Source organism: Rhinopithecus roxellana, chromosome 20, assembly GCF_007565055.1.
Source record: "Rhinopithecus roxellana isolate Shanxi Qingling chromosome 20, ASM756505v1, whole genome shotgun sequence".
Taxonomy (NCBI): domain Eukaryota; kingdom Metazoa; phylum Chordata; class Mammalia; order Primates; family Cercopithecidae; genus Rhinopithecus; species Rhinopithecus roxellana.
The window spans coordinates 52,962,887-53,093,335 of NC_044568.1; the positions used below are offsets into that span (position 1 = coordinate 52,962,887).

Below are 130,449 nucleotides of genomic sequence, written 5' to 3' on the forward strand. Positions count from 1 at the left end.
TGCAGTGAGCCGAGATCGCGCCACTGCACTCCAGCCTGGGTGACACAGCGAGACTCCGTCTCAAAAAAAAAAAAAAAAAAAAAGAGAGAGGGGGCTGGGTGCGGTGGCTCACGCCTATAATCCCAGCACGTTGGGAGGCCGAGGCGGGCGGATCAAGAGGTCAAGATGATCGAGACTATTCTGGCCAACATGGTGAAACCTGGTCTCTACTAAAAATACAAAAATTAGCTGGGCGTGGTGGCGTGCGCCTATAGTCCCAGCTGCTCGGGAGCTGAGGCAGGAGAATCGCTTGAACCTGGGAGGCAGAGGTTGCAGTGAGCCAAGATCTCGCCTGATGACAGAATGAGACTCAGTCTCCGCCCCCCAACCCGAAAAAAGAGGGAATATGTTGGCGGACATAACTAAAAGGCTCTGGAGTTAACTCAGCACGATCCAGGGGCACAAGTAATGTCATCAGAACTTGGTCTCTCCCGCTCTTCACTGCTCCTTTGAGTTGGCTTCAGTCTCAGATTAAGCTTTTTTTTTTTCTTTTAATAGTCTCACTCTGTCACCCAGGCTGGAGTGCAGTGACACAATCTCATCTCACTGCAACCTCCGCCTTCCAGATTCAAGCGATTCTCATGCCTTAGCCCCCCAAGTAGCTGGGAATGCAGGTGCGCACCACCACGCTTGTCTAATTTTTGTATTTTTAGTGGAGATGGGGTTTCACCATGTTGGCCAGGCTGGTCTTGAACTGCTGGCCTCAAGTGATCCACCTACCTCGGCCTCCCAAAGTGCTGGGATTACAGGTGTGAGCCACCGTGCCTGGCCTCAGACTAGGTTCTTTTTACAGAGTGTCCTCCAAGAGCTCTAGACTTATATTGTCTCAGCTTAGCAGCCTCCATGGAAAAAAGGATCTTCTCTTTCAATACTTTCAGCAAAAGCCCCAGGATTTCTTCAGAATGGACTGATGGACCTGTGTGTTCACGCCCTGGAACCAATCTCTGAGGTCAGGTTGTTGGAATAACTGGATTGATCAGATCTGCACAGGAGTAGGGGTCAGCCCCACTCACACTACTTGAGTGGAGAGCAAGGGTTAGGGGAGGCTCTTCCCAGGAAACTGAGGTGGTCTGGCCAGAACAAGGAGGGTCGATTCTGGACAGGCAGGGAAAACCTACAGATATCCAGGATGGAGCCTCTGCTAACATATCTCATGACATTGTATAAAGGACATGGGAAGGTGGTAGGAGAAGCTGTAAAGTTATTGGATGGCTAAATCAATATTCAGAAATACTCTGACTGGGCACAGTCGCTCACGCCTTTAATCCCAGCACTTTGGGAGGCCAAGGTGGGCGGATCACAAGGTCAGGAGTTCAAGACCAGCCTGGCCAACATGGTGAAACCCCATCTCTACTAAAGATACAAAAAATTAGCCGGGCATGGTGGTGCATGCCTATAATCCCAGCTACTCGGGAGGCTGAGGCAGGAGAATCGCTTGAACCTGGGAGGCAGAGGTTGCAGTGAGCCGAGATCGCACCATTACACTCCAGCCTAGGCAGCAGAGCAAGACTCTGACTCAAAAAACAAACAAACAAACAAAAACCTCTGAGACCAGTTGCGGGGCCTCATGCCTATAATCTCAGCACTTTGGGAAGCCAAGCGGGTGGATCACCTGAGGTCAGGAGTTTGAGACCAGCCTGGCCATCATGGCGAAACCCCATCTCTACTAAAAATACAAAAATTAGCCAAGTGTGGTGGCACATGCCTATAATCTCAGCTACTTGGGAATCTGAGGTAGGAGAATCGCTTGAACCCGGGAGGCGGAGGTTGCAGTGAGCTGAGATCCTGCCATTGCACTCCAGCCTGGGCGACAGAGCAAGACTCTGTCTCAAAAAAAATACTTAGAATAGATTGGGCGTGATGGCTCATGCCTATAATCCCAGCATTTTGGGAGGCCGAGGCAGATCACCTGAGCTTAGGAGTTTGAGACCAGCATGGGCAACATGGTAAAACCCTGTCTCTACCAAAAATACAAAAAATTAGCTGGGTGTGGTGACACATGCCTGTAGTCCCGGCTACTTGGAAGCCTGAGGTAAGAGGATTGCTTGAGCCGGGGAGGTAAAGGCTGCAGTGAGCCAAGATTGTGCCACTGCACTCCAGCCTGGGTGACAGAGGGAGACCCCGTCTCAAAAAACAAACAAAGAAATACTTTGAATAGAGGATGAGTCCAAAAAACAACTATACAAAATAGGTGATATGAATGAGCACCAGTTCTGCGTGTGTTTGACTACCATGCCTATTTTTCCTTTGTTTGTAACAAATCACCACAAACTTACTGGCTTAAAAACAACACAATTGGCCGGGTGTGTTGGCTCATGCCTGTAATCCCAGCACTTTGGGAGGCCAAGGCGGGTGGATCACCTGAGGTCAGGAGTTCAAGACCAGTCTGGCCAACATGGTAAAACCCTGTCTCTACTAAAAATATGCAAATTAGCCAGGCATGGTGGTGCACCTGTAATTCCAGCTACTCGGGAGTTGGAGGCAGGAGAATTGCTTGAACCTGGAAGGCAGAGGTTGCAGTAAGCTGAAATCGTGCCACTGCACTCCAGCCTGGGCGAAAGAGGCAACACTCCATCTCAAAAAAAAAAAAGAAAATAAAACCATAATTTATTATCTTACAGTTCTGGAGGTCAAGGCCTAAAATTGAGGTGTCAGCAGGGCTGTGTTCCTTTCAGAGGCTCTAGGAGAGAATTGTTTGTCTTCTCTGGCTTCTAGAGGCCACCTGCATTGCTTGGCTTGTGGCCCCTTCCTCTGTCTGCCTAGTCAATCTCCTTTACTCTGGAACAGATCCTCAGCTTTTCTTTGTCCTTTAAGACGCTGATATTTATTAAGAGTACAGGCCAGTTGTTCCATAGGATGTTCCTCAATTCAGATTTTCCTGATTGTTCCCTTATTATTAGAGTCAGGTAACACATTTTAGCAATAGTGATGCATAATTAAGTTGTGATCTCAGTGCTTCATATCAGGAGGCACATATTATCTGTCTCATTATTGGTGATACTATGCTTGACCAATGGTGATATATTTCTCCACTGTAAAGGTACCTTTTTTTCCTTTGTAAGTAATCAGAAATTTGTGGGGAAGATACTTTGAGGCTATTTAGATACGCTGTCTTTCAACAAACTCAATGAACTTTCAACTAGTGGTTTAGCATCCATTAATGATAAGGCTATAGTGGTCCCCAAATGTTGAGTTTTCTTCTTCTTCTCATTATTACTAAGACAGAGTCTTGCTCTTTTGCCCAGGCGAGAGTCCAGTGGCACAATCTCAGCTCACTGCAACCTCCGCCTCCCGGGTTCAAGTGATTCTCCTGCCTCAGTCTGCCAAGTAGCTGGGATTACAGGGATGTACCATCACGCCTGGTCAATTTTTTTTTGTATTTTTAATAGAACCGGAGTTTCACCATGTTGGCCAGGCTAGTCTCGAACTCCTGACCTCAAGTGATCCAACCACCTTGGCCTCCCAACGTGCTGGGATTACAGGCATGAGCCACCATGCCTGGCCGAGTTTTCGGATTCTGTTGCTCCACCTACATTTGTTAGTTGACATTTCCCTATATCTGTCTTTGCCCTTTTCTCATCTGTTCTCCACAAAGCAGCTGGAGGGCTCTCTTCTCTCCTCCCCCCTCCCCACTCCTCTCTCTTCTCTTCTCATCTCCTCCTCTTTCTCTCTTTCTCTTTTTCTTTCTTTCTTTCACAGAGTCTTGCTCTGTTGCCCAGGCTAGAGTGCAGTGGCACAATCTCTGCTCACTGCAACCTCCATCTCTTGGGTTCAAGTGATTCTCATGCCTCAGTCTTCGGAGTAGCTGGGATTATAGGTGCGCGCCACCATGCCCAGCTAGTTTTTTGTATTTCTTTCTCTTTAGTAGAGACAAGGTTTGACTATGTTGCTCAGGCTGGTCTCAAACTTCTGGGCTCAGGTAATCCTCCCCGCTCAGCCTTCCGAAATGCTGGGATTACAGGTGTGAGCTTCTGTGCTTGGCCTGGAGTGACCTTTAGAAACCACAAATGTGCTCTAGTCCTTCAGTGGCTTCCCTCTGCCCCTCACACATGCCAGCGTCCTTCTCTGTTGCTAGGGCCCAGCATGACTTGGCCCCTTCCAAGCTGTCTGTGTGGTCTTGAGCTGCTTCCCCTTGCCCTCCACACATTGATCCTCGCAGGGCCTCAAAGATTCCATGCTCCTTTCTACCATAGGACCTTGCTGCATGTCCCTTTGCCCGGAACTCACTTCCTTTCACTTCAAGCTCCTTTGCTCAACAAATATCCACGTCTTTCATGTGTCACATCCTAAAGGAATCCCTGCATGTGACCTCCAGACCAGGTCAGAGTCCTGGGTGTATCATCTCAGCAAATAAATAATATCATCATCCTCCACAGAAACACGTTTGCGATTACACATTTGTGAAAATGGACCTAAGCTCCATAACAGGCAGCAGCTTTGCCTAGTTTTGCTCACTCACGTGTCTGCAGCACTTAGCATGGTGCCAGGCACACTTTTTGAATGAATAAATATGAGTTTAAAACAAGGATCGCAGGGAGAAGGTAGACAAGACGACTGGGTTATTGTAGCCTGAGGACAAATGGGCAGGGGCTTGCTTCTAAAGGACTCGGTGGATGTGGTCATGGCACCCACTTTAGGAGAACCGTGCCTAAGGCAAGCCCTTCAGGAGGCTGGCTTGGCACAGAGCTAGGATTGTGGGCTCTTTCCAGAGGGGTGTGGCGCAGCCAAAAGGGCAGAGCTTTCATAGCCCAGTGTTGCTCATCTGCCAGCTCGCTCTGCTTCTGTACTTCATTTGGTCAGTGGCTTACATCTGACTCTCAGTTTCTGCAGCTGTACAAAGAGATTTCACAGGGTGGTGAGGATGAAGCGAGTCTATGGGCAGTATAACAGCAGCTAACAAGTTCAAGACACATTTGGGGTGGCATCCTGACTCTCCACCTCTTCACTGTGTGACTGGGAGCACACTGCTCAACCTCTCTGGTCCTGTTTGTCTAGAAAAGGGACCAATCATAGTTCACTCATTCATTCAGCGCATATCTATTGAATGTCTACTTTTTCAAATGTTTTTAGTATTTATTTATTGGAGACAGAGTCTTGCTCTGTCACCCAGGCTGGAGTACAGAGGTGCGATCTTGGCTCACTGCAACCTCTGCCACCTGGGCACAGAGCCATTCTTCTGCCTCAGCCTCCTGGATAGCTGGGATTACAGGTGCCCGCCAACACGCCTGACTAATTTTTGTATTTTTTGTAGAGACGGGGTTTTCACCATGTTGGACAGGCTGGTCTTGAACTCGTGACCTCAGGTGATCTGCCCGCCTCAGCCTCCTAAAAGTGCTGGGATTACAGACGTGAGCCACCGCACCTGGCTGAATGACTACTTCTTTTTAGAGGCAGGGTCTCACTATGTTGCCCGGGCTGGCATGCAGCGGCTATTCACATGAGTGCCTGCTTTTGGACAGGCAGTGGGGACACAGTGAACAAGACCAACAAAACTCCCTGCCTTTTGTGAGGCTTGTGTTCTGATGAGGAATAGTCAATGGGATAAGTGAAGGATACAGGTGAGACATGAGATGTGGCAAGGAGTAAATCAGGGAAGGGAAGTGAAATATGTTGCAGGAATGCACAGGGGCTCAGGGAGAAAAACACTTTCTGAGTCAAGTCCTAACGGCCACGAGAGAATGAGCATGGACTATCTTGGGCATGCTTGGCACTCAATGAGTGGCCCCACACAAGGCTTTGCCAAGCACCCTCCCTCCAATTCCAGACCTGCTTCACCCACAGCGGAGGTGAGGTGGCCTGCAGAAAAGGAATTCAGGGACACATCACCCCCTTTGGGTTTAAACATCTAACACCAGCGGTTGTGGAATTTCCGTCTTCCGGCTTTCCTAGCATGGCTGTTGAACTCAACATCACAAACTCAGTGGGAAAAATAAGAAGCAACCCAAACACCCGTCCGGGAGAAGCCTCTGATTCTCCACCGCATAACCTTTGTAAGCTTTTCTCTCTCCCCACCAGCATCTACTTGAAATAGAGAATACACCGGCCAGGCACGGTGGCTCACGCTTGTGATCCCAGCACTTTGGGAGGCCGAGGCAAGCGGATCACCTGAGGTCGGGAGATCGAGACCAGCCTGACCAACATGGAGAAACCCCGTCTCTACTAAAAATACAAAATTAGCCGGGCATGGTGGCGCATGCCTGTAATCCCGGCTACTAGGGATACTGAAGCAGAATAATCACTGGAACCTGGGAGGCGGAAGTTGCGGTGAGCCAAGATCGCGCCATTGCATTCCAGCCTGGGCAACAAGAATGAAACTCCAACTCAAAAAAAAAAAAAAAAAGAGAGAGAATACAAATAAATGTACATAACTGAATGATTTTTACCAAATGAACATCCATATAACCAGCACCCAGACCAAGAGATAGAATATCACTAGCACCCTGCCCCCCATGCTCCCTTCCCTTCAATGGGAATCACTGCCCTGCCCTGTCTTCCTATACCGAAGATCAGTTTTGCCTCTTTTTATTATATTGTATGTACTCTTTCGTGTCTTGCTGCTTTTACTCAACATTGTGAGACAGAAATAATACAGGGTGGCCACAGGAGAATTAAATTCCAGTCAGTAGTTTCACATAACTAGAGGCTATGGACTTATAAGACCCTGAAAACCAGGATGTGGGTCAAGCTGGCTAAGATCAACTGGACCCAACATGGCACTGGATGTGACCAGGTTTCTCCTAGGACCTCAATATACACTCATTAACATCCTAAACACACACCCACTAGTGTCTCGAAGGTTCCAAGGACACCCAGATTTGGTGTAAAAATGGGTGGCACCACAGTTCCAAGAAATCTCCACCTTTTCCCAGGAATTTTCATGAATATTCCACCCCTTGGTTAAAGAAACCCATAGAGGTAACAACCTCAAACCCCTTTACACGTGACTTTTGAGTGCGCCCACATTCCCTTGAGTGTGTACTTTTCCCTTCGCAGTAACTCACTGTGCTGTCACTCTTTTCTGACTTATCCTTGAATTCCTTATCACAACAGTTTCAAGACCCTGGACACCAGCTGGGGTTGAGGTCCCATTGGTTTTTGGGGATCTCTCCCAGCCCACTGGTATCAATTATATTTGTGAGGTTGATTCATGTGGAGTGTTGCATGTCTGTTTATTGTTGTTGTGGCACAGTATTTCATTGCACGAATATGCCACAATTTATTCATTCTGTTCATGGACATTTAGGTTGTTTCAAGTTTGGGGCCATTATGGATGGTACTGCATGAATGAACATTCTAGTACAAGTCTCTTGGTGAGCATAGGCTGTGCATGTTCAGTTTGAGCAGCTCCTCCTATGAGTTGTCCGGGGCAGTTTAACAATTACTCTTGGCTGGGCATGGTGGCTCATGCCTGTAATCCCAGCACTTTGGGAGGCTGAGGCAGGTGGATCATGAGGTCAGGAGTTCAAAAACATCCTGGCCAACATGGTGAAACCCCATCTCTACTAAAAAAAATACAAAACTAGCTGGGCGTGGTGGTGGGCACCTGTAATCCCAGCCACTCAGGAGGCTGAGGCAGGAGAATGGTTTGAACCCGGGAGTCGGAGGTTGCAGTGAGCCAAGATTGTGCCACTGTACTCCTGCCTGGCAACAGAGCGAGATTCCACCTCAATAAAACAAACAAAAACCAAGTATACTCTCACCAGCAGTGTGTGGAAGTTTGGTTGTTCCGTGTTTGGCCAACTCTTGGTGGTGTTTCATTCTAACCATTCTAGTGGGTGTCTGGATACTGTTTCATTGTGGTTTAAGTTTTCAGTTCCCTGATGACTAATGAGAAGATGAGAATGAGCACTTTCTTTTTTCTTTTTCTCTTTTTTTTTTTTTTTTGAGATGGAGTCTTGCACTGTCGCTGAGGCTGGAGTCCAGTGGTGCAATCTCGGCTCACTGCAACCTCCGCCTCCCGGGTTCACGCCATTCTCCTGCCTCAGCCTCCCAAGTAGCTGGGACTACATGTGCCCACCACCATGCCTGGCTCATTTTGTGTATTTTTAGTAAAGATGGGGTTTCACCATGTTAGCCAGGATGGTCTCAATCTCCTGACCTCATGATCTGCCCGCCTCGGCCTCCCAAAGTGTTGGGATTACAGGTGTGAGCCACTGTGCCCGGCCTCACTTTTGTATCTTTCAGATACTCTCTTTCATAAAGTATGTTCAGTGTTTTGCCAGTTATTCTATTGCGTTGTCTTATTTCTTTGTAATTACATTTTTACATAAATTTTTTAATGTATGTAAAAATGAATACATGCTCATGATTAAAAAATTGAACAAGTTGGCCAGGTGTGGTGGCTCACGCCTGTAATCCCAGCACTTTGGGAGGCTGAGTCTGGTGGATCACCTGAGGTCAGGAGTTTGAGACCAGCCTGGCCAACATGGTAAAACTCTGTCTCTACTAAAAATACAAAAAATTAGCTGGGCATGGTGGCAGGCACCTGTAATCTAGCCTGGGCAATGAGAGTGAAACTCTGTCTAAAAAAAAAGAAGAAAAAAAGTGAATGAGTTATAGAACTATTTTTTGTATTTTTTTTTCCAGGGAGATTCTGTGCACAAAGAAACATATATAAAATGTATATAATCCACAACTATTCTTTTTTACACAAATACAGTTTTACACAATACACTTGACAAACCTTGAAGACTGTTCATATCGATTCATAAAAATCTGTTTCAGTTTCTTTTTACAATTGCACAGCACGGTATTCCATTCATGAGTCCAACATATAAGACTTTAATATACTGATGGGTACAGAGGGTGATGACAGTTGTTTGCTTCTACAAGCATGCCACAGGGATTCATCCTACACATAGACTCACCCATCTGCACAAAGATGTTTGCATCTGGGATTTCCAAAGAGAGGAAGTCCTGGGTCAAGGGGTATATGAACTTACATGTTTGTGACTCGTGTTGCCAACTTACTCTGCAAACAGTACAACAAATGTGAAATTGTACCAATTTGGTTTGCCCTGCAAACACAGGGTACTTGTATTACCAAATCTTTACCCATCTGCTAGGTGAAGAATGGTATTTAGGCTGGATGCAGTGGCTCACACCTGTAATCCCAGCACTTTGGGAGGCCAAGGTAGGCGGATCACCTGAGGTCAGGAATTCGAGACCAGCCTGGCCAACATGGTGAAACCCCATCTCTATTAAAAATACAAAACTTAGCCAGGCGTGGTGGTTGGTGCCTGTAATCCCAGCTACTCGGGAGGCTAAGGTACGAGAATCACTTGAAGCCGGGAGGTGGAGGTTGCAGTGAGCCAAGATTGCACCAGCCTGGGCGACAGAGCGAGACTCCTGTCTCAAAAAAAAAAAAAAAAAAAAAAAGTATTTCCTTGTATGTTAAATTTGTATTCACTCCTTTCTGAATGTGGCTAAGCATCTTTTCACATATTCGAATAAAGCCTCTACTTTAATTTGTTGTTGTTGAGATAGGTTCTCTGTTGCCCAGGCTGGAGTGCAGTGGCATGATCTTGGCTCACTACAACCTCCACCTCCCAGGTTCAAGCGACTCTTCTGCCTCAGCCTCCCAAATAGCTGGGACTACAGGTGCCCGCCACCACACCCAGCTAATTTTTGTATTTTTAGTAGAGACTTGCCCGTGCCAGGGCTGAGCCTCCACTTTAAATGGGCTATATTTCCTGTGATGAGGGCTTAGCTGGAAACAGCTCCTGAAGATTTGGTTTTTGCCTGAGGGAGACACAAAATAGACCCTGTACATGGGACGTTCTGCATCGCTACACAACTTGTAGAGGAGATTTTCTGTTCCTAGGCCTTCAGTGAAATCAGAGAGAGGCAAAAACAGAAAACAAACACAAATTCTGTTGAACCAGTTGAACAGGAAGAAACCTTCGAACTCTAGTCTAGGGGCCAGGCACAGTGGCTCACACCTATAATCCCAGCACTTTAGGAGGCTGAGGCGGGTGGATCATCTGAGGTCACGAGTTCGAGACCAGTCTGGCTAACATGGTGAAACCCCATTTCTACTAAAAATACAAAAAAAAAATTAGCTGGGTGTGGTGGCGCATGCTTGTAATCCCAGCTACTTGGGAGGCTGGGGCAGAGGAATCACTTGAAAATGGGAGGCAGAGGTTGCAGTGAGCTGAGATCAAGCCATTGTACTCCAGCTTGGGCAACAAAAGCGAAACTCCGTCTCAAAAAAAAAAAAAGAAGAAGAAGAAAAAAGAAATCAAGTCTAGGCTGGGTGTGGTGGCTCATGCCTGTAATCCTAGCACTTTGGGAGGCCGTGACGGGTGGATCACCTGAGGTTGGGAGTTTGAGACTAGCCTGGTCAACATGATGAAACCCCATCTCTACTAAAAAAATACAAAAAGTTAGCTGGACGTGGTGGCACATGCCTGTAATCGCAGCTGCTTGGGAGGCTGAAGCAGGGGAGTTGCTTGAACCTAGGAGGCAGAGGTTGCAGTGAGCCAAGATCATGCTGTTGCACTCCAGCCTGGGCAATAAGAGCAAAACTCCATCTCAAAAAAAAAAAAGAAATCAAGTCTAATCTCATATTTTAGAGATTATTTTTGTATAAAGCTGAGGCATACAGAGGGGAAATGACTTACAGAAGACCACATATCGCTTCCGTTGAGAAATAGATGAAGATCCTTGATAAGAATGGAATTATTTTTGTCAACTGCTAGCATCTCTGTTAAGTATTTTAATGAACCAGGTGCGGTAGCTCATGCCTGTAATCCCAGAACTTTGAGGGGCCAAGGTGAGAGGATCACTTGAGTTCAAGACTAGCCTGAGCAATATAGTGAGACCACTGCGATCACCCCCAAATCTTTAAAAAATAATAATAATAATAATTAACCAGGTGTGGTGGCCGGCGGCTGTAATCTCAGCTACTTGGGAGGCTGAGGCATAAGGATCACTTGAGAAGTTCGAGGCTGCAGTGAGTTATAACAGGGCTACTGCACTCCAGCCTGGACAACAGAGTAAGACCTTGTCTCTCTCTAAACAAAAATTGTAATATATGATTTAATTGTTCTGTTTCTTTTAGCAAGGGTATAGTTTTACACAAGCTATACCAGTAACTAAAAGCACAGGCAATGCAAACAAGTATAAAAGAACATTTCAGGACTGTAAGCCAAAAATAAAATTTTAGGCCAGGTGTCCTGGCGCATGCCTGTAATCCTAACAGTTTGGGAGGCTGAGGTGGGAGGATCACATGAGCTCAGGAGTTCGAGACCAGCCTGGGCAATATAGACCTCATCTGTATAAATTTAAATAATAATAATAATAATTTAAAAAGTTAAAAAAATAAAATTCTAAGCCCCCCAACCAACTGAATGGACCCTCCCTCTTGGCCAAGGGCATTACAAAGTTAACCTGAAAAACTAGTTCAGGCCATGACAGTGGGGATTGGAAATGCCTCACTATATATAATCCCTTCTCCTGTTGGAATTTAGGCACAGCTGATCAGAACTAACACTGAAACAGAGATCTTAAGACTGACGAAGAAACAGACTTTTTGTCGTAAGACACCAAATTCCAGCCTGACTCTAGTCTAGCATCACATGACAGATAGCAGGCCCTGAGAGAAATCAGAGTATATTTCTTTTTTTTTTGAGACAAGATCTTGCTCTGTCTCCCTGGCTGGAGTGCAGTGATGGGATGATCAGCCTCAACCTCGCGGGCTCGAGCAGTCCTCCCGCTTCAACCCCCTCGAGGAGCTGAGAGTACAGGGATGAGCCACCATGCCCAGCCAATTTTAATTTTAATTTTTTTTTTTTTTTTTTTTGAGAGTCTCGCTCTGTCCTCCAGGCTGGAGTGCAGTGGCCGGATCTCAGCTCACTGCAAGCTCCGCCTCCCGGATTTACGCCATTCTCCTGCCTCAGCCTCCCGAGTAGCTGGGACTATAGGCGCCCGCCACCTTGCCCGGCTAGTTTTTTTGTATTTTTTTGTAGAGACGGGGTTTCACCGTGTTAGCCAGGATGGTTTCGATCTCCTGACCTCGTGATCCGCCCGTCTCAGCCTCCCAAAGTGCTGGGATTACAGGCTTGAGCCACTGCGCCTGGCCTAAAATTTTTGTAGACAGGGTCTCATTGTGTCTCCCAGGCTGGTCTCAAACTGGCCTCAAGCTATCCTCCTGCCGTGGCCCCCCCAATGTGCTGGGATTGCGTGAGCAATCGTACCTGGCCCAAAGTGTATTTATTTGCCATATTTTGAAATGGCCCTGCAAAGCTGTCCCCTGTGAGGAAAGTCTACATTCTGTGGAGAATCCCCTTTTCTATTCAGGTGTTTTTCTTGATCCAAGAGATAATTTACTAAGAATCTGGCCCCATTTTTTAGCTCTGTTAGGAGCTCTGAGGCTGTGCGTGGTGGCTCAAACCTGTAATCCCAGCACTTTGGGAAGCCGAGGTGTGTGGATCACCTGAGGTCAGGAGCTGGAGACCAGCCTGGCCAACATGATGAAACCCTGTCTCTACTAAAAATACAAAAAATTAGCTGGGTGTGGTGGTGGGCGCCTGTAATCCCAGCTATTCAGGAAGCTGAGGCAGGAGAATCGCTCGAACCTGGGAGGCGGAGGTTGCAATGAGCTGAGATTGCGCCATTGCACCCCAGCCTGGGTGACAAGCATGAAACTCCATCTCAAAAAGAAAAAACTCCTAAGCCTGCTACCTGGAGGCTTCACGTGCATGATGAAACCAAGGTCTGCACAACCCCTTAACTGACACATTCCTTTCTATTGGCTCCAGGTCTTTAGACAATAATTCTGCCAACTAATTGCCAGAGAAAAATTTTGAATCCGCCTATGACCTGGAAGCACCCCTCCCCCAACCTCACGACCTTATTTCAGTTGTCCCACCTTTCCAGACTGAACCAATGTACATCTTATATGTATTCATCGATGTTTTGTCTCCCTAAAATGTAAAAAACAAACTGTAACCCAACCACCTTGGGACATGTTCTCAGAATCCCCTGGGGCTCTGTCCTGGGCCATTGGTTACTCATATTTGGATCAGAATAAATCTCTTCAAATATTTCACAGAGTTTGACTATTTGACTCTTTTTTGTCAACAGGACCCTCTAAATTTGTCAAGGGGTAAGTTAAGCCCTGGAGACTGGATCATGTAGCATGTTTGCAACTTCTGCTTCGTAGACTGTAGATTAACCCCCTTCCTCACTGTTTTTGTTCTGTAGACGACTAGGAAAGACCTCCTCCCCTTCCAATCACTAACATCTTTGTTATAGATTAACTGCCTTCTTTATTGTCCTGTACCTAAGTCACACCAGATGCCACAAAGACTCTGGCTGTCACACCTTCACTGTGGAATGTTAAATAAACCTTTTCTAAAAAAAAAAAAAAAAGCACATTGACAAATCAGATTATTGTAACTGTGCATTAAGCCTGCTACAGAAAGATGTTGAGAATCTGTTAAGCTTTCCTAAACTATTTCTCTATAAACGATCCCCAAACTTCTACACTCCATACAGTGACTTCCATTCTTTGGGATCTGTGCTTCTCAGGTGGCCATCCTCAAACTTTGAGCTTGAATAAACTCTCTTTAGATTCCAATCCTTTGATTATTTTGCACTGACAAAAGCGTGGGGACTGAGCATTATGCGGTGAGGAGCCCTCCCCTCTTCATTTTTTGAGAAAGACTTTAAAATGAGTGCAAAGATTATTGGGTGTGTAAGGGAGGAAAAAAAAAAAAAACTCCTTATCTCTCTACCCTTTTAAACTCTTGGCTGGAGTCCCTGTAACAAAGACAAACTAGGCCAGGCACAGTGGCTCACGCCTGGAATCCCAGCACTTTGGGAGGCTGAGGTGGGTGGATCACCTGAGGTCAGGAGTTCCAGACCAGCCTGGCCAACACGGTTAAACCCCGTCTCTATTAAAAATACAAAAATTAGCCAGGTGTGATGGTAGGCACCTGTAATCCCAGCTACTCGGGAGGCTGAGGCACGAGAATTGCTTGAACCCGGGAGGTGAGGTTGTAGTGAGCTGAGATCGCCCCACTGCACTCCAGCCTGGGTGACAGAGGGAGAGTCCATCTCAAAAACAAAACAAAAAAACACAAATTAATAAGAGAAAAACAAATAGAAGTTTATTAACATGTACATCTCATATATACATAAGAGAAACTTGGGAAAGAGTAACTCGAAGAGGTAGCTTAGAATGTGGTTTCACATAGTACCTTCGACAAAGAATAATACCTTTGGCCGGGCGTGGTGGTTCATGCTTACAATCCCAGCACTTTGAGAGGCCAAGGTGGGTGGATCACTTGCCGTCAGGAGTTCAAGACCAGCCTGGCCAACATGGCAAAACCCTGTCTTTACTAAAAATACAAAAATTAGTCGGGCAAGGTGGTGGGCCCCTGTAATTCCAGCTACTCAGGAGACTAAGGCAGAATTGCTTAAACCAAGTGGAGGTTGCAGTGAGCTGAGACTACACCACTGCACTCTAGTCTGGGGAGACAGAGCGAGACTCCATCTAAAAAAAAAAAAAGAACAATACTTTTGTAGAGAAATGACAGGACAAAGGAAAGCAGTTTGCAGCTTCCAAGGGTGGCAAACCGTGGGAAGGTTTACACATGGGAAGAAACTTTAAATAGAGTAAGGTTTGTTTACAGATTCCTTTGGTGCCCTCTCTGGGCTAAGAAAAGTCTAGAGTGTCCAGTAAAACTGAATTTACACCTGCCCTTTAGGCAGAAAAGGGGGAGGATAAAAAGAACTTTTCCTGCATTTGTTGCTTCTTAATTGCCTTCAGCTGAAAATAATTTTTATGTCGAAGAGGCATATTTTGCGGTGATATATTCTGGTTTTCTTTTTTTTTTTGAGATGGAGTCCCGCTCTGTCACCCAGGTCGGAGTGCAATGGCGTGATCTCGGCTCACTGCAACCTCTGCCTCCCAGGTTCAAGCGATTCTCCTGCCTCAGCCTCCTGAGTAACTGGGATTACAGGCGCCGAAAACTGTGTCTGGCCAATTTTTGTATTTTTAGTAGAGATGGGGTTTCGCCATGTTGACCAGGATGGATGGCTTCAAACTCCTGACCTCAGGTGATCCGCCCGCCTGGGCCTCCCACAAGTGCTGGGATTAAAGATGTGAACGACCACACCCGGGCCTAAAGAAAACCAGAATAGTTTTCTTTCTTTTTTTTTTTGAGACGGCGTCTGGCTCTGTCACCCAGGCTGGAGTGCAGTGGCCGGATCTCCGCTCACTGCAAGCTCCGCCTCCCGGGTTTACACCATTCTCCTGCCTCAGCCTCCCAAGTAGCTGGGACTACAGGCGCCCACCACCTCGCCCGGCTAGTTTTTTGTATTTTTTTTTTTTTTTTTGAGACGGAGTCTCGCTCTGTCGCCCAGGCTGGAGTGCAGTGGCCGGATCTCAGCTCACTGCAAGCTCCGCCTCCCGGGTTTACGCCATTCTCCTGCCTCAGCCTCCCGAGTAGCTGGGACTACAGGCGCCCGCCACCTCGCCCGGCTAGTTTTTTGTATTTTTTAGTAGAGACGGGGTTTCACCGTGTTAGCCAGGATGGTCTCGATCTCCTGACCTCGTGATCCGCCCGTCTCGGCCTCCCAAAGTGCTGGGATTACAGGCTTGAGCCACCACGCCCGGCCAGTTTTTTGTATTTTTTTTTAGTAGAGACGGGGTTTCACCGTGTTAGCCAGGATGGTTTCGATCTCCTGACCTCGTGATCCGCCCGTCTCGGCCTCCCAAAGTGCTGGGATTACAGGCGTGAGCCACCGCGCCCGGCCCAGAATAGTTTTCTTTAGGTGTCTTCATTGAACAAGTAGGTATCTTCTGGCATACCCTTCTGGGTTATCTTGTCTTATGGGGTCTTGTTTTTATCATTAAGCTATCTAGAGTTCTAGTGGAGCATTGTATATATACCATCATTAATGAGTTAAACGAAACTTTTGACCTACGTTCATTTTATATTTGTGTGAGAGTCATAATTTTACTTTTTTTTTTGTAAAGGATAGGCTTCTTTTTTTTTTTTTTTTTTTTTTTTTGGAGACTGCTCATTCTGTCGCCCAGGCTGGAGTGCAGTGGCATGATCTCAGCTCCCTGCAACCTTCGCCTCCAGGGTTCATGATTCTCCTGCCTCAGCCTCTCGAGTAGCTGCTGGGATTACAGGCGTGCACCACCACATCCGGCTAATTTATGTGTTTTTAATAGAGACGGGGTTGCACCATTGTTGGCCAAGCTGGTCTCGAACTCCTGACCTCAAGTGATCAGCCCGCCTTGGCTTCCCAAAGTGCTGGGATTACAGGCGTGAGCCACCGCGCCTGGCCTTAAAAAACATTTTCCTACTTTCAAACACCTTAGGGCTTACTATATGGAAGGGACCGTCGATGCTCTAGTGTCCTTCGAGGAGGAGGCCGGGGGCTCCGCGGACCTCAGGAGTCAGGCCTCCAATCCCCAGTTCAGGGCGCTTCCCTCTTTTCCCCAGTGCTTTCCGGCTCAGCAATTTCCACTCCCGCTCCCGTACTTTCCCATTTCCTTAGGTCACATCCCCGCACCTAGTACAGGCCACACCTGGAGCTGCCCCTGAGACACTGCCGCGGGTTCCGCAGCCTAACAGCGTGGCTTGGACCCTGCGGCAGCCCGTAGCCACTATCCTTTCTTCTTCCGGACTTCAGTTTGGCTGCATCTCTGTCTTAGCGAGAAGGGCTGTGCCTAAAAGCTGCCTTTTCTCAACGAACGGTCAGTTTGCAAGAGCCTCAGGGTCCCCTCAAACCGCCTTGAGCGCCCCTCTCCGCGGGAGCGGCGCGGCCGGAACTGCGCAGGTGCGGCGTCATTGACCTCGCCGGGTTCACTTCCGGGGCTCGCGCGGCCCCGCTATTCAGCCAAGGCTCCGGGCTCCGGCATCTGCTCGGCGGCAACCTCCTTCAGACCTGCCTGGCGGGACCCAGGGGACCGAGCCGAGCCGCAGGGCCCGCTCCGGCCCGGTCATGAGCGCGGCCGCATGATGCGTCCCTGCCTCGGCCGCTGCAGTCGCCGCCGCCGCCGCCGCAGGCCGGGAGGAGCCGCAGCACCGGGCGACCCCGCCCGGGCCTCGGGTGAGTGCGGCGGGCTGGGCCCCGCGGGCTGCTCACTCCCGGGTCTCCCGGCCACTCCCGACACTCGGCCTGCTCTATCCTTCCGTCGGTCCCGCCGCGCTCTCTCCTCCACCCCGCCGCGCACCTGCGACCTTCTGGAGTTCCTAGGGGCACCTCGGTTCCCGCACCTGACTTCCCTTCCAGGTGCCCCTCTTGTCATTCCTTGGTTACTCTCTCGGGATAGGGCCCAGATTGCAGCCCCAGCTTTTTGCCTGACCTTGGGCGTGACACTCAGCTCTCCGAGCGCTGGTTTTCTGTGTGGCTAATGACGGGGTGGTGGCAACAGAGCAGCCATAAACCCTGTGTAAGCTGTAAAGAGTTTTTTTATAGGCATGTATTACAGTGAACAGTCTCGCACCTCGCGTTGTGGCTTCTCTTCCTCTTAAGTTGTAAACTTTTTTATTCTCTGCCCATCTTCCTAGTTATCTTCCCTCCTGCTCCACGTCAGTCACCTTTGGGTGTTAGTTGCCTGAAAGGGCATCTGGGACAGTTAGGTCAGCTTTGAGGGCAGTAAGGCTCACCTCTCCTGGTGTGGTTCCTTCTGCAACTGAGTCACACTTGGTTAGATAGACACACTCTTTATTAGCTTATGAATAACCAGTTTATTGTGGCAGTTAAATTGGAGTGTAAGAAGCAGTGTTGATGCGGCTCCTTGCCAAGCTTGTAGCTTCTTTTACTGTCTGGGCTGTATACAATGCTGGTCAAATCGCTGCTGCAATGTTGCATTTGCAATCTGCTTAGTGTATGCACTTAAGCGCACGTATTTATCTGTGTTACTGTTACTGTCCCAAGCGGTTTAGAGATTTAGGTCAATGTGTATTAATATTTCTTTCTGAACTCTTCACCTCACAGATGAAGAATCTCTTTTTTGTTATGTTTTACAGTGTTGACATACCTGAAATCATCTTTTAGTCACTTTGTGGCCTGGCAGGCACGCACGCGGTGGCTCATGCCTGTAATCCCAGCGCTTTGGGAGGCTGAGGCAGGAGGATCGCTTGAGCCCAGGAATTGGAGAGCAGCCTGGGCAACATAGTGAGACTCCTGTCTCTACCAAAAAAATTTAAAAATTAGCCGGGTATGGTGGTGCACGCCTGAGGTCTCAGCTGCTTGGGAGGCTGAGGTGGGAGGATCACTTGAGATTGAGATCATGGCACAGCACTGCAGCCTGGGCAACAGAATGAGATCCCCCTCTCAAAAAAAAAAAAAAAAAAAATCACTTTGTTAAATTTGCTTGTTAAAAGTCAGAACTTGGTTAAAGTGAAAGGCTGTTGGGATATCTGAAATATGGAATGGAACAGAAGTATTAACTAAATTGCAGTTCTTGAACATTCTGGAAAATAGAAGGTTAGGGGCCCACACTGACTTCTGATTTGAGAGTTGAAGGAGAAGAAGACTATTTGAAAAGGTGATTCCTAAAGGATTCACTAAATAACAATGGGAACTCTTCTGCTACCATTGGCTCAGAGCCTGCCTCAGTTGACAAATTAATGAATTGAAACTTTACAGCCCTGCTAACCAATGAACTGTAAAAAGCAAATCCTCTTCAAGAACAGAAAAGTATTAGCATGAATAGAATGGCCCTTTCAGTGAGAAAGAAAGCACTGAAATGAACTTTATATAAGAACAATCTTGATGTCTAAAGTATGAACGTACTTTTACATTCTTACTGAAACTTACCTGCTGGCTTGGATGCTTTGTTGATATAAACAATACAATCTTTGTTAAATTAACAAAGGAAATGCGTCTAGAAATAAGTTCACATAGAAAGTTAATGTTTGAGATGAACATTGAGTAGTTTGCCTGATTGGACAACTATGCAAGATAATTTCACTAAAGCTGCTTTTTGGGGTATGTTTCTTTAAAATAATATTTTAACTTAAGAAGTACTTTTTTTTTTTGAAACGGAGTTTCGCTCTTGTTGCCCAGGCTGGAGTGCAATGGCTCCATCTTGGTTCACTGCAACCTCCACCTCGTGAGTTCAAGCGAATCCCCTGCCTTAGCCTCCTGAGTAGCTGGGATTACAGGCATGCGCCACCATGCCTGGCTAATTTTGTGTTTTTAGTAGAGATGCGATTTCTCCATGTTGGGTCAGGCCGGTCTCCAACTCCTGACCTCTGGTGATCCGCCTGCCTCAGCCTCCCAAAATGGTGGGATTACAGGCGTGAGCCATTGTGTCTGACCCGTTTTTTTTTCAAACCCTAGAGCAGAACGTAAAGTCAAAACTGTCATTTTCACTGGAAGTTCTTTTTCCCAAAGTTAGTCTCCAGGGTCAGTGTTAACAACTTGCTGTGTGACCTTTCGGTTGTAACATCTGAGAAGAGTTTAGTTGGACTGTGCCAGTTAGCTAGCTATAAAGTTGAGAGGGAGTAGTGCCAGTCCACACAGGACTGCCCTCACTTGTGATACCAACTGCAAGTTGTCTCTTTTTTTGGTAGGGGGTGTAGGTGGTGGTTCCCAAAACTACCCTTGGGTGGAGTCCAGGGAAGTACCAGATGGGGAAGTACCAAAGGCATGATTGTCCTCTCCTATGGAGTCAGAACACGTTACTTTTTTGGCATTGATGTGTGACAGTATGCATGGAGTATTGCCAGCCTGGGGAGCTCACCTGAGCCTTAGTGGTCAGTTGTTATTGAGGCTCCATTATGCAGTCATGATTGATTGACTGATTGATTGCCCACATGGTTGATCTTAGTTCCCAGATAGACTGATATCCTGTGACAAACAGCTCCCACCTCACCCTACATGGTATTATTAGCTGAGGACAAAGTTCAGACCTCTTTTTGGGTAAGATTAAATAAGGTTAAATTGTTTTTTGTTTGTTTGCTTTGAGACAGGGTCTTGCTGTTTTGCCCAGGCTGGAGTGCAGTGGCACAATCATGGCTCACTACAGCCTTGGTCTCCTGGGCTCAAGTGGTTCTTTGTGCCCCAGCCTCCCAGTTAACAGGGACCACAGGTGTACGCCACCATGCCTGGCCTATTGTTTGTAGAGATAGGGTCTCACTGTGTTGCCCAGGCTGGTCTGAAACCTCTGGGCCCAAGCAACCGCCTGCCTCGGCCTGGGATTCCAGGCATGTTCCACTGTGCCTGGCCTGGTGAAATCATTGACTACATATCCTACTTCTTTCCTGGTCCCTTCCTACTTGAAAATACTCTATACTACTGTGCTTTGCCATTGACAAATGACTGTCCCTTCTAGAACATGGAGGAGACACAGGCCACAGGGAGAGCTCTCAACCTTAGTTTCCTTCTAACTAAAATGTCTTTGAGTATCTATCCATCAGTCATTTTCTTCTGCTTTGCCTCTGAGGAAGAGACAGTCCCTCCTTCCTGATGTTAAATCTTGTGTCTGCTTTGGTCTGCTTGTTATGGGTCTGTGAATTATCGTTTACTATCTCTTGCCTTTTTGATTGTTTTTTCCATTTGCTGGTTTCTTCGCTTCTATTTACAAACATATCCTTGTCTTGGTAATCTTAGTCCTGTTTGCTACTGAGTTCCATTCCATTCCATTCCATTCCTTTCTTTTTCTTTTTTTTTTTTTTTGAGATGGAGTATTGCTCTGTTGCCCAGGCTGGAGTGTGATGGCATGGTCTTGGCTTACTGCAAGCTCTACCTCCCAGGTTCAAGCGATTCTCCTGCCTCAGCCTCCCGAGTAGCTGGGATTACAGGCATCTGCCATCATGCCCAGCTAATTTTTGTATTTTTGTAGAGACGAGTTTTTACCGTGTTGGCCAGGCTGGTCTTGAACTCCGGACCTCAGGTGATCCGCTTGCCTTGGCCTCCCAAAGTTCTGGGACTACAGGCATGAGCCACCGCGCCCAGCCTCCATTCCATGCTTGAAAACCATTTCAGGAGAATCCTATTAATCCTCTAATCAAACCCAGACTCTGCATGGGGCCCCAACAGTGCCTGATTTTGGTTCAGCATCTTATGGTTTTGAAAATGCTGTGTTTCTTCTACAGTGTATTATAGGTAGTGGGTGCTTGAAAACTGTTTGGTGAATGAATAATTTGGCAAAGCAGAGAAAAAGAGAATTCTAATTGGAGGAAACAGGAGCAGAACCACAGAGGTATGAAAGGCGAGGTAAGGGGAATCCAAAGGAGCACCATATGGAAGAGAGTGGGGGAATGTTGAGCCTGGAAAGGTTGGGAGAGCCAGAAGGTTTCACAACAGGTTGATTTTGTGACCTGTGCTGTGGTTTTGTTTTATTTTATTTATTATTATTGCTATTTTTGAGACAAGGTCTTACTCTATCACCTAGGCTGGAGTGCAGTGGCATGATCTCAACTTACTGCAGCCTCAACCTCCTGGGCCGAAGCGATTCTCCCACCTTAGCCTCCTGAGTAGCTGGGGCTACAGGTGCATGCCACTGCACCTGGCTCCTTTTTTAAAAAAAAATTATAGAAATGGGATCCCGCCTTGCTGCTCAGGCCAGTCTTGAACTCCTGAGATCAAATGATCTGCCCACCTCAGCCTCCTAAAGTGCCGAGATTACAGGTAGGTGCCACCGCACCTAGCCCTATATATTATTTTTAAATTATTTAATTTTACTTTTCAAGGAATTTTTATTTAGGTTTTTGATTTTTTTGAGACAGGGTCTCACTCTGTTACTCAGGCTGGAGTACAGTGATGCAGTCATAGCTCACTGCAGCCTTGAGCGCCTGGGCTCAAGTAATCCTCCTGCCTCAGCCTCTCGAGTAGCTGGGTCTACAACTGTGTACCACTGCGCCCAGCTAATTAAAAATTTTTTTTTGTAGAGACAGGGTCTTGCTGTGTTGCCCAGGCTGGTCTTTTAACTTGAGTGTTCCTCCCGCCTTAGCCTCTCAAAGCACTGGGATTACAAGTGTGAGCCGCCACCCCTGGCCTGTGCTGTGATTTTGAACGGTGACTCCTGCAGCCATGTGGAGAGTCACTGGAATATAGCGTTCTGCAGAGGTACAGGCTAGAGATGAGGGCTGCCTAAACTTGGGTTGTGGGAAAGGTGAGAAGAGAAGGATCAGAGCTGTAAGTGGGAAGTGTCGTCATACATGCAGGAATGGAGGAGGAAGAGGAGGAATTTTGTGTCCAGAGGCTAAAAGGAGATGAATCAATCCTAGTTGCACGAGGAATGTCACTGATTTGGAAAAAGACACTAACTCTGTTAAGCTGGTGCTTTGGTTCACCGGGAAACCCTGCAGTTCATTTGCAGCGCCGTGCGAGGAGGGGCAGTCAGCTAGAGAAGGCTTCCAGTCTCATTGGAGACCAGCTTTTATAGTTCACTGAAATGTTTTGAATTCTTAGATTCCATATTTCCCACATTCAATTTATTCATTACAGAATGCACTTTCTAAATCTGAGTGCTGTGGAAGCCAGTGTATTTTAATGGAAGAACATGAGCTTTGGAGTCAAAACAGTTCTGACTCCACCCTAACTGGCTGTGGATCTGAGCAAGGCACTTAGCCTGTAAGACTCAATTTTGTCATCCTGAAAATGAGCTCACCATACGCCTGGCTTTTAGGGCGGCGGTCAGGTGCGTAAATCTCCTGACACGCAGTAGATGCTCAGTAAATAGCCTTTCGTCTCACCCTCATATTTTATGTTGTCATTAACTTGTAATTGAGAGCTAAGTGTATTATTAGCATGTCATATTTTCTTAGTATTTTGAACTCTGGTTAATCTGGCATTATAAAAGCTCATTCTGTATTAAACAGGGAAACTCTAGGAAGATAGGGAAGGAGGTTGGGAATACCAGCCTGATTCAGGCTCTGCTATTCCCTGGGATGGACACTTAATGAGGTTTGGAACTCTAGAGTTCTTTTTATTTCTGGATTTGGATTTCTTAAGGGTTTAGTTACCATGCTGGGATTTTTAAAAATAGCTGCTCCATTTGACTGTCAAAGTTAGGTTGTGGCTCTCGTACAGGGATGAAAGGGGAACCTTTGGGGTACGAGTAAGCTTTCCTTGGAGACCGCCTCATCTGGCCTGCATGCTCTGGTGAGGTCCGGTGCGCATGTTCTCTGGACCTGAGGTTGTGACTTCACCCGCTTCTCCCTCTTTCTCTGTAACCCTTGTGCATTTCTCTTCTATTCCTTCCCTCCCAGGCTGCTTCGGGCCTCTGGCCCACTCCCCTGGCATATCTGATCACATGCCCCTATCATTTGCCTGTGGGCTTCCTTTCTACTTTTTCTTGTCTCCCTCAAGCACCCTCCTTCCCTTACTTCTTCGCTCAACAAATGTTTGTGGAGTGCGTGGTGAGCTCGGGAGTGCTGGGGATACTACAAGGAACATTCCATTGAGGTGATGACAGAAAAAGCAGCCAGGGAGAGGCTGCTAGGAAGGTAGGCCAGCAGGCTCCAGATGGAGTGAGGCTTTCTAGGCCACGGTGGTGGGGTGGAGTGGTGGTGGTGGGGATTTTATTCTCACTGAAAAGGCAATGATTGCACGAGCTTAGGCAGGGGAGTGACATGATCTGATTTATATCTGTAGAAGACCAGGCTGGGTGCCACATGGGGGACTGGACTGTTGGGTGAGCAGAGGCGTGAGAGTAGAGAGAGGACTGGTTAGCAGGTGATCTGAGCGCTCCGTAGTTAAGAGCTCATGAGACCTTGGTCTGGGCGGGTGGGGAGGTGAGAGAAGTGGTCGGATTTGGGGTAGGTTTAGAGGTGCACCCTATAGGACTTGCTGATCAGCTAGATGTGGAGAGGTGGGGAATGAGATACATGAAGGGCGGGTCCTTGTTTTTTGACCTCAGTGTGCCGTTTATTGAGATGGGAAAGTGTGGCGTCGTGACTGACTGGGGAAGGTTCTGCTTTGACCCTCCTCCCCTGGAGTTGTTGAGTGGCCAGTTGGATAGACATACTTGGTGATGCGTTGTCAGCCTGAGAGTTTTCCAGATTTTTTTTTTTTTAAACTTCATGAAACTGAGGTCCCCATGAACTCCTTTGTGGAGAGGATGTAGATGAAGGGAAGACCGAGGACTAAGCCTGGGTGCTCCCGGCATTTACATGGGTGGAGGAGAAGTATCCAGTCAGAGACAGGGTGCAGCTAGGGGGAAGGAGAGTCAGGGTTGTCTCCCAGGCCCCTCACTCCTGAGACTGGCGTTCCCTCTCCCACGTTCATGGTCCATCGTGTGCTGTGTGTGTTCCCCCAGGTTGCCATGTTTTTGATCTGCAGTGTTTGCGTCCTACTATAGAGTGATTAAGTATTTTAACATGAAATGCCCTTCTAGAAAGGTCAGGCAAGGTCACTATTCGCCGTATGGCTTATGTGCCAGCCTATCATTGAGATTTGGCTTTAGTTGGGTTAATATTCTGGTGTGGATTTTTTTTCCTTAAAAGTTAATATTCTGATCTTTGGACTCAGTAATTTGAGTAGAAAATCGTGGTTTCGTAGAGCATGATTTCTTATGGTAGGATTTGAAAGGACAAACTGAATATTTCATGATTACCAGCTGATGGCGAGAGCACTTAGGAGCACGATCGCTGTTGGCTCACTGCAGCGGGTCAGCTGAGTGCTGCGCTCCTTTTGCGAGTTGAGTGAGGACGTGAACTCCCTCTGTAGCCTTCCCCACCTTGGCTCAGGTTCCCTGACTCATCCGGGCTGGTGACATACCTGCAGTGTGGGCACCTTCACCCCTGCTTCTGTGTGGCCCCGTTTGCCCGGCCCATAGGAACCACTGCCTCTGGATCTTACAGCTCCCCGCTGGACCCAGCCTCAGTCCTGCCCCTCACTTCCTCTGAGTCTGTTTCTCAGGCTCCTCGGGCCCTCAGTGCCCTGAGTTTCGGTCACTTGGCTTACCAGGCCTCTCCTCCTGCCCCTTGGACTCTGAGTTTGGCCTCTCCATCTTGCATCTTTGTCTTGCCTTCGTTACTCTGCTTTTCTAGCCCATCATCCTGGCTAATCTCCAGTCCTGGGTAAGTTTACGGTGCCGGACTGGGCTTTTGGATAAAAGGACCAGCCATTCCCATCCTCTATGAGACACTTAAGGTGTCAGCGTTGTCTGGGCCCCACAGGGTGACAGTTCAGGCCCCTCGTGGCTGCCACCTCTCCACCCCATTTCCATTTTGCAGTCTCCATAGGCCCTCCCAGCGCCGCAGCCCCGCTCCTCCTCTCTGCTGAGACACTCAGGTCTTCCTGAGTGTGAACTGCTTTCACTTCTCTTAATCCCGGGGTTCTCCTTTCTTCCTCCAGGGAGGAATGATCCTTCTGCTTTATCGACCATCCCCCCACTCCACCCACGCTTTTTCTCATGTCAATAAAATTCACACTTGATTCCGATTTCCTCCGCTTTTCCTTAATATCCTTTCTCTGTCCCAAGCTCCCACCCGGGATCACACAGGACATGAGTGGGCACATCTCTTTCGGCCCCTCTTGGCTGTGGTGCTTTCTCAGGCCTTCCTTCTTCGGGTGATTGGCAGTTGTGAGCAGTGCTGCGGGTCAGGGATTTTGTGTAGGATGCCCCTCTCTTGGGACTTGTTTGATATTTTCCTCGTGACTAGACTTGGGTGATACAGTTAGAGGGCCTGTCTCGCCACAACCTGTCGAGGCTGCATTCTGTCCACACGACTCATTGCTATGGATATGGCCTTGAACACCTGGCTGACTGAGGTGGTGTTTGCCAAGTTTCTCCTCGGTAAAGTTATTTTCTTCCTTTCTGCACTCCACTTGTTAGAAACCGCCCCTGCGAATGGCCATACTTGAGGGGTGGGGAGCGGCGTCTTCCGTCCTGGAGGAGGAGGAGCCACGGGCGTTCCTTGGACTCGCAGCGCTAGATGTTTGTCTATTTTCTGCTTATTCAACCATTGCTTTATATCCGTCTGGACTCGTGCATGTTTACTTGATGCTTCGGGTTATAAAGCAATACTATTTTATTTTCCTGGAAAAAGCTTTGGCCATTGGGAGCTCTTTGACTTGGTTCCTATATCCCTTTCATGGTCCACCTGTCCCCATGATTGTGTGTGTGTGTATTGTGAACACTTCATCACTGTCTGGCAATACAAGATGCTCCAAGCTCATCTTGTATATATATTTTTGCCTCAGTCCTGGTTCCTTTTATTTATTAGAGAATGGTATTAAAAACCAAGATCGTGGTGGCTTACACCTATAATCCCAGCACTTTGGCTGACATGGGAAGATCTCTTGAGCCCAGGAGTTCAAGACCAGCCTGGGCAACATAGCAAGATCCCATCTTGAATGTTAAACAACAACAAACCAAGATCTGAGAATTAGGTGTGCTGGTGGCTGTTGGTGTGTTGCTTCTAGGCCGTCTCAGCTGACAGAGCAAGTATAAATATATGTGTGGATGCTAACTCGTGTGTATACGTATCTATAGATATTTCCATATGTAACTGCTTGTATGTTTCTTAAACCAAAAGTGTAGGTCATTCTAGCTTCCTCCTCTTGCTTACCTGGAACCTTCCACCCCAACAGTGAGAAGCCTGGCTCTTGCCATCCATTTACTTAATTTTTTTTTTTTTTTTTGAGACAGGGTCTTGCTCTGTTGCCCAGGCTGGAGTGCAGTAGTGTGATCATGGCTCACTGCAACCTTAACTGCCTGAGTCCAAGCGATTCCCTCCCCTAAGTCTCCCAAGTAGCTGAGACCCCAGATGTATGCCACCATGTCTGGCTCATTTTTGCTTTAAATTTATTTATACACACACACACACACACACACACACACACACACACACACACACACACACATAATGTTTAATTTTACACAGAGACACCCAGGCTGGAGTGCAGTGGCAAGATCTCGGCTCACCGCAACCTCCGCCTCCCAGGTCCAAGTGATTCTCCTTCCTCAGCCTCCAGAGTAGCTGGGATTACAGGCGTGTGCCGCCACACCCAGCTACTTTTTGTATTTTTAGTAGAGATGGGATTTCACCATGTTGGCCAGGCTGGTCTCGAACTACTGACCTCTGGTGATCCACCCACCTCGGCCTCCCAAAGTGCTGGGATTACAGGCGTGAGTCGCTGTGCCTGGCCTATGTTGTTTATTTGTAGGTACGAGATCTCACCGTGTTGCCCAGGCTGGTCTCGAACTCCTGGGATCAGGCAGTCCTCCTGCCTCGGCCTCCCAAAGTGCCAGAATTACAGGCATGAGCCACGGCATACTTCATTGTTAAATTGCAGAATGTAAGTATTAATATAATAATTTCAGGATTGTTCATCATACCTCATGGGAATCGGTGAGGTATGGCTTTATCCATACTAGAATACGGTGCATATGGCTCCTGCATATGGTGTAAGACCTTAGTCTCACAGATTCCACTCACTACCCAAGTTTCTTAGGTCAGCACCTTCCCTGTGCCCTCTGCAGTAAGGTTTTTTCGTACATTCGTACATTCGGAATATAGTTAGGTTCTTCTGTCACAGCCTGCATTCCATCCTGAGATCTCGACCTCCTAGAATATTTCCTTTAAATTTGCATGCATTGAGGTTCACTATGTCATAAAGTTCTGTGAGTTATTGCAAGTTCATTGTGTTATGGATCCACCATCACAGGGTCATAGAGTTACACTGCCCTAAAGCAAACCCCTGAGCTTTACCCACTCTCCAGCCTGTGCCAACCACAGATCCATTTACTGTCATCTCTAGCTCTGCCTTCTTCAAAATGTCATATAATTGGAGTCATCAATGTGCAACCTTTTCACGGGCTTCTTTTACTTAACAATATGCTTTATTTAATTATTTATTTTTGAGGAAGAGTTTCACTCTTGTTGCCCAGGCTGGAGTGCAGTGGTGCCATCTTGGCTCACTACAACCTCCACTTCCTGTGTTCAAGTGATTCTCCTGCCTCAGCCTCCCGAGTAGGTGGGATTACAGGCATGCACCACCGCGCCTGGCTAATTTTTTGTATTTTTAGTAGAGACGAGTTTTCACCATGTTGGCCAGGCTGGTCTTGAACTCCTGACCTCTAGTTAACAATATGCTTTTAAGATTTATCCATGCCACTGTGTGTTAATAGTTAATTTCTTTTTATTGCTGAATTGTATGGATGTACCACAGGTATCCATTCACCTACCGAAAGACATCTTGGTTGCTTTCACTTTTTAGTGAATATGAAGAAAGCTGCTATGAATATCCTGTGCAGGGTTTTGTGTGGATGTTAAATTTTCAAATCAGTTGGGAAAATGCCTAAGAGCGTGATTGCTGGATCTTATGGTAAGAGTATATTTAACTTTGTAAGAGACTGCTAAACTGTCTTCCAAAGTGGCTGTACCATTTTGTGTTCACATGAAAATAAAGGAGAATTCCTGTTGTTCAGCATCCTTGCCAGCAGTTGACCTGGTCAGTTGTTCTGATTGTAGCCATCCTCATACGCAGGTAGTGGCGCCTCATTGTCTTCATTAGCAATTCCTTAATGACATATGATGGTGGGCATCTTCATGTGCTGATTTTCCACTTGTATAACCTTGTTAGTAAGGTGTCTGTTCAGATCTTTTTGCTTATTTAAAAAATTGTGTTTGTTACTGTTGAGTTTTAAAAGTCCTTTCTGTATCCTTGGTATGAGTTCTTTATCAGATAAATGATTTACAAATATTTTCTTCTAGTTTGTGGCTTATCTTTTCATTCTCTGAACAGTTTTGTCTTTCACCTTTTGTCTTTCCTTCTGTAGATCTTCATTCCCTGTGTCTGCAAACTTGGAATCTCTGTTTTTTTGTTTTGTTTTGTTTTTTGTTTTTTGAGACAGAGTCTCACTCCTTTGCCCAGGTTGGAGTGCAGTGGTGCGATCTTGGCTCCCTGGAACCTCTGCCTCCAAGGTTGAAGCGATTCTCCTGCCTCAGCCTCCCGAGTAGCTGGGATTACAGGCATGCGCCACCATGCCCAGCTAGTTTTTGTACTTTTAGTAAAGACAGAGTTTCACCAGGTTGGCCAGGCTGGTCTTGAACTTCTGACCTCAGGTGATCCGCCTGCCTCGGTCTCCCAAAGTGCTGGGATTACAGGCACAAGCCACTGCACCTGGCCAGAATCTCATTCTTTAAAAACAGAAAACTGTAGTGAGCCTATATTGCTTTTGCAGTTGTAAGAAAAGGTAAAAAAAAAAAAAAAAAAAAAAAGTACAAAATTAGAAAAAGAAAATGGGACTAGTGTGGCAGGGCCTCTTAGCTTATGTACTCTTAGTCTGGTAACTTAATTGGCTTAACTAGGCATAAATTCTTAATTGTTTCCATTAAATCTAGTTTTGGGGCTATCGCAGGCTTTTTAAGAGTGTGGCATGTTCGTACTAAAATGCCTCATGGTGGGACTTGCGTGGAGTTACAGGGACCCGGGGTTGAGACTCTGAGAACTCATTGACTAATTGTCACTGTGGGTGACACTTCAGTCCCGTAGGTCCAGGGAGCGCCTCTGTCAAATGGGGAAACCAAGAACTTCCTGAGGATTGTCCTAAGCATTAAATCAGATAATATATGAGGGGAAGTTTAAAAAAAAGATTTTCCTCCACTTTTCCCTCTAGCTACAGATGTTTGTCACTTAATAACAGTTTATAAAATTGACTTTTCTTTAATTTTCTCACTACCCAGTCTCCCAGTCTTGTAACACTTAACTGAAACTGTCAGCAAAAGGTACCCGCTAATCCCATTGGCTTCTCCCCTGGCTTATTTGGCGTTGTTTACTCCTCCAGCCTTCCTCATTTCCCTTCCCTCCTGCTTCCCTCAACTCCCTTCCCTGCCTTTCCTAGCTTCCTTCCCTTAATGTCTCTACTCCCCAGGGTCCCAGCCTGGGGAGCTCATCCAGTCCCACTTTGGTCCATTTTACCTGTCACCTCTGTGCTGGGGCCTCTCGTTCTGGGTCAGAGCATTCGTTGTCTGCTTGCTGGTCAGCTTTGTGAGCTTGGCCCATGGACACCTCAAATTCAGTGTGCCCCAGTCTCGGCACTCTCCCTGAGTCTGCAGCGCCCAGGTCCCAAAAGAGTGTCCCTCCAGAGCAGAAATGCTCCACGTCCCTCTTTGCTGTAGTCACTGTGCTCCCCTCTGTTCTGTCCCATTGGTCTCTGTATTGCTTTTCTCTCTGTGACTATCTCTCAGATGGTCCCCAGCCTCGGAAGAGGCCCTGCTGCTTAGGGCAGTGGGCTCCTGGTTGCCAGTCTTCCTTCTGCCAACCTAGTCTCACTTTGTTGCCAGTTATCTTTTATTTTTTATTTTTATTTATTTATTTTTTGTGAGATGGGGGCTTGCTTTGTCGCCCAGGCTGGAGTGCAGTGGTGTGATCTTGGCTCACTGCAACCTCTGCCTCCTGGGTTCAAGTGATTCTCCTGACTCAGCCTCCCAAGTAACTAGGATTACAGGCACGGGCCACCACGCCTGGCTAATTTTTGTATTTTTAGTAGAGATGGCATTTCTCCGTGTTGGCCAGGCTGGTCTTGAACTCCTGACCTCAAGTGATCCACCCACCTCCCGAAGTGCTGGGATTACAGGCGTGAGCCACTGCGCCCGGCCCCAGTTATCTTTTAAACCATCTGATTGACCTAAGGTCTGGTGCCTCCCTTTCCAGCAGAGTGAAGTCCAGAGTTCCAGGTTCCTTAGCATGGCATTCAGGCTGTGGTTCCAGTGGGCCTCAGGTTTGTCCTTCTGGTCACATTCCCCTCCGGAATGCAGAATTCCCTTCTGCCTCTGCACTGTCTCACATGATTGTCCTCTCTTGTCCATATCTTGCTGGTCTGTTGGGGCCCACCCATGCTGTCGTCTTTATTGACACTTTCTCTGGTTCCTCCAGAAGTAGCTGTTTTCATCTCTCTCCCCGATCACACTTTGCTCCTGACTTGGGGAAAGCACTTTGCACATTGGATTCCCACCCCGCTACTGTGTGCGCTCTGCTCCTGTGGCTGAAGCTGTCTTTGGCTGCCTGTCCTTGGGGCCTTGCACAGATAGGTGCTTGGATGCCCACCCCTCAGCTCCCCAGCCTGGTGTTTGAATTGAGTGGACTGTTCGTGGCAGGGGTTGAGTTCGTTTTGTATGCTTCTATTCTAAGACAGGTTTCCTTAATTCCATTTTTTGTGGGGCCGAAGTGGGTGTATGAATAGTGAAGCAATGAGAAGTTTAAATAGTGGTTTAATATAAACATGAATACCAGACTGTAGGGTGGACATACTTAGCAGTGCAGTGGTAAAAATAATTATGTCTTGGTTCTTTTCTGTAGTCACTGATCACCAGAGAAGACTGGTGTCTTTTGTTTACTTGTTTTCAGTGTGTTCCTGAGAAATACATTTTCTGTTTATAGCCAAGGAAAAAAGTAAGGGCAAAGAGCTTAAGAAACTTGCTTGAAGTTACAGATACAAATAAATCCAAGACAGGGTCTTGACTCAGGAATACAGGTTATCCAGGAAGAAAAGTGTCTCCACCACTTGCTGGGACTTGCCTTGTGCTACACCGTTGCACTTTCACACCTGCCATGCATGCCTGTGCTGGGTATTTTTTCTCCTACTCATGGTTTTGAGGCATGATTAATGTACGGTGAAATGCACAGTTTTATTTTATTTTATTTTATTTTATTTTATTTTATTTTATTTTAGAGACAGGGTCTTGCTCTGTTGCCCAGGCTGGAGTGCAGTGGCACAAACACGTCTCAGTGCAGCCTCGCCTCCAAAACTCAAGTGGTCCTCCTGCCTCAGTCTCCTGAGAAGCTGGGAGTACAGACCCTGCTCAGCCAATTTTTTAAAAATTTTTTTGTAGAGACAGGGTCTTGCCATGTTGCCCAGGCTAGTCTTGAACTCTTGGGCTCAAGCGATCCTGCCTTGGACTCCCAAGGCACTGGGATTATAGGTATGAGCCACTGTACCCGGCCCCACAATTTAAAGTATATGGTCAATTGGGTTTTTTAAAACAGTGGATTGTATTTTGTTTTGACAAACGCATATGCCTGTGTCACCCACTTCTCTCTCAAGATACAGGCATGCCTCTCAACTTACAATGTTACCTTGGCCCTCTCCACAGTCACTTCTACTTGTGCTCAAATCCTTATTCTGATTTCTTTCTAAATAAACGAGTTTGCCTTATTTAGAATATCATACACATGGAATCACACCGTATATATTCTTCCGTGTCTGGCTTCTTTCACTTAGCATAATATTTTTGAGATGTAGCCATGTTGCTTGTTTCAGTCATATTTTCCTGCTTTTTTGCTCAGAAGTCTGCCATTATGTGAACATGCCAAAGTTTGTTATCTACTTCCTGTTGATAGGTTTGGGGTTGCTTCCAGTTTGTGGGTATTATGAACAAAGCTGCTGTGAACAATATCGGACAAGTTTTTGTGTTCATATTCGTATTTATTTTTCTTGGGTAAATAACTGGAAGTTCTATCTCTGAGTCACAGGGTAGGTATTTGTTTAACTTTGAGAAAGTGCCAGACTGCTTTCCAAAGTGGTGGTTGTGTTGGTTACTGTTTTAAATTTATAAAATTAATTGGAGATTTGATCTCATTGTAGAAAATCTTGTGTAGACCTGATGCTTGTGATTCACAGTCCTGAATGTCAAACCAGTTTTTTATTTTAAGGCATTGCTAAGATAAGCTCATTGGAAAACAGTTCAAAATATTACTGAGCATTTCAAGTTTCTGGCTGGTGCATAGATATTTGAATAAAGTTACTATATATAAATACTGCATTTAGGCTGGGTGCGGTGGCTCACGCCTCTAATCCCAGCACTTTGGGAGGCTGAGGGGGGTGGATCACCTGAGGTCAGGAGTTCGAGACCAGCCTGGCCAACATGGTGAAACCCCATCTCTACTAAAAATACAAAAAATTAGCCGGGAGTGGTGATATGTGCCTGTAATCCCAGCTGTTCGGGAGGCTGAGGCAGGGGAATTGCTTGAACCCGGGAGGTGGAGGTTGCAGTGAGCCAAGATCACGCCACTGCACTCCGGTCTGTGCAAAGACGTGAGACTCCGTCTCAAAAAAAAAAAAAAGGTTCAGAAGAGACTGAGAGCTGGAGCTCTGTTGGGGAACCAGTGCTGTGTCAGTGTTTGTCTAGGGCCTGAGCAGCAGATTGAGGGAGAAGTGACCCTTGAGGGATCTTGTAGTGGGTGCGATGGGCACAGGGACCTCCACAGAGCCGGCCCAGGTGGAGGTGTGGCACACTGGGGCAGGAGACAGCGAGCCAAATCGGGTTATTGGGAGGCACCCCAGAATGTGTTTTCAGAAACTAGTCAGGGCTCTTGGTTTCAGACAACAGACAGCAGCTGAGGGTTGACTTAGGCAGAAAAAGCACTGTCGTGGAAGCATCTCAGCTACAGATGGAGCGGAGGAGCCAGGCAGCCAGCGCTGAAGCCAGAGTGAAACCTACCACAAGGAGATCTGCTTCACCCTTTTCTCCCGGGGACCCCTTTGCTCAACCTCTGTTGTTTGGAAGGTGGACCTCCTGACCCGATCCTGTAATTTTATGTTACATTCTCTCCTCAGGGTTTTCTCTCTGTCCTCTAGCTCTCCTCTCTGGGACATTTCTACTCTTTTGTCCAATTCTGTTTAAGAAAATATAGAATCTATAGACTGTTGTATTTTCATTGTTGAATAACCAGGAAGTTCTTAAACCGTTCCTCTTTTTGTTTCAGAGAACCAATCTCTTCTCTTATTTTGAAGAATATGAATTACACTTCTGCCTTGTGGACATTTTCTTCTCTGTGCATCGTGTGTGTTCTGGATTCTTAACCCTCATTTCTGTTTTGTGCTGTTTCATGAACCATGTTTCGAGTTACTTTTTTTTTTTTTTTTTTTTGAGGCAGAATCTCGCTCTGTCGCCCAGGCTGGAGTGCAGTGGCGCAATCTCAGCTCACTGCAACCTCCGCCTCACAGGTTCAAGCAAATCTCTGCCACAGCCTCCCGAGTAACTGGAATTACAAATGCCTACCACCACGCCCAGCTAATTTTTGTATTTTTAGTAGAGACGAGGTTTCACCATCTTGGCCAGGCTGGTCTTGAACTTCTGACCTCGTAATCCACCCGCCTCAGCCTCCCAAAGTGCTGGGATTACAGGCATGAGCCACTGCACCCGGCCTGGACTTTCTTTTTTTTTTTAATGGAGCTATGACAAGCATTTGGAACCTTTCTGTCCATGGTGGGGGGTTCCCTGTGGCCCTCGACTTTGGGAGGTCTGACAGTGAATCTGACCTGTTTCTTGGGTTTTCCCTACATCGCAGAGTCTTGAGACCTTTTTCTTGGGTCCTGTCCGTGCTAGAGAGGATTCCTCGACCCTCCCACCTGTCAGGGTTCAGGGAACCACGTGGGAGATATGCTCCGGGAGTCTTTGCTCTCATTGTATGGCCCTCACTGGGTTCCAGTGTCTTCCTTCATCTCCTCGCCCCTCCCACAGCAGGGCCTGCTGTTCTAGTCCACCCCTCCTGCCTCCTGGGCTCTGTCTCTCTGTTCTGTGATTCCTTTAATGTGGCTGGGAAATCAGCTTATCTACAGTAGAGGTGCAGGCCAGCCGGATTTGGGCTGCCCTAGGGGATTTTTCTGGAGGGATTTTAGCTTATAGATCTGTATTTAACGCTGGGGCTAAAAGAGTGGGAGGGTAAATGGAAATATTTAAAATACGTTACTTGATTTCCAGGATTTTGAATTTACCTAGTAATCAAAACTTAGAAGAGACATGATTTCATACTTAAGGATAGTTCTGAGTGACAGAACTTGATGTGTCAAATGTTACGTTGCTTATATACACTCCGAAAATCATACCCTAAGAAATATGATACAACGTTTGTCAGAAATAACTTTTTCTAATCAGATTTTACTATCTTTCAGATCCGATCACATAGGACAGTATGCACCTTAAGATCCTGAAGAAAAGGCACAAAATGTTCAAGTGATGTTTAGAAATAATTTGTGAGGTAAGAGTATGATTATTTAGGGTCTAATCACTTTCCTTTCTCACAGCTGACACTTGTGTATTACTAAAAAGGTAACCTGTGCATGTGGCAAAGCAGAGGCGTGGTGCAAAGGCCGACAGGCCCGCTTTCCTTTTCAGCCGCTGCCTTCCTGTCCTAAAAGGAGGGTGTGTCTGAGGAGGGGACTCCATGAATTGAATTGATGAGTTCTTGGCCAGTATTACAAGATGAGGGGAATACCCTGCTTTACACCTGAAATGGAAAGGGTTTTTTTTTTCTTTTGTTTTGTTTTTTTTTTTTGAGACGGAGTCTCGCTCTGTCACCCAGGCTGGAGTGCAGTGGCGTGATCTTGGCTCACTGCGACCTCTGCCTCCCGGGTTCAAGCGATTCTCCTGCCTCAGCTTCCCTAGTAGCTGGGATTACAGGCACCCACCGTCATGCCCGGCTAATTTTTGTATTTTTGGTAGAGATGGGGTTTCACTGTGTTGGCCAGGCTGGTCTTGAACTCCTGATCTCCAGTGATCCAACTGCCTCGACCTCCCAAAGTGCTGGGATTACAGGCATGAGCCACTGCCCCCGGCCTGAAATGGAAAGTTTTTGCATGTGTGGTTGTCCCTTTAAATATGGAGATTTGTAGTGTTGCTTTTGGTGTTCTGGGAAACAGGGCTTTATTTAATGTGCTGATAAAGAGCTTAGGTTCAGGAGTGTTGAGAAAATCCCATTAAATCGGCCCTTGGAGTAGAAAAGTGATGCTGGGACATCTGTGTGACAGTGCCCAGTGTTTTCAGGGTTCCCTCAGAAACTGTCTTGAGTATGAAGTCAACAGTGGTTTTGGAATTCAGTGCAGAATAAGGCTGTGCCCTTACTCCTAAGGAATGTGTGCATTTTAATACCACATCTCAAATGGCCGTGCTGTTTGCTTTTAGATTAGGGTTCATATAAAGGAATGGTTTCTTCATTTCTTCCCCTCCCTTCCTGTTGCATTACTCAAGTGTAAATACAGTGACTCAGAGATGCGAGTGCAGTTTGTTACTGAGAGCTGTATTTGTCCAGCCTAACCTTGCGATATTTGTTTGTTGCTTTCTTGAAAATAAAGGGATTTTTGGATCTCATGTTATTTTCCTGTTGACTTCTAATGGATCCTCTACATAGGGCACTAAAGCCCTCAAGTGTTATACGTCACCCTAATACGTGCTTATAGGAACGTCCTGCCATGGCCAGTGTTTGGTGTCTGTGGGCGCTCTCCTTACACAGCGGTGCCTGCCCATCCGCACCCCCAGGTCAGACATGGAGCCACAGCAGCATCCTGCACTCCATGGAGGTCTCACCAGGACCTGAACTGGGAAGGCAGAGCTGAGCTGGCTCAGGTGTCACATGTCTGCCTTTAGAAGACTTTCAAGGGGCCCTGCTTTCTGGAGAGAGCTCAGACTGCCCAAACATTGCACTCTTACAAAAGTATAGCTTGTTTTACCGCCTGGCAAGCACCCTTCCTTTTCTGATGGAACGTGTCCTATTAGAGAAGTCAACATAAAGCAAAATGGTTCTGGTCAGAGGAAGTTTTCAGCTTACGGCCTTGATGTACCCAGGCCCACAGATATGATTCACCAAGAAACTTAGATGGAAATCAGCAGGAGGTGATTGGAATCTGAGAGAAGGACTGCTTGCTTTTTATTGCGTCTGCCTTTTAGCAAACATGCCCTTGCTGTGCGCTAGACAGCATGCAAGGCACAAGGGGAACAGAGCGGGAGGAGACCCAGACCCCCCTGGAGGGGCTGACATCAGGCAGGAAGGTGGAACCTGCAAGAGCTCTCAGGTAGCAAGTGGTAAGTACCTGGGAAGGAGAGCTGGTGAGCGTGTCCAGGGCTTCAGCAGAGGCAGAGAAACTTCCAGGTACTTTCTCAGCCCCCTGTCAGTCAGGCTTTACTAGTGTGCAGGCAGAAGCAGTTTCAGCCTTCATGTCCAGATGGTCACACCTGATGTCTAGAGACCCCTTCACAAAGTGCTCCTCGGAAGAAGGAGAACTCCCTTTTCAGAGTGGCTTGCCTAGAAGAGAGAAAAGTTAGGCTCTGCAGGTGAATAGGGTTTACGTAGAGGAAATGGGCGCTGCAAAGGTGTTTGCAGGGGATGTTGAGCGGACAGATCCGGAAGACGCAGGTTCAGAAACTGCTGAAGGAATGGCTGGCTAAGGGGTCCATCCAAATTCGTTTGATCTCTAGTTTCTTCTATTTCACTTAAATGCTTATTTAAAATTTTTTTTTAATTAAAACAATTTTTTTGACACTGGATCTTACTCTGTTGCCCAGGCTGGAATGCAGTGGTGGGATCGTGGCTCTCTGTAGCCTCAACCTGCCAGGCTCAAGCGATCCTCCCACCTCAGTCTCCCAAACATCTGGGGGTACAAGTGCGTGCCACCACACCTGACTAATAAAAAAAAAAGTTATTTTTATAGAGATTGGGTCTTCACATGTTGCTCAGGCCAGTCTCAAACTCCTGGGCTCAAGAGATCCTCCCACCTTGGCCTCCCAAAGTGCTGAGATTACATGTGTAAGCCACCACACTCAGCCTTAAGCATTTATTTATTTATTTTTATTTTTTGAGACAGGATCTCTCTGTCACCCTGGCTGGAGTACAGTGGCATGATCATGGCTCACTGCAGCCTCAACCTCCCAGGCTCAAGCAGTCTTCCCACCTCAGCCTCCCTAGTAGGTAGGACTACAGCGCAAGCCACCATACCTAGCTAATTTTTGTTTTCTGTAGAGATGAGGTCTTACTCTGGTGCCCAGGCTGATCTCAAACTCCTGGGCTCAAATGATCCTTCTGCCTTAGTCTCCCAAAGTGCTGGGGTTACAGATGTGAGCCACTGCACCCAGCCTTAAACATTTTTAAAGCTGCTTTTATCTGATTGAAAAATAGGGCTATTTTACTGACTTTGGAAAACAATTTCATTTTGCTCTTGTACCAGTCAGCATTTTTGTATCGAGAGGAAATTTTGTGAAGTATTTGGCGAATGAACCTTCACCACATGTTCATTCGGCAAATGTTTTCATAATTGCTGTGTTCCAGTTGCATTTAAGAAAAGAAAAAGTCACACCCAGATTTGAAAAACAGCACCCAGTGCTGTTACTCAGTTTTAGTGGCCTGACCTCTGAGAACATTCTTATTACTCTCCTTTATTCGCATTTCAGAAGCCACGATTTCTGCACTCTGCCTGCTTAAAGCATGAGGAGCGCTCCTGCTCTGAGAAAGTGCCAGGGTCAGTTCGTTAAAATATTTGTCAGTGTTTTCTCCCCATGGGAAAGCTAAGGCGAAATTGACTGTCTCTTCCTTTCCCTGGCTCTTTATCTGTGATATTACAGCTCTCAGAGCAAACACCGATAAGAGAAGGGTGTGCAATCAAAGAAGCAGTCAAAACAGTTACCAGGAAAAGTGCACTTTTTTCTTTTTCTTCCTGGAGAGGGAGTCTTCTTGCTCTGTCACTAGGCTAGAGTGCAGTGGTGCAATCTTAGCTCACTGCAACCTCCACCCGCCTGGGTTCAAGCGATTCTTCTGCCTCAGCCTCCCGAGTAGCTGGGATTACAGGCGCCTGCCACTGTGCCCTACTAATTTTTGTATTTTTAGTAGAGACAGGGTTTCACCATCTTGGCCATGCTGGTCTTGAACTTGTAACCTCGTGATCCACCCGCCTTGGCATCCGAAAGCGCTGGGGTTACAGGTGTGAGCCACTGCACTTGGCCCACTTTTTTATTTCTTTATTTTTATGTATTTATTTTTTTGAGACTGAGTCTCGCTCTTTTGCCCAGGCTGGAGTGCAGTGGCGTGATCTCGGCTCACTGCAGCCTCTGCCTCCCGGGTCCAAGCGATTCTCCTGCCTCAGCCTCCTGAGTAGCTGGGATTACAGGTCCGTGCTACCACACCCAGCTAGTTTTTGTATTTTTAATAGAGACGGGGTTTCATCATGTTGGGCAGGCTGGTCTCAAGCTCCTGACCTGAAGTGATCCACCCGCCTCAGCCTCCCAAAATGCTGGGCTTACAGGCGTGAGCCACCGTGCCTGGTCCCACTTTTCTCTTTAGTTTCTTTAGATCTTGTATGTTCTTAGAAATCAGATGCTATGGTGAATAGGTTAGAAGTGCCAAAAGGATGGCTTGCAAAAGAATGGATTAATAAATGAAGGAAAGGCTGGGCATGTTGGCTCTTATCTGTAATCCCAGGACTCTGGAAGGCTGAGGCAGGAGGATTGAGCCCAGGAGTTCCAGAGCAGCCCAGGCAACATAGTGAGACCTCGTCTGTGAGCTGTGATTGTGCCACTGCACTCCAGCTTGGGCAACAGAGGGAGACTGTGTTCCCAAAAATAACAAAAACAGGAAACTTTTAGAAGATTAAAATAGAGGCTGGGTGCGGTGGCTCACGCCTGTAATCCCAGCAATTTGGGAGGCTGAGGTGGGTGGATCACCTGAGGTCAGGAGTTTGAGACCAGCCTGGCCAATATGGTGAAACTCCATCTCTACTAAAAATACAAAAAAATTAGCCGGGCGTGGTGGCGGGCGCCTGTGATCCCAGCTACTCAGGAGGCTGAGGCAGGAGAATCACTTGAACTCGGGAGATGGAGGTTGCAGTGAGCCAAGATTTGCGCCACTGCACTCCAGCCTGGGCAACAGAATGAGACTCGGTTTCAAAAAAAAAAGATTAAAATAGAGATGAAGGGCATTCTAGAAGCAGGGTAGAGTGTCAAGGAACAGAGATATAAAAATGGGAGCCTGCTCCAAAAACATCACAGAGAAGTGAGGATAAACTGAGAATCAAATTGAGAAGAAACAGGCAAGACCGATGAGGTCAGTGTGTATGAGGCGGTGTAAAGATGAATAGAGAACCAATGACTTACTCGTCGTTCTTTCATCGTGCTGTTGGCTAAAGTCTGTGCTGAGCACCTGCTTGGGAGCACGGAGGCCAGCGGCTGAGCAGAGGAGGGACAGGTGGGGCTGGGGAGCGAGTGCAGCAGTGATACAGCAGAGCTCCTCTCCACCCTGCCGGGGAACCTGTGCTGCGACTTCGCGTCCAGCTTGTGCTTTCCATCATCTTTGTTTGTGGCCACGACTGGCATAGGTTTTGTTGTATGTAGGCATAACCCGTACTGTGGGACTCACTGTTGTAGTAAAGCAATCAATAAAGTCAGAGATTTAAAAATTTAGATCTTCCTATGTTCTTATTTTCTTTCCCACTCTGTGTATTTAGACTATATGCAATGGCCAAGGACCAACCATAACACATCATATTTAAGGTACAGCTTGTGCTTTTTGAGCCTCACCAGCTCTGTGTCGTCGCCTCCCCAGGGTGCGTCAGGGAAATCATGCAGCCATCAGGACACAGGCTCCGGGACGTCGAGCACCATCCTCTCCTGGCTGAAAATGACAACTATGACTCTTCATCGTCCTCCTCCTCCGAGGCTGACGTGGCTGACCGGGTCTGGTTCATCCGTGATGGCTGTGGCATGATCTGTGCTGTCATGACGTGGCTTCTGGTCGCCTATGCAGACTTCGTGGTGACTTTCGTCATGCTGCTGCCTTCCAAAGACTTCTGGTACTCTGTGGTCAACGGGGTCATCTTTAACTGCTTGGCCGTGCTTGCCCTGTCGTCCCACCTGAGAACCATGCTCACCGACCCTGTGAGTACCGGCTGCCTCGCTGGGTGGCTCTCTTGTGTCTGGTCTAGTGTTGCACGCAGACCATGTGGTGAATGACCTCAGGTTTTTATTAATTCCTGGACACAAGCTTCTAGCCTTTTCCATGTCATAACTGGAGAAGAAACATTGCTTAAATAGTAGTGATATCATGGTATACTGATGGAATGTATTAGCCCATTGGGCTGTTTATTCAAATGAAGAGATTGTGCTAATTTTTTTCTTTTCTTTTCTTTTTTTTTCTTCTTCTTTGAGATGGAGTCTCGCTCTATTGCCCAGGCTGGAGTGCAGTGGTGTGATTGTGGCTCACTGCAACCTCTGCCTCCCAGGTTCAGCTGATTCTTGTGCCTCAGCCTCCCGAGTAGCTGGGATTACAGACATGCACAACCACACCCAGCGCTAAATTTATTTATTTATTTATTTTGGAGATGGCATTTCACTCTGTCTCCCAGCCTGGAGTACAGTGATGCAATCTCGGCTCACTACAACCTCTGCCTCCTGGTTTCAAGCGATTCTGCTACCTCAGCTTTCTCAGTAGCTGAGATCACAGGTGCGCACCACCATGCCCGGCTAATTTTTTGTATTTTTAGTAGAGATAGGGTTTCACCATGTTTGCCAGGCTGGTCTCAAACTCCTGACACCTCAGGTGATCCACCCACCTCGGTCTCCCAGAGTGCTGGGATTACAGGCGTGAGCCAGCACACCCGGCCTGTGTTAGGTAATTTCTAAAATCCCTTCTAGTTTAAATATTTTGTTTTTCCCAAGGACAGACTGAAAGCTGGGAAGCCTGGGTTCTAGATGTCACCACTTTACCAGTCTTTTCGGTTGTCATTTGACTGTAAGCAGCTATGTGAACTTCACTGAGCTGAAAGGTTAGATATTTTTCCTAAGTTCTTTCTAGCTCTGTAGTTCTCTCATTGTCATGTCTCAGCTAAATCCTGAAGCAAACGTTGTGTTCAGCCAGCTGGTAAAAGGTAAAGGCTCAACCTGCCTGAAAAGCAGAGAGGAAGGATTCCATAATTAGCAGTGTGCTCAGGTGTGGCTGACCTGTTGGAGGAAGCAGTGCACGGGGACGGATTGACGTGGGTATGGAACAAGAAAGGTGGACTGAGCTCATTTTGGGAGCAGATTCCCTTTAGGCTGAGAATAAACATAGGCCAGACCTAGCACAGTGAAATACACCCAGTTGCTGATGCCTTGCGGGCCACCACATTCAGCTTCCACCTGGGCTTTGAGGCTGTTCCTGAGTTTTGAGACATCCTTCAATCAGGAAACAGCATTCGGGCCGATCATACAGATCTTTGCAGCTGAGCCATCCGTCACCTCTAGTCAATAAGTTGCAGGCTCCCCGCAGAGCTCGGAGGAGACGCCCAAGCAGCTGCAGGCGTGCGAGGCCAGGTATAATAAGTCAGTAGATTTTCATTTGAAAAAAGTTCTTTCCACTGCTTTAAAACAGTGGTTTTAAACCATGGTATAGGGACTCCCCATTTGTCAATTTAAAATCTAGTGGGCTATCATCTGTTTCTAAGCTTTCTCTAAAGAAGATACCCAGAAGTTAATAAGATTAGGACTTTTTTTTTTTTTTTTTTTTTTGACATGGGGTTTCGCTCTTATTGTCCAGGGTGGAGTGCAATGTGCGATCTTGGCTCACTGCAACCTCTGCCTCCTGGGTTCAAGCTATTCTCCTGCCTCAGCCCCCTGAGTAGCTAGGATTACAGGCATGCACCACCATGCCCGGCTAATTTTGTATATTTAGTAGAGACAGGTTTCACCATGTTGGTCAGGCTGGTCTTGAACTCCTGTATATTTAGTAGAGACAGATTTCACCATGTTGGTCAGGCTGGTCTTGAACTCCTGACCTCAGGTGATCCACCTGCCTTGGCCTCCCAGAGTGCTGAGATTACAGGCGTGAGCCATCGCGCCTGACCAGGACTCTTTTGGGAATAAACTGAAACTGATGAGCTCACAGAATGTGGTCTACATGTGGCTTTATCTGTTTGCTTTATCTGAATTAATTATTCAGGGTTTGGATGTACATTGTTTACTGTCTCCTGTTTTACTAGGAGAGGTAGTGGGCAGCTGTCCTGGGAGTGGAACAGTATTACAGGCCCAAGCCAGTGGGCAGCTGGGGGTGGTACCTTGGGGACAAACTTGGAAGCAAAGTCTGCCAGTGGCTTTGTAGCCTGATCTGACGGTGGAGTCTTTGACCGTTACCGAGTCTCTTCTCTGATGGGTTTGTGCCTTCGGAGAATTAAAGGCTGTGTCGTCATTTCCTTTTATGCAGCAAGTCTCCCTCTAGGAGCCAGACCCCGCTTCTGATCCCCGTGGGTCTCTGCCCTCTCCTTCCTTGGCTGCAGCAGAAACTCCTTGCTTGTTGCCCAAGCAAAGTGCCCAGGCACTTTGACTAAGTAGAGGGCCAGCTACAGGGCCAGGTCCAGCTCAGCGATTTTTACTGGAGTATTGCCTTGTAGGAAAAATCCAGTGACTTCTGACCATCTGCCCACACAGTGAAAACTGGGCTGGACCCAACCCTTGTGGACAGTTGTGGTGAGGGAACCGAGTCTGTGCAAAGCCTCCTGCTTGTGAGTGTGGGGTGGGACACGGGGGAGGGTCAGCCTGGCTGGGACTCCTCAGCAGTTTGCTCCTCTCTGCTGCCAAGTACACTTGCCCCTTCCTCCCCTGTGCTTGGACTCTACAGCTACTCAGCAGTCCAGCTCCTGCTCCTGGGGAAAAGGCCCCAGAAGCCTGGAGAACTGGAGGCAGCCCGGAAGTCGGGGTAGAAGGTGTGTGCAAGGGCATGCTGCCGCCCTGGTGGGCAGATTTCTTTTGGTTGTCGTATTACTGCAGAGAATGGACCATTCTGAGGGAGAAGTTGGAGATCTTGGATGTCAGGGGTGTTTTGATTGAGATTTAATTCATATAGCACTAAATCCATTCTTGTGTGTAGTCGGTGGTGTTTAGTGCATCCACAGAGTGTCCAGGCATCACCTAGTCGGTTTTAGGACATTTTTTTATCACCTCAGAAAGGAACCCCACCCCCCTTAGTCATCACTTCCCAGCCCCCTCCTCCCCAATGCCCTCTGCCCCTGGCAGCCACTCATCTGCTGTCTCTGTGGAATTTGCCTGTTCAGGGACTTTCATAGTCATCTCATCTGTGGCCTTTTGCACCTGGCTTTCACTAGGCATTGTGTTTTCAGGGTCCGTCGTGCTGTGGCATGATCAGTGCTTCGTTTGGTTTAGGGCTGAATAGTATTCCATGCTCTGGCCGGACCCGTCTCGCTTATAGCCATCGTTAGTTGATGGGCATTTGGGTGAGTTCCGCTTTTCGGCTGTTATGAATCATGCTGCTCTGAACAGCCATGTGTAAGTTTTTGTGTGGATGCATGTTTCATTTCTCTTGGGTATATACCTAGGAGTGGAGTCACTGGGACATATGGTGACTCTATGTTTAACTTTTTGTGGAACTGCCAAGTATTCTCTAAAGTGTCTGGGGGAAAAAAAGAAAAAGGGGGAAAAAAAAAACCTTGTGGGGAAGGGAATGAGGAAAAAAAAAAAACCCAAACACCGAAGCGTCCACACCATTTTACATTCCCACCTGCAGTGTGTCCACGTCTTCAACACATTGCCCTTGTTTTGTGACGCTGTATCTGACTTTGCTGTGTATCTCCCTAATGACCAACGATGTTGAGCATCATTTCATGTGCTTGTTGGTCATTTGTGTGTCTTCTTTGGAGGAATGTCTGCTTGAGTCCTTTGTCTATTTGGATGTCACTGTTTAACCCATGTCACATATTAGGACTCTGGTGACAAGTGACAGAAACTGCCAGGAGTCACTGTAAATGAAACTGAGGAAGGGGGAGTATGCAGAGCCCCAGGGCGAGGACGCCTTTGGCTGCTGGCAGGCTGTGGAGTGGAAGGTGGACAGAGGGGAGAGGTTGGCAGCTGCCCTCAGGCTTTGTCTGAGTCCTGCCTTTCCTGCTGCCCAGGGAAGAAGGGCAGTCCCCAGAGCAGGTGGAGTGGCAGTCACTGATGTCTAGCTCTACTGTTCTGAAGGGGAGCGTGGGCATGGCCCAACAGGGTCAGGTGTCACCTCTGTCCTCCCAGTGGGGAGTTGATTTCTTCTGTCCACAGATCGTGTCTTTACCCTACCAGGGTCCAGTCCAGGCTGAACTAGAACCATCACATCACCTCTGAACTGAACAGTTAAGGGGTTGGGGCAGATACCCCAGTGGGACTTCATGTCATTTTTCTAAACCAATAGGACCAGTCCTCGCTGGGATTGGCCTGGGTTGGTGCTTTGAGTGAGGCGTGGAGGGGAAGATGGGGTCGGAGGCCTGCTGGTAGCGCAATGAACCCTGCTGTGGAAGGATGCGACTTGGATCCCAAGCTTCACTTTAGGATCGTGAGAGGGCTGGGAGGGAGGAAGGCCACCCACGGCCCCGGGTCCTGCATCCCTTCACTTGGTGGAGCCTGTTTCTTCAGTGCCAGCCCCGTGGATGCCCGGGAACCTTCTCGGCAGCTGTGCGAGTGCCCTCCAGAGGTACCCTTCATGGGGTCTCGGCTGCCGTCCAGGAGCTCTGCCAAAAGCGTGCTTTCCTCCCACTCTCACAACAGTGCTGGGACGTAGACAGAACATCCGTGTGAGAACATGAGACCTCACTGCCAGTAAGAGGCCAGGCTGGGATTTGAACCCGATTGTCTGTCTCCAGAGCCTCGGCCTTGACAATTCCACTTATGGGAAATCCCAAAAGTGCACGGTAGGAAGAAAAGAGCACTCCGCCTTGAGCTGGTCACCACCTCACAGGGTGGCCTCGCCCATGCTGTTCCCCCCCGAGATAACCCACCTAAATCTCACCCGTTCTTTCATTTCATTTGTAAATGTATCTTTTAAAAGCGCCCTTTGTAAAAATATAACTTCAATACTGGTAGCTCATGTAAAGCAATATTTAATACCATCTATTGTTAGAGTTCAGATTGCCTCGATTGTGTCAATCTTTTTTTTTTTTTTTTTGAGACAGAGTCTCACTCTGTTGCCCAGGCTGGAGTGCAATGGCCCAATCTTAGCTCATTGCAACAGTCACCTCCTGGGTTCAAGCGATTCTGTCACCTCAGCCTCCTGAGTAGCTGGGATTACAGGCATGTGCCACCACGCCCAGTTAATTTTTGTATTTTTAGTAGAGACAGGGTTTCACCATGTTGGCCAGGCTGGTCTTGAACTCCTGACCTCAAGTGATCCGCCTGCCTCGGCCTCCCAGAGTGCTGGGATTATAGGTGTGAGCCACCATGCCTGGCCTGTCTCAATTCTTTTATAATTTTTTTCCCTTGAATCAGGATCCAAATAAGGATCCACACAATGTGATTGGTTTATATATCTATAACATCTCTTTTAATTAATTTGTGTGGTCGCTGCAATCTCTTTTTTTCTCTTGGGGTTTAAGTTGAAGAAACACAGTTCTTTGTTTGCAGTTTACATCCCTGTACTGGGTTTTGACATGTTCCTCCTCCCCAGCATTTTCCATAAATTAGGAGGCAGATCCACAGGCCCGGCCCCATTCTTACCTGCCCCTTAGTTAGGCCCTGGGGATCCAGAATGCATGACAGGGAGCTGGGGTGGAGAGCAGTGGAGAGAGGACAGGAAGCATGCTCTGCAAAGCCTAACTGCCCTGGAAGGGCGAGGTGGCAGAGAGTGCCTTGCCCAGGCCTGACTGGCTGCTTTGTCTCATCAGGGCAGACTGGAAGTGGGATGTGGGCAGGGGCACCAGGAGAGGGAACAGCCAATCAGGGAGCACCTCTGAAGGGAGGCAGCCAGGTGTTTGGGGTGGGAGGAAGGAGCCTGAAGGCATCCTATGGCCTGGAGCCTGTGGTCAGTCCCACAGGAAGATGGGCGGGAAACATTCAACAAGTGTTTTAGAAAAAACCTCCCGAAAGTGGTTAAAATGGGAACTGAGGAATGTGCTCAATTACTTGGAAGGTTTGTTCTGGTGGGAAGAAGAACGCCCCATGGGTGCAGAGGAGACGGTGCTCCAGCCCCTGCGGCTGTCGTCATGGGCACATCCTGGCAAGGCCCTTTGAGATGGTACAGCCATGCACACCCTCTCTGTATATGATCTCTGTTTCTGTCAAACCACACCTCAAAAGGCTCAGGATGAAAATGTAAGTGATAGATTTGGGGCCTCAGGTGGATGGAACCCCTCCATGAAATCCCCAGGAGACCATGCCTGTGAAGAGTTTCATTGTCTGCCAGGGTTCACTGTCTGTCAGGGTTCTGAGCAACAAAAAGGAATCCCTGGACCCAGCAAGTGCCTGAAATCCCAGTCTCAGGTCCCTGAGGATCACCCAATGCGTACTTGGCTACCCCTTCAAAATGCCTTACCTTGGTCATAAGTGACCAAAAACTGGGGTAGCATTGGGGTGGCCGCTTTCCAGAAGTATCGTGCCACATCGTATCATATTTGCTGCTGCGGAAAAGTGCATGCGTGGCTCATAAAATTACGGTGTTTGCATGTTTTAAAATCTGGCCCATTTCCTCTTATTGAGGAGATTTATAACACTCAGCTGTTACCTGAGGCATATATGCAACATTGTGGGATTTTATAAATCAAAGCAGTGTTAAGATCCCTAGATTGCTGGAGGAAAGTTGATTAAAGACTCCAGGCCGGGTGTGGTGGCTCATGCCCGTAATCCTAGCACTTTGAAAGGCTGAGGCGGTTGGATCACCTGAGGTCAGGAGTTCAAGACCAGCCTGGCCAACATGGCGAAACCCTGTCTCAACTAAAAATACAAAAAATTAGCCGGGTGTGGTGGTGGGTGCCTGTAATCCCAGCTACTTGGTAGGCTGAGGCAGGAGAATCGCTTGAACCCTGGAAGCAGAGGTTGCAACGAGTCAAGATCACGCCACTGCACTCCAGCCTGGGCAACAGAGCGAGACTCTGTCTCAAAACAACAACAACAACAAAAGACTCCAAATTGTGGAATGTAATTTTTTTGGGTGGTGGGGGTGGCGGGGGGACAGAGTCTCACTCTGTGGCCCAGGCTGGAGTGCAGTGGCAATCTCAGCTCACTGCAACTTCCACCTCCTGGGTTCTCTGCCTCACCCTCCTGAGTAGCTGGGATATTACAGGTGCCCGCCACCACGCCCAGCTAATTTTTGTATTTTTAGTAGAGACGGGGTTTTGCTGTCTTGGCCAGGCTCATCTTGAACTCCTAACCTCATGATCCACCCACCTCAGCCTCCCAAAGTTCTGGGATTACAGACGTGAGCCACCGTGCCCGGCCAGTAAAATGTTTTACTAATTCTGATTTAAGTTTTCAAAGATGAGTGTAAACCCTTTTCTAACTTCTTTAAGGAGGCAGTGCGTTAGGAAACACTTTGATCTTGACCAAAACAGCTTCCCCATATTAGGGCCATGGGACTGACGGGCCTGGTTTGGAGGAAGTAAACTTTGGGGGAGGTTTGGGCAGTGAGCGCTCACATTTGCCCTGCAGCCCCTCCTGGGGCCCCCTGCCTGTGCTGCCCGAGGCTCCAGCTCTGGCCCATTGTTAGCCCTGAATCCAGAGGGCCGCAGTCTCTGGCTCTGCAGGGCGCTCACCTGCTAAACCTTCTAAAATTTGGATGTCAACCCTCACCCTGCAGAGATTCAGATCTGTGGCTCCCGAGCCCGGCCAGGCACCTGCGTTTTAAGGAGCTCCGGCAGGGCCATGTGCTGTTGGCAGAGCCCTTCGCCACGTCTGCCATCTCCCAGGCTGTTAGCTCCCACCTTCCGTTTGCGCCCCACCTATATCCCCTGTCTGCACAACCACTGCAGCCCCGACTGCTGTTCCCAATGTCTGTGGGTCTCATTCTCCAGACCGTGATTTCTATGTGAAATGCAGACTCTGGGCTAAGAAGCAGACACAAGGCCTTGTTCCTCTTCTTGAGGCATTGGAACCCCCCCAGGCAGGCCTATCTTATTCCTTCCCGCCACAGCTCCCAGAATTGTCTCCCACAAACATGGTTTTGATGACATATCTCCACTGCCCAAAGAACAAAGCCTTTGCTGTTGCAGCCAGCTCCAGCCTCACCTTCCCTACATCGGGTCCTCAGTTGACGTGGTGCTGGTAGGGTGACTCGTGCCTTTCAGCTCTGCCCCTCACCATCAGCTCACGACCTCCCCGACTCCTCCTTCCACTGCCTCGCCATTGCGCATCTTGTCCAGCTCCTCTAGCACTTGGGGCACCGGTGGATGCACGTCCGAGTTTCTGGTGCTGCTCCCGCTGGGCGGCCTCGTTACCAGACCTGAGTCGGGTCAGGTGGTCTGGGCCGCCACCTCCAGGTGTGTGTGTGAATGCCTTTGAGGAGGTTGGCCAAGAGGCAAAAGTATCACATCACTTGAGCAACACGAAGTGAAAGTCCTTTTTGAGATTTTGTTCCTTGTTCCCCGACTGCCCGATAAGAAAACTCTGGGCAGTGCTTGTCAGTTACCTCCCCATCAGTAGGGGCTACAGGGAAGTGCTGTACACAGAGGTTCCTTGCCCCCCTGGGGACAGTCAGTGCCCTTGTCTGGGAACAAGCGTTGCCTGTGAAAATGTAGGTGGTTAAGCCATTTATCAAAGGGATAATAAAGTAGTTTTTATTGTTTGATGATATAGAAAATACAAGATTTTTTTTTTTTTTTTGGGACGGAGTCTCAAACTGTCACCCAGGTTGGAGTGCAGTGGCACGATCTTGGCTCACTTTAACCTCTGCCTCCCGAGTTCAAGCGATTCTCCTGCCTCAGCCTCCTGAGTAGCTAGGATTACAGGCACACCCCACCATTCCCGGCTATTTTTTTGTATCTTTATTAGAGATGGAGTTTCACCATGTTGGCCAGGCTGGGTTGGCCAGGCTGATCTTGAACTCCTGACCTTGTGATCCGCCCACCTCAGCCTCCCAAAGTGCTGGAATTACAGGCGTGAGCCACCGCGCCCAGCCTGATTTTTTTTTTTTTTTTTTTTAACTTTCCTTCTCCCCAACTAAAATACATTCTTCTTATATGGTAGGGGGCAGTACCCAAAGGAAACGCTACAAAAGAATACATGGAGAGCTTGCAGTTGAAGCCCGGGGAAGTGATCTACAAGTGCCCGAAGTGCTGCTGTATTAAACCCGAGCGCGCCCACCACTGCAGGTACGTGTGCGGCTGTATTAAACCCGAGCGCGCCCACCACTGCAGGTACACGGGCCCGGAGAATCTGGGCAGCGCTGCACGGGCCGGTCTGTAGGTATCACGTCCTTTCTGGGGTAGGGAGCTGAGTAAAGGGCCGGTGCCCTAGAGTCTTTTTGGGAACTGGGAAACAGTATGGACTCAGGGATCTCCTCCTTCCCGAGGGACTCGCTGTGGCTCAAAAACCGGAGGAGGTGAAGAGGTTCCTGCCTGTTTTGGCACACATGCTACGGGCCAGCACGTGTGTGCTCACAGCTCCTGGGCACATCCTATGGTGGTGAAGCGTAGAGGCCAGGTTCTTTTGGGCGTGCTTTTTTTTTTTTTTTTTTTTGTATTTATTTGGGTGTGCTCTCAAACACCAAGTTGTATTTTTAAACCCCACAGTCCAGTTATCTGCCTGGCTCAAGCAGCCTTCCTGGCCCTCACGCCTCACTCCTGCTGGTCTTGGTTGCATTTTATCCTTTTCCCCCAGATTTGCCAGCTCCTGACTCCTTTGTCTGCTCCTGGAGGGGCTGGCTATTGATTTCACGTGTTGAAGTGTGGATGTCTGGGTGTATTTCTCCATTCCTTGAAATAGTTGTCACACATCCCTGTACTGTGAAACTGCTGGGGCGTGGCTGCACCTGGACAGTACCCTTCTCCTGGGGGGTTGTGGCCTGCTTGAATAGGCTGGAAGCCATCGATGGCCTCCACCAGGAGGAAGCCCAGATACAGGGTGCCGACTGCTTTATGGCTGGAGTGAAAGCTTTACAAGATTCGTATCCACATGGTTTGGCCAAAAAGTGAAGAAAGATGAAATGGTATTGGAGAGTAGGTGGGTGGTTGTCTTGGGCTGGGGTTGGAAATGGGCAGTGACTGCATATGGGCTGAGGTTTCTTTCTGGGATGGTGGGAATGTTCTAAAATTAGATGGTGATGGTCTCACAACTCTGCAGATAGACTAAAAATCATTGAATTGTACATTGCAAATGGGTGGATTTTTATGGTATGTAAATTATTTTGTGGGTGGGGTGGAGTCTTGCTCGTTTACCCAGGCTGGAGTACAGTGGCACAGTCTCGGCTCACTGCAACCTCTGCCTGTCAGGCTCAAGCGATTCTGGTGCCTCAGCCTCCCTAGTAGCTGGGGTTACAGGCGCCTGCCACCATGCCTGGCAGATTTTTTTATTTTTAGTAGAGACGATGTTTCGCCACATTGGCCAGGCTGGTCTCGAATTCCTGACCTCAGGTGATCCACCTGCCTCGGCCTCTCAAAGTGCTGGTATTACAGGCATGAGCCACCTTGCCCAGCCTATGATGTATAAATTATACTTCAATAAATCTGTTTCTTAAGATAAAATGGGAATGTTTTGGAACAGGTGCTATAGAGGATGGGCAGGGAGCTGAGGTCAATGAATGGAAGGTGATGTTATAGGCGGGGCACAGTGGCTCATGCCTGTAATCCTAGCACTTTGGGAGGCCAAGGCAGGTGGATCACAAGGTCAGAAGATCGAGACCATCCTGGCTAACACGGGTAAACCCCGTCTCTACTAAAAATACAAAAATAAATAAATAAATAAATTAGCTGGGCGTGGTGGCGGGCACCTGTCGTCCAGCTACTAGGGAGGCTGAGGCAGGAGAATGGCGTGAACCCTGGAGGCGGAGCTTGCAGTGAGCCGAGATCGCACCACTGCACTCCAGCCTGGATGACAGAACAAGACTCCGTTTCAAAAACAAAAAACAAAAAACAAAAAAAAAGGTGACGCTATGATAGCAAGTCTTCCTGGAGCGAACTTGCTGCCATCGATGTTGCTTGATGTAATTAAATGGTGCAAGCTTGGACTAAAAAGTGATTGATAATCAAATTAGTTATTTAAAATTGGACATAGAGAGTGTTTTGGGCAAAATTAAAATATAGCCGTAAGCACAAGATGACTTCATGCCTGGGTGTATAGTTGATGATTCAAGATGAATATGCAATCCATATTGCATATTCATCAGTGAATATGGATTGAATGGTAGGAATTATTTGAAGATACGAAGAATGTTTTTTTCTCTGAAGGTAAAAATTCAGTTTTTGTTTTTTATTGAAATAGACTTGTAGGCTTGCAACATTAGGAACATTATTGATAGGTGTACATGATCGAGCTCTACTGGGGGAGAGTCTGAAAACTCGTGGAGTATGGCTCAGTGTGACCTTTCGTTCCAGCCTGTTGGTCCACTGAATATTTTCTTTAGGAAACAGAAGACATTTAATTAAAATGATAAACCTTAAAGGAATATAGTGAGTATGTATATTTTTTTGACATGCTGTATTAGAATATGCATTCTAATTTTCCTCCACCTTTGATTTTATTTGGTTGTGTTACTCTGGTTTCCTCAGAGCATGGAATAATGAAAAATCAAACTCTCCTTTTCAGTATTTGCAAAAGATGTATTCGGAAAATGGATCATCACTGCCCGTGGGTGAACAATTGTGTAGGAGAAAAGAATCAAAGATTTTTTGTGCTCTTCACTGTAAGTAAAAATATTTTTGTAGTGACTTACATTGAATTTGAAATTCTTTAACTGCTTCTTGCCTGGAGCAGGGAAATCTACTAACGTCAGACTAGTTTCTCTCCAACCTTTTCTCCAGGATTCAAATTATAATACTGTGCTATCATTGGCAACAAGTAGTCCCAATAAATAAATAATATGTTGCTTGTATTATTTTAGGTGTTCACTGTAATTCTCTCCCAGATGTCCTCAATCACTATTGTTTATTAATAACAGGAATCTTCCTAAAATATGTTAGAGTTTTTTTTTTTTTTTTGAGACAGAGTGTTACTCTTGTTGCCTAGGCTGGAGTGCAGTGGCGCAATCTTGGGCTCACTGCAACCTTCGCCTCCCAAGTTCAAGTGATTCTCCTGCCTCAGCCTCCCAAGCAGTTGAGATTACAGGCATGAGCCACCCTACCCAGCTAATTTTGTATTTTTAGTAGAGATGGGGTTTCTCCATGTTGATTGGGCTGGTCTTGAACTCCCGACCTCAGGTGATCTGCCTGCCTTGGCCTCCCAAAGTGCTAGGATTACAGTTGTGAGCCACTGTGCGCGGCTATTTATTTTTTTATAGACGGGGTTTTGCCATGTTGCCCAGGCTGGTCTTAAACTCCTGAGCTTAAGTGATCTGCCCGCCTTGACCTCCCAAAGTGCTGGGATTATAGGCGTGAGCCACCATGCCCAGCTGTATTTTTCTGTAAAATTATTCCACTTGGTCTAAAATGTCAACTACTGCAATTTAATCCTTCCCTCATTTTTTTCCCTGACAAATAAGATGGAGGTATAAACATGGTGTGTCATCAGCCTTTGCTCCTAGAAAGATTTAATTGTTTAAATTACTAACTGGCTGGATGGATGACTCAAGGTCAGGAGTTCCAGACCAGCCTGGCCAACATGGTGAAACCCCATCTCTACTAAAAATGCAAAACAGTTAGCTGGGTGTGGTGCCTGTAGTCTCAGCTACTTGAGAGGCTGAGGCAGGAGAATTGTTTGAGCCTGGCAGGCGAAGGCTGCAGTGAGCCGAGAATACCCCACTGCATTCCAGCCTGGGCAAGAGAGGGAGACTGTTTCTAAAAAATATAAAAAATAAAAGTGACTAATCCATCTCCCCCTCATTCTAGATGTACATAGCTCTGTCTTCAGTTCACGCTCTGATCCTTTGTGGATTTCAGTTTATCTCCTGTGTCCGAGGGCAGTGGACTGGTAAGTTCCCTGGCTGTGTGTCATGCCTGGCCGTGCATGCTGTTTTTTGGGTAAAAGGGGAAGGCTTTAAAGGAAGAAACAGGTTTCCAATTTTGAAGGAAATCATTGCAATTATTTTAGGAATTGAATTTTAAAGAATTAAGTTTTAACACCACCATTTTGCTAGTATATTGTTTCCCCGAAAGCTTGTGTCCGTCTCCTGGTCAGCTAGCTCTCCATTGTTCAAACTAGTCTTTGCGTTCCTTACGTGAGTGATCGACCCTAATCAAATGTAGTGAAAACAGGCGCTCATTATCCTACCTTAGATACGCAGTGAGGTCTGGACTGGCTCGTCCCACCCCAGGTGGACATGGGGAATGGACTCCTGTGAGCACTGCTCACTGGAATGGGTGCACACAACTCCTCTGGTCTGGCTTCAGTTGCCATTTAATTCACAAATACAGTGTCAATAGAAACCTCAGAAAATACAGACTCTTTTGAAACCACTGGCCAGGAAGTCATGGTATGAATTTTTGCTTGGAGGGGTGGCCCTCTGTTGCTCCTTGGAGAACAATGAATGTGCCCATTTAGCAAGTGAACAACCTCCCCCTGGAAGCCGGCCAAACACTCTGCCACTTGGGGTATTCAGGACCGGTTATAACCGACTTCCTCTTGTCCGCAGAATGCAGTGATTTTTCACCTCCGATAACTGTAATCCTGTTGATCTTCCTGTGCCTTGAGGGTCTTCTGTTTTTCACTTTCACTGCAGTTATGTTTGGCACCCAAATCCACTCCATATGCAACGACGAGACGGTAAGCTTTGTTCTCGGCTGTGTGGACTTCATATGTGGTCCAAGCTTGAATGGAAAGTCCTAATGTCAACAACAGGTGCCTGTGGACTGACTCGGGAGCGTAATGGGACGGTCTTGATGAGCTTCAACCGGCTCCCTCTGTTTGCTGTTTCTTTCATTTTGTGCGGTGCATATTTCTGGTCTCAGTTTGATTTGCCAATCAGCAGAGCCAGGCAGATTCCCAGCTCCCAGTGCAGTCAGTAAATTTTAGGGAATTGACTGCCTTTAGGGCCTGGCTCTGCAGGCCTGGAGTGGCGCTCAGTAAATGTTTGTACACAGTAACTAACAAGTGAAAAACGTTGGTGCCTGGCTGGGAGGGCCATCGTGGTAGTCGGGGCTGGCCGCATGGCTGCAGCCGGGCTGGGCTCACAGAGGCCATGGGGGTCTGGACTGGGGCAAAGCGGGGAAAGAGAGTTCACTCACCGACCCTCCATCGAGCCCACACTGTGCTTGAACACGGTGTGATTCCAAGGCTTGGTGGGGTCTGCCGAGCTTCCTGGAGCCGCTGCCACTTGCTTTTCTTTCTGCTTCCAGGAGATCGAGCGATTGAAAAGTGAGAAGCCCACATGGGAGCGGAGGCTGCGATGGGAAGGGATGAAGTCCGTCTTTGGGGGCCCCCCCTCACTCTTCTGGATGAATCCCTTTGTCGGCTTCCGATTTAGGCGACTGCCCACGAGACCCAGAAAAGGTGGCCCGGAGTTCTCAGTGTGAGGCCCGGCTCATCAGGCTGGAACTGGCTCACAGACGTCCACTTACTTGTTTGGGGTCTGCAGGGTATCAACAGCTCATCTGTGACCAACAGGGCAACTGGAACCTACACAAACCAATTGCTTGCAGCAAGCAGAGTTTTATATATTTATAGTCACAGATGGCAGAGGAAGAGGCTCTCAGTCTCCACCTGTACAACGACGGAAAGGTGTGTGGCCATGCAAAGAAGCCAACCACCATGGCCTCCTGCAGAGTTGGGACTTCTGTGGAGAAGACTGGGTTATTACATGGGTTATTCAAATCCTGTGTACTGAGCTGCTGTTTCCAATCATGAAAAACAGTCAATCCAGTGAACAGGGATTCTCCGAGCAGTTATTTCAGGGGGCTCCTGCTGACCCCGCCACTCAGCAGTGCACTCCCTGGATCACAGCAGGGCGTTTACATAGAAAGACGTTTTGGTCTCGATTAGCTCCGATGCTTTGCACTGAAGTTGCAAAAGATCTGTGCACTGAACAGTGAAGGTGGCTTCCGGCACACTCCCCGCTGCCCCGGAAGAGACATCCTTTGACTCTCAGCAAGTCTGTGTATGCGTGTGTCTGTGCGTGTGCGCGCGTGTGTGCATGTGTGTCAAAATTGCCAGTGTTGTTTAGGCAGTGTAACATTTACCGGCTGTGTACAGCAAACAAGCTATTTTTTAGAAACCGACGTTTCAGGGAAGAGGGGGAGAACCACGGGGTCCTGCCCGTGGTTACTATGAATGTATTGCTGTTGGAGGACATCTTGATCCAAAGAACAGCCGTTCCTGTGCGGCCCTTCGTTGCCCTCCTGCTTTCATTTTTTAAAGAAATCTTGAGTGCTTGAGGGCCTTGGAACCGATTTTTTTTTTTGTTCCAGCCAAATTAGCAGTGTATAAATGGCACCTAGGTAAGAGCAGAGCCGTGGCTCAGTGACTTGATACTTTGGGCAGCTGGATCCTGTTAGTGGTGTGTGGGGCAGGGGAGGCATCCCAACTGGAGAGGCAGGGCCCAGCTCTTGGGTACCTCTGGGAAGGTGAGGGGACCATGAGGCAGCCAGCCCCTGGCAGGGGCGATTGTGCCACCACACAAGCAGCGCTCCAGCTGGGAATGGTCAGATGGGCGCCCTCGTTGGATTTTTTAGTTAGCGTTTATGTTTTCTTCTCCACCCACGGCACAGGTGATAAAATAGGATCCTTGGTGCGGAGCTTAAAATTACGCCAGAAAGCCAACAGCTCCCCTCCATGGGGACTTGCCTTAAACTTGCCTGGTTTGTACATTTTTTGCCGGATGCATCAAGAAGCAATCTGTGACAAAGTCTGAGGGCCTTCCTTTAAACGTGCCCTCCACGCTAAGAGAAGTTGGCGTCTCCCTCCCGGGAACGGTTTTGCCTTTCTGTTCATCTGTGAACTGTTTTGTTTTTAATTCCTCTGTACCCCATCCGAATCAGGGCTTCTACCACTGCTGATGCAAAACCACAAAGGGACCTACCTGAGCCACCGTCCTAGCCAAGCCAGCAAACCTGCAGGGGTTTGGAAGTGGACTCGGTCACCGCAGAAGTGTGTGCGTCACTGGGGGAAGAACTGCGTCATAGCCACCGGGACAAAGCGTAGATTGTGGGTGATCCTGGCGACACGAGTTTCCAGGATTGTTTTGCATATTCATTTGCACATTGTTGTCGGGGTTGGACATGCGTGTGGGCTTCAGTGTGAGGCTTTTAATATGTATATCCTGTTATATCAATAAAACAATTATCCAAGTGGTTGAATCCTGTGAGACTTGGCAAGTGTGTGCAAATCAAGTATACTTGACTTTTCAACCTCTTCTTTCAATGTAACTTTTATATGAAATAAAGTAATCAATTGACAGTTCTCAAATGGCTTCCAAAGTGCCCGTTCTTCATGGATGGCAGTGTTTTCAGGGGGTACCTTTCTGTGGTTCGTGGATCCAGCCTCAGGCTGTTAAGGTCACTCCCAGTTTCCAGAACCTCTAAATGCTTTCATGCCCATGACGAGTGACCTGGGCGCTCAAGCACGACTCATAAATGTTGCCCAGTGAGTACTGTTGCTTGTTGAATGTTTGACTCCCATCCTTTTACTTAGTCCTTTTTTTAGTGCTCTTTAAAATAAAAAGTGTTTCAAAATCTCTCTCCACAGTCCAGAATCTCAAGTACCTACAATCTGATTTTAATTCATTCAACAAATTTGTCTAATATTTGCACTGTGAGGGAACCAAAATGCCCACTTAACTTCCAGAGGCCAGATGGTCAGTGTGTGCCGCAGCCCTGCCTTGCATGTGCTGTGCCTTGGGGCGCCTGGTGGCATTCCAGACACGCAGAAATGGGAAGGAGACTTGAACACCGAGGCACGCACCTGAGCTGGACCACTGCATGGGCAGCAGCCCTCCAGCTTGTATTTGTGGCTCTGCTGAATGTTGCTGCAATGTCAAAAATATCCCCCAAATAGGAAGGTGGCTAAATCCTATCTTCTATTGTATGTGAACTTGGGTTGGGTATGGAAGCAGGGGAGAAGCTTGAAGGGTAGCCTGGGAGTGACACACAAAAAGCAGGATGCCCATAAAAAAAGCACAAGGGCCCTACAGCATCTCCTGAGGAACCTCTTTTTTTTTTTTTTTTTTTGAGACGGAGTCTCGCTCTGTCGCCCGGGCTGGAGTGCAGTGGCCGGATCTCAGCTCACTGCAAGCTCCGCCTCCCGGGTTTACGCCATTCTCCTGCCTCAGCCTCCCGAGTAGCTGGGACTACAGGTGCCCGCCACCTCGCCCGGCTAGCTTTTTGTATTTTTTAGTAGAGACGGGGTTTCACCGTGTTAGCCAGGATGGTCTCGATCTCCTGACCTCATGATCCGCCCGTCTCGGCCTCCCAAAGTGCTGGGATTACAGGCTTGAGCCACCGCGCCCGGCGGACTCTTCTAATTTTAAGATTGCATGTTGAGCCGCCTAGGCTGATCCTCTAATTTTCTTATTGTACACTCTGTTTTCTGGAAAATCTTTAGCTTTGCTTTTTTTTTTTTTTTTTGAGACAGGGTCTCAGGCTATGGTAGTTTTAATTTCCGGAAGCTTTTTATTTTCCTTTGTGGTTTTGAGGAAACATCATCTCGAGTGTCTTCTGCGGATGCCCTGCCGCTCGCTGTCTAAGGATACTGGGGTTTTGTTTTGCGTTTCCCCTGGCTTCCTGGGTGGTTTTCTCCAGCCTCCCCACTCTGCATTCTCTACTCTGCGTGCTCTCTGGCTTTCCTATTGGAAGCTCTCCTCCATGTTCTGCGTGAGACACCAGCCCACTGCCTGGTAGGGCTGTGTAGGGAGCCAGCTTTTCTGTGAGGAGGTCCCCATCTCCTGACTGGAAGACTGGCTGCTGGCTTTTCTGGGGCTTGGTAGAGAAGGGCCCAGAAGCTTCGCTGGGCAGTAAATAGACCCGCCCCTCTCTCCTTTTCTGCTCCGAGTAGTGCCTGGTGTCCTTGACTCTATGATCTACCAGGAATAGCTGCCTCTCTCCTTTGGGTTCTGGGGGGTGGTACCTAGGAGTCTGACCTCCTCCTACAGAAAATTCTTTCCCCATCCTTCATATCTAGGAACCACTTGTCAAGCTCCAGTGTTCCTTGGTGCTCTCTCCCCATCGCTGGGAGGCAGTGTGGCCAAGGTGGTCATTTCACGGGTGGGGAAATGGAGGCCAAGCAGCTTTCTGACATGCCCAGCTGGGTGAGTAACAGGGCTGACCTCTCACGGTCTATCAGCCCATGCTCAGGAGAAAATTTCCCCAAATACTCACCATAGCCCTTGTTCATGGAAGACCTGCCTGTCCTGTGCTAAGATTTAACACGCACGGTTTCCCTGAACTCTCACAATCACCACCATCTCATGGATGGGGAAACTGAGGTTGAGAGAGGTTGCTTAGAGGCCCATAGGTAGCAAACAAGGATCATATTATGTTTTAACATTATCAATACTAGCTGTTTAATAATGGTGCCGTTACTAATAATGTGAGAAACTGTAACAGGGACTTTCCTGCAACTCACCTGATCATCCAGAAGCACAGAACTCCATGGGAGCCAAGAGCCACCACTTCGTGGATTTTCACACGTCACCGATGGTGGCCACATGGGAGGAGGGTGCCAGGCGAGGGACTTAACCCTGCGGGGAGAGAAGGGATTGGCCCATCAGCGTGCGCTGCATGACGACCACCAGGGGGCGCCATGATACAGTAAATACGCACTACTCAGCCCGCGGGAACAAGTTCACCCACTGCTGGCTCATCTGCTCAGCAGGTTCACAGGTATTTACAGAGCACCTACTGTGTGCCAACAAGGCGCCTGCCCTCAGTAGACACAAATTGGCTGGGTGCGGTGGCTCACATCTGTGCTCCCAGCACTTTGGGAGTCCAAGGCAGGTGAATTACTTGAGGTCAGGAGTTTGAGACCAGCCTGGCCAACATGGCAAAACCCCGTCTCTACTAAAAACACAAAAATTAGTGGGGCATGGTGACTCATGTTTTTAAATCCAGATACTCAGGAGGCTGAGGCAGGGGAATCGCTAGAACCCAGGAGGCGGAGGTTGCAGTGAGACAGTGAGGCACTCCAGCCTGGGTGAACAGAGTAAGACTCTGTCTCAAAAAGAAAAAAAGATACTAATACAATAAATTAAATATGCAATTTGTAGACTGATGTCTGCTATCAGTGCTGAGAACAGGAGATATCCACTATCAGCGTGGATATTGTGAAGGAGGAGTTGTCAGGGAAGGGCCCTGGAGGGAGGTGAGGGGCTGTAACTGGGTTACCTGACTTGCAAAGGCCCTGGGGCAGGGAAGGGCTGGGTTCGTTGCAGTACACTCCTGTGGGAGTTTTAGTCTTTTTTTTTTTTTTTTTCCCCGAGAGAGTCTTGCTCTGTCACTCAGGCTGCAGTGCAGTGGCGAGGTCTCGGCTCACTGCAACCTCTACTGTCCATGTTCAAGCAATTCTCCCACCTCAGCCTCCTGAGTAGCTGGGATTACAGGTGCCCACAACCACGCCTGGCTAATTTTTGTATTTTTAGTAAAGACAGTGTTTCACCATCTTGGCCACTCCTAACCTCAGGTGATCTGCCTGCCTCAGCCTCCCAAAGTGCTGGGATTACAGGCATGAACCACCACATCCAGTTTTAGTCTCTTTAATGTCAATGTGAAGGGGTGGCCTGCCCCTCTACACCTGTGGGCGTTTCTCATCAGGTGGAACGAGAGACTTGAGAAAAGAAAGAGACACAAAGTATAGAGAAAGAAAAAGTGGGCCCAGGGCACCGATCTCAGGATTTATTGATCATTATCTTTACTATCTCAGAAAGGGGGAAGTGGCAGGACAATAGGGTCATAGTAGGGAGAAGGTCAGCAAGCAGATGTATGAATAAAGATCTGTGGCATGAATAAGTTTAAGGAAAAGTGCTGTGCTTTGATGTGCATATACAAACATCTCCATAAACATTTCCAGTGCATAAAGAGCAGCATTACACTAGCACATCCCACCTCCAGCCCCAAGGCAGTTTTCTCCTATCTCAGTAAATAGAACATACAATCCGGTTTTAAACCGAGACATTCCATTGCCCAGGGATGGGCAGGAGACAGATACCTTCCTCTATCTCAACTGCAAAGAGTCCTGCCTTCCTCTTTTACTAATCCTGCTCAGCACAGACCCTTCACGGTTGTCGGGCTGGGGGACGAACAGGTCTTTCCGTTCCCATCCACGAGGCCGTATTTCAGACTATCACATGGGGAGAAACCTTGGACAATACCTAGCTTTCCTAGGCATAGGTCCCTGCAGCTTTCTGCAGTGTTTGTGTCCCTGGGTACTTGAGATTAGAGAGTGGTGATGACTTTTAACAAGCATGCTGCCTTCAGGCACTTGTTTAACAAAGCACATCCTGCACAGCCCTGAATCCATTAAACCTTGAGTAAACCCAGCGTATGTCTCGCAAGGACAGGGTTGGGGGTAGAGTTACAGATTAACAGCATCTCAAGGCAGAAGAACTTTTCTTAGTACAGAACAAAATGGAGTCTCTTATGTCTACTTCTTTCTAAATAGACACAGTAACAGTCTGATCTCTCTTTCTTTTCTCCACATCAATGTGGAGTCAGAACTGGTTAAGACCCCAGAATGCTGGGGCTCTGAGCTGCAAAATTCATCCAGTTTAGTCTGCCAGGCTTAGAGAAGGCGCCGAGGGGTTAACACCACACAAAGGGTCAGCAGGCTTACTATGGGAGAGCCTCCTTGAAGCCAGGTTTCTTAAGAGATGGGCTAGCTGTTCCCCCAAAGCCTAGGAGCAAAGCAAATTTGGCTTCCGAAGAGAAGTGACATCAAAGGCCTTTCCCTCTTGGGTGGGTTGTGAGGGCTCCTCAGGTGGGAACGCTGAGGTCAGCTGGAGCAGGGTGGAGGGGTGGTGTGAGAGGCCAGGAGGGGTCTGTGCATGGCCTTTCTTTGGTCTCTGTTGGGTGAGGCCCAGCCATCTGCAGCACCAGGGAACACTTGCTCCCTGGGTGGCCTGGAAGGCTGACTGTTGCCCAGCTCCATGGAGAGCTTGGGAAGCCCCCACCTGTAGCTGTCAGCACTGGGAAGCTCCCAGCTCTGATCAATCAGAGCGCCTGCTCCAGAGAAGCAGGGAGAAGTGGGACTATGGCTGGGTCCCTCGGGGACAGAGCAGCACCTGCTGAGGCTTTTGCTTTATATAGCCAGGGAGAGCAACCCCAGACACACACGTGTGTGATTCAAGCGGCCCTGCTCCAGCCAGGCCAGAGAGGAGCAGCCAGGACTCATACCCCCTTCCCCTGCACCCCCCCTCCCCTCCTCTGGGCTCTGGGTGTGATGAGTGGGAGCTGGGAGGGTTTCCCTCCCTCAACATGTCCCTTCTGCACAGTGGCTCATGCCTGTAATCCCAGCACTTTGGGAGGCCGAGGCGGACAGATCACCTGAGGTCAGGAGTTCGAGACTAGCCTGACCAACATGGGGAAACCCTGTCTTTACTAAAAATGCAAAAATTAGCCAGGCATGGTAGTGTGCGCCTATAATTCCAGCTACTTGGGAAGCTGAGGCAGGAGAATTGCTTGAACCCAGGAGGCAGAGGTTGCAGTGAGCTATCACACCACTGCACTCCAGCCTGGGCGACAGAATGAGATTCTGTCTTGAAACAAAACCAAACAAAGCATGTCCCTTCCTTTCCCCCCCTCAGCCTGTAACTTCCCCACCGCAGCATCACATCTAACTGGGGGAAGGCTCATACCGAAGCTGTTTTCTGTCCCCCACATCTTCATGTGAATGAACTTGTTTTTTTAGGGGAGTGCTTTTCAAAGCACATTCCCCTCCGTGGACCAGGAGCATCGGCATCACTAGGAACTTGTTAGAAATGGAAATTCTCAGCCCCACCCCAGACCTCTCCAATCAGAAATTCTGATATCCACCCAGTGATCTGTTTTAGCAACACGCTCCAAGTTGAAAATCACAGCTCTGGGACCCAGGATCAGAAAGAGTAGGGGATTCCCTGGGTGGAGGGGAATAGGCTTTTCCAGATCAATGCAGCCAGAAACCACCAAATCCGGTCATCTGCCGGCTATTCAGCATCCCAGCACCAGGCTCACCAGCTGTGAGGCCCAGAGTGGGTCATCTCCTGCCTCTGCATTTCAGTTTCCTTGTCTGTAAAACGACAACAACTTCTGCCTCATGCAGCTGCTGGGAGGATCAGCAATAATGAATCCTGAAGGGCAAGAGGATGCTTGGCACATAGGTGCTCAAGAAATAGTAAGGATGGCTGGGCGTGGTGGCTCACGCCTGTAATCCCAGCACTTTGGGAGGCAGAGGCAGGTGGATCACAAGGTCAAGAGTTCAAGACCAACCTAGCCAATATGGTGAAACCCCATCTCTACTAAAAGTACAAAAAAAAAAAAAAAAAAAATTACCCTGGCGTGGTGGCAGGTGCCTGTAGTCCCAGCTGCTCGGGAGGCTGAGGCAGGAGAATTGCTTGAACACAGGAGATGGAGGTTGCAGGGAACCAAGATGGTACCACTGCACTCCAGCCTGGGCAACAGAGTGAGACTCCATCTCAAAAAAAGAAAAAGAAGAGAAAAGAAATGGTAAGGACTATCATAGGATGGGCTGCAGAGGGCTCTGCAGCCTTCGCCTCACTGGAAGCCAGACCCATGGAGCAGAGAGTGGGAGGCCTGATTCCGTGCCCATCTTGTTTACCCCTTACTTGGTTTTTTGGGATAACATGGTGATCACAGTTAAGATGGTCTAGCGGTTTTCTGTGGGTTTTTTAAAAAAGAAAAAAAGCAAACAAGAACATAACCAACCAAACAAAACCAAGTCCATTTATAACAAAATCCACCAGAGTAAACATTTACAATCTCCCCAGAAAGTGTTTTATCCATGGCAGAGAGGCCTGTGGGATTTTAAAAGGCTGCAGCTCTTGTCTTTTAAAACCACGAACATCTTGGTGTTTGTCTAGAGCTTTTCTCTCTGCCTGGAGGTACTTTTCCATCTGTCGTCCTTTCTCTAAGTAAACCCCAGTGAGATGAGGGGTGGCCTTCTCCCAGGTGCTTGGACTGGACACACAGACACTCCACCCCAGGTCATCTTGGGTTAAGACTGCAAGCTGGTAGCTGAGATCTAGATCTACCTCCAGTGGTGTTGATAAAACACCTTTAGTCAGTTGCTAAGATCTACATATCAGGAGATTTCATCTTGAAATTCAGATTCATTGCTTTCCTGGGCCCCAATTCTTCCTGCCAAACTGGCTGGAGCTGGAGGCTGTGCCTGTGCACACCCACCCAGGACAGCATTTCAGTTTAGAAAAATAATGTATTGAGGTAAAATTCATGTGACGTAAGAGCAACTAATTTAAACCGAATAAAGTCAATAGCGCTTAACATCATATATTTGCAATCTTGCACCAGCTCAATCCTATCTAGTTCTAAAACATTGCATCATTCTCATTAGCAGCCAGTCCCTCCCCCTCCTCCCCGTCTCCTCCTCTTCCTCCCTGCCTCCTCCCCCTCCTCCATGCCTCCTCCCCCGGCCCCTGGCCCCCACTAATCTACTCTGTTTCTATGAATCTGCCTGTTCTGAACATTTCATAGAGATGGAATCTTGCAATATGTGTCCTCCTGTGTCTGGCTTCTTTCACTCAGCATTATGCTTTCAGGTTCCGTCCACGTGGTAGTGCGTGTCCAGACTTCATGCCTTTTTATGGCGGAACATGACAGCATCACGTCTGTACTGCTGGTATCCACCCAGTATCCCGCAGCAAGCTGGAGGCAGGGTGGGCCCTGATCCCAGCTCCTTTTTGCCTGCTCTGGCCTCAACCCCTTCTCTACCAGGCCTCGCTAGCTCACTGCCCCAGGGGCCACTCATATTGGCGGCAAACGTCCTCTAAGGAGCAAGTCTCTGATGGATGCAGGCAGCCCCTGTGCTTACCCTCCTAGCTGTGTGCTGTGTTTTATTAGAAAAAAACATTTTAACTTTTCACTTTGAAATAATTTCAGACTTACAAAAAAGTTGCAAATATAGCAGAGATTTCCTACATACCCTTTACACAGCACTCCCTGCCCCCCGCTTTTTTTTTTTTTTAACAGAATTTCACTCTTGTTGCCCAGGCTGGAGTGCAGTGGTGCGGTCTCAGCTCACTGCAACCTCCACCTTCTGGTTCCAAGCAATTCTCCTGCCTCAGCCTCCCGAGTAGCTGGGATTACAGGTGCCTGCCCACCTTGCCCGGCTAATTTTTGTATTTTTAGTAGAGACGGGGTTTCACCATGTTGGCCAGGTTGGTCTCGAACTCCTGACCTTGTGATCCACCCGCCTCAGCCTCCCAAAGTGCTGGGATTACAGGCATGAGCCACTGTGTCTGGCCCAGCATCCCCTGCCCCCCCTTTTCTTTTTTTTTTTTTTTGAGATGGAGTCTTGCTCAGTCGCCCAGGCTGGAGTATGGTGGCATGATCTCCGCTCACTGCAAGCTCCGCCTCCCAGGTTCACGCCATTCTCCTGCCTCAGCCTCCTGAGTAGCTGGGACTACAGGCGCCCGCCACCTCGCCCGGCTAGGTTTTTTGTATTTTTAGTAGAGATGGGGCTTCACCGTGTTAGCCAGGATGGTCTCGATCTCCTGACCTCGTGATCCGCCCGTCTCAGCCTCCCAAAGTGCTGGGATTACAGGCGTGAGCCACCGCGTCTGGCCCATCCCCCCATTTTTTAATCATCCAGGCCAAAATGTCAAGCATCCCCAAATGCTAATGTCCCGTCTAACCACTGAGCAATTTTTTTTTTTTGAGATGGTGTCTTGCTCTGTTGCCCAGGCTGGAGTGCAGTGGCATGATCTCAGCTCACTGCAACCTCCACCTCCCAGGTTCAAATGATTGTCCTGCCTCAGCCTCCCTAGTAGCTGGGACTATAGGCATCCGCCACCATGCCTGGCTAATTTTTGTTTTTTTTTTTCTTTTGAGATGGAGTCTCACTCTGTTGCCCAGGCTGGAGCACAGTGGCACGACTGCGGCTCACTACAATGTCTGCCTCCTGGGTTCAAGTGATTCTCCTATCTCAGCCTCCTGAGTAGTTGGGATTACAGGCACATGCAACCACACCCAGCTAATTTTTGTATTTTGAGACGGGGTTTCACCATGTTGGCCAGACTGGTCTCGAACTCCTGACCTCAGGTGATCCACCTGCCTTGGCCTTCCAAAGTGCTGGGATTACAGGCATGAGCCACCGTGCCCGGCCTTTTTTTATACATATATATTTTTAAATTAGAGATGGGGTTTCGCCATGTTGGCCAGGCTGGTCTCAAACTCCTGACCTCAGGTGATCCACCCACCTCGGCCTCCCAAAGTGCTGGGATTACCGGCGTGAGCCACCGCACCTGGCCTAACCCCTGGGCACTTATTGACACCAGGAGGCTGGCATGGAGGCACCACTGTTAACTCGTCCACAGCCTTCTCCAGATCTCACAATGTCCTGCGGGGCCCTTCTCCTGGCCCTGGATCCAGTCCGGCTCTCACAGTGGTCACATCTCCTGGGACTCCTCAGTTGGAGACAGTTCCTCAGTCTTTCCTGCCTAGCACTGGCCAGATATTTTGTAGAATGTTCCTCAATTGGGGCTTGTCTGATGCTCCCTTAGGAACACATCCAGGTTCTGCTGTGCCCCATCTAAGGCCTCTGCTCCCTTCCAGAGGAAGCAGCTGCGGAGAGAGGAGTAAACAGGCGGGGAGTGCCAGCCATGGCCACCACTGTCCTGCATCACAAAGATCAGGCTTCCTGCTAAGAACTGGAGCCTCACAGGGGAAGGGGCTGAGTGGACAGGCACCACTTGTAGGATCTGCCTCTGCCCTGAGATGACTCCATCTACCCCAGGAGGGCACCGCAAGGGCCAGCCTCTTCCTGTCTGGGCTCTTCGCAGCCCTCCAGCCCCTCCTTCCCTGGGAGGCTGAGATCACAGCAGGGGCCCCCGTTAAGCTAGGGCTTGTGAGTGGTCGGTGGGCTGGGGCGCTTTAGAGACGAGCTTCCTGCTGGGGCCGGAGGCTCTGAGCCCCACCTTCGGGGTCTGGGGACAACATCGTTGGGGCTGCCCTCCTGGCCCAGCCCTTCCTTGCTGGGGCCTGGGCAGCCAGGACTGGGCTGGGATTGGGGTACACTTGTTCATCCAGAAGGAGCTAAGTACCTCAGCAGCTGGGCTTGCTGAATTGTGCGTCTGTGATTGTGTGTCTGTGTGTGAGATTGTGTGTATGACTGTGTGATTGTATGATTGTGTGATTATGTGTGATTGTGTATGTCATTGTGTGCGTGATTGTGCATGATTGTGCGTGTGAGCGTGAATATGTGATTGTGATTGTGTGCGGCTGCGTGATTCTGTGTGCGACTGTTTGCAATTGTGCTCGTGATTGCGTGTGTGTGATTGTGTGACTGTGTTTGTGATTGTGATTGTGTGATTGTGTGTGACACTTTGTGATTACATAAGTGTAGTTGGCATCCCTGTGTGGTTTTGTATGTGATTTTGAGTGATCGTGAGATGATTGTGTGCACATGTAATTTTGCATGGCTGTGTGTATGCAATTTTGTGAGATTATATGTCTGGTTGTATGCGAGTGTGCTTGGAACGAGACTGAATTCAGGTCTCCGAAGCTCTGTTTCCAAACTGTAGTGGGAGAAATCTTGGAGACACGGGAGGCACCCAGACCCAAGGAAAGTTGGGGCTTCCTCGGCTCTTCCCCATCACTCGAGGGGTTGGGGGGCAGGGAAAGTAGCTGTAACACCAGAAACAGAAACAGCAGCAGCAGCAGCAGCAGCTACCAACAGTCAAACCCTTAGCTCGGCCAGCTCCCAGTCCACCCACCCCTCGTGTGCCAACTCCTCACAAAAGTGCCAGGGAGCGGGAGCTGTGAGGGGAAAACCGAGGTTCAGGGTCAAAACCTGGACACTCTAAAGCCAGGGTCTTTGGGGTTTTTTAACTTCTATTTATTTGAAAACTAGTAAGTTCATGTTTTGAGTGGGTGGTACCTACTCAGGGCCTAGATGGTCTCCGAGCATGTTCAAGTTGACAAGTGCGTGTGCGTGCATACCCACATTTCAAGCTGACAGGTGCATGTGCGTGCACACCCACGTTTCAAGCTGACAGGTGCATGTGCGTGCACACGCACGTTTCGAGCTGACAGGTGCGTGTGCGCGCATACCCACGTTTCGAGCTGACGGGTGTGTGTGCGTGCATACACACATTTGCTCACGGATGGGTTTATGCACAAATGGTAGCAAGCGTTCACTTGGCTATTTTGCATGTCACAACATGTCTTGGAGAGCTGTCCCTATCAACAGTCATAGAGCTCCTTTCCTGTCCCCCACCGCGTGGCCACACCACACCTAATGGATGAGGCTCAGGCCCCCTTGGCTCCATGGCCCACTGGGGTGGGCCAGCCATGCCCACTCCCATACCCACACCCAGCCTGGCCAAGCCCTGGACCTGGTACTGGCCTGAAAGGGAGGTCAGAGATGTCCTCTGTCCTCCCGGCCAACCCTCCCAGGGCAGTACCTATGGGCCCTTGTTTTCCAACTCGATGCGCATTTGTGCTTTACAGACTTGGAACAGATGCTTGTTAACGACATGAATGAAAAAATGAATGGCTACTTCTCAGTCATTGTTCAAGGCCTGGCTCAGACACTACCTCTTCCAGGGAGCCTCCCTGGTCACCCCCGGGCAGGGTTAGTTCCCCTCCTCAGAGTCCCATAGGCCTACGCCCGCATAACAGCACTTGAACCCCAGGTATGTGGTTGACAGTTGCTGTGTCCATCCCAGCCACCAGACTGGTTCCTTGCAGTGTCGCCTCCTAGCACAGCACAGTGAATGAACAGCAAGCAAGTGCTGGCACCGGGTAAGGGAATGACCCATGCCCTCTCGTCAACCCCATATCTGAAGCACACCTAAGGGCTCCAGATCCCACTGTGCCCCGTGAGGAGGGTGGGAGAGGTCACCACACCCATTCGACGGAGGAAGCTGAGGCTCTGAGAGCTTCAGCCTGTCCCGAGGCTGACCCCACCCCTCTGCTCTGCCCCACCTGAATCTTGCTCCCACCATGTCATCAGCAAAGTCACCTCCAGGTGCTAGGGGTGAGGACATGGGTCAGGGCAAGGGTGGGCTATGGGGGTGGGCAACACCCCCCGGCACCCTGGGGCTCTCAGGAACGCCAGTGTGGAGGGTGAGGACTGGTGGGGAGGAAGGAGACCCTCCGGTGGAGCTTGATTGGAACACACGCCCTGAAAGTGCGGAAGCTGGGGACTGACTAAGGTCCTTCAGCAATGTGGTGGGTGGGCTGGGGGAGGGTATTGGAAAAGACTGGAGAAAGCAGCCACTGAAGACAGTCCGCCCACTCCCACCCCTCCCAAAGCTGGGGCCTCTGTCGTGTTCTGGCCACAAAGTTCAGAGTCTCCTTTACCCCCTCTCACCTCTCCTTGGGCAGAGTGGGAGGGAGAAAGAACATGCCTAACCAGGGGAAGGCTCATAAAGGCAAGAAAAGGCTCCAGCAGAAGAGGAGACAATGACGGGGCCGAGGGGGACCAGCTACAGGGCAGACAGTGAGACACAGGATGCATTTGGGGACTGTTCCTTGCCAGTTAAGGAGCACTGTGTCTGACACTCGGCTTTCCTCCTCCTCTGCCCTCCAAGGGGAGCTCTGCCTTTCCCAGGCTGGGTCCCCCTCTAGCAGAGTCAGGGAAGGGGCCGCGGGAGACAGGACCTAGAGAGGAAGGAGGGGACAGGAGGCTGTCCTTTATGGCGGAGAATCCAGATTCTAGAGGAGGCCATGAGGAAACAAGCAGAACTGGAGAGAGGAAACTCCTTTCCCTAATCCAAGCAAAGGCTGAGGGAGGCGAGGGGAGGACAAGAGGCAGAGATGAGGGCTGGATGTCTGGGGAAGTTCTAGGTGACTGAAGGTTCTGGAGCTAGTGCAGGATATAGGAGAAGCAGGGAGGAAGGAAGCAGGATTTCGAGAAACATAATTGTGGGTTAAGAGGTGGATTCCTTTCAATGTTCTAGAGACATGCAAGTCAAAACCCAGATTCCTTTCCAACCATTTTTGGTGACTGGACTGTGCATGTTTGTGACTCTCTCCAGACTGAGCTGTCTTGGGACCCTAGCTCATATGAGGGTTACATCCATAAAGGCTGTCCCTACAAGGAAATTGTCAGGAAATTGTCTCTACAAGGCAGACATGAGCAGGGTGGGAAAGGCCCCCTCCCCTAGGAATATCAGGAGACCCTCAGGTGATGGTCAGGCAGTTGCTAAACTGTCTCTAAAATAACAATTGGCTGCATCCAGGCCAGGGAAAGGCAGGCCCCTGAGAGATAGAAACACCTGGAGGCCGAGCACGGTGACTCACACCTGTAATCCCAGGACTTTGGGAGGCTGAGGAGGGAGGATCCCCTGAGGTCAGGGGTTTGAGACCAGCCTGGCCAACATGGTGAAAATCTCGTCTCTACTAAAAATACAAAAATTATCCAGGCATAGTGGCATACGCCTGTAATTCCAGCTACTCAGGAGGCTGAGGCATGAGAATCTCTTGAACCCAGGAGGCGGAGGTTGCAGTGAGCCGAGATCATGCTATTTCACTCCAGCCTTGGCAACAGGGTGAGACTGTCTCCAAAAAGAAAAAAAAGGAAAGAAAAAAGAAACACCTGGAGCTGGTGATTGGCAGCTTCCTGATAAGATCTCAGGAGTGGGGCTAGTGGGCTCAGGCATGCACACTAAGAAGCAAAATGAGTGAGTTTCACTCACTCGACGACCTTCCTCTAGGAGGAGCACTCTACCGGAAGTCGCCTCAACTGAGCATGCACAAACTTCAGGAAACACAGTGCTGGCAGCCCCTTCTAAGTGCTGACAGGCCACTGCGCATGCAGACAGCCCACCCCAGGGAAAAATCAAGGGAGGAGAGACGTAAACCCCAGAACCACGCCAACATACGAAGCCCCAAAAGGCTGAATAGAGCACCTGCATCTCTCGAAGCCGCCCGCTTGATTAGCCCTCCTTCCAAACCCTCCTCCTTTTACTTCATTTCTGCTCTAAAACTTTTGAATAAACCTTCATTCCTCCTCTAACACTTACCTTGGTCTCTCACTTTATGCCCCTTGGCCAAACTGTTTCTTCCAAGGACAAGAATCAAGTTGCTGCAGACCCGTATGGATTCACTGGTGCTAACAAAATAACTTGGTCCTCACCACAGCTCATAGAGGCCGAGGTTATCACTATCCCACCTCAAAGACGGGGAAACTGAGGCACCAAGAGGCCATGTGAGTTCCCAAGGTCACAGCTAGAAAGGAGCTGAGCCAGGGCAAAACCCAGAGCTTCCTGACTGCCCCCCTGGAAGGATCCTATGACATGGAATGGTCTCTTTTTCAGAGTTTAGTGTTTCAGGCCAAATCAGAGTGAGGTCTGCTCTTTCCTCTGCAAAGTCTGGCCTGACCTTGGGCCACTGCTGACTGGTCACTGGCACAGTCCTCTGTTGGCAGTGATGGGCTCGGGGAGGCTGCTCTGGGCACAACTGAATGGAAACTCAGATAACTCAAAAATTCTTATTTATCTTTGTGGTAAAACTACACAGGACCGTTTAAAGATGTAAACCATGAAAATGCCCTGTGTTGGCACGGACGCGGGGAAATGAACACTGCTAGTCTGTGTTGCTGGAAGTTTAAATCTGTATGACCTCTGGAAGGCGGTTTTTTTTTTTCCTTTTTCTTTTTTTTTTTTTTTTTGAGATGGAGTCTCGCTCTGTCGCCCAGGCTGGAATGCAGTGGCTGGATCTCAGCTCACTGCAAGCTCCGCCTCCCGGGTTCACGCCATTCTCCTGCCTCAGCCTCCCAAGTAGCTGGGACTACAGGCACCCGCCACCTCACCAGGCTAGTTTTTTGTATTTTTTAGTAGAGACGGGGTTTCACCGTGTTAGCCAGGATGGTCTCGATCTCCTGACCTCGTGATCCACCCGTCTCAGCCTCCCAAAGTGCTGGGATTACAGGCTTGAGCCACCGTACCCGGCCTTTTTTTTTCCTTTTTTCCAGGGTCTTGCTCTGTTGCCCAGGCTGGAATGCAGTGGTGCAATCATGGCTTACTGTAGCTTCAACCTCCTGGGCTCTGGAGGGCAAGGGAGCACTCTGAAGAGGTCTTGGAAATGCAAAGCCTTTCGCTCAGGCTTTCACTCCACCTTTAGGAACAGGCTGTAAGGAAAGAATCCTTTAGAAAGTACAACACAATTGTTGGAGTTCACACACTCATCCCCTCCAGCTCAGGCTCCTGTGTGCTCAGTGGCATTCAAGTCTAATTAAGAAGAGTCTGTTCTCCCCAGAACTGCTTTGGCATCCCCCGCAGAACAGGAAAGCTTCTGGACTATTCAAAGAAAAAAAAGCCTCAAATTAAGCAGACAAGTTCCTTTTGCGAGTTGGCTTCCCATTGTTAAAATCACAGAATTTTTTTTTCAGATGGAGTCTCCCTCTGTCGCCAGACTGGAGTGCAGTGGCGAGATCTTGGCTTACTGCAACCTCTGCCTCCTGGGTTCAAATGATTCTCCTGCCTCAGCCTCCTGAGTAGCTGGGATTACAGACACGCACCACCATGCCCAGCTAATTTTTGTATTTTTAGTAGAGACAGGGTTTCACCATGTTGGTCAGGCTGGTTTCAAACTCCTGACCTCGTGATCCACCCGCCTCGGCCTCCGAAAATGCTGGGATTACAGGCGTGAGCCACTGCACCTGGCTAGCCACAGAATTTTCAACATGGAGAAGATGACCTCAGGGATTTTCTAGTCCAACATTTCCCAAAGTATCTCCCATGGGAAGTTCATGGGTGTATGGAAATCAGTGCTTGTATAATTGAATAAGCGTGTGAAAATGGAACATTTTCTTCCCTGCAGGACTTCTCAGAGCCTTTCCTCTATGATGGGCATTACCACACTCCACAAAGCAGACGGAGAATGTGGTATTTTGCACCCACGTTCGGCCACTGTATTCGTTTCCTGTGGCTGCTATAACAAATTACCAAAAACTGTGTGATTTAGACAACAGAACTTTATTCTCCCACATTCTGGAGGCCAGAGGTCTGAAACCAAGGTATCAGCGGGGCTGTGCTCCCGCTGGGGACCCCTCTTGGCCACTCCAGCTTCTGGTGGTGGCCGGCGATCCTTTGCACTCCATGGCTTGTGGCTGCATTGCTCCAAATGCAGCCTCTGGCTTCACCTGCCTCCTGTTTTCTGCGTCTCTCCCCATACTCCTCCTTCCACTTTCTTATAAGGAGGCAGGTGATTGCATTCAGAGCCTACCTGGATAACGCAGAACCCGCTCCTCCTCTCGGGATGTTTCAAGTCATCCTGTCTTTTGCCGTATTGCGTGAATACTCCAAGTTTCTGGGGATTAGAATGTGGACATATTTCGGGGGACCACCACTCAGCCCCCTGTAGCCGTCATCTTTTTTGGGTGCCGCATCTGAAGGGATGGTGCCTTGAGGAACACCTGATGAGAAACAGCTTGAGTCCAGCCTTTTTTTTTGCAGATGGACAAACTGAGGCCTCCAGCAAGGAAGGGACTTTACAAGGTTCCAGAATATGTTTGCATCAGAGCTGGGTTCTACCCCGTGTTAGTTGACCACAAAGCCTCCTTGATAAGGTGTGCGACAGTCCCATGCAGGATCGTGTCAGGGCTGTGCGGCCGTGGTCCCCACCTCCACTGGGCAGCTCCAGGGACAACACCGCAACACTGCCACCACCACAATGCCAGGCTTGGGCATCTCTCCCAGGATGGCCCACAGCCTTCACGCACTGGCCTCACACCCCCTGGCAACCGAGTCAACCCAGCACTCCACTCCAGGGCCCCACACTCCATTCAACCCCCAAACACGCTGCATCCCCGGCAGGACGGGCCTTGTCTCTCTGTCATTGTGGGTGTCAAAGTACCAGGGACTGTCAGCAGGAGGAATTCCTCCTCCCAGGACCTCAGCTTCCTCTTCTGGAATATGGGGTCTGAGGGTGCGAAGGTGGCTTCAGGTCTCATGGGCATGGCCGACTGGTGTCCTCCTGGCACTGGACATCTCTGCAGATGTTGTCCCCACACACATTCCCCCACAGGGCCTTCCTGGCAGCTGGTATGTGCCTGGGTGTTCCAGGGAGGGCCAGGGTGGCCATACCCAGTCTGATCTGACCCCTTCCTGGGAGGGGACACTGAGTGGCAACTGCCAACAGACAACAGTGCAGGAGTGTGGTCTGTGTGGAGCAGAGGAGGTTGCCTGGGTGGGGAGGCCTCTGTGGCTTTCAGTGGCTGCACGTCCCAGGCTGGGCCGAGCCACTGGACTCAGTGAGTCCTGTGGGCACAACCTCAGGCCTGGAGCCTGGTTCTGTTTCAACAGGGCTGAGGCTGAAAAAGAACCATGTTGCCCCGGCTGAAGTTACCCGCCAGCCCGCTGGGCCGCAGCATCCCTTCCCAAGCTGGCCACGCAGCAGGTTACAGAGCCAGAGTGAACCATCCTAATTTGAACTCTAAAATTCCTTGTGGGCCTCTCCCTTTTACCAGGAATTCAAAGGACTCGGTCCAATGTCTGGACAAGAAGGAGGCTGACTTGCTTCCACGGACCTGGTGGAACTGGGCTCCTTCCCTTCCTTGCGGGAGCCTCGGGCAAGTGCTGCTATCAGTACCTCAGTTTCCCCATCTCTACCATGGGACATGATGTCCACAGGTTTCCCAGGGTTGGGATGCCTCCACGCCTCTCAGCCTGGGGAGGGTCACGGATGGGGGTGGGAGGGAGGGGACTCTGAGCCCTCCTCTTCTCCTTTCCATCCCTTCCTGCCTCAACCAGAGCAACTAAGATTGGTCTTCCAAGTAAAGTTCACTTGAAAGTATGCCCAGAGGCTAACAGATGTGTGAGAAACCTATGACCAGCAGTCCGAGATCTCATGGCCCTGACGTCCAGTCCAGGGACCCTTAGGTTGCTGTCAGACGGCAGAGAGAAGGGAGGCCTGGGCCACCCTGCTTCCTTCCCAGTCTTCCAGGAGTTGAGCTTATTCCAGTCAGGTGATGCTGGAAGAGCTGCCAATCACAGGACCCCATCCCTAGATATGCATCTGACCCAGGCCTGGCCAATCACAGCTCCCACCCAGTGGCCACCATGATAGTTCCCAGGGTTAGGCACATGACCACACCCAGCCAATCAGAGTCCTTCCCTGGATGTTTCTATTCTGAAATAGGCGGAGAGAGGCCTTTTCAGAATTTTTTCACCAAGGTAAGCAGACCTAAGCCAGGGCTGCCTGCATCATGTTTCCCACTGCTGGGAGAAAAACCTGCTCACTTGGGGAGAAAATGAGGTTCCGGCAGAGCAGCCAAGACAGAACAGATGGCAAGAATGTGCATTCTCAGCACTGAGGTCCCAGTTCCAGCCTTTGTGGCCCCCAGCATGGCCCTGGACCTGAAGCTTCCTCTGGTTTGAGTTTCTGTCACTGACAACCATGGCGTTCTACCTGACCCAGGACCACCAGGAAAGGTAAAGAACTCTTCAGTAGTCAAGTCCCCAGAGGCAGTTCAAGCTTCTGGAGGGCAGGTGGAAGAACTTCACTTTTGATTTACTTATTTATTCTGCAGTATCAAATGCAGGTTGGGGCACCCCACCCGTGCTGGATAGGCTCAGAGGATAGGGAGAGGGGAGCGGGGAAGAGAGAGGAGGTGGAGTCATTGCATATGGGACCTGGCAACTGGCCAAGAGCGACCCTCACTCCAAACTGCAGGGGGACTGGAAGACCCCGAGGGCATAACCTCTCACCCAGAGTCACACGCAGGACCTTTGAGACAGAACCCGACCCAGAACCCAGTTATCTCGACTCCGAAGCCCATGTCCGCAGGCTTTTGAATTTCATACAAATTCAGAAGCTTTTGAGAATGAAAAAAGATCAGCAGATAAAGATCGCCGTCTGTGTCCATGGTCCCTTCAAAATAGGACAGCTTAGTCCCCAACACTGAAGGAAGGTCACAATCTGAATAACGGCCAGTTCTTGAATTAGGATTTATCAAGGGACACCCGATTTACTTGTTTCCTCAAAGCGTTGACTACTGGGCAATGGGTGGCAGTGGATAGGTGTGTGTGTCTCCTGAGGCTGCTGTAACAAAGTGCTGCTAACTGGGGGCTTAGGACAGCAGAAATGTGTGTTCTCTCCGTTCTGGAGGCAGAAGTCTGAAATCAAGGTGTGGGCAAAGCCATGATCTCTCTGAAAGTTCTAGGGGAGGTCCCTTGCTGCCTCGTCCAGCTCCTGCTCACTGCCAGCAATCCTTGGCGTTCCCCGGCTTGTAGACACGTCACTGCAACCTCTGCCTCCATCCTCACGTGGCCTTCTCCCCATGTTTGTGTCTAAATTTCCTCCCCACCATCCTGTTTTTTTTGAGATGGAGTCGTGCTCTATTGCCCAAGCTGGAGTACAGTGGCACAGACTCGGCTCACTGCAACCTCCGCCTCCTGGGTTTAAGCGATTCTTGCATCTCAGCCTCCTGAGTAACTAGAATTACCGGTGTGCACCACCATTCCTGGCTAATTTTTGTATTTTCAGTAGAGATGAGGTTTCACCATGTTGGCCAGGCTGGTTTTGAACTCCTGGCTTCAAGTGATCTGCCCACCTTGGCCTCCCAAAGTGCTGGGAGTACAGACGTGAGCCACCACACCCAGCCAATTTCCCTCCTCCTGGTGTGCAGTGGCACAATCTCGGCTCACTGCAGCCTCTGCCTCTTGGGTTTAAGCGATTTTCCTGCCTCAGCTGCCCAAGTAGCTAGGAGTACAGGCATGTGCCATCAAGCCTGGCTAAATTTTTGTATTTGTAGTAGAGATGGGGTTTCGTCATGTGGGCAAAGCTAGTCTTGAACTCCTGGCCTCAAGTGATCTGCCCACCTTGGCCTCCCAAAGTGCTGGGATTACAGGTGTGAGCCACCGCGCCCGGCACAGTTTCCCTCTTCTTCTAAGGACACCAGCCATTGGATTCAAGTTCAACCTACTCCAGTGTGACTTCATCTTAACGAATTATATTTGCCAAGACTGGATTTCAAAATAGGGTAACATTCACAGGTTTCGGGAGTTAGGACCTAAACGTATCTTTTTTGGTTTTTTTTGAGACGGAGTCTCGCTCTGTCGCCCAGGCTGGAGTACAGTGGTGCGATCTCGGCTCACTGCAAGCTCCACCTCCCGGGTTCACGCCATTCTCCTGCCTCAGCCTCCCGAGTAGCTGGGACTACAGGCGCCCGCCACCACGCCCGGGCTAATTGTATTTTTAGTAGAGATGGGGTTTCACCGTGTTAGCCAGGATGGTCTCGATCTCCTGACCTCATGATGCACCCGCCTTGGCCTCCCAAAGTGCTGGGATTACAGGCGTGAGCCACTGCGCCTGGCCCTAAATGTATATTTTTAGGGGACACAATTCCACCTGGTAGTGGGGCAGCATTATGCCTACCCCCCAACTTTGCTGCCAGCATGAGAAAGACTGAGTCAAGGAGCCATTCTCTCCAGGCCTGGGGGTACCACTGGGGACCCCTGGGCCAGTCCACTTTCCCTGGCAGCTGTAGGCTCATTTCCCTTCCAAGGAGCGGCTGCCCTGAGGTCAGCCAAGCTGATAGAACACAGAGCTTTTAGGGCCAGGCCCTGACCTGAGCTCCCTGGGGAGGCAGCCCAGAGTCCCAGTCCCAGTCTGGGAAATAGGCCCAGTCAAGAGAGGAATGTGAGCACGAATTCACGGCGGAGAGCAATCTGCACCTTTGCCTTTTGGAAGGTGAGGGCAGGAGGGTTTGGCCTTGACTGGAGGACTCTGGGGCACCTGCCAGGCCGCAGGTGTTGACACGTAGCAGCCGCCAGCCCGACCTGATCCCCAGTGCCCGGTCAGGGACCCAAGCGGCTCCCAGGTAGCTGGTGCTGCAGGGAACTTTGGGAGCTCTGCCAACCCAAACAACGCATTTCCAGAGAGGTGTGCTGGCTAGCCTGAGGTCACACAGCGATCATTCAGGGCCAAGATGGGTGGCCGGGGCCCCAACCACATTCCTGCCAATGAGAGCCTCTTAGCCTTTTACCCACTAAGAGGGTGCAGGGTGTGGGGGGTAGGTAGATTTTTTGCCCATGCGATCCCAGGGCTGATTTTGACACAGAGTCTTGCTCTGTCGTCCAGGCTGGAGTGCAGTGGCACCATCTCAGCTCACTGCAGCCTTGACCTCCCCGGCTACAACGATTCTTCTACCTCAGCCTCCCAAGTATCTGGGACCACAGGTGTGCACCACCCTACCTGGCTCATTTTAAAAAACTGTTTTTGTAGAGATGGGCTCTCGCTATGTTGCCCAGGCTGGTCTTGGACTCCTAGCCTCAAGCAGTCTTCCTGCCCTGGCCTCCCAAAGTGCTGGGATTACAGCACGAGCCCCCGTGCCAGGCCAGGGTTGATTTTATAATAGTTTTATAGTGGCAATCAGGAAGAAACTGTCACCCAATTAGCAGCCAGACTGGAGCTGCCACACCGAATGTTTGGGAAAAGGGGCAAGAGGACTGACGTTGCCTGAATCCCCCGAATGTGCCAGCACTTTCCGCACAGGCTGCCACCAAGTCCCAGCCTCTCCCCTGAGAGGCAGTTAGACGCACACCTCACCTGCAGGCAGCCGGAGGCCCACGCAGCTTGGAGTCAGCCCAGAGTTCCTGTCCCTGCTCAGGTCCCCGAGAGGTGTCAGTTCATCTCACAGAGCCTCGGTTTCCCCATCTGTGAATTGGGGATCACAGGCCCAGTCTCACAGTTGGTCACGAGGATTAGGAATCACATCCCAGGAGCGACCACATAGGCTCAAGAAAGATGACAGGTGAGTTTTCGACGGCTGCTGTAACAAATGTCCACAGACTTAGCAGCTTAAACCACATTTGCCATTTACAGTTCTACAGGTCAGAAACCCAGCCTGCGTCTCACTGGACTTAGGTCATGGTCAACAGGGCCGGTAACTTCTAGGGGTTCTGGGGGAGAATCTGTTTCCCTGCCTTTCCCAGCGTCCAGAGGTCACTGGCATCCCACGGCTCCTGGCCTCTTCGTCCACCTTCAGAGCAGGCAATGTGGCACGTCTGCTGCCGCTTCGGTAATCACGGCTCCCTCTGACTGCAGCTCAGGAAGGTTCTCTGATTCTAAACACTCGTGTGACTTGATTAGGTCTACCTGGATGACCCGGGCTACCCTCCCTTCATCCCACCTGCAAAGTTCCTTTTGCCACATCAGGTAACATGCACAGGTTTGGGGAATTAGGGTGAGCGGACTCGTCGGGCCACAGGTGAGTTGAGTTGAACTCGTCGGGCCACAGGTGAGTTGAGTTGAACTCGTCGGGCCACAGGTGAGTTGAGTTGAACTCGTCGGGCCACAGGTGAGTTGAGTTGAATTTTGTAAAGCAAGGGAGGCCTGGGCTGGCCTCTGGCGGTTCTTTTTGGAAGCAGAGGATTCCACTAAAACCAGCTCATTCTACGACCATTTCCCATCTTTCTGCTGTTTTTGACTCTTTTCAAAGAGGCCCTGTCTAGCCAAGGAGACTGGGTCACGTCTGCCAAACCTTTGCTTCAAAATAAACCCTACTAGGAAATTTCCATGGGACTGGGCCCTTTTCTCCCCCCACGGACCTGCTTGAAGTTCAAAACCTGGCAGGGCTTCTGTACAGAAGGGCACTGGTCGTTACGTGGCCCTGAGAGCAGGTTTTCTTTGTTGTTTGTGTGGTTTTTGTTTGTTTTCCCCTTCTCCATCTCACCACCTGGTGGGGCCGTAGCAAGAAGTCACCTCTGTCACCTCCCCCAAGTCCCTCTCGCAGCTGCCTCCTTGCTGGTGTGCCTTTCTGTCCCCAGGGCTGCATCTTGCATGTGTCCCCTGATTTCCACCGTGGTCAGGTCATGTGTGACTGGGGATTCCAAGAAAGCCTGGCTTTCAAGACCACTGGCTCATCAAAGACTTAAACCTTAAAAACCCTTATTTTGATGCTCAAAGCTGGGTGTGGATTCCTCTGTACCTGTTCTCTTCCCTGAGCAAGAAGCTTCATTTCAGGGCCTGGTTGTGATAGGAGAAGAGGTACTGGCAGCGCTGGGGGCCCCCAAAAGAAACTTCCAGATCTATTTCATAACATCCTTTGCCTCTAGACGTAAAGCCAGCAGCCAGCGAGTGGCAGTCTGTTCATGGACACAGCCCTCTCCAAGAATCACTAGGCTCATATTTGCTGCTCTGTGCAGGGGCTCTCTGGAAGGACAAAAGACAGCAGCAATGTGGAAGGGAAATGGGGCTTTGGGATGGGAGGGGACTCGGTTTCCTGGCCCTTTTGCACCATGACACTGGGCATGCATCTGAGTGTCTTTTACTGAAGGAGAAAAAATTCCTTCTCTTGCCTCTTTCCAGAAAAGGTCAGGTGACTCAATTCATCCTGTCTGAAATGAAGAGGAAAATAGTTGATGGCAGTCTTTTCCTGGCAGGCTGTACTTTGGGAAGTCCCCAGGCCATGACTGATAAGGGCCTGCAGCCTATGATGCAGTCTCAAGCAGAAACAGGCCACAGGCATGTGAGGGAGGCCCTGGCCTTGGGGCCCCCTTTGTCTGGCTGGTGGAGTTTATCTCCCTTCCCGGATAAGGATGCTTTGGAGTCACCTTCACGGCCTCTCTGCCCATTGGCTGGCTGGCTGCCTGAGGCCTGACATTCACCAGAGCACCGCAGGAAGGTTAAGGGGATCAGGATTCCATCCCTTCCCCTTGCTCAACCTCTGAAGTCAGGTCCCAGCCAGGCACCCGTTGGAGAAAACCCAGGCTAGCCAGACCTTCTGCCGTCTGGGTCTGCTCCGTGTAGCACTGGCCTGTCTGGTGTCTCCTGGAGAGCATGACTTGGTGGTGTGCCATCTCAGATGTCTCCTGCCAGCTGGAGACTTGGTTATTGCCTTTTGTGAGCGGTGTCCACCCAGCATTAATGGGATGAGCATTCTCTGAAGGGCTGCAAGGAAGGCTTAGAACCAAGCCCAGGACTGGCCAGGCAGCAGTGTCTGCAGCCTGGAGCGCCCATGTGCGTTAAGCATGCCATTCCCTAAAAGGCCACCAGAGGGTGCTGCTCAGAACCACATCGCGGCTGCCCTGTAAACCCTCTATGGCTCCCCATGGCTCTCAGGATGAGGGCTGGGCGCACAGGCCTGTGTACAAAGCTGTGAATGATCTGGCCGATGACCTCTCCGGCTCCATCTTATTCCCCTCCGTGCTCTGTGTTCCAGCCACGCTGGCTTCCTCACAGTTGCTGGAAAATGATATTTCCTGCAGCCACAGGTCTTTTGCACATGTTCTGCATACTTCTTCTTTTTTTTTGAGACGGAGTTTCATTCTTGTTGCCCAGGCTGGAGTGCAGTGGTACAATCTCAGCTCACTGCAACCTCCACCTCCTGGGTTCAAGCGATCATCCTGCATCAGCCTCCCAGGTAGCTGGGATTACAGGTGCCTGCCATCATGCCCAGCTAATTTTTGTATTTCTAATAGAGATGGGGTTTCACCATGTTGTCCAGGCTGGTCTCGAACTCCTGACCTCAGGTGATCCACCAGCCTCGTCCTCCCAAAGTGTTGGGATTACAGGCGAGAGCTACCGTGCCCAACTAATTTTTATATTTCTAATAGAGATGGGGTTTCACTGTGTTGTCCAGGCTGGTCTTGAACTCCCTGACCTCAGGTGATCCGCCTGCCTCATCCTCCCAGAGTGCTGGGATTACAGGTGTGAGCCACTGTGCCTGGTCCTGCCCACTTCTTAAAAGGCTGTTCCACTCATCTTCACCCAGAGAACTCCTAGTCACCCTTTAGGCCTTACCTGAAACACTGATTCCAAAGTGAGGAGCCTTTCTAAACCCCTCCATGAAGTCACCGGACCCTGCTCAACGTCCTGGAGCCCAGCATTCTCCCTACAGCAGGCACCATCCGTGCAGCGAAGTCATGAGTTCTGTCCCGGCTTATTCACTGTCTGTCTTCACTGCTGGTTCCCCATGCCCAGTGCAGTGCCTGGCACCTAGGAGCTGCTCAGGAAGCCGTATTGCACTGGATGCTGGTGGAAGGCCGCCTGGTATAGATATTAGTGCTGGGCACCAAATATTTCTGGTTGTCTCTCTTCTCTACACCTGGTAGGATTAGGATTAGACTTTCTGCCCCTTTTGAGGGGACGTGGCACTCATTGTCATTCTCCTACATGTAGCCGGGGAAGCATGTGAGCAGAAGAGACATGCGTCCCTGCCCAGGCTGGAGCATTTACTCACCAGCGTAAGCCCCTCTGGCACAGCTGCTGGCAACCATTGAGATGTGGCTACTCCCTGAGCTGGGGCCCCCTAGTGTCCATGATGAGTAGAACTCCCCTGCTGGCCTCTGACAGAGAGTGAGCAAGAAGCAAACACATCCTTACTTTCTTCAGCCACAGGGATTTGGGGTTTGTTTGTCACAGCAGCACAATGTAGCCAGTCCTGACTGATACACCACCTGCCGCCCAAAGGCAGGAAAAGTACAATCACCCTAGGGCCGAGCTGGCCTAGGGGCCCACGATCTAGGAGTGCTTGAAGGTGGTCAGGAAGCAAAGGCTGTGTGGCAGCTGGGGGAAGGCTGGTGTGGCTGCAGCAGCAGGTGCTGGGGGTGGGCCCAGACGGGTCACAGGGTCAGACCCTACTAGGCCCAGTAGATCATAAGGGTGTGTCTCTTTAGGTTCACACCATGCCTGGCCCAGCACCCTCAGTTGGTGGAATTCATTGTTAAATAGCAATTAATATATTGGTAATAGATTTATATCAGTTTTTTAGAGATCGGGTCTGGCTCTGCTGTCCAGGCTGGAGTGCAGTGGAAAAACAATTTACTCCTAAGAAATTAACACAATAGATTTTATTTAATAATTTAATAAATCGATGACTAAAAATTAATCAAATCATAACTTAAGGTCTCAGAGAAGGGTTCTTTTTCCCCTTTCTTCATACACACATATGTATTTTCCTACTTGGCCTGAAATTCCACCATTAGAGTATAATTCCTTTGGCTTGTGAGGAATGGGCCCAGCTGAGGCAGGGGGTGAAGGGTGATGGGCATGGCACCCCAGAGGTTGTGCAGCTCGGTGACCCTGAGGTGACATTTGAACAGAGACCAGGACAATGGGAGAGAAGGAGTCATGTGGGACTCAGGAATAGTGTGCAGGTGGAAGGAACAGCATGTACGAAGGCCTGAGGCAGGACATCCTTCTGTTCAGAGAACAAGGAGCCGATGGCTACCTGAAGGGAGAAGGAGAGGGCCAGGATAGCTGGGAAGATAATGACATGGTTGTGCAGAAAGTTGAAGGAGGTGTTGGTTGGATGTGGGAGTCAAAAGGAGTCCAGGCCACTTTCTCCTTTTATCAAACTGAAGCAATTTGAATGTTTGTGAGATCGGGATGCTCCTCACCTGCAGTGGCAGCTCATATTTGGTGAAATACAGTAATTGCAAAGCCGGTTTAAGCAGCAAAGGTTTCGCCCTTGAGTGGAGCAACTTTTCAAGAGTTGATGCTGTGCTCATACTGTCAGCAGCACCGAGAAAACAGGGACCTCGATCACTCAGAGTTAGGGAGTGATTCAGAGAGTCGGACTCCAAAAGTGAAGAAGTTTAGGACATTCTGTAATCCATCCATTTCACTTGTGCTTCCTTCACGTGTGCCCGGAGGGTTGATAAGAATCTATCTAAGTAAGTCTCCCAGAGCTCTTTCGGCAGGTATCAAATACAAACTAAGGGATATGCAGGCCCCACCCGTGGTGGAGAATTCACGCTTCCTTTCTTGGGGGCACAGGTTGGTGGAGAGCCTTAGGACGTTCTAAGACTAGGGCTTAGACCCCAGTTCTGCGACTTAGCACCCCTGTGACCTGATACCTGCTCCTCCCCTGTAGAAACATCAGAGAGAGGCACACCCCACCACACACACGGAGATACAGAGATGCACCTGGGGCACACATGCACACACAAAACCACACAGATACGCACACACACACACACACAAAACCACAGACACGCACAAACACACACAAAACCACACAGACACGCACACACACACACACAAAACCACACAGACGCACACACACACACAAAACCACACAGACACGCACACACACACACACAAAAACCACACAGACACGCACACACACACACAAAACCACACAGATACGCACACACACACACACAGACAAAACCACACAGACACCCACACACACACACACAGACAAAACCACACAGACACGCACACACACACGCACACAAAACCACACAGACACGCACACACACGCACACAAAACCACACAGACACGCGCACACACATGCACACAAAACCACACAGACACGCGCACACACACACAAAAACCACACAGACGCACACACACACACAAAACCACACAGATACGCACACACACACACAGACAAAACCACACAGACACGCACACACACACACAGACAAAACCACACAGACACGCACACACACAGACAAAACCACACAGACACGCACACACACACACACAGACAAAACCACACAGACACGCACACACACACGCACACAAAACCACACAGACACGCACACACACACGCACACAAAACCACACAGACACGCACACACACACGCACACAAAACCACACAGACACGCACACACACACACAGACAAAACCACACAGACACGCACACACACACACACAGACAAAACCACACAGACACGCACACACACACGCACACAAAACCACACAGACACGCACACACACGCACACAAAACCACACAGACACGCGCACACACACGCACACAAAACCACACAGACACGCACACACACAAAAACCACACAGACACGCACACACACACACAAAACCACACAGACACGCACACACACACACAGACAAAACCACACAGACACGCACACACACACACAGACAAAACCACACAGACACGCACACACACAGACAAAACCACACAGACACGCACACACACACACACAGACAAAACCACACAGACACGCACACACACACGCACACAAAACCACACAGACACACACACGCACACAAAACCACACAGACACGCACCCACACACACAGACAAAACCACACAGACACGCACACACACACGCACACAAAACCACACAGACACGCACACACACACGCACACAAAACCACACAGACACGCACACACACACGCACACAAAACCACACAGACACGCACACACACACGCACACAAAACCACACAGACACGCACACACACACGCACACAAAACCACACAGACACGCACACACACGCACACAAAACCACACAGACACGCACACACACACGCACACAAAACCACACAGACACGCACACACACGCACACAAAACCACACAGACACGCACACACACGCACACAAAACCACACAGCCACATGCACATACACACACATAGACAAAACCACACAGACATGCACACACAGACACAGACAAAACCACAGACACATGCACACGCACACACACACACAGACAAAACCACAGACACATGCACACGCACACACAGACAAAACCACACAGACACACAAACACAGACATAGACAAAACCACACAGACACGCATACACAGACACAGACGAAACCACACAAACACGCACACACAGACAAAACCACACAGACGCACACAGACACATGCACACGCACACACAGACAAAACCACACAGATGCACACAGACACATGCACACGCACACACAGACAAAACCACACAGAGACATGTACACAAACACAGACAAAACCACACAGGAACACACACGCAGCCACAGCACCGCCCGGCACCTGGAGTCCTGGCCGGCACACGGTCAATGCTTAGTCAGTATCCGCTGAGTGACTGAGGAAATCAGTGCTGCCGCTTATGTGCTACAGTGCAAGGCACTGGGGTAGAGTCCCTGCACCTGTCTCAGGTGGGAGGCCCCAGAGGCGCAGCCCCAGGTGAGGACCTGTGTGCAGGCACCGTGGGAGTGCCCCAGCCTGGCGGGCTTTGGGTGCAGAAGCAAGACAGGCTCAGGACCAGAGAAAGCCTGGCCAGGGCCCTGTTTCAGCCCCAGCCCGGCCCCAGCCTGATTTGTGGGCAGGCAAGCGGGAGGTAGGCCTCAGGCGAGGGAGCTGGACCTCTGACTCTGCAGCCTCAGGCCACAGAGTGACCCAGAGGGACTTCGGCCAGGTGTCTGCGGTAGCCTGAAGGCAGCCCCTGGGAGGACTGTTGCAGGTGCTGGCCACGGGAACAATAGAACAGAGAGATCCATGGGGAACTCTGTGGGTCACCAGCGTTATCCACAACACACGCGACGTACATGCTTTGGGAAGGAAAAGCATCTTTTTTTTCTTTTTTTTTTGAGATGGGGTCTTGCTCTGTTGCCCAGGCTGGAGTGCAGTGGCAAGATCGTAGCTCACTGCAGCCTCGACCTCAGCAGCTCAAGTGATCCTCCCTCCTCAGTCCCCCGGGGAGCTGGGACCACAGGCACTGTGCCATGGTGCCCAGCCAGGAAAAGCATCTTAACAACTTTATTCTGAATATGGAAGGAGAGGGAAATATCTGCTACCTCTGTTAGTATTGGGCACGAGAAGAACCCTGGGAGCCTCAGTTTCCCCCTTTGTAAATGTATGCTGATGCTGGGGCCTGGCCTGCTGGGCCTGTGGAGCCTCAAATGACCAGGACTGCATGATTCTGAATCATGCAGCATCATTCTGAATCCTGCCTGGCAGCGAGCCTCTGAGGCGTGCAGCTTCTTCCTGGTTGGTTTTTGGGCCGTCCAGAGTTAAACTGGCCACATTCCCTTCTGACCCGGGTGGGCTGGGGTGGGATGAAAGTGTGACCAAGACAAAGTGCCTCCCACGGTTGGCCGTGCAGCCTGGCCCCCACCTGCTTCTTTTTTTTTTTTTTTTTGAGACAGAGTCTTGCCCTGTCACCCAGGCTGAAGTGCAGTGGCACGATCTTGGCTCACTGCAACCTCCACCTCCCAGATTCAAGTGATTCTTCTGTCTCAGCCTCCTGAGTAGCTGGGATTATAGGCATGTGTCACCACACGCGGCTAATTTTTATATTTTTAGTGGAGATGGGGTTTTGCCATGTTGGTCAGACTGGTCTTGAACTCTGACTTCAAGTGATCCACCTGCTTTGGCCTCTCAAAGTGCTGGGATTACAGGCATGAGCCACCACACCCGAACCCCACCTACTTCTTGCTAATGAGAGGTGAGCGTGTGGGAAAATCACTCACAGATGGCAGGGACCTATGGCGGCTAAAACAGGCCAGAGCAGGGGGCCAGGCTCTCTTTTAAACAGACGAGTCTCAAATGAAAAGCCAGTGTCAGGGCGCAGGTCACAGCTGAGCAGGCAGCAGGCAGGAAGCATGCCCTAGGCCTCTTTGGGCTGGAGGACAGCTTCCTAAGTGAATGGCAGTCGCCCCGAGAAGAAGGCACAGTCCCTGGAGAGAGGCCAAGTTCCTCCTTGGCCAACAGTCTCTTACCTATAAATCCTTCAGTGAGCAATTTCTGAAAACAGGGATGTTCTCTTAACATAACCACATATAATCACCAAACTCAGGAAATCACGTTACCGCAATTGCATTATCTCCATTTTTGTTCTAGTTCATAATCTAGTTTGTGCTCGAAAGTCATCGACTGTCCCAATCATGTCCTTTATAGCTGTACTTTCTTTTCTCTTTTGAACCTAAAATCGAATCCAGGATCCCACACTGGTCTAGTTGTCAAGTCTCTTTAGCCTCCTTTAGTTCTTTGCCCACACCTTCCACCCCACTCCTTTTCTGTCTTCCATCATGCTCACATTTTCATAGCACAGGAACAAGTTATTTTGTAGAATGTCCTTCAGTTTGAGCTTGTCTCTCGCTGAGACTTAGGCTGCACATTTTAGGAACAGCACAGAAATGGGGTTATGTCCTCCTCAGGGTATGGTATCAGGAGGCCCATGATGTGTGTTTGTGCCAATTTTGATCATGTCAGTTTTGATCACTTAAGTGCGTATCCACTGAAAAGTCACTATTTCCCCCTTTGTAAATAATAAATAATCTGTGGGGAAACATTTCGAGACTGTAAATATCCTGTCACTCAAAAAATTGTTGGCCAGGCACGGTGGCTCATGCCTGTAAACCCAGCACTTTGAGAGGCTGAGGCAGGCAGATTGCTTGAGGCCAGGAATTCGAGACCTGGGCACCATGGTGAGATGGCCCCTTTATCAAAAAAAAAAAAAAAAAAAAAATAGGTGGTGTGGTGGTAGTTCCAGTTACTTGGGAGGCTGAGGTTGGGAGACCACTTGAGCCCAGCAAATCAAGGCTGCAGTTAGGTGTGATGGTGCCACCACACTCCAGTCTGGGTGACAGAATGACACCGTTTCAAAAAAAAAAGATCACTAGTTGTTAGCATGCATGGATGGCCTGATCCCATCATCCCTAACTGTATTAGTCTGTTCTCCCACTGCTATAAAGAACTACCTGAGACTGAGTCATTTAAGAAGAAAAGAGGTTTAGTTGACTCACAGTTCTGCAAGCTTAATAGGAAGCATGGCTGGGAGGCCTCAGGAAGCTTACAATCATGGCAAAAGGTAAAGCGGAAGCAGACACCTTCTTTACATGGCAGCAAGAGAGAAAGAGTGAGGGGGGAGTGCCACACACTTTTAAACCATTAGATCTCATGAGAACTCACTATCACGAGAACAGCAAGGGGGAAATCCACCCCCACGATCCAATCACCTCCCAACAGGTGCCTCCCCCAACATTGGGAATTACAATCCAACATGAGATTTGGGTGGGGACACAGAGCCAAACCATATCACTGATGAATTTGTTAGTTGGCAGATATATTAGTTGTTAAAGAGGAGCTTTCTTTATAAGAGAACTTTCCCTTCTTTCTCATTTGTTTATTCTTTCATTTGTTTGTGTCAGCATGGACTCAAGCATATTATTTCATTTAGTGGGTTATAATTCCTTACTACAGTTATTTTGAAGTTCAAATTGTTCCAGATTGGGGCAGGCTGGCTTCTTTTTGAATGTACCATTATTCTTTGGAAACCTTCTTTCTGGGGCAATAAGATGTTCTCAGCTCCTCTTTTTTCCTGCTAGCCCTGGAGTCAGCCTTTTCTTCAAGGCATCCTAGTCCCTTAGAGTGGACAAGCATTGCATTTTATAAACTTGAACCAGCAGATCTTGGCATGGGAAGGGCACTCCATTCCTCCACAGTACCCCCTGGTCCCTGTTCTCCAACCAGCCTGTCCTGTGTGGTTCCTTTCAGGAACCTCTCTAGCCCCTGCAGACATTTGCTGTGCAAACCTTGGCCTGGTCCAGCCCACTCAGAGTCGTGAGAACACAGTGGAGTTTCTCAACAGCAGGTGCTGCCGGCGGTGGGCGTGGCACAGTTCTGTTCGGTATTATTGTGACAACCATCCCCGCCCCCCCCCATTTCCAGCACCCACCCTCACACTGGTCAAGAACCACTGGAGTTGATGTGATGAGTGATCCAAGATGGAATTCTGTGAGGTGCTGTGAAAGTGGGGGGCAGGATCTGAAGTCAGGACTGACTCAGGAAGGACTTCCTGGAGGAGGAGATTTATTCGAAGAATAAATAGGAATTGGTGAAAGATAGAAAGAAGCATTCCAGGCAAGATCGACACATAAAATGTGATTAGGGGAACCTGAAAATTCCTTCCAGGAGCTTAAATTTGGGGTATGTGTGTCTGAAGGAGATAAGAGACAAGCCCAGAGGGATAAGTTGGGGCCATTTGAGTCAGAACAAGAAATCTGGATTTTGTTCCAGAAACCACAAGAGCCGTGAAGGGTTTTTGGTAGAATGGGAGGGATCTCTGAAAGGATGGTTCCAGCTGCTGTGGGAAGAATGGGTGGGGGTGGGGGTATTAGTTATCAATGGCTGTGGCACATATCACCCTAAAACGGAGTCATAAACATTTGCTGTTTGTCATGGTCTCTGTGGACCAGGTATTTGGGAATGGCTCAGTGGGGGCAGTTCTGGCTTGGGTTTCCTGGGGTCAAGATGTTGGCTTGAGGACTTGATCACAACCAGAGGACCCACTTCCAGGGTGGCCACTCCCACAACTGCCGTGTCTGTGTTGGCCTTAGCAGGAGGCCTCAGCTGCCTTCTGCGTGGGCCTCCCCATGGGCTGTCTGAGCATTCTCACGACATGGCTGTGGCTTCCCCAGCGCGAGGGAGCTAAGAGAGGGAGTCAGATACAGGCTGGCCCTTGTAAGGTTAGCCTTAGAGGTGACACGGCCTCCCTCCCACCACGTTCTATTCATTAGAAGCCACCACTGTGTGTGACCTATACTTAAGGGGACAGGAATTAGGCTCCACCTTTTAAAGGGAGGAGGTCAAAAAACGTGAGAACATATTTTAAAACTGCCACAGTGGGCTGAGTGTAGTGACTTACTCCTGTAACCCCAGCACTTTGGGAGGCTGAGGTGGGAGGATGACTTGAGGCCAAGAGTTCAAGATCCACCTGGGCAACATAGCAAGACCCTTATCTCTCCAAAAACAAGAGGTTGAGGCTGCAGTGAGCTATGATCACACCACTGCACTCCAGCCTGGGCAACAGAGCAAGGCCCTGTCTTTAAAAAACAAAACACAAAAAATAAAACTGCTACAGTGCATTCCTCAAAAAGTTAAACACAGTTACCCTATGACCCTACAATGCTGCTCCCAGGTATAGACCCAGAAGAATTGAAAACGGGTATTAAACACATACCTGTTCATAGCAGCACTATCCACAACCGCCAGAAGGTGGACACAACCCAAGTGTCCACCAACAGGTGAATGGATAAACAACTGTGTGATGGAGTATTATTCAGCCATAAAAAGGGATGAAACAGGTGGGCATGGTGGCTCAAGCCTGTAATTTCAGCACTTTGGGAGGCTGAGGTGGGCAGATCACTTGAGGTCAGGAGTCCAAAACCAGCCTGGCCAACATAGCGAAACCCCATCTCTACTAAAAATACAAAAATTAGCCAGGTGTGGTGGTGGGTGCTTGTAATCCCAGCTACTTGGGAGACTGAGGCAGAAGAATTGCTTGAACCTGGGAGGCAGAGGATGCAGTGAGCCGAGATCACACCATTGGACTCCACCCTAGACATCAGAGTGAAACTCCATTTCAAACTAAAAAAAAAAAGAAGAAGGGATGAAACACCGATCCAATCCAATATGAATGAACCCTGATGGCATGGTGCTAAGTGAAAAGAAACCAGACAAAATTCCCACTTACTGTGTGATTCCATTGATATGGAATGTCTAGGACAGGCCAGTCCATAGAGACAGAAAGTTGACTGGAGGCTGCCAGGGCGTGGGGGAGACAGAAATTAGGAGAAACTGCTTGATGGGTTCAGGGCTTCACTGTGGGGTGAGGGAAGTGTTTTGGAGCTAGATAGAGGTGGTGGTTGTACAACATTGTAAATGTACTGAATGCTGCTGGTGGCAGTGGCTCATGTCTGTAATCTTGGTGCTTTGAGAGGCCAAGGAGGGCAGATGTCTTGAACCCAGGAGTTCAAGACCAGCCAGGGACATATGGCAAAAACTTTTCTCAACAAAACATCAGCCAAGTGTAGTGGCATGCGTCTGTAGTCCCAGCTACTTAAGAGGCTGAGGTGGGAGGATCACTTGCGCCTAGGAGGTTGAGGCTGCAGTGAGCAGAGATGGTGCCACTGCACTCCAGCCTGGGTGACAGAAGGAGACTCTGTCTTAAAAAAAAAAAAAAAAGTACTAAATGCCAATTAATTGATCACTTTAAAATGGTTTTTATGTTATATGATTTCACCTAAATTATTTTAAAAATCCTAAAAACAAAACACCACAGTGGACAAGGCAGAACCAGGAGGACCAGTTGGTAAATCAGACAAAAAGGAGGGCAGAGGGGTGGGGCTGGGGAGGAACCTGGGGTGTGCAGAGAGTTAGGGTGACAGGCGCCATCCGAATGGTGGGGTCAGCCGGAGAGGAGAGGATAGGGATGCTCAGTATCTGGAGGAAGGGTGGATGAATCTGAAGCACAATGGGCTCCAGAAGCTTCTGGAAGGAGAGAGGACCTGTTTGTGTGTTGGGTCTGCGGTGCCCGAGGGCCTCCCGGGCGGGGAGCTCATGTGAGTATCTCCCACTGAATGAGTCAGGCGGAGAGTATGTTGGAAAAATACGCTGACATGTCCTGCGGTGTCAAAGCATCTCTGGCCCAGCTGCCATGTCACTCAGCCCAAGGGCAGATGGGGAAATGTGCCTGTTGAGCTACGGGTGGGAGAAGGTCATCCTAGTACATCTGAGTTGTGGGGCGTGTGTGCTCACGTCAAAAGAAAGTCTGGCCCAGGAATCCCAGTTGTCTGGACAGCGATGCGTCTCCCATTTCGCTAGGGGGAGAGCGCAGACCCACAGAGGCCCAGGTCATGGGGAGTGAGGAGTGAGTCGGGTCTGCCTGGCTTCCACACTCATGCCCTTGTCTCTATTTCATGCTTAGCCCCTCACCACATAGGTACCTTTCAGAAGCACAGTCTAGAAAGTCCCCGCCTAAAAATGGACATGGTTTGGGAGCTGAAGGAGGAAACCTCAGCCGTGAGGAACACGCAGGACAGGAAGACGCAAAGGAGCCGCGCTCAGCTCCTGCTGCAGCTCCGGTTTGGAACCAGGACTGTCGCGGAGTTAAGTGTCCCTGGGTTTGGCTCCAGGTGCTCATCAAGGCACAGGCAAAAGCCACTTACTGGAGAAGGGGGGCTGGGAAGAGCAGGCGCCACAGGCACACTCAAGTTGGGATAATTTAGGGAGCGCTCAGTAAAAGGACTGTGCGCACAGGTGCAAGGATGGGTGGGCTCCAGGACACCGCAGGCAGCGCAGGGGCAGCACCAGGGCCGGCAACGGCAGGAGCGGCCAGCGCCAAGGACTGAGGGTGAGGTTGGGGACGCGGGACGCAGCTGGCCCATGCAGCCCTGCAGAGAGAGAATTGGGGGAGTGGATGCGACTCACCTCCTCCAGCCCCCTCCAGCCTTTCGCGGACACCTCCCACCTGCCAGACGCCTCCAGAGGCTGGGCAGCTGGTCCTGCAGGGGCTTTCCCAAGGCCGGCGTCCACGCGTGGGGAAGCATGGACATGCGCCCTAGGCTCTGTGTGTGGACTTCAGGCGACACTGGATGGCATTCCCCAGCCCTGAGCCCCCCTCACGCACATGATCACACACGGGGGTTCCCGGCCACCTCTCAGGAGGGCCCCTCATCCTGCTGTTTGTAAACTTCAGAAAGCCAAACAGTTCCTTGGAGAAGCCCGGCCTGGATTTGCTCCGGACATCTGGAACAAGTTACTGTATTTCCCAATCTCCACCGATGGTTCTCCGCTGTGGGAACGCTGCCTTCGGCCAACAGGGACGAGAACCTGTGGAGAGGGGCAGCCCGCACAGGCTGAGGCTGGCAAGGTGGGCACGGAGGCTGAGGCTCTGGTGGAAATGTCACCTTTGAGGTAGCTCTCACTCAGGCCCCGTCTGATGCAAGGCCAGGCCTAGAGAGCATGGTGGAGACTGTGCATGTGCAGGGTATTCCAGAACATTCCGTTAGGCACGTAGGGCATCGCTGCAGGCCATCTCTCCAGACCTTGGCTCACCCCGCCCTTGTGCTGTTGCCTTTGTCTGGAATTCCACCCCAGCCTTCTTGCCTCAAGAACGCCCTTCCCTGCTTCAGATCTCATGGGCACAGTCCCTGTCTTCCTAAATGGGGTCAGAGCCCCCAGTAATCATGATGAAGACCCTCTCCTTGACCAAGCTTTGGTCAGGATCCTCCGAACCCTCTTCTCCAGGAGGCCTTGGCCTGGGGGCTTCTGCACTGGTCCTGACTTTGTCCAGTTTTAGTGAGAACACAGTCAATTCAGCGAAACTCCCCGACCCCCGAAATGTGATCAATTCCTCACCCAGCACCGGCCCTTGGGGGTGTCTGTCCACCTGGCCTGCCTTCAGCAAGAGTCCTGTTACATCGGTTTAGCCAGAACATCTCCCACACCTAATGTTTCCTCTTAGTCATTTTCTCTTTTTGAGATGGAGTCTCGTGCTATCACCTTAGCTGGAGCACAGTGGTGTGATTTCAGCTCACTGCAACCTCCGCCTCCCAGGTTCAACGATTCTCCTGCCTCAGCCTCCCAAGTAGCTGGGATTACAAGTGTGTTCCACCAAGCCTGCCTAATTTTTGTATTTTTAGTAGAAACAGGGTTTAACCATGTTGGCCAGGCTGGTCTTGAACTCCTGACCTCTAGTGATCCACCTGCCTTGGCCTCCCAAAGTGCTGGCATTACAGGCATGAACCACCATGCCCGACCTCCTCTTAGCCATTTTCCATCCACTGAACCCCTGCTCCAGGCGACATCCCCACTCAACACCGCTGTATTCAGAATGGAGCCCAGGTCTACACCGAGGTCTCTTCCCTTACTTCAACAGTTCCTCAATAAAATCTCCTATTTTCTGGCTCTGGTTTCTTCGATAGTCACATGGTCTGTCTTCCGTGCCATCAGCCCCGGGTGGGCAGGGCTGCGTGTGTTCAGTTCCTGCTTGTCCACACCTTGCATATGGTGGAAGCTCCATAAAGAATTTGTTGAACAGGCCAGGTGTGGTGGCTAACACTTCTAATCCCAGCACTTTGGGAGGCCGAGGAGGGTGAATCACTTGAGGTCAGGAGTTTGAGACCAGTCTGGCCAACGTGGTAAAACCCCATCTCTACTAAAAATACAAAAATTAGCCAGGCGTGGTGGCAGAAGCCTATAATCCCAGCTACTCGGGAGGCTGAGGCAGGAGAATCGCTTGAACCCGGGAAGCGGAGGTTGCAGTGAGCAGAGATTGCGCTACTGCACTCCAGCCTGGGCAACAGAGGAAGAACCTGTATCAAAAAAAAAAAATTTTTTTTGAATAGATGGATGGATAACTGGAAACCCAGATACAGGGTTTTTCTTTACTCAGTTTCTCCTGATGTAAACGGGTTTGGAACATGTGACTGACACAATCCCTACCTCTCCCTCCATGTATTTTTCTTGTTTTGGGTACAGGGAAGTAGAAACAAATAAAAGTCATTTGTTGAAGTTGCAACAACTTTGCAAGCTGCGGTTGACCACTTTTCATAGCTCTTCAGCCACCCTTAAACCTTCAGAGGTTTGTTCTCTGGGCCAGGCATTGCTGCCTGCTGGGCTGGGCTGTGCTGAGCTGGGGTCAGGGGTGGCCAGAGTCCTCCATCATCCCAAGAACCCTTTCCTCTGTGAACTCACTCACGCAGAGGCCTCAGCTCCTACCTGGGCTCAAGGAATTGTGGAACATGATTCTGCCTGCCCAGGTTTTTTGGTTTTTTTCTTTTTTGAGAGAGAGTCTCACTCTTGTCACCCAGGCTGTGGGTGTCTCACTGCAACCTCTGCCTCCCGGGTTTAAGCGATTCTCCTGCCTCAGTCTCCTGAGTAACTGGGATTACAGGATCCCACCACTATGCCTGGCTAATTTTTGCATTTTTAGTACAGATAGGGTTTCACCCAGAGTAGACCAGGCTGGTCTCGAACTCCTGACCTCAGGTGATCCTCCTGCTTCAGCCTCCCAAAGTGTTGGGATTACAGGCGTGAGCCACCGCGCCTGGCCTGCCCAGGTTTTCTTTAAGACAGCAGGGGGTGGGCCAGGCGCAGTGGCTCATGCCTGTAATCCCAGCACTTTGGGAGTCCAGGGCAGATGGATCACAAGGTCAAGAGGTCAAGACCATCCTGGCCAACATGGTGAAACCCCATCTCTACTAAAAATACAAAAATTAGCTGGGCGTGGGAGTGCATGCCTGTAGTCCCAGCTACTCAGGAGGCTGAGGCAGGAGAATCGCTTGAACCCGGGAGGAGGAGGTTGCAGTGAGCCAAGATCACACCACTGCACTCCAACCTGGCGACAGAGGGAGGCTCTGTCTCAAAAAAAAAAAAAAAAAAAAAGAGAGCGAGAGAGCAGGGGGTCTAAAATGGGGTGTGCATCTAAATTCAGACTTCTGAGCCTCCTAGATTCAGGAGGTCAGGGTGTTGGGGATCCTAACAGGGAGGGGTTTTGGGGACCCAAGCTGACAGAATGGCCTGTGGTCTCTCTATGGGAGGGGACCCCCACGTCTGGAATCCTGATGTGGAGAACCCTGATGAACTACAAGACATTTGGACAACACTCACTGGGGCCTTGACGGCTTTGCCTGAATAAAGAGAACCGTGAGCCGGGTGGCCCTTCTGGAAACGAGGGTTAGCAGAATCATTTGGCTCAGCCTCTCAGAAAGCCTGGTCTGGATAATTTGTGCAAGAAAAAATAAAGTGGAAACAAACATGTAAAAAGAGGGGAAAGATGTTTTTCAAAGAGCTGGAATCAATTTTGGGGTTAAACTCAGCTGCCCACACAGATTCATTTCAGCTCTTCAGCATTACTCTATATGACTTATTTCCTGTTACAGCATTGGACAATCGTCGTGTAAACAGTTTTCATTTATTCTGGAAAGACATCGTTTCCTGCTTTGGGGAAGTCTTACCAGGACCCAACTAAATCAAAACAACAACAACTGGTTTTGATTTGGAAAAACAAAACCCACAAGAAGACAGAAGGGTCAAAAAATGCTGATTCCAAAAGGAACCTCAGATATTCCAGAATGAGTCACCCAGGGCACCTCTGGCCCCCTGGAAGGTGTAGGTCTGAGTCTTGCTGTGTGCTCTTGGGCAAGTAACTTAACCTCTCTGAGCCCTGTTTCTTCAATTGTAAAATGGGGACAGTATGCAGCTCCCCTCTGAGGGATGTTATGAGCATTAACTGAAACTGGACATGGCACTCGTAAACACTGAGCAATGGAAGCATCTTCCCACTTTTAAGTGGGAGCTCAGTGGTGAGAACACACGGATGCTATGAGGGAACAGCAGCCACTGGAACAGCAGCCACTGGGACAGCACTTTGGGAGGACGGGGGGAGGAGAGTGGGAGGAGGGAGTGGGGCAGGACAATTCCTATTGGGCATTATGCTTATTGCATTATTGCATTATGCTTATTACCCGGGTGACAAAATTATCTTTTTTTTTTTTTTTTTTTTTTTTTTTTTTTTTTTCTGAGATGGAGTCTCACACTGTTGCCCAGACTGGAGTGTAGTGGCACCATCTTGGCTCCCTACAACCTCTGCCTCCCGGGTTCAAGCAATTCTCCTGCCTCAGCCTCCCAAGTAGCTGAGACCACAGGCACCTGCCACCACGTGGCAAAATTTTGTAAAAGTACAAATTTTTGTACTTTTAGTGGAGATGGGGTTTCACCATGTGGGCCAGGCTGGTCTCGAACTCCTGATCTCAAGTGATCCGCCCGCCTTGGCCTCCCAAAGTGCTGGGATTACAGGCGTGAACCACCGCGCCCAGCCCAGGTGACAAAATTACCTGTACGCCAAACCCCCATGGCACAGTTTGCCTATATAACAAACCAGCACATTTTGCCTATGTAACAAACCAGCACATGTACCCTTGAACCTAAAAGTTAAAGAAAAATGGTAACAATTATTGTTCTTTTTCTTTCTTTCTTTTTCTTTTTTTTTTTTTTTTTTGAGATGGAGTCTCGCTCTTGTTGCCTAGGCAGGAGTGCGGTGACACAATCTCAGCTCACTGCAACCGCCGCCTCCCGGGCTCAAGCGATTCTCGTTCCTCAGTCTCCCAAGTAGCTGGGATTATAGGCACCCGTGACCACGCCCAGATGATTTTTGTATGTTTAGTTGAGACGGGGGTTTCACCATGTTGGTCAGGCTGGTCTTGAACTCCTTACCTCAGGTGATCTGCACACCTTAGCCTCCCAAAGTGCTGGGATTATGGGCGTGAGCCACCGCGCCTGGCCTACTGTTCTTTTTCTTCAATAAATTTTTTAATTTTTAATTTTTGTGGGTACATAGTAGGTATATGTATTTATGGGATCCATGAGATAGTTTGAAACCGGCATACAATGGGTGATAATCACATCAGGGTAAATGGGGTATCCATCCCCTCAAGCATTTATCCTTTCTTGATGTTACAAACAATCCAATTCTACTTTTTTTTTTTTTTTTTTAAGACAGAGTCTTGCTCTGTCACCAGGCTGGAGTGCAGTGGCATGATCTTGGCTCATTGCGACCTCCGCCTCCCGGGTTCAAACCATTCTCCTGCCTCAGCCTCCTGAGTAGCTGGGATAACAGGCGCCCACCACCCCGCCCAGCTAATTTTTATATTTTTAGTAGAGACGGGGTTTCACCACGTTGGCCAGGATGGTCTCGATCTCCTGACCTTGTGATCTGCCCGCCTCGCCCTCCCAAAGTGCTAGGATTACAGGCGTGAGCCACCGCGCCTGGTCAAGAGTTTCCACTTCTTCTATAACGTGAACATGGCCAATAACAAGAGCATTTTCCTTACTGTGCTTCACAAATCCGTTCACACTGCGACGGTTCCAGCAGGAACTGAAAACACCGTGATTTGAATTTTGGACATAAAACGGACTTATTACAGATGAAATAACTGAGATTCAAAAAAGGATGTGGGATTCACTTGTTAAGGGCTCATCCCATCAAAGGCAAAGTTGTCTTTGGTTCTAAAAGAATCTTTTCATCTGAAAGAAAATGGGACTGTCCTTTAGAAAATAGTGGTTTGCAGCCAGGAGTCAAATCACTTTGTGAGGCCAAGGCAGATGGCTGGCTTGAGGCCAGGAGTTCAGGACCAGCCTGAGCAACATGCTGAAACCCCATCTCTACAGAATATATTTTTAAATTTAATTAATTAATTAATTAATTAATTAATTAATGTTTTGATATGGAGTTTCCCTCTTATTGCCCAGGCTGGAATGCAGTGGCACAATCTTGGCTCACTGCAACCTCTGCCTCCCGGGTTCAAGCGATTCTCCTGCCGCAGCCTCCCTAGTAACTGGGACTACAGACATGTTCTACCATGCCCGGCACATTTTGTATTTTTAGTAGAGATGGGGTTTCTCCATTTTGGCCAGGCTGGTCTCAAACTCCTGACCTCAGGTGATCCACCCACCTCGGCCTCCCAAAGTGCTGGGATTACAGGTGTGAGCCACCACACGGCCCAAAATATATATTTTAAAATTAGCCAGATGTGTTGGTGCGTGCCTGTAGTTCCAGCTACCAGGCAGGGTGAGGTGGGAAGATCCCTTGAGCCTAGCAGGTGGAGGTTGCAGTGTGCCGAGATGGAGCCACTGTACTCCAGCCTGGGTGACTGAGCGAGACTATCACAAAAAACAAAAAACAAAAAACAAAACAAAAAGAAAGAAAAGAAAAAGTGGTTTGCAAACCTCCAGTCAAATCATTCTTTTTTTTTTTTTTTTTTTCTGAGATGGAGTCTCACTCTGTCGCCCGGGCTGGAGTGCAGTGGCGCGATCTCGGCTCACTGCAAGCTCCGCCTCCTGGGTTCCCGCCATTCTCCTGCATCAGCCTTCCGAGTAGCTGGGACTACAGGTGCCTGCCACCACGCGTGGCTAAGTTTTTTTGTTTTTTTAGTAGAGACAGCGTTTCAACCATGTTAGCCAGGATGATCTCGATCTCCTGACTGGTGATCCACCCACCTCGGCCTCCCAAAGTGCTGGGATTACAGGTGTGAGCCACCGTGCCTGGCCTCGAGTCATTCTTTCATGGCCATGACCAGAAAAACAAAATTGTTATTTAGCCAATTCAGTGAAGTTAGTCGGAGAACAAAAGAACTTTCGGTGAGCTGATGTTGGTGCAGGATGAAATTCAGGTGATGGGAAAGGGATTCTGGAAAGCTCATTAAAATTAGAACTGAGTGAAGACAGGTTTTCCTGCAGCTCCCAGCAGCGAGTGCCAGGGTCTGGACTGGTTGGAGGAAGGCTTGAGTTTCGCCGTGAATGCGGGAGGTGGCTGCAGGTGTGAGGCATGGCTCTTGGACACCTCTGCTGGGTGTGGGGAGTTGTGCTCCAGTGGCCATCGTTTCTGGGGGATGTGATCACACGGCACCCCCCAGGCTTGGCACAGAACGGCAGGGGCCACCTGGCTGGCTGGGGAAGGCCACACTGGCCCATGTGTGACTGGCTGGACCAAAGCCCCTGCCAGGTCACAGCACGGAAAAGGGCCGCAGGCTGCCCTGCTAAGTTGATCATCTCATCTGGCCTTCCCCTGGCAATGGAGACAGGGAGGCCAGGGGCTGAAGGCCAAGAAAGCAAGTTGAGGTCAACATCGGCAGAGCCAGGGAAAGGAAACAGGGCAAGTGCAGGCCAGGCTGACAGGCCAAGGTCAGCCCCCAGGCTCCAGACCAAGCAGCTCAGCACAGGCCGGAAGCCACGCCAGGCAGGCAGGCCAGAGTCAGCACTGGGATACTGCCTGGGCGTCGGATAGCCTGGCAGTGGGCAGGAGCCACCCCCTAGCCCAGGGGTTCCCAGCAGTGCGCCTGAGGACACAGACGGCTCGCCAGAGCTGTGACCTGGCCATCTCCCACTGAGAACGGGCTGCGGAAGGGGTCAGAGGGTGAGGTGGCCATGGCAGAGCAGTCGGGGTGACCCCAGTGCTTGGGAGGCACCATACTCCTGCTTCTCAGCTGTGATGGGCTCTGACTCAAGGCCAGGACTTTGCACAGGGCTGGAGGGGCCTCATGACAAGGACAGCCCAAAATTCCAAGAATCTTCCTGATAAGACAGGGGCAGCTCAAAGTGGTGACCTAGACCCTCCAAATATTCATGAGCCCTTCTTCCTTGTATTTTAGATGAGGTTCCCCAGAAGCAGAGCCTGAAGCAAGGAATTGAGGACAAATAGTTTAAGGGGAGGGAGGTGCTCCCAGGGAACACAGGTGAGGGAATGGGGAAGTAAGGCAGGGTGGGGAAGGCAATAAAGAGTGGGGTGCCTGCTGGGGACCCTAGGCGCAACTAGAACGTGCCTCAGAGTCATCCATGTATGGGGCAGGGAGCTGGCATTTCTACACCCATTCTTTCTTTCTTTTTTTTTTTTTTGAGATGGGATCTCACTCTGTCACTCAGGTTGGAGTGCAGTGGTGCAATCTCTGCTTCCTGGGCTCAAGCAATTCTTCAGCCTCAGCCTCCCTAGTAGCTGGGACTACAGGTGCGAGCCACCAACACCTAGCTAATTTTTGTATTTTCTGTAGATACAGCATTTCACCATGTTGGTCAGGCTAGTCTTAAACTCCTGAGCTCAAAGTGATTTGCCCCTCTTGGCCTCCTAAAGTGCTGGGATTACCGGCATGAGCCATTGCACCTGGCCATCCACACCTGTTCTTGACCTTCATTGCTGGAGGGCTGCTCTGGGGACATCAGCTCCTTGTAGGGTGACCAGCTGTCCCTGGGTTGCCTGGCACTGAGGGGTTGTCTGGGACGTGGGACTTTCAATGCTGAAACCAGGAATGCCCTGGGCAAGATGGGAGTGAGTTAGGCGCCCTTCTCTCTAGCCCTTTTGGCCAGCCCCTTATGAACTCCAAGTTTGCTCCTGCAGTCAGAGAAAGCCCTCAGGGACTGCAGGAAAGAAGCCGCTGGCGTGAGCCACACTGTGCGTTCAGAGGGGCATGGCTGGGGCCTCCAGCTGCATCCGCTAGGCTGGACCAGCTGCTCCCATGAACCCATGCCTGCCCACTCTCCTGGTGTCCTTCCTGCCGCCTCCCCTTACTCCAGCCAGGATGCTCTGGCCAGCCTCGAGGTTTGGCAAACACCAGGATGCTCTGACCTCAGGGCCCCTGCACTGGCTTTTCCCTCTGCCTGGACATCTCTTCCCTGGACTCATACCTTCACCTCTTTCTCTTCTGCTCAATGTAATTGTACCCGTGGGGCCTTCCACCTTCTTCCTTTTCCAGGAAGCCCCTTCCCCTTTTCCCCCTGGAGCAGATGTGTCCACTGACGCACCATCTGTCTTGTGTGGTTTTTGTCTGTCTCCGGCACTAAGACACAGCCTGCAGGAGGAAGGGTGACTGGTTGTCACCAGTGGGGTAGTCCCAACACAGATCAGTGCCTGGCAAGCAGTAAACATTCAATCACTAAACATATGCATTGAAATCACCTAAAACCAGCACTGTCTAAGCAGAAATCACAGTGTCAAATGCACCTGGAGATGAGACTCCATGGCGTTAGCTTCCTCCAAAGGAAGCTAGGGGATTGTCAGTTGTGGATGTAAGGCAGCGAGCCTGGGTTCCTGCAGCTCCCTGCAGCCACCGCCTCTGCTGCCTCAGGCCCTGCCAGCCTCCATTATTCCCCAAAGTGAACATTAGTTGGGACGAGGACTTGCTGACTTCTCTACTTTAGCAAATTAATCTTATGCAGAACCCTGTCGAATAAAACAAAAAATGTGATACTGCCTTCATTAGAGCAGAGATGGGGAGTCTGGACGTGCCTGCTCCCCACCTCCCTCATGGGGGCCTGAATAGCCCTAGGGATTTGGGGTACAGCTGGAAGTCCAGAAATGGGGGTGAAAGGAATGGGAGGGGATAGGGATGATGCGAAACTCTGCTGAGCCCGGAGCTTCTCCAGCGGCAACGTGCAGGCCCACTGGTTGGGGGCTCACTACAATTTGAAGGTCGATGCACAAGGTTTGAGCTGGAACCAGAGCATCAGCATTTCTAACCAGCTCCCAGGGGTCCCAAAGCTGATGCTGCAGGTCCGTGGCCAGGGCTGTGGGCAAGTCTCCCTCTCTGCCTGAGTCACAAGGAATTTGATCATCTTGCCTGCACTTTCCACAAGCTCAGCAGTGGTGAGGAGCTGCAGAGAAGAGGCAGAGGCCCTGGGAGTTCACCAGAGGCACATCTCAGACACAGAGGCCCAAGGGTCTGAGCTAGTCACCGTGTAAGCTGTGGTGAAAAAGAGGCCCTGTAGCACGCGATCCTAAACAAGATAGACGCTTGCTTCTCTCCGATAGCACAGGGGGAGGTGGCCCGGGGCTGGGAGGTCAGCTCTGCTAGCTTCAACACGTGGGGTTTGCTTTGTTGTTATTTTTAATTTTTAAGAATTTCTCCCATGTCAGAATTTAAGGGCTCATCACATGGTTTTTAACCTCTGGATCCAAAGTGGTTGCTTCAGCTCTTGCCATCATGTCTGCATCCCAGATAGTGGGAAGGAAGGAAAGGCAACTGGACCTCATGCCCATTCTTTTTAAGGGCCTAGTGTCAAGTGGAGCCGACTGCTTGTGCTTGAACTCACCTGGCCAAACCACAGGCACATGGCCATCCCTTGCTGCAAAGGAGGTGGGGAAATGTAGTTTTAGCCAAGTTGTCTTCCACCCAATGGAAGCTGAGCTATTCTATCACCAAAAGGAGAAGAGGGGAATGGATATTGGTGACAACTATGGGAAGAGAAGTTGTTATTATACTAAAACCCTAAAGTTGAAGTCATATGAATAGAATTCCAATGCATTTATTAGATGGAGGCTGCTTGCACCAACTATGCAGGCACAGATGGTGGCGTGTGTGGTCACTGGAATAATGGCCCCAAAGATGTCCATGTTCTAATCCCCAGACCAGTGGATATGTGACCTTACGTGACAAAAGGGACTTGGCCAATATGATGAAGTTGAGGACCTTTGGATGGGGAGGTTTTCCTGAATTAGCTGGGCGAGCCCAATGTCATCACAGGAGCCCTTTCTAAGAGGGAGGTGAGGGGGTCAGAGTCAGAGGGGAGATGGGACCACAGAATTCGATGTTGGAGTGATGAGTGATGCATTTTGAAGACAGAGGAAGGGGACCAGGGGCCAAGGGATGCGGGCGACCTCTAGGAAGATGGAAAAGGCAAGCGAGGGATGAATCTCCCTGACTCAGCACAGCCATGCCCATGCCCACACCATGCCCTTGCCACACCGACTCACCAATGCCCACATCCACACCCATGCCCACACCCACTTATCCACACCCAGGCCCACTCACCCACAACCACTCACCCACACTCACAACCACTCACCCACTCACACCCACACCCACTCAGCCACACCCATACCCACTCACCCCCTCCCACACCCACTCACACCCATTCACCCACACCCATTCACCTACACCCACATCCACACCCACCCACACCCACTCACCCAGACCCATACCCACTCACCCACACCCACTCATCCACACCCATTCACCCACCCACACCCACTCACCCACACCCACACCCATACCCACCCACACCCGCTCACCCACACCCACACCCATTCACGCACACCCACACCCACCCACACCGACTCACCCACATCCACACCCACCCACTCACCCACACCCACACCCACCCACATCCACTCAGCCACACCCACTCACCCACACCCACCCACAACCACTCACCCACACCCATTCACCCACACCCACTTACCCACATCCACACCCACTTACCCACATCCACACCCACCCACACCCACTCACCCAGACCCACACCCACTCACCCACACCCACTCATCCACACCCATTCACCCACCCACACCCACTCACCCACACCCACACCCATACCCACCCACACCCGCTCACCCACACCCACACCCATTCACGCACACCCACACCCACCCACACTGACTCACCCACATCCACACCCACCCACTCACCCACACCCACACCCACCCACATCCACTCAGCCACACCCACTCACCCACACCCACCCACAACCACTCACCCACACCCATTCACCCACACCCACTTACCCACATCCACACCCACCCACACCCACTCACCCAGACCCACACCCACTCACCCACACCCACTCATCCACACCCATTCACCCACCCACACCCACTCACCCACACCCACACCCATACCCACCCACACCCACACCCGCTCACCCACACCCACACCCATTCACGCACACCCACCCACACCGACTCACCCACATCCACACCCACCCACTCACCCACACCCACACCCACTTACCCACATCCACACCCACCCACACCCACTCACCCACACCCACACCCACTCAGGCTGGCACCACGCAGACGTGCTATTTCCCTAACATTCCATCTTTGATGTAGGAGGAAAGCAGAGTGCCCCCAGAAAACCCACGCAGACATGGCAGAGAGTGCAGACGCCACTCACACAGGCGCCCCAGCCGGGAAGCGATGTCCCCCCATTAACGTTGAACTGAAATCACACTGAATGGCGTGCCCCGGGGCCTTCCATGTGCTTAGGCGGGTTTCAGCCCCCGCATTTGCAGCCGTTGGCTGGGGTGGCCTTAGGAATGAACACGCGTGCCGGGGAACACACGCCCCCGCTTAACCCCAAGGCTCCTTCTGGCTTGAGAGCGTGGGGACGGCAGCCTGGGCTCTCCACGGCTCCTCTGAGTCCTGATCTGCGTGTGGGGCTGCTCCCTGACTGAGACCTGGCCCCTGGTGTCTTTACCCGCTTTGGGGGCCTTCCACTGGGCCCTCCTACCATCCGCTGAGGACAGAGACGTGCAACCCAGCGAGCTCCCAGGGTTCAGCACGTTGTAGCCCCCCAAAGAAACGGCCCAGCAGCCAGCAGAAGTTGAAGAGTTTCAATCTCTGCTTTGCAACTGCCAAGGGACTTTGAAAGAACATCCAAGTGAGACCAAACTCCCACCTCGACAACAGCTCTTGAAACAGCCCTTGCACCATTCCTGCCCCTGATGGGATCGTGTCAGAGTCACTCAGGCCCACTGACTGCCCCCAGCCCCCTCAAAATCTCTCACATCGCCCCAAATCACTCAGATTGAAGGCTCACCTGGCCTTTCTCCCCTTCCTCCTCTCCATGTCCCTCCCCGTGCCGGGCACTCTCCCCCACCCTCCGTCCTGCTGGCCGCTGGGGGTCCCACCCTCGCTCATGGCCCCAGCATCTGGCGGCATCGCATCCATCCACTTCTCCTGCTCCTCCCTCACCGAGGGTTCCCCTGTAACCCCCTACTCTGGCAATGTAGTTTTTTCTCACTCTGCCTCTCCCTGGAGGATTTCTGGTGAATGTTACCAATAAGCAAGCTTTTTAAAAATAAGTGACATTCATCGCGGACTACTTATGTGTCTGGCACTGTGCCCAACATTTCCTAGACTGCACAACATCCTTTAAACATACTGATTGCCCTTCCGAACAAGGATAATTATTAGGCAGCCTTTTCTCCATTTTGTAGATAAGGAAACGGGCTGGAGGGGTTCCCAAGGTCTCCCAAGGTCACAGTGCTGGGAGCCAGAGGGGCCGGGTGCAGACCCAGGTCTGGCTTGGCATCGAAGCCCCTGGACGGCTCTATTTTCTGTTTCTGGGCTGTTGCAGGAACTGGCTGCAAAGAACCATCCCTTCTCACTGGCCCGAACAGCTTGTCCACATTTTCCAGGAGAGTGGCCCTCAGGGTCCCTAGGGCCACTTCCCTCTTTTACTGACGAGGAAGATAAACTGAGCCGGTGCTGTGGGTCTGAGGCCGGGCCAGGGAGGCAGAGCGGCTCTGGCTCTGGCCGGATCCCCGGCCCGGGACCAGGACTGAGTCAGCGAAGGCACAGCCCCACCCTTGGGATGGGTCAAGCCAGGCCCAGGGAAATGGGGACTCGCTCCCCCTGGCTGGGCGGGGAGGCTTTGTTTAAAGTGTGTCCTTTGGAAGGACTGTTCCGAGTAACAGGCCATGCAGGGCTGTGGACAGCACCACATTTAACCCCCGGCCAGCGCCCCTCTCCCCGCGTCTTGAAACCCCGTGAAGCTGAAGGGGAGAAGGCTGGCCTGGAGCCCAGGGTTCCGAGTCTCCGTTTCTCACCTGTAAAATGGAGCAACAGCCTGTCTGCCCGCCTCCAGGTGCTGTGAGGACCAAATGAGATAATGGAAGGAAAAGTGCTTTGGAAACTCACTCACTCCATGAAGCGTCTTTGTGAAGAGCTGCGATGGGCCAGGCTAGGGAGGGGGTGTGCACAGCCCTCTGTCGGGAGCGCAGAGTCGTGCCCAGATGAGCCTGGGAGCCCCAGAGTGCCGGGCAGTTCTGGGGCACAGGAGGGAGCTGCAGCTAGAAGGGTGGAGGGCAGTGAGCTGGAGGAGTTGCCGTCCCAGAGGCCAGAGCCAGCAGGAATGCCAGTTCGCCCCGGCCTCGTATTCAGGCCCCGGCATGCTTTAGCTCACAAGCTCTTGCAAACAGGGGGCTGAGGCTCTGGAGAGGGCACTCGTCCAAGGGCACACGGCCGGGGCCTGGTAGAGCTGGGTTTGACGGCCTGAGCGGAGGCCCAGAGGTGCCTGGGAGTGGGAGGCGGGGCAGGGCGTGCAGGTGGCCAGTGGTCAAGGGGAACCCAAAGGCCACCCTCAGAGCCTGAAGGCCAATGGGATGGTGAGGGCACCCTGTGGGAGGGTCTGAGTGAGGGAGGGGACAGAAGACACATCCGTTCTCTCGGTGACTCTGCCAGGGCTGGGCCGGGGACGCTTCCCCCTGATCACTGAAGGGTGACACTTCACTTTTCGGGACCCTGCCTGGGCCTTTGTCTTCTGGACAAACAGTTGGAGTAGGGCGAGAACACATCCTCTTGGAGATAAGGCCGGGGCAGGCTCAAGGCCAGACCTCCCTGGAGCTGGCTTCATGGATGGCTGCGGGCTCCCAGCCTGACTCTCTGGGCCTGGAGACGCTGGGTTTTTTCTGGTGATAAGTTAGCCTCGAACCCCTGAGGAACTCAGGGGGCTTAGCCCACTTCAAGGATTATATGGAGTTTACAGACAAATCTGACGAGAAAGTCTGTGGTCTTTAAACAAATGCAATACTCAGTGCACTGCTTTGCTTTGGTGTGCTATGAAGTCCCGGCCACTTGAAGGAGGGCTCGTGACAGAGCCCCTAACTTGGATGTGGAATTGAGCTCAAGCACCTGTTTTTTTTTTTTTTGTTCTTTTCTTTCTTCTCTCTCTCTTTCTTTGTTTTGAGATGGGGTCTTGCTGTCTTGCTGCACTGCTGTGGTATGGTCCTGGCTCACAGCAGCCTCAAATTCTTGGGCTCAATGCCTCAGCCTCCCGAGTAGCTGTGATTACAGGCTCACACCGCCATGCCCGGCTGATTTTTAAAATATTTTTATAAAGATAAGGGTCTCCCTATGTTGCACAGACTGGTCTCGAACTCCTGGCCTCGAGCAATTTGTCTGTCTCAGCCTCCCTCTCAAAGCACTGAGATTACAGGCGTGAGCCACCGCACGTGACCTCGGGCACCTTTTCTAAACTCTTTTGCTTAGGGATCAGTTAAAAATTAAAATGGTCATGGGGCGCACCTGTTTACTCTCATTAACAATTAAAATAGCTGTAGAGAATCTTATGGGAGAAGCCTGGATTTTTTTTAACACCTTTTTTTGGAGATACAATTCACATAGACACAATTCACCTGTTAAAAGCCCACAGTTCAGTAGTTTCTAGTGTATCCACAGAGGTGTGCAGCCATCACTACAATCCTCTTTAGAATATTTTATTTCACCCCCCAAAAATCCCTGCACTTTAGCCATCATCCCCAATTCCCCAACTTCCTCCAGCCCCTGCTAACCATGAATCCACTTTCAGTCTGTCTGGATTTGCCTGTTCTGGACGTTTCCTATAAATGGCATCATGCAGTCTGTGGTTCTTTGTGTCTGGCTTCTTTCACTCAGCACCACGTCTTCAAAGTCATGAACGTTGTCGCACGTACCTGAACACCATTCCTTTTTCATGGCCGAATAATGTTCCGTTGAGTGAATGGAGCACATTTTGTTTGTCCATCAGCAGCTGATGGACATGTGGGCTGTTTCCACTGTGTTTTGGCTACTGTGAATAGTGCTGCCAAGAGCGCTCTCGCACATGTGTTTGTGTGAACGTGTTTTCATTTCTCTTGGGTGTAAACTCACAAGTGGAATGGCTGGGTCCCATGGAAACGCTATGTTTAACCTTTGGAGGAACAGCCAGATTGAGAACACATAGATTTTTACAACTTACATGACCTGTTTACTAAGAAAATTCGCTGATACTGGTGAATGTTTACTACGGGCCAGGATGTCCCATGAGTGATCTCATTTTGTCCTCACAACAAGCTTATTTGGTCGGTTCTTTTACTGTCCCCAGTGGACAGGGCGGGAAAGCTGGGGATCAGAGAGGTTGTGACACCTGAGTAGATTCAAATCCCAGCTCGTATGAATCAGGGATTCGAATCCAGGCTGTGGGGTCCCCTCCCTTCTGATGCTTCCTGATGAGTGGCCTCTACTTAAGTGCCCAGTCTGCGGAGGACTGGGGCTCCGTTTCAGCCACAGAAGTGCTCATTTTGGAGAACTGGCAACCCTGAGGGTACGTTTAACTCTTCCTTCTGGATCTGATGGGAGCTGGGTCATGGGCGCTGTGTGTCGAGGCCGTCACCATGCTCAGCTCATTCATCCATCAGGACATATGAGCCACCTACTGCCGCCAGCACAGGCCAGGCCAGCAGAGTCCAGTGCCCTCGTTCCAGGTCAGCCTCCTCATAGTGCAGGGCACTGCCACCACACCATGTTGTCCTTCCTGATGGCAACACTGGCTGTGCAAATGAAAGCAGCGTTCCTATTTGGCCGGATTCATTGGTTCTCATGTTTGAGCTGCATCAGAATTTCTTAGAGGGCGTCTTCAAACCCACATTGCAGGCCCACTCCCGGAGAGTCTGCTTCTGTCGGTCTGGTGTGGGGCCCGAGAATCAGCATTTACAGCAAGCTCCCAGGTGAGGCTGCTGCTTCTGGCCCAGGGACCCCGCTTTAAGGCATTAAGAAGTCCCGGGGATGGGGGCTGGGCCCCTGGGATGGGGGTTGGACCCTTTTTCTTGGATAACAGGTCAAGGGCTTCAGTCACTACTTGGGCTAAATGGCCTCTAAGAAATGGGGTTCCTGCTTCCCTGGAGGCCTCTCTAGATCCCTGGAGTGTGCGGAGGGAGCAGATATCGAACTGGAAGGAAGAGAGGCTGCCTAGATGGGCCGGGGTTAGAGGCATCCATTCTCACCCCTCTGGGGAGTGGTAGAAATTGGTCCCTGGTGCTCTGCTGCCCCCTGGTGGTGGGCAATTCTGCACTGCCCCCTTTGAGGGGCGTGAGACCATTGAGTGCTGCCTGAAGCCGGGGCGCCAAGCTGGACCCCACTGCCAGGGTCCTCATACTTGCTCTCTCTTGGGAACTGATCTGCTGTCAGTCACATGCACTTTAGTGAGAATAAGTCCAAGTCCTTGATTCTTGTCTCCTGGGGGCGATTTACACTTAAACCCCATGGCTCGTTGCTAAAGAACAGGAAGGCTCTGCCCGAGAATTGCAGCTTCATGCACCAGGGAAGGAAGGGGAGGGTCCTCCCAAGAGTCTTGCTGAACAGCTGTGTACCCTGACCCCTGAACCTGGGAGGACCTGGCTGTGGGCCTGCTTCCCAAAGTCTCCTCCACCTCGAGGGGAGCGGCCATGCCGTTTGCATGCTGCCTTCGAAGACACCATCCTCAGAACTTCAGCATTTACCACGTGCTGAGTGTCTTTGCTGTAGCCTCCTGCACGTGCACAGTGGCCATCCAAAGTCATCATTATTTTACATGCCAGGCAATGGGAGCCCAGACAGGCTAAGAGGCATCAGTCAGGGCGTGGAGATGGCCATTGGCCAGTGGGCTCTATGGACCTGGGCCTCAGAGAGGCAAGAGCTGAAGATGTGGTGTGGGGATGGGCCGGAGGCACACAGGCAGATGATGTGTAAGGCAAGGGATGGATGGGATGACTGCAGGGGAGAGGGAGCCCGGGGAGAAGGGAAGAGGCCCAGGGTCGGCCAGTTAGCGGGGACCAGGAAGGGAGTGGGGCGGAGAGGCCGGGGAAGGAAGGAGAGAAACCGCAAGGGCGTGAAGCATGCACGGGGCTTACAGGCAGACAATAACGGACGGTTTGTGACCTTCAAGAAAAATCTCACCATTTGATTGGCTGTTCTGCTTGGCTGTAGTGCAAAGCCCGCCCACTTTGAAGAGGGGCCCAGAGACAGCCTGAGGCTCCGTCCTCTGGGGCACTTTAATTCAAATGTCTTTCCTGTGTTTTTTGCTTGAAGTCCAATTTTCAAATTTGTTTTTTCCTCCCTTTTTTTTTTTTTTTTTTGTAGAGATGGGGTCTCCCTATGTTGTCCACGGTGGTCTTGAACTCCTGGGCTCAACTGATCCTTCTGCCTCTGCCTCCCTAAATGCTGGGATTGCAGACATGAGCCAGCATGCCTGGCGAGATCCAATTTCCAAGGAGAATATCTATATTCTTTAGAATAGTTTACATTAAACTAATATAAACTATTAGTTTATATCATACCATGGTAGTAGTTTGAATCTTCAAAAAGATTCATCCACATCCTAACCCCAAAGAATTATGATTGGGACCTCATCTGGGGAAAGGGTCTTTGCAGGTGTGATGAAGTGAAGGATTTTGAGATGGGATCATTCTTGATTAGGGTGGCCCCACATTCTGTGACAGGTGTCCTTATAGGAAACAAGGGGAGAAAGAAAGCCTTGTGAAGGTGAGGTGGAGACTTGGGTGTCCTGGGATATGTCGGTATCTGTCATCCATCATCTGTCTATAGGTAAGTAGTCAGGCTGTAGCTACGGACAACCGTATGTAGATATAAAATATTCTCCATTGCATATAGATCCTATGTCCTATAAAATGAGAGCGTGCCATCTGTGTCAGTGTTTCTCGAAGGATGGCCTGAGGAACTCCTGTGTCACAGTTGCCTGGGGATTTGTAAAACTAAAGACTCCCGGGCCAGCTTTCAGACCTATGGGATTAGACTGTGGGTGGGGCCCAGGAATGGGCACTCTAGACACGTTTTCTGGGTGTTTCTGATGCCCCTCGTGGTTCCCTGATATGGTAAGGATGGCTTAGGAGCAGGTGGGGGGAGTTTGTCAACCAGAAGGGACCAGGAATGTGTCTGAGCAGAAAGGCAGGGACAGGGTGGCCTGTTCTGGCTAAGGGGGAGATTGCTGGCGCACCTCCCTCTGGGGCTGATGGACAGCTGGTGTGTGCTGGGGCCCCAGATATTTGGGGTCATGGGGACCCTGCCCCATCCTTGCCGGCACTGGGGCCCCCACCACCCTCTGGGCCCAGCTGCTGTTGGAGAGGGGCCAGGAGTACACACAGACTGTTGTCAGCCCGTCTCACACTCGGCGTGCCTGGCCTTCCTGACGTTTAGACAGCTGCTTTGTGTCTGGCTGCTCTGGGAATTCCAGGACCCGGGAAGTGGCCGGAGCTGACATCCCAGGAGCAGCTGGTGGAGTGGGCCGTGTGGCCATCTGGAAGTTTCTGGGCCTCAGGGAACACTTATATAACTGGTTTAGAGGGGAGGTTTGGACCATGGATTCGCTGAGGGGCCAAGAACAAACTGAGCCTTTCCCAGGGCGGGCAGGTCCTCTCCCGCCAACAGGAACAGGCATCTTATCTTATCCACTCCCCAACGCCCCTCTCAGCCCCAGAGGATCCCTGCTGTCAAAGCCAGAAGAGCAGGCAATGGGACTGAAGCTCTCCAAGGGCAAGGACTTGTCTGTTTTGCCTTGTCACCCTCTGTGCTTAGCACAGCGCTTGGCCCGTGGTGAGTGCTGAGTGAGGGTTGGATGAACATATGCGCTCATGTGCGTGATGGAGTTTCCTCCAGAGAGGAAGGATTGGCCCAGAGCAGTGGCTCACAAAGCAGGATTCCCGGGCCAGCCCAATCAGCATCCCTTGGGAGCTTGTTAGAATGCAGGTTCTCAGGCCCCGCCCCAGAACTCCTGAGTCAGATGCTCTGGGGCTGGGGCTGGGCCTGGCGATCTGTATCTTGTCGAGCCCGTTAAGGGATTTAGATCCAGGCCGGCGCAGGAGAACCCCTGGTATAGGGCAGCAAGAGGCAGATTCAAATACCAAGTGACCCCCAATGAAACCCAACAACTACTACTCATGGCACTATCACTACTACTGCCCCCACTACTAGGGCTACTATCACTACTGCCATTGCTATCACTGCTGCTACTGTTATCACTGCTACTACTTCTACTAGTACTGTTGGTTTAGTTGAGGCAGAAGAGCTGGGTCCTCCACGTATGGGCACTCAGCTTAGACTGTAGCTGAGTCCCTGAAGGTGCACCACAGACGTTTAGATGTTTCCAGGGACTTGTGAGCAGCTGCAGGAGAACCACCGGTTTGGATGAAAGGGCACACGGGGCCTCTGAAGTGACACAGATTTGGATTCAAGTCCTGGTCCTGCCTCTTTATTTATTTATTTTTGAGACTAGGTTTCATTCTGTCACCCAGGCTGGAGTGCAGTGGTGCGATCTTGGCTCACTGCAGCCTCGATTTCTTGGGCTCAAGTGATCCTCCCAACTCAGCCTCCCAAGTGGCTGGGACCACAGGTGCACATCACCACGCCTGGCTAGTTTTTGTATTCTTTGGAGAGACGGGGTTTTGCCATGTTGCCCAGGCTGGTCTCCAACTCCTGAACTCAAGCGATGCTCTGGCCTTGGCCTTCCAAAGTGCTGGGATTACAAGAGTGAGCCACTGTGCCTGGTGGCCCTGTCTTTTAATAGTGGGGAGACCTTGGGCAAATCACATCAAAGCCCTGTGCCTCAGTTTCTTTATCTATGAACTGAGGGTGGTAACATACTGCCTTCCTCACAGGTGTCTTGGAGATTAAATGCGTTTGTCTCTGAACGTGCTTACAGGGGTGTTTGGGATGCAGAGGACACTAAATGATAGCTGCTGCCATTGCTAGTGTTAGTATTATGATGACCATTATTTAGTTATTTTTCCAGGAACACGTGGACTTTATTGAATGCCACTGTAGAAAAGCATGTGAGGGTAAAGGGCTGATACAGGACTTGGCTCTGGGGGCAGGGGAAGGAATGGAAGGTGGAGCACGTGGGAGACAGGGCATGGGCAGAGCTTCTGACCTGGATGGTGCCTCCTGATCTTTCGATAGACTTGGAAGATCAATACTGGGATGACGATGAGCAGAATGGTCACGAGGATGCCCACCATCAGGGCCCCGATGTTCAGGCACTTGGCGGTGGAGGCACAGGCCGGGGCCCTGGTCAGGTCGCCAACCATCTTCCTGTCCCTAGACTTCACGGAGGAGGCCAATGCTATGAAGCCCAGGCAGCAGGAGTTCATGAAGAGGGTGTTAAATAGGGACCAGATGACATGGTTGGACACAGAGGTCTCGCAGCGGATGTAGATCACGGTGGACATCAGGGGAGCAGGGTTGTGGGACGCCCCCAGCACAGCCACCTCTTGCTCCTCCTTGAGCATCTCATAGTTAGTGGAGCGGCTGGTGTTGGTGGGAGTGAAGAAGGTCTGGACAGCGGCTCATGGTGTCCAGTGAAGACCAGCTGTGCTCAGGTTGTTGGGATGGTTCTCCTCTGCTCACCATTATTGTCACCACTGCTGTTCCTACTATTACCAGTTCCATTATTACTGTTACTAATACTATTATTAATATTACTATTATTACTAGGATTATTACCACTAATAGCAGTATTACCACTACAACCACCACTTACTGCTGTTACTGTTACTGCTGCTATCATTATTACTACTGTTACTATTATTACTGCTGTTACTATTATTACTACTGTTACTATTATTACTACTGTTACTATTATTACTGCTGCTATCATTATTACTACTGTTACTATTATTACTACTGTTACTATTATTACTGCTGTTACTATTATTACTACTGTTACTATTATTACTGCTGCTATCATTATTACTACTGTTACTATTATTACTGCTGTTACTATTATTACTGCTGTTACTATCATTACTACTGTTACTATCATTACTACTGTTACTATTATTACTGCTGTTACTACTACTTCTACTATTACTATTTGTTTAGTTGAGGCCGAAGAGCTTGACCCTCCATGCATGCACAGCCGCCTCCCATGCCTAATGACTTAGCTCTGGGCTCTGGGAGCAAGAACCCAACTAATGCCCTACACTTGGTGGCTGAGTCTTAGCCTGGTTCAGTTGGAGGACCCAGAGGCATGGGCGGTGCCCTAGAAAGACGCAGCTGGCAGCTGGCGGTGCAGAGGCAGAGCTTTTGCTGCTCCCTGCCTCCCCACCCCCACCCCCCCTCCCCCGCCGCTTGGGGAGCGGCTCGGTTTATCTCCCCTGGAATGCATCTGTGTTCTTCCTGATGGCTCCTGGGTGTCAGGGAAGCCCCACACCATTTCCAGCTTCTCATGCCCCCAGCTTAAAAGGACCCCAGGCAACCATTCTTCCCAAGCAAGCAGACGGGATTTACGGTGACGGTTCCTTCAAAGCGGTTCTTCTCTACCCAAATCCAGAAGTGAAACATAACAGAACACCCCTCACCCTTTCGAAGCCAGGCAAGGGAGCTCCTCTTATTTTTTAAAAGGCCCAAAAGTTGCAAACAAATGTCAACTTCATCCTGTGGTTTGACTTCAATGTTTCTTTGGGAGAAAGAGAGAAAATGTAATATTGAACTTAAAAAAAAAACAAAAAAAACTTACAATGAACTGTTATAATTCAGAACATGATGCACAAACCCAGATTTAATAAATGGAACAACAAAACAAAACAAAATAATACAACAACAACAACAAAAGCTTCTTCTGAGAGGCTCCTCGCGTGAGGCTGTGCCTGTCTGGTAAATCATCTTGGAAATGCGTGAGGTTTAACCAAGGGTCATTGAGTCCCAGCACTGGGATTGTCTGCTCCCTGCTCGGAAAAAACGGAAACGCTCCCTCTGTAAAAGGCATGGATTTCTCCAGAGTTGGTCAAATATACGATGCTTGTTTCAAGTGCGATTTTCCCTAATCGTAATATTGTATGTGATCATTAATGAAAATTTGAGAAATGGAGAAAAGCAGAAAGAAAACAATCCCCTGTTCAGAGAGAACCTCGTTAATCTGTAGTAAATTTCCTTTCAGTCTTTTTTCTGTACATTTTAAAACAAAGATGCTTCACATTGTAGATTATACTTTGTATTTTTTAAAAAATTTACTATGGCCACGATTTTTCTTTCTACCTTCTTCTTCAACCCAAAGGTACCTGCATTGATTGACAACACCACCGGTCCAGCTTCGTGAAGCCAGATAACCGGGAGGCATCTGACCCTGCCTTCTCCCGCTCCCCAAAGCCTGTGTACTCCCAAGCCAGTGTCTTTGCCTCAGTCCAGCTTCTCTCCATCCCAGTGGCCACTATCCCAGTCTGAGCTGCTGAAATCTCTCACCTGGGCTGGGAAACAGCCTCCACCTGGTCTCCTTGCCTCCACGCTGGACCTGTCTACCCCTTTTCCATGCTGCCATCAGAAGGAGCCTTGGAGATGCAAATCTCATCCCAGCACCCTTGATGAACACTTCCATGACTGTGGCCATTGCTCCTAAGATAAAGACCAGATTCCTCCTCCAGGAAGCCTCCCTGTCTTTACACACAAAGTCCCCTGCTTCAACGCCACATGCCACTGACTACCGCTACTATTTGTGGGACTGTTGTTTTCCCCTCCCCTGATCTGGGAACCGCTCTCTCTCTGGTGCTCAATCCTGAGCAGTCACTTGAGAACCTCCTCTGTTGATAGAATGAATGAGAAAGCTCTCATTGCACATCCGCAAACATGATGTTAGGGCGGCATCGTGACTCGCAGGATGCATCTCTGAACACCCACCCCATTCTGGCATCTGCCACCCTAAGTGCCAAGGACGGCACCGTCACCCTCATTTTGTTATCGGAGAAATAGAGCTGGCTCTTAGTCTAAAGAGAGATACTGGGGAAACAGCTGAGCAGAAAGTAGGACTAGAGACACAAGTCCCCGAAAATCCCTTCAGGCCTTGCTTCCTGAGCTGGGAGGGGAACTGCCGTTGCCAAAGGCAGCCTTGGCCCCCGGTGTTCTGCTGCTGCGTGACTCCCAGCCTGCAGCGAGGCCCGCACCCTCCCACTCTTACGACTGTCGAATTGTCTCTTGTCACCACTGACTGGTGAGCGAGCCACCGGGGCAGTTTTGAAAGACAGCTGGCGAGGTAAGCTGAGGCCACACAGGCAGCCCGGAGACACTGGCAGCATCGAAACTCCCTTTCCTTGGCTACACTTTGGGGTTAGGTCCCCAAGTCCCTGGGGACAGTGCAGAAATCCCACATGAAGGGGCCACTGGGGGGTCAAACAGGAGCACCTGTGGCCACTCCAAGCTGGGACCCATCTCTGCCGACACCTCAAGGTGTCCCTGCTGTATTCAGTGTCCTTTTGTTTTAAAAAAAATAATTTTCCTCTTAGTACATGGCAGGTGGTGGGGTTTGTTGCTCTTGAATTGGCAAAGCAGCTAGAGGAAAAACCAACCCACGCAGTCTGGAAGGGAAGGAGCCGTCGAAGGCTGAGACTTGGCTTCTCCCTCCTTAGCATCTGGGCGGCAGGCAGGGAGTGAAGCGTCTCGTCTGTGAAGTGGTCGTCACTCTGATCCAGATCGCTGCCCTTATGATAAAGTTTGCTGAGGGCAGAGCCAGTGATATGGGGACGATTAGTATCTGCATTGAATTGAATTGATTGTCATATTCTCGAGACAGGGTCTTGCTCTGTAACCCAGGCTAGAGTGCCGTGGCGGGATCATAGCTCACTGCAGCCTCCACCTCTCGGGCTCAAACCATCTTCCTGCCTCAGCCTTCTGAGCAGCTAGGGCGACAGGTGTGCCCCATGCCTGACTGATGCTTTTGTATCTTTCTTGATGTGATGTTCTTCATGACTGTGCTGCTGGTTTTGACCCAGGAGTCTGGGACCCGAGAGTTATGCTGAGACAGCTTTGGAGGATTGAGTGCGTTATGCAATTAAAGGCCCCAGGAACTGGGTGGCTCAGGCTCAAATCCCAGTTCTGTTCCCTCCAGTCTGTGTGAACTTGCGTGAGTCACTTACCCTCTCTGTGCCTCAGTTTCTTCATCTGTAAAATAGGGATAAAAATGACACCTACCTCATGGGGTTGCTATGAGGATTAAGAAATTAATATTAGGCCAGGCACAGTGGTTCACACCTGTAATCCCAGCACTTTGGGACGCCAAGGTGGGTGGATCACCTGAGGTCAGGATTTTGAGATTAGCCTGATCAACATGGTGAAACCTTGTCTCTACTAAAAATTAGCCGGGCGTGTTGGTGGGCTCCTGTAATTCAAGCTACTCGGGAGACTGAGGCAGGAGAATCGCTTGATCCTAGGAGATGGAGATTGCAGTGAGTTGAGATCACTGCCATTGCACTCCAGCCTGGGCGACAAGAGTAAAACTCCATCTCAAAACAAACAAACAAAGAAAGAAAGAAATTAATATTTGTAGAGGTGAAGGCAGTGCCTGGCACAGGTAAGATGGAGCACTTTGGAAATAGAGTAGCTGTCTGGTTTCGATCACACCATCTTCAAGATGCAGCTTGCATTACACTCTTTCTGGGCCCAGGGACACAGTGGCTCAGTCACTAGAAATGTATTCATGTTTTACCCCCTTCCTTTCCCTTGGGCTCCCCCTTTACACAAGCGCGCACACACACACATGCACACATGCACACACACACACGCACACATGCACACACACACACACATGCACACACACACACATGCACACACACACACATGCACACATGCACACACACACACATGCACACACGCACACATGCACACACGCACACATGCACACACACACATGCACACACACACACATGCACACATGCACACACACACACATGCACACATGCACACATGCACACATGGAGGAGACACAGAGCCCCTTTTCTCCATCAGTTTCTTGAGCCCAGCCCACCAGGCAAGGTGATGGGCGAGGAGGGAGGAGGTTGAGACTCTCAAGGAAGCTCCTGGTTCCCCATGCTCTTTGTCACTCACTCAGGAGAAATCCGCCCCATTTACTTTCTGCTTCCTTTTAGCTCTTCATTGAACAGGAAAATGTCGAAAGGCCCAAGCAAAAAGTCAGGAAGGGGAGTCACAGAAACAAACTCTCTTCTCCCCAGGGCTGAGCAGGTGGGAGCAGAGGCACCTGTCTTTCCTACCCAGGAAGTCACACTTTGCGGCCTCTCCTCCCCCATGGGGCAGCGGTTTACAGCCATACACATCCCGACCTGAAATCAGAAAACGAGACCAGTGTCCGCACTTGCTCCTCCAGGGTTGGTCATGCCACCAGCTGTATGTTCATTCATTCGCTCATTCGTTCTTCAAAGTGGCACTGGATATAGGCACTGTAGAGGGCATCCTTGACATAAGTAACTCCATCCTGGAAAAAGACTCCATCCTACATTTCAAAAGGCATCATGATAACAGGGACCAGATGTTTTGCCTAATCCACAAAGACTGCGCCTATCCAGATAAGGACTCCCGGGCACACTCTCTTCCTCTCTCAGTCCCCGCTAAAAGACTCTGTGGCCATAAAGAGAGCAGGACTCCCCCAGCTTGAACCGGCTGTCTTAACAGACACTGTCTTGCTGTCACGGTGGTAAGTGCCTGGCGTCTGCCGCCGAAGGCCCTGCCCACATAAAAGACTCTTCCTCGGAAGGTGCTGACGGACCACCCAGACCCGGACAGGCCGGGACGTCCTTCTTATCCACATCACTCTTCCGGGACTGGCTCATTAACCCTTTCTCCTATCCTCTCCTCTTTTGTTTTTTTTTTTTCCTTTCTGAGATGGAGTCTCACTCTGTCACCCAGGCTGGAGTACAGGGTGTGATCTCAGCTCATTGCAACCTCCGCCTCCCGGGTTCAAGCGATTCTGCTGCCTCAGCCTACCAAGGCATAATTGGATCAGAGTGCAAATAGCCTCCCTGGTCTGCAGGGAGCTATCAGGTTATGGTGCCATTTGTTCAGGATAGCACTAGCTACAAGGTGTCGTTGCTGTGTTCTCTGTGGCGGCATCTGCTGAGAGGGCCAGGTCTCCCACCCATGCCCTTTCCCTGTGGGGAGATCCCCTTCAGGATCTCTTGGCTCTCTCTTTTGGGGGCATGGGAGCCTCTGCCAGCCCCCCCACACCAATCCAGGGCATTGCTGCCTTACTGGGCGGCTTGAGGCTTGCTGCCCTGGACTCCCTCCCAGAGCCCTGTCGCGAGAGAGAGATTCAGCTTGCAGAGTGGAGGGTGGGGAATACTGCAGGTTCTGAGTGGAAATGTGGAACAGGCCCCTTCTCCTCTTTGGTTTTCCAGAACTGACCTGGCACTTTCTCCCTTTTCCCAGCTGGATTTGTCTCTGTGAGAGGTGGGAGCAGGTGACTCTTTCCAAAACCCCGAGTTCATTTAAGTGGAAAAGGGATTTGTTAAAAGGATCTTGAAGGTCCCACAGAATCTCAGGGAGAGCTGGAGGACCAAGCAGGGTAGCTCTGCAGCCGGGAGTGGCTCCCAGGTCCTGCCACGGAGCTGTCTGAGGGGACCCGCCTGCTTGGTGGCAGCGCTATGGCTCCATGCAGCCCCCTGGGGTGGGAGCCCGGGCTCTCCTGTTAGACCCACACTGGGGGTGCCATATTAACAGCAGGCCAGTTCAACAGGAACTGCAGATAAGCAATAAGTACGTTTTGGGGCTAAGCGTGTCCCATACTATCTTTTATTATTATTTTATTTTGCCTAAATTTGGCATTCCCACATGCTGCCCCTGAAGCCCCCACCGCTCCCCTGAGAGCTTTCTGGACCCCACCCCTTGCATGTGCACAAGCTGCAAGGGAGTCTGGGAAAGTGAGCGTCAGATACTTGAAGTTTCTACAGGGGGAGGGGGCCCTGCCTCGTAGGTCTGGGGAGCCCCTCAGACCATTGCCAGCATCTGGGTTTAGGCTTTTGCTCTCCATCATCAGGTCTGTATGGGGTGAGGAACCAGACTCTCCCCAAATCTGTTATTTTTGAGATACAAGCATCTCTTCCCTCTGCCAGTTTTTTTTTTTTTTTTTTTTTTTTTTTTCTATTTAGACACCATTCTCCACCAGAAGGAACCAGGGCTCCTTGGAGAAATGGCTGATTCCAGGGCTGGGCAGGGGAAGTACAAGATGAGCCAGGAACATCTTGTTGTGCCAGAAAGTCAGGAAGTCCTCGAATTGACAGGCCGCGCTGGGAGGACATGGAGCCAGCTGGACGGAGCTCCCCTCTCCAAATCTGGGACAGTTTGAGCATCCAAATAAAACTGATAGGAAAGCATTTTAATCCACTGCATAAAATAAGAATTCCTGAGTCCATGCCAATGTATATGTGTGTATATTATAGATCAATGATATAATCATATCATGTCTACATCTATATATCATATATACATAATATATATTTAGATAGAGATTGTATATCTATATGATACACATATAAAATATGATATCTATCAATTATATAACATACCCATATATCAGTATACACACACGTGCATGTGTGCATGCAACTAAATAAATAAACGGAGGAAAAGGGAAATCTGTTCCTTACAGTACAATGCCAACTAATAAATGCAGAAAGAGTAGTGGAGTTAGAAAGTTCACCTTTGGCAACCATCATAAAATACTTGTCTCAAGAAAGAATCATCAACAGAGGCAAAAACTAGTGGGCAAAGGTTTTATGGGGAATAGGCTATTTACATAGTCTCAATATATCTCTCCAGAAGATAATTACTTAGTGTAAAAAAAAACAGAAGCCAAGCACGGTGGCCCACACCTGTAACCCCAGCACTGTGGGAGGCTGAGGCAGGTGGAATGCTTGAGCCCAGGAGTTTAAGACCAGACTGGACAACATGGCAAAACCCCATCTCTACCAAAAATACAAAAACAACCAGGCACGGTGGCACACACCTGTGGTCCCAGCTACTTAGGAGGCTGAGGTGGGAGGATCACCTGAGCCAGGGGAAGTGGAGGCTGCATTGAGCCATGTTCATGCCATAGCACTCCAGCCCGGGCAACAGAGTCAGATCCTGTCTCTAAATAAATAGGAAATTCACAGTGTAGAGATCTGCTAGTGCCTCAGCCAAGCCATCAGAGTCAGCAGCTGCAGGAACAGGACAGACAGACACAGCTTCTGATATCAGCCATGGAGAAGGACACAGTGTCTCCCTTAGAGTATCTGCTAAAAGTGTAAACCCTGAGCCTCATGGCAAAGAAACACCAGACAAACTCAGGTTCAGGGACATTCTTCGAAATATTGGCCAGCGATCTTTAACTAAAAAAGTCAACATCGTAAAAGGCAAAGATAGGCTGGGGCCAGTGGCTCACACTTGTAATCCCAGCACTTTAGGAGGCTGAGGCAGGCCGATCACCTGAGGGCAGGAGTTCAAGACCAGCCTGACTGATATGGCAAAACTCCAGCTCTACTAAAATTATAAAAATTAGCTGGGCATGGTGGCACACGCCTGTAATCCCAGCTACACAGGAGGCTGAGGCTGGAGAATCACTTGAACCTGGGAGGCAGAGGTTGCAGTGAGCCAAGATCATGCTACTGTACAAAAAACAAAACAAAACAAAACAAAAAAACCACAAAGATAAACTAAGGAGCAATTCCCGATGCAAGGATACTAAAAAGATATGAAGGCTTCCCGGTGTGCTGGCTCACACCTGTAATGCCAAGGCTTTGGGGGGCCGAGGTGGAAGGATCAGTGGAGCTCAGGAGTTGAGATCAGTCTGGGCAACATGGCAAACCCCATCTCTATAAAAAAATTAAACCAAAACCAAAACCAAAAATTAGTCGGGCATGTTGACACATACCTGTGATCCCTGCTACTCCAGAGGCTGAGGTGGGAGGATCTCTTGAGCTTAGGAGATTGAGGCTGCAGTGAGCCCTGATTGTGCCACTGCACTCCAGCCTGGATGACAGCAGATGAAGACCCTGTTTCAAAAAAAAAAAAAAAAAAAAAAAAAGAAAGAAAACTGAATATACCTCACGACCTGAGATTTTCTTTTGCCATAAAGGACGTTACTGAGACAACTGGTAAAATCTGAACAAAGTCTATAGATTAGATGATATATTGCACTAATGTTAATTTCCTGATTTAGAGAATTATATCATGGCTATGTAAGAGAATGTCCTCATTCTTAGGCAATATACACTCAAAGTATTGAGATAAAAGGAGTGTGATGCCTGCAATTCTCTCTTAAATAATTTAGAGATGAGATACAGAAAGAAAATGACCAGTGCAATCCAACGCTAGTGTCTGGGAATCTGAATGAAATGTATATGGGAATTCTTTGTATTCTTCTTGCAACTTTTCTGCCAGTCTGAAATTGTGTCAAAATAAAAAAATTAAAAAACAAACAGGCGGGGTGTGGTGACTTGTGCCTGTAATCCCAGCACTTTGAGGAGCTGAGATGGGAGGATCGTTTGAGCCCAGAAGTTCAAGACCAGCCTGGGCAACATGGCCAAACCCCATCTCTACAAAAAATACAAAAATTAGCTGCGCGTGGTGGCGTGCACCTGTGGTCCCATCTACTAGGGAGGCTGAGGTGGGAGAATTGCTTGAGTCTGGGAGGCAGAGGTTGCAGCGAGCCTAGATTGTGCCATTGCACCCCAGCCTGAGTGACAGAGAGAGACTCTGTCTCAAAACAAACAAGAAGTCAGTTTAGAAACTCAAAAGCTGACATTGACCCCTTTGTTCCTGCTATTGGGCTGTGGCCTCCCTTCCCTGGGGTAGAAGCCAGGAAAGCAGTGGCTGAAGCAGTGAAGGCTTGGGAGACAGTTTTAGAGGAGAAAACAGTGCAGGGAATGCCAAATGCATTGGTCAAAATAATGATATTAGGAGCAGTAACCATCTGTATGTCACAGGACATATACCACCCATTGAGGATGCTATGGACAGAGCTGGAAGTGTTTCACAAACATCAGCCCTTATTATCCAATCTTGGTGATGTTTGCAATTGACCTGCACAATCTTAACTTACTCAACATTTTAAAAGCCTGGTATTTATTAAAGAGGAAAGCTATCCCCACCATGCATGGAAAAGGACCGTGCTAGAGCCTGAGAGGAAGGCAGGCGCCTTCACCGGGGAGAGGAAAGGCCAGCCCTGTGCTCCCAAATTGTTCTGGGGCTTCAGTGAATTGGGGCACTCGGGGAGATGTGACTGTGCCTGGGTGAAAAGGGGCTGCCTTTGGGCTGATGCCTGGGAAGAAGGTGACTGTCATGTACTAAATTTCCCACCTTGAACAAACACATAGGGTTTTGTTTGTTTTGTTTTGTTTTGTTTTTGAGATAAAGTCTCACTGTATTGCCCAGGCTGGAGTGCAGTGGCGCAATCTCAGCTTACCACAATCTCCACCTCCTGGGTTCAAGCCATTCTCCTGCCTCAGTCTCCCAAGTAGCTGGGATTACAGGCGCCCAACACCACGCCTGACTAATTTTTGTATTTCTAGTAGAGACAGGGTTTCACCATATTGGCCAGGTTGGTCTCGAACGCCTGACCTCAAGGAATTCACCCACCTCGGCCTCCCAAAGTGCTGAGATTACAGACATGAGCCACTGTGCCCGGCCCGTAGGGCTTTGAAATGATTCCAGACACTTCCACAGGTTGCTACGCGAGTGACGCGTTTTGCTGTGCTAAGAACTTGATGCGCCCCTTCTTCCCTGGAGAATGTGGCCTCACCCCTTATCGGACCCCATCTGCGAGCTCCTGACCCTCGCGACTGGACTTCCAAACACACGCAGACCTGCGAGTGAACGGACCCCCTTGGGAGCTCTGGCTGTGGCCAGCTGCACCCTTGGCCTCTTCTCCCAAGGCTGGGAGCTCCAGCTGTGACAGGTCACCCTGCCAGCCTTGGAGCTACTCTCAGAAGCCTCTGGCCAATGCTGGCACTGCCTTCTAGGGACCAGGGACCTTACAGTGCTCCTGAGAACAGCTGGTAGAAGGTGCACCTCAAACTGAGGCCTGCTGCCATTCTAAGTGAGCAAGTAGGCCTTGATCATTCTGGAGCTCACTCACTGCGGGGTTAATAGGCTTCGTCTGTCGAGTGTATTCTCTGTGAGGCTGGGTCTCATTCTCTCCCTGTTTAAGCACTGGGAACCTAAGGGAAAAAATCTCTGTGTAGCAATAAACTGTGTGATTTGTGAAATCGTACTTTGATCATTTCCTTATTGTAACCACACAAAACAAACCCTAACCCCCAATGTATTTCATGCATGTGTGTGTGTGTGTCTCGCTCTGTCACCTAGGCTGGAGTGCAGTGGCACAATCTCAGCTCACTGCAACCTCTGCCTCCCGGGCTCAAGCAATTCTCCTGCCTCAGCCTCCTGAGTAGCTGGGACTACACGAGTGTGCCACCATGCCCAGCTAATTTTTGTATTTTTTTGTAGAGATAAGGTTTCCCCATGTTGCCTGGACTGCTCTTGAACTCTTAGACTCAAGTGATCCTCCTGCCTCAGCCTCCCAAAGTGTTGGGATTACAGGCATGAGCCAGCCTGTGTATTTCAAGGTAGGGCCTTTAAGGAGGTAATTCAGGTTAAATGGGTCCTAAGGGTGGGGCCCAGACCCAGTATGACCAGTGTCCTTATAAGAGAGAGACACCAGGAGTGTACATGCCCAGAGGAAAGGCCATGTGAAGATATGGCCAGGAGGCAGCCACCTGCAAACCAAAGAGAGGCCACAGAGGAAACCAATGCTGCTGTCACCCTGATCTTGGACTTCCAGCCTCCAGAACTGTGAGGAAGATATCTCTGTGGGTTAAGTCACCCAGTCTATGGTATTTTGTTAGGGCAGCCAGAGCTTAGACAATGACAGAATGGCCTTGAGCCTGCCACCACTCAGAATGTGATCTGGGGACTGGCAGCATTCATGTCACCAGGATCTTGTGAGAAACTGACAGTCCCTGGCCCCATCCCAGCCTTGCTGAGCCTGAATGTGCATTTTGGCAAGTTCTTCCCTCCTTCCTGTGGATGGGGTGGAGGTCTCCACCAGGCCCTGGCTGTCGGCATCTCCGTGTATATGAGACATCCTAGGAGAAGCAGCCAACACAAAACAGGCCAGAGACTGAAAGATGGTTTTAAATGTTTTATTTCACAAATTGTTCAGATTTGTTCATAAAAGATATGTTACAGGAACATTTTAGAAATCAAACCAGTTTTACTGAAACAATTGCAACAACGTGGCCCCTGTTCATGCAAAGCACAAAAAACATTTACAATAAAACTTTGTACACAGGAAGTAGCAAAATACATCATTTTTCATAGAAAAAAGCACACACATAAACTGCGGGCCGAGTGAGCCTACAGACAATATGAGAAACCAGCACACGCTTTGGAATACGGTAGGGCAAAACTCCTAAGGAAGCCGAAAATGTTCATTCTGGGGCAGGAGAGCCAGGAACGCCATTGGCTTGGTGCAAGATCTTTTTAAACACAGGGTAAGTGCTGATAGCATGAGGGGCTCTAGTCCACACACAGGAAAGGTGGTGCTAGGGACAGGGCTTGTAATTTATAGTCTTGTTTCCATTTTCTGAAGACAAATATTCCAGTTTCAAAATGTTTGTGGGGATGATAAAGACAGCTAGGTCCATGGCCGGGCGCAGTGGCTCATGCCTGTAATCCCAGCACTTTGGGAGGCCGAGGTGGGTGGATCACCTGAGGTAAGGAGTTCGAGACCAGCCTGGCCAACAAAATGAAAGCCCATCTTTATTAAAAATACAAAAATTAGCCGGGCATGGTGGCTCACGTCTGTAGTCCCAGCTACTTGGGAGGCTGAGGCACGACAATCGCTTGAACCCGGGAGGCGGCAGTTGCAATGAGTGGAGATCATGCCACTGCACTCTAGCCTGGACAACAGAGTGAAACTTGGTCTCAAAGGGGGAAAAAAAAAAAAAAAGACAGCCAGGTCCTGCTCTGGGCGAGGACTTTCTATCCTGCTAGGAAGGCCCAGTGAAGGAGGCGTTAGGGAACCTGGGGACTTTATTTTTAAATGATGGGGTCAACTCACACTGGAAGTTTCAAGTCTCCCTTGGGTGGGATGCTTTGGAAGTGAGACCACTGGGATTGTCCTGGACTCTTCACTAATTTGGCAAAACCACACAAGGCAATCTAATTTATCTTGCAGACACAGCCACAGCCACAAAAGTCCAGCAGCAGAGCACTCAGCACCCAGAAGTTTCCCAGATGTTTGGTGGTAACTGGACTCACGACCTGACAGGCTGACCAAATTCTTCCTCTCCGACATTTGGGGCTGAAGAGTCAGTACGTATGAATTACGACTAGCCTACAATGCACAAAGCGCAGAGAGAATCCTGCACATTTTAGCTCAGTCAGGCTCAGAGTTGAACTGCTTTTTGCCAGCTCCTTAAAGGGGTGGGTTTTTGTTTTGTTTTAAACCTATTTACCTTAGATTGTGCATTTATTAGAAAGGCAATCAAAGAAAGGAGGCATCACCTAGGTGCCCAGGTAGAGTTTCTTGTCCAGTCTACAGTAGCTTAGTTTTTTGCTTTCTGCTAGTTCTTTCGCCTAAGAAATATTTTGAATCAAATCTGAAACTAGCATTCGCCAAAGTGATCTATTGGCTGGCCTGGTGGTAGAGAGTGGAATTTTTACCTTCTGCAAAAAAAATGCTATTTACAAAAGGGTATTTCATTTCACTGTGGGCTTTTGGTCTGGGCTCATGAAGCACTTTTATACAGTGATGGCAGCCAGTATGTACTACACTCCTCAGCACCTCGGGAACGTTTGGCAAGAGTCGTTTCACAAAAACAGGAAAAGAGATCCTTCTAGTGTATTCTCATCTCTCGCTGTCATGAGGCCATAGGATGGTTTCATAACCACAAACTGAGCTGCTAACCTCAGGGAGGAATGTACCAAAGACTTCATTCCTCCCACGGCTGAAAAAATAGGTCATTGGGTGCATGGGGAATCTGCACATTTAATTGTCATTTTTAAAAGGAGCAAAGAGCAGCCCTTCTTTGGTTGTTCCCAGACATCTCATCTCAGTGGAACCTTACGAGACCAGGAGTTAAGAAGTGGGCTTCAAACAGGATCGCTTGCAAGAAAAGTCCTGGGTGTGAACCAGGACACGTAAACCAGTCTGAGGCAGTGGGAGAGCCACAACGGGTAGGGAGTAAAGAAAGGGTCCTAATCCTTAGTCCTCAACGGGACCAAAGGTCACGGCAGAAAACAGGTGGGCCACAAAGACGAACGACCTGACAAAGACAAGATACATCTCTGAAGTGACTGCTGAACTCTACATAAACCAGCACTGCTGTGTATAGAGCCGGCCTGAATGCGGCCACTGAAGGGGGCCTGTGGCAGGCCACCAGCAAGGACACGTGCCAGGGCAGAGTCGGGGTCTCTCATACCCCCAGCCCTCTTATTCTAGCCCATTTGTCTGTCTGACCAGCAAACATTAAAACTATTTTTCTCTGTTGGTAGGGACGGACTGTGGTTTTTATTTTTAAATAACTACTCATTCCTGAAACTCACCGGCACTTGCTCGAAAGGCCGCTTCCGACACTGTGAATGCTTCACAATTGCAAGCTCCAAATGGTTTGCTCTCTTGGCAGGGGGGTTGAAATCAACTTCCTCCACCAACAGAAGAACATACAGCAAGGAACATTTTGGGCAACTGTCCCCTTTAAGAGACAGGTCAGATCTCTAAAGGAGAGAGGGCGCCCAGATGGAGACCCCGGGGCCCCGGCAGGATTGGGCACCAGGGGTCCGGCTGAGCACCCTGGGATTCTGTTGCTTCCGTGAGGGGATGAGATGTCACCTCACCCAAAGGCCACAAAGTGATGGACACTGAACATCAGTCAAAGGAAGTTTCCTGACTCTCCGTATACCCCTCCCCACAATGACAAAATAAAAATGAAAGCAAAACCCCGAAGCCCTCTTGAAGACGCCCCTTCTCCCCTGGTGCTGCAAATTCACTGCCTGACAGCAAAGATCCGGAAGGCCTTTCCATCCCGAGGAGTCCCCAGGCTGAAAAAGAAGAAAGAGAACCCGTTACTGAGAGATCCGGAGGGCCTCCTGCAGGGACTCTGGCTGGGCAGGGAGACCTGGGGGTCCCCTTCTTGATCCCGTAGTGGAAGAGCCATGGTCAAGGGACGCTTCCCCACAGCCACCAGAAACAGAGCCTGCTTTGGGTTGAGAACAGCTGGCAAGTCCCACTTTCTTTGCACATGAGCATCCGTCTGATTCTAGGTCAGGGCTGTGAAGTTATTTCCTTTGAACTCAGGGATGTGCTGGCCCCAGTCTGTCTGGATTGGACTCACCCTCCGAGAATTCTGCTTGCTTTCACTACCATCTGTCAACAGGAACAGTGGTGTCTTGGGAGAGATTAACGCGCCATCTCAGCACTACTGCATATGCCAGGTGCTTCACCGCCTTTCGCCTTCCTCCGGAGGGAGCTGTTATCCCTCGTTCACAGAGGAGGAAACGGAGACACCAGGAAATAAAGTCATTGACCCAGGGTCCCACCGCTAGTAAAAACTGCCCTCTCACAAGAGGAGTTAAATCCTTCAGCTAATCAAAGACGATTTTTAAAAAAGAGTTTTAGGCCAGGCGCGGTGGCTCACGCCTGGAACCCCAGCACTTTGGGAGGCCGAGGCGGGCGGATCACCTGAGGTCCGGAGTTGAAGACCAGCCTGGCCAACACGATAAAACCCCATCTCTATGAAAAATACAAAAATTAGCCGGGTATGGTGGTGGACGCCTATAATCCGAGCTACTCAGGAGGCTGAGGCAGGAGAATCACTTGAACCCGGGAGGCGGAGGTTGCAGTGAGCTGAGATCACACCATTGCACTCCAGTCTGGGGGACAAGAGTGAGACTTTGTCTCAAAAAAAAAAATAAAAAAGAAGGTTTATTGGTCAGGCACAGTGGCTCACACCTGGAATCCCACCACTTTGAGAGGCCGAGGCAGGTGGATCACTTGAGGTCTGGAGTTCGAGACCAGTCTGGCCAACGTGGTGAAACCCTGCCTCTACAAAAAAATTAGCCAGGCATGATGGTGTGCCCCTGTAATCCTAGCTAGTTGGAGGTTGAGGCAGGAGAATCACTTGAACCTGGGAGGTAGAATTTGCAGTGAGCCAAGATTTTGCCACTGCACTCCAGCCTGGGCAAGAGTGTGACTCTGTTTCAAAAAAAAACCAAACCAGCTTTATCAAGTATAACATACCTTGCAAACTTATCCTTTCTAAGTGTACAATTCAATGGTTTTTAGAGACTTTATACGGTTGTGCAATCATCTCCACAATCCAGTGTTAGATAATTTTTAAAAATTGTTTTAGACACAAGGTCTGTCACCCAGGCCAGAGTGCAGTGGCATGATCATGGCTTACTTCGGCCTTGACCTCCTAGGCTCAAGCGATCCTCCCTCCTCAGCCTCCTGAGTAGCATGTCACCACGCCTGATTGATACATTTTATTTTTTGTGCAGATGGAGTCTCACTATTTTGCCCAGGCTGGTCTCAAACTCCTGGGCCCAAGTGATCCTCCTGTCTCAGCCTCCCAAAGTGCTGGGATTATGGGTGTGAGCCACCATGCCAGGCCTAATGGTGTCTTTCAAGGCATAAAAGTTTTAAACTTTGATAGAATTCAACTTATCAATTTGTTTTCATTTATAGATTGTGCTTTTGGCATCATATCTAGTAAACCATTCCAGGTCATGAAGGATTTATACTTGCTTTCTTAGACTTCTGTAATTTTTAGCTCTTATATTTCAGTCTTGGATCCATTTTGAGTTAATTTTTATATATGGTGTGAGGCAAAGGTCCAACATCACAGTTTTACATGTAAATATCTAATTGCCCTTGCATCATTTGTTGAGAAACTATTCTCTGCCCACTGAATGGTCTTGGAACTCTTGTCAAAATTAATTGACTAGAAGTGTGATGGTTTATTTATGGACTTTCAATCGTGTGTGTTTTTTTTTTTTTTTTTTTTTTTGTTTTGTTTTTGTTTTTTTAAACCTTTTTTTGAGACTGAGTCTTGCTCTGTCGCCCAGGCTGGAGTACAGTGGTGTAATACTGGCTCACTGAAACCTCTGCCTCCCAGGTTCAAGCGATTCTCTATCCTCAGTCTCCGAACTAGCTGGGATTACAGGTGCATGCCACCATGCTGGGCTAATTTTTGTATTTTTAGCAGAGATGGGGTTTTGCCACGTTGGCCAGGCTGGTCT

The 130,449-nt window shown here is 49.7% G+C and overlaps 2 protein-coding genes and 1 pseudogene across 3 annotated transcripts in view; 1 reads left to right on the forward strand and 2 right to left on the reverse strand.

Moving 5' to 3' along the window:
• Window positions 1-16,852: 16,852 nt before the first annotated feature.
• ZDHHC7 (zinc finger DHHC-type containing 7) lies at window positions 16,853-56,945 on the forward strand. 2 transcript variants are annotated; one of them, XM_030925116.1, is made up of 8 exons: window positions 16,853-17,112; window positions 34,865-34,950; window positions 40,276-40,607; window positions 49,641-49,765; window positions 52,197-52,293; window positions 53,435-53,516; window positions 54,178-54,308; window positions 54,881-56,945. In XM_030925116.1, exons 3-8 carry the CDS (start codon window positions 40,293-40,295, stop codon window positions 55,055-55,057), a joined length of 927 nt encoding a protein of 308 aa, XP_030780976.1. In that variant the 5' UTR covers window positions 16,853-17,112; window positions 34,865-34,950; window positions 40,276-40,292; the 3' UTR covers window positions 55,058-56,945. The 2 variants fall into 2 exon arrangements, with proteins under 2 accessions (XP_030780976.1, XP_030780977.1); XM_030925117.1 differs by lacking the exon at window positions 16,853-17,112 and adding an exon at window positions 17,147-17,295.
• A 56,250-nt stretch (window positions 56,946-113,195) lies between these two features.
• LOC104656057 lies at window positions 113,196-113,839 on the reverse strand (annotated as a pseudogene).
• An 11,493-nt stretch (window positions 113,840-125,332) lies between these two features.
• CRISPLD2 (cysteine rich secretory protein LCCL domain containing 2) overlaps window positions 125,333-130,449 on the reverse strand; it is a 92,810-nt gene continuing 87,693 nt past the window's right edge. The window contains exon 15 of the mRNA XM_010355623.2: window positions 125,333-128,250. Coding sequence (XP_010353925.1) covers window positions 128,196-128,250 — 55 coding nt within the window. The 3' untranslated portion in view covers window positions 125,333-128,195. The remainder of the gene's footprint in view (window positions 128,251-130,449) is intronic.

Coding starts and splice junctions, on each gene's coding strand:
- ZDHHC7 (XM_030925116.1), top strand. CDS start 40,293: ATGCAGCCATCAGGACACAGGCTCCGGGACGTCGAGCACCATCCTCTC. Junction 49,766..52,196: donor GAGCGCGCCCACCACTGCAG/GTACGTGTGCGG, acceptor TCTCCTTTTCAG/TATTTGCAAAAGATGTATTC. Junction 54,309..54,880: donor CCATATGCAACGACGAGACG/GTAAGCTTTGTT, acceptor TTCTGCTTCCAG/GAGATCGAGCGATTGAAAAG.